The following is a 144,179-nucleotide window of genomic DNA, read 5'->3' on the forward strand; positions in this document are numbered from 1 at the left end:
CGACAGCGGGGAGACTCCCCCACTGTCAGAATACACAGATGAGCACCGCAGCCATTGGCCACAGCCACTGATTAAACAGGATCAGTTTCTATTCCATTGCAATGGCCCCGTATGGACTGAAATTTGGCCACTGTGAAATTTGGTACCTCAAAAGACAATGTGGGTGTACCTGGCTCCCGCTCCCAGCATTTATCCAACAGGGTGGTTGAGCAGAAGTCAATTGGGAGATCAATTTCTGTTCAAATGGCCACACATGGATTTAAAATAAACCATTGTGAAATTTGATTCAAACGATTACCCCAAAAGACAACATGAGTATACCTGGATCCCGCTCCCAGCATTTATCTAACAGGGTGGTTAAGCAGAAGTCAATCGGGAGATCAATTTCTGTTCAACTGCAATGGCCACACATGGATTGAAACTCAGCTGCTGTGAAATTTGGTTTGATCCATCACCCCAAAAGACAACATGGGTATACCTGGCTCTAGCACCCAGCAGAGATTTCCCTGCTTTGAGAATACACAGATTAGCGCTGAAGAACCTGGCCACAGTAGCCGAGTGAGCAGCTTTTATCCAACGGGCGGTTGAACAGTAGTTGATCATTAGATGAACTTCTGTTAAACTGCAATGGCCACAAACAGATTAAAATGTGACCGATGTGAAATTTGGTGTGATCCATTACCCCAAAAGACATCATGGGTGTACCTGGCTCCAGCCCCCAGCGGAGATTTCCTTGGTGTCAGAATACACAGATCAGTGCTGCAGACATTGGTCGTAGCTGCTGATCGAGCATCTTTTATCCAACAGGGTGGTTGAACAGTAGTCGACTGGTAGATCAACTTCTGAACAACTGCAGTGGCTGCACATAGATTAAAATCCAACTGGTCCAAAAATCAGTTCAATCCATCATCCCGAAAGACAATGTGGGTGTACTTAGCTACAGTACCCTGCCTTTAGGACAATAGAACAAAGAAAGGGTGACCAACTCGTTTAGGAAAGAAGCCGTGCCACGTCCAATAATGCATAAATACAGAACAATGGGTTCCCCTAGGTGGACTTTACCGGCACTTGCATAAACAAAAAGAAATTGTAAAAGTAGAAACTGTTGTACATAGTAAAAACATATAAATTTTATTCATGTTGAGAAATACAAATATTAAAAACAAAAATAGATATCTAGAGTAACATGGTAGTACTACACAGTAAACATGATAACATCAAGTAATAGGCAATAATGAAAAGAACCAAAAAACTCTTCTCAAGGGCTTGAGAAGAGTTTTTTGGTTCTTTTCATTATTGCCTATTACTTGATGTTATCATGTTTACTGTGTAGTACTACCATGTTACTCTAGATATCTATTTTTGTTTTTAATATTTGTATTTCTCAACATGAATAAAATTTATATGTTTTTACTATGTACAACAGTTTCTACTTTTACAATTTCTTTTTGTTTATGCAAGTGCCGGTAAAGTCCACCTAGGGGAACCCATTGTTCTGCCTTTAGGACAATAGGACGAATGGATATTTTTTAAATTTATTATGCTGTGCTGCAGAGAAGCAGTTCTTCCCCTAGGTGAGAATGACGTTACACATCTGTGTGCAGATGTGATAAAGGGTTCTGTCAGTCTTGGTGACCTGGCAGAGACCTTTGGCACTTCTGCACATGTACAGGTTTCCATGCGCAAGTGCGGAAGGATTGTGCAGTGAAGGAGGTCTAGGACCTTTTTTCCTGTACACGTGTGAGTGCATCTCAACACAAGCGCAGATGTGCTGCAGATCTCTGCCAGGTTCTGAAGGCTGAGCACCCTTTAGGACATCAGTGCATATGCCAGGCTATTGAAAATGGAGATGCTGTTGGAGGGGCCAGGGCTAAAATCAAAGGGAATTCAATTTCTCTTTAACCGGGCCTTAACGCTAGGAAGCAAGACGGACGTTGCAATCACACGATTACTGTGATTGGCTATTACAGTGGTCACATGATTAGGAGTCTGTCCTGCCAGCTCTGGATCCTAAACTGAAAGAGAAGGCTCAGTCACTGTGCAGGGAGCGTGCAGTGAACATGCTCACATTACAGAAACCTCAGCCCCTGCAGTGAACATGCTCACATTACAGAAACCTCAGCCCCTATTGATGCATATGTGCAGCTTATGCCAAGTAAGGCCCACCCTCCCTGCCACCGTTGTACATATGCTTTATGTGGTTAAAGCTGAGTTTAGTGAAATAAAGAAAAAAAAAATAAAAACACATCACCAGGGATGGTATGCACGATAAATGAAGGGTGTCCTAGGTGTTGTTGGCTGCTGTGTTTGATTAAAATCTGAAGTTCCCAGATACCTCTGCAGCAGAGATCTTCCAGTGCTGCAGGAGTTAATATGAGCAGCTGCACCTTTGACAGACACTCGTCAAGAGCTGACTATATCAGCCCTGTACACCCTGATAATATAGCTTCTATGAATGGGGCACAGGGGCAGCATTTGAATGCCTATCACAGGTACAGCTACAGCACTGGGAGATCAGATCACAGCCACAGGAGTACCTGGGTTCTAACTGAATGCAACAGATTCTAACTGAATGGGACACCCTTCATTCATGGTAAGTACCATAACCGCTGGTATGAGAAAATGATCGAAGTGGACATTTTACTTACCTATAGCCACAGTCACGTGACGATCCTTCTCTCTTTTGCTGTTTACATCCTGGGGTCCTTCTTCAGGTTCCAAATCTCTGCCTGCATTATGTGGACACTTCATGTTGGGGGAGGTGACAATTCCAGTGGCCAGGTACTCTCTCGTAGGCTCCAGAGGCAGGAGAACTCATGGGGGAGGTGAAGGGCCCAGTGCCCAATAGGATAATGAGTGGAGAAAAAATGTCTGGTCCCCAGGACAGAATATCAGCTTGGCTCATAGAGGACATTTTGAATCTGATCCATTGCACTGCAGCATGAGTTAGGAGGAGATGTTTAGAAGCAAGACTAAGAAGAAAGCTAATTGAGGCACTATTTAAAGTTAATTTTTGCTTAGTTTTTAATGTAGTGGCTGCCTTAGTTTTCTTTTATAGGCTTATTTTCACCTGGTGATCCAGACAGCAACACATTTAATGTCTTAGGGTGTCTCCACTGTGGATGGAGGAGTAACAGGTACACCTTTGGACAACAGCATTGGCAATTTGGGGAGAAGGTAGTGTTAAATATACTAAATGCTCTTTCACAGTTGGTTTGGTCTCTGAGGAGCGTTCCTCATTCACAGCATTTGACAGGCTGTGAGGAGGAATTGAGTCAGTCTCCTCGACGCCTGCAAATCCACGGAACCCCACACTAGCGTACTTCAACCTCATGCATTGCACGTGGTTGTGGGGCACTTGCAGAGCACCCCTATTCACTTGAATGGGTTGTGCTTGATGGATGTAATAACAAGGAGCCTCATTCCTCCTATGGCCATGAAGTAAAGTACCATGGCCACGGCATATGTACACCCCCGACCACTGCCTCTGTGGCTAAAGGGGGATCGGTTGGGGGTTTTACCACTCTTCAACCGTTAGTTTGAATGAACCCTAACAGATTTGGTTCAACTTGACCATTAAATTAAAGCTAAACTCTAGCTAATACTTTTTTTTTTTTAGTGGTTACAGCATAGTTTATTTTTCCCCTTTGAAATTTTTTTTTTACATAAATGAATAAAACCTGACCATTGTAAGCACCCCTGTCAGTAGTAAATGACTTGTCACAACCCTCTAACTACCACTCTTGCTTTGTATTTTTAAGGAACTTGAGAAATAAATGGACTACTGGATCACCAGTTGAAAATAAAAACAAACAAGGTTAAAAAAGAAAAATGAATGTAACCACTACATCTCATCCCTCTAAATTAAACTTTTGCTGGAAAGCTTGGCTTGTTAAACAGGGCCATAGACATATGTTGTTTTTTTTTCCCGGGGGGGGGGGGGGGGGGGGCAGTGCTCTCAAATTCTCAAAAAAAAAAAAAAAATACAAAACAAAAAAGTCAGTGCAATGCCTGCCACAAGATGGTACCCTTTGCACTTGCTTAGGTGGCACACTAAGGGGTTGTTCACATGCGTAGTTGCGGAACAGTGAAACACAGTGATTGGGCTACAGTTTTACTGCCCCTAACCACTCCCCCTTCAGCTGCAGAGGCAGCGCCTGGAGGTTTTACCATGCTTCAGCCACAATGCTTTGCTTCCCAGTTGTGGCAGGAATTATACCCCCTCTCGCATTCTGCAGTCAATACTGCCTGCCAAGCATGACCCATTCAAATGAATGGGGCCACTCTGTAACAGCCCAACAATCAGGTGAAATGTCCATGGTTGCAGTGTTTGTGGTGCGGCATTCAGGGAGTTAAACCAGACAGTGAGGAAGTGAGATATTACCACTTCACCGCTTGTAAAATGCCTCTGAAAAACAATCCAAGTGCGGATCGCATTTCAAACAAGCTGCAATTCCTGCCATTAGTGTGAACAAGCCCAAAAACCTTACTGTGCAACTGTAAAGAGTACCATAATGTGGTAGGCAGTGCAACCACAGCTTTTTTTTTTTTTTTTTTTTCTTTTTTTTAATATACGTCCCATTCTGATTAAGGCCACTTTCACGCTGAGGTGGTTTACAGGCAATTTTGTGCTAAAAATAGCGCCTGAAAAGCACCTGTAAACTGCCTCTTCTGCAGTCCTAGTGTGAAAGCCCGGGTGCTTTCACACTGGGGCGGTGCGCTTGCAGGGTGTGAAAAAAAGTTTTGCAAACAGCATCTTTGGGGCTGTGTGGGAGCACTGTATTTAGCGATCCTAAACCACCCCTGCCATTGAAATCATTGGCCAGTGCTGCCGAAGTGCCTGCAAAGTGCTTCGGCAGCAGCACTTTTAACCCTTTTTCGGCCGCTAGCAGAAAGCGCTAAAAAGCGCTGCTAAAATGATGGTAAAGCCCTGCTAAAATTTGCAGCGCTTTACCGCTAACGCGGCCAGTGCCTCAGTATGAAAGTGCCCTAAAGCAATTAGAAAGCAGTACACTGCTTGCCTCCATGATAAACAATAATGGGCTAACTTTGATATCACTGTCCTGAACAACCAGGGTCTCAGCTGGTACCCAACACTTTTGGGTGTGCTGGGTCCCTGGCTTTGGTTTCACCCATTAGGTAATGCTTCATTATAGGGCACTGTGGTGATATGTTGACCTATAGGTGTAATGCAGCAGCAGAAATGCCAAAGATTCTTCAGCGGAGTAAAGTAGTAATTAGATCTGAATAATCACCCAATGACCCATCTTCTTTTGCAGGCTGCTTATTTAATTTTTTTATTTTTTTGTTGCCGATAGAGTCACTATCTTAAATCAACTGTAACATTTTATTAGTTTTAACCTAACTTGCAGAACATAAAAATTCTGATACACTCACACCCTTTTTGCCATTTCAATTTTATTGTAAAGATGAAATCTTATTTGTTACCAGTAGTGGGTGAGCTATAGTAATTTTTCTGTGGGTGCAATTATTTCTAAAAGTAGCTGTGTACTCAATTATTGATATTGGGCCTAATTTAATGAAAGTGAAAAGTCATGCAAAGTACAAAAAAAGGGAGAAAAACACATCCAATCTTGAGCAGGGAATATAAAAATAGAGGTTCCCTTACCTGTAATTTAATGTACACAGGTTGACCTTTATTATATTCAACCCTACTTTGCACGTTTATATTTATGACAGTCTCAGAAAAAAGCTGACTTTGAATATGACACCCAGGAGACCTTTTTATTGTCAACGGTGATGCTATAACTGTCTTGGTCTATCAGCACATAGGTGTACCAGCTTGTATTTAAACTGGTCGCTCTGTATGTAGCTTCTGACAGGCTGCGCAAGGAGCCCCATATATCTCTGGAACCATAGGTCGTAGGAGGCCCAAATTTCCAGCAGTGGTGGGGGAGGACTTCAGCTAACTTCGCCAAGCTATTACCCTCGATTGCTTTTTTTTTATAGTCATGGCTATGCCTCACCTGCCCCCCCCCCCCCCCCCCCCCGACTGCACAGCCCTGACTTTTTTATAATATGTATACTTATACCACTTATCATCATTCTCATATCAAGATATTTATTTTTTATATAATATTTCTATAGTTTTATAGGAATTATACTCAAGCCTACTATGATTGTTAATTGGGTGAATTAATCATTAGCTTGAGGGCGATAGCTTCTGATTTTGATGTCATGAAGCTTATCAAAATCCTTTAATAAGGGATCATGATAATCTACTCTATATTTGAAACAACTGACCAGACAGAATGCACACTGTTTGATGTTATGCTTCATGTGCAATGATGTCTCAGAGAGTACAGAAGATAATTTGTTAAAAGGATATGTTCTAAAGCAAACAGGTTCTCCTTGCTGTGTAACTAAAGGCACAACTTTTTTTTTTTTTTTAAGTTTTGGATAGGATGGAGAGGGATTTAAACATCTGTCAGTTTTTCTATTGCTATCTTTGCCCCTGTTAGGGAAATTCACCCTCTCTGTTTGTCCTGTTTACCATTATCACCAAGAGTGAAAATAAAAGATACCAGATCAGGAATAGAGTGGAGATTTCCAACAAGAACACTAGTTCTGGTGATCTTGGGGATGACCAGGGATTCACTTACTTTGGAGGTATTCCTCTCACTTTCCATTTTGGCTATTGCACAGGAAGTGAAGAGAAATCTCCTAAATGGGACAAAGGTGGTAAAAAATGAACAGGGGTTATAACCCCCCCTGTCTCTATCCAAATATAAAAAATGTTTTGCCTTCCATTCTACTTTTTTTTCTCCCTAGAAACATAGGTCAAGGTTTTCCTTAGTTCCAATGTTGCTCCATTCAGCTGCCAAGCGTCTGCCAGTTTATGTTTTGCTGTGCAATTGTGGAAATTTAAATTTTCTTCCTGTCCCAGTAACACAACAGGAGGTTAAAGAAAATTTCCCGGAATGAGGGGAATTCCCCTCTTAGACCCCAGAACCTGTGTATTGATTTGAAGGGTTTCCACAACCTTTTGTTTGGAGGATAACTCTATTATTTACGATTCCATTTCACTTTTTTCTAGATAGCAATGGTCACCAGTACAAATAGGGAAGGGTGGGGGGTGTATCTCCCCAATAAGGACACTAATAGCAATAAAAACATGAGAGGTTCTAACTATTCCCTACTTTATCCCAATAAAGGTAAACAAAAAAAAAGTAAACGTTAGGCAGGCCAAACACAGAGTTTTAACAGGGTCCATTTGTTTCCTTTTCTATAATCACTACAGAAACTTTACTCAATGAGCTGTGAAAAATATGTTCCATGCCTGGCCATGCCCTCTGCTGACTGGGCCCATTATGACATGAATTTCTGAGTAGCTGAAACATTTATGGCAGCATAGCCATGCAGTGCAGGGACTTCACTGAAAAGTAGTGATATCTGAATCATTTTGACAGAGGCACAGTGCTTTCCAAGAATGTACTGAGGGAGCTATATTCAAATGGCTTAACCACTTAAGCCCCGGACCATTTGGCTGGCCAAAGACCAGAGCACTTTTTGTGATTCAACACTGCGTTGCTTTAACTGACAATTGCGCGGTCCTGCAACGTGGCTCCCAAACAAAATTGACGTCCTTTTTCCCCCACAAATAGAGCTTTACTTTGGTGGTATTTGATCACCTCTGCAGTTTTTATTGTTTGTGCTATAAACAAAAAAAAGCGACAATTTTGAAAAAAAAAGCAATATTTTTTACTTTTTGCTATAACAAATATCCACAAAAATATATAAATTTTTTTTTCTCCTTAGTTTAGGCCGATACGTATTCTTCTACATATTTTTGGTAAAAAAATCGCAATAAGCGTTTATTGATTGGTTTGAGCAAAAGTTATAGCGTCTACAAAATAGGGGATAGTTTTATGGCATTTTTATAAAATTTTTTTTTTTACCTGTAATGGCGGCAATCAGTGATTTTTATCATGACTGCAACATTATGGCGGACAGATCGGACACTTTTGGCACTATTTTGGGACCATTCACATTTATACAGCGATCAGTGCGATTAAAAATGCATTGATTACTATGTAAATGTGACTGGCAGTGAAGGGGTTAACCAGGAGTGGGAGCTGCAGGGGTAAAGTGTGTCCTAGAGATGTGTTTTAACTGTGGGGGGATGGGCTATGTGTGACACGACACTAATCACTGCTCCCGATTACAGGAAGCTGTGATCAGTGTCATTTCCCCGTTCTTCCTCTCTGTGAGACGATCGCGAGTATCCCCGCAGAAATCGAGTCCGTGGGACCCATGAGCACACTCACGGAGCTTGCGGCAGTGTCGCACGCACGCGACCACATGGCGGCAAATTTAAAGGGACTTACCTGTATGCCCATTTGCCTGTCTGTGCCATTCTGTCGACCTATATGTACATGCGGCAGTCGGCAAGTGGTTTAAGTGACACTAAACAATATTCTTATGCCGTGTACACATGACCGGACTTTTTTGTCAGACTGATCTCCGAAGGACTTTTCGACGGAGTTCCGACGGAGTTCCAATGAAACAGACTTACCTACACACGATCACACCAAAGTCCGATCATTTTCAACGAGATGATGTATGGCCGGACTAGAATAAGGAAGTTTATAGCCAGTAGCCAATAGCTGCCCTTGCTTCCTTTTTTGTCCGCCGGACTAGCATACAGACGAATGGATTTTTCGATCGGACTCGAGTCGGTCGGAAAGATTTGAAACATGTTCTATTTCTAAAGTCTGACAGTTTTTTCCACAGAAGAGGTCCGATGAAGCCCACACACGATCGAATTGTCTGACGGATTTGTTCCGTTGGACCAGTTCGGTCGAAAAGTCTGGTCATGTGTACACGGCATTATTTTCCGAAAAACAAGCCATACACATCCATCCACTAATGGCCCTGCAATCTATTTTTAATGAAATTGTTTCTTACCAAATTTGTATCTGCCACCTTGTAATGTCCTCTGTGAGCACCTGAACATTTTTTCTTTCCTTTCACTTCTTTTTGTTTTCTGTGAGCAGTGCACATTGGTTGTGGTCAGTTGCACCACCGCATGCACATTACATATCTCGGATGCTAACAAGAGAGGGTAGCTACATTTATAATACATAAGGACCATGGAGAAGTAGTCAACGGTATCCACCCTTTAACAGGAAGTCGCATTACAGCAGCAAAACTAAAGAAACATTTGGAGGAGGCTGAGAGCAACAGAAGGTATTTTTTTCTTAGTTAAGAATACATACTTGAATGCAGCATCTGCCTTTCAGTACTCTGACTTGTTAAAAAAAATGAGCAGATGGGTGACCATGCCCTTCCTGTCTAAATATTTCTTAAAGGGTAAGTTCACCTTTTAAACTTTTTTTCCCCCTCCTAAATTCCAGCTCCCCTATGCACCAATATAGCATACATACATACAAGTCCATCAAGTCCAACCTACGTGTGTGATTATATGTCGGTATTACATTGTATATCCATGTATGTTGCGGTCGTTTTTGCAAAAATATCAAACCTTTCCGTTAAATCCATTAAATTTTCAGACACTTATGCCGCGTACACACAAGCGGAGTTTTCGACCGGACTGGTCGGATGGTCTATCCGATGGACTTTCGGCGGACTTCCGATGGACTTTCCTAACGAACGGACTTGCCTACACACGATCACACCAAACTCCAACGGATTCGAAAGTGATGACGTACGACCGGACTAAAATAAGGAATTTGATAGCCAGTAGCCAATAGCTGCCCTAGTGTCGGTTTTAGCCTGTCGGACTAGCATACAGACAAGCGGATTTTTCGACCGGACTCGAGTCCATCGGAAAGATTTGAGACATGTTTTATTTCTAGGTCCGTCTGACTTTTGGGAAAAAAAAGTCCGCTGGAGCCCAAACACAATCGAATTGCCCGACGGAGTCCGGTCCGCCGGACCAAGTCTGCCGGAAAGTCCACTCGTGTGTACACGGCATTACTTTTATTGTCCTAATCCATATTTCCAGACATTTCCATTAGAAATGTCTTTCTTCCTTACAGACTTTAGACCATGACAAAGGAAGGAGTTGACCAGCTGACCTCATTAGCACCCACCCTGCATCATCCACCCACCCACTCCCAGGTGCACATTTTTTAAATGAAATGCAATCAATCAGTGATCACCCTTTTCACTAAATACACAATCAGATTGCATAGTGTATGGCCATGATTATACACATAAAATTACTAGTTGCACTTTCAGTGCAATTAATTGTTAACGACACACCAAACACAGAAGCAAACAGACATTTTGCCATGTGAAAAAACGAGAAGCAAATGCTGCAAAATGCACAGTAAAAAACATGCAACCAATAAAACGCCAAAATGTCCCATTTGACCACATGTAGTACAGCCAATTGAAAAAAACAGGCTGCCCTATGCGTGTCACAGGAAAAACAAGACACAAAACATTCGCTCCTAATATGCTAGAAGCGAATGGGGCCTGAAAGTGAAATTGGTGCGTTTACACAAGAACAATGAAGCTCCATTCACACCTGTGCATTTCCTTGCATTTCAGAAATGCGCTGCACCAAAAATCGCACCAAGCTCCACTGTAAAAAAAAAAGTTCTGCAGCTTCTTTGGGGCGATTGCTGTGTGTAGGGAAGCCCATTCAGGTGGATGGGATGCCCTATGTGTGATGACTAAAAATGCTCCAAAACTCCTAACCCTCTCGCTTAAAACAAAAATGCATGTGGGAATGTGAATTCCCGCTATTCAGGGTTGTGAATGGGGCTTGAAAAGTGAGTGTTTCTGTCCACTCCCTCCTATGTACTTGCATAAAGATGGCCATACACTATGCAATCTGATTGTATATTGTGTCTTTAGTGAGAAGGGTGATCACTGATTGATTGCATTTCATTGAAAAACATGCACCTGGGAGTGGGAGGGTGGATGATGCAGGGTGTGTGCTAATGAGGTCAGCTGGTTCCTTCCTGTGTCATGACCTAAAGTCTGATCAGGAGGAAAGACATTACAAATGGAAATGTCTGGAAATGTGGATTAGGACATGAAAAGTACGTAAATGTAGATTTAATGGAAAGCTTTGATATTTTTGCAAAAAAAGTATTTACATGCTATATCGGTGCATAGGGGAGCTGGATTTAGAAAAAAAAGTGTACAGAGTTGAACTTACTCTTTAATGGAAGACCTGCAAAAAATTTTGCAGGGAGAAGTATAGGAGAAAAAGGAGTATGATTTTCTTGTGTGTTTTTAAACCAGTGTCTGGCTTGAGTTTTCAATATGAAGTCTGAAATGAATCTACAGGGGGGCTGAGAGAGGAAAATGGTATGCTTACTGTTTTTGCAATGTACTGTAGCTAACAGTAACTGGTTCAGTTTTCTGGATAACAAGCAAAATTTTTAGATGTGTGTTTAAATGAGCACGAAAATGGTCCAAACTAAAAATTAAAGCTGAATTCTAGGCAAATATAAAAGATATAAATAAACACAGCTCTGTAATCATTAATAGATCGTTACATTTTTTTTTTTTTTTTCAGTAGCGTTAGTATCTGAATTTGATGAGATATCAGCCTCTCGCAGTCCCTTTATATCTGGAGTGTGAGATGAAGAATCAGTACTAAGGATATAAATTAGTTCATGTGCTGACAAGAAGTATGTTGATAGGAACAGAAAGCAGAGTGACAGAGAGTTGTTCTCATCACAGAGCAGATTGAGGACATCTAACAGCAGAAAAAAATACTGTAAGGGAAAACTCTAGGTTAAAGGTAAAAATGGTTTTGTTATTTTATATCTTGATGGGCTTTTCATTTGATAATTTTATTTTTGGCTGTAGTTCTGCTATAAAATGCACGTTGTACAATCTCAATGCTCATAATGTAGGGCTGAGATATAAGGTCAGAAGGATGGTGCCACAGCTGTCCGCTTGAGAAGATTTCTTGTCTCACCTTATGAGTCATTCCCCGCTCTCTACTATAATGCCACCTCCTTTTAGTCACCCTGAGGCATTTCATAGGACATATTTTTAAATTCTGCATAATGGCACCCGCACCTGGTCTTGATAATGATTCCCAGTTATGGGGTGAGGGTGTTTGTTATTTTTCTTTGTACCCTAACTTACCCACACTTTCTGCACCTTAGTTTAGCTTAACTTTCATCACAGAGACAAGACCTCAGAAATTAATTTTCAACTCACATGACAAAAGACTGGAAAAACATCCTTTCTACCTCACTTACCTGAAGTAAAGCTATATTGTATTTAATGTATGTGTCTTGTTGAAGAGTTAAAGTGTTACTAAAGTCATATATATTTTTTTTTAAGTTAAAATAACAAACATGTTATTCTTATCTGCTCTGTGCAGTGGTATTGCACAGAGTGGCCCCGATCCTCCTCTTCTTGGGTCCCCGGTGGCGATCTTGGCTCCTACCATAGCCAGCTATGTGCCCTCCTGACCTGTGTGTCTATGGACCTGCGCTCCATAGACTTACACAGCAGGACTTAGACCCGCCCCCCACTTCCTCTTCACTGCATCTGATTGACAGCTGATTGATCTGATCTGATTGACAGCAGCAAGAGCCAATGGCTCCTGCTGCTGCTCAAATGCAGTGTAAACAGCTTCCTGCTGTGTAGGCTGTAAATGTTAAAAGTTACCAAGATCCATGAAGTTACCAGTGTCCTATAAAACAAGGATCCCTGCTAGTTGTCTGCTAGCTTGTTTCAAGAATGTAAACAAACCAATGGGTGCATCATTGGCTAAATACCATAGTCAATACCATATTTAGTCAATGATGTCGGGCAGGATCACCTGCCAGCTTGTTGATATTCAGCTGCTGGCTCAGCGAGCTGTCAGTTGCAGCAGTATATAGTCAATGATGCCACCCTCCCCATCCCTATCTCTTTGCTGATGTGGTCAGGGGTTCCCAGCTATGTAGGAAGATAGGACTTTATGACATCAGTGGTGACTAAGGAAGCAGCTGAAGCGGCACCCTTAGCAACCATTGCCTTCACCCGGCCCATTCTCACTTACATGGCTGGGGATTTCTAACCATAAAAATCAATAGACCAGGTGATGTCAGTGGTTGCAAAGGATGCAGCGGGTGCATGTACAACCAGCTTCCTTAGCAACCATTGACAACAGGAAGCTGTAATATTAATTAATGTCAAACACTTTAACCACCCTTTTCCCTAATTGTCAGTTTAAAAAAATACTGATGATCCCATTGAATGTACTAAGAGTTATGTCTTAAATAAGAGCAGCTGATTGTCAGTTACTTCTGATGCTCTTGGTGACACTGACTTTGCTTCAGAATATCAGCCTGTTTTTGTTTATACCAATCAAGCTAACTCCTTTTGGTACATGATATAAACAAATTATTGTAAACTACAGAGCTATCAACTCATGTGTCAGTGCCCAAGCACAAGTTAATAAAGTGACTAGGCCCAGAGTCTTCAGAATGTGTCAAGAGCTGTTCCTGTTGGTTTCCCAGTTGTAGATCTCCACGCCACTTAAGAGTGGGTAGAGTCAAGATTTGGCAGTCCAGAAGGTATAAAAGATGCTATGTTCAAATAGTTGGAAGATAACTCCTCAAGATACCTGGTAAGGATAATCAGACATTTCCAGAAATAAGTACTATTTCTTGTGAACTACAACTCACTACAACTGAACTACAAGGTAAATCCGCACCTAGGCCTAGACGCTACTCACAATGTAAAGCTAAATGTTTAAAAGCTGCCATACAACATAAACTAATTGTCAACCATGGGTAAAGGTACAAGAACAATCACGTTTCTTTTCACCATTTTTGCATTTTCTGGAATTTCATCAGAAATATCTCAGAAAATGAATGAGTCCAAGTTTCTTATACAGTGAGTCCAGCACCCAGTGTCCAACTTTCTCCAAAAAGAAATATGCTCCCAACAAATTCACAAGCGGTAATGGTCCTGTATCTGTGAAAAATAAAAATATGTTACCTAGCCCTGACAAAAGCCCTGAGAAGGGTGTTCAGGGTGAGGAGAAAAAAATTCTACCACCAGTGTTTAAATTATAAGAAACTATGTCATCTTAAGGAAAGCATAAAAAAAACCTGGATTAATGCAAAGAACCAGGGGTGGCCCCATGCTGCAGGGGGAGGATGAATGCTTGAACGAGGGAGAGGAGGAGAAGCAGGCATTCTGCGGCTGCAGGAGGAAAATGGAGAGATTGATTCCGCTATATGCAGCTGCCCCGCTGCTCCTCTTATCCAGCTTCCTTCTGCTGCCCCCGTGCGATACCAATGTACAAATGTTTCATCCATTTCATCCAGCACTCTTGCAGATTCCTCTTCTGCCACATTAGATCATGATAGGGAAAGTCAAAAAACTGCTACTGATTTTCAAAAAACAGACACTCACCTGTCCAGATGGATCCAGATCTGTCCTCACACAGGCCTTCTTGCATCTTCACAGCTGGCTCCTTCAGTGAATGGTCACCTAGGTGATCCAAACAAAAGTGGGAATGAGTACCTGACAAAATTCAGTACCCACTTCCACCCCTCCAAAAGAATATATCCAAATATGGCAAAAGGGGGGAAGGGATAAAGTGAAACTTCCCTTTTAAATGGCTAGAACTATGGTGTCTATGCCCAAAGGACTAGATTAGGTTGGGTCAGGGCCTGGACAAGGTCATCCAGCACCCAGGGCAACCATGCCAACTGTGCCCCCACCCCCTTTTAATGGTATGCAAGCTTCTGGGATCCTAAACCCAGCAGTCGCTCGACTGTTAAAATCATTGCACAGCTTCGGATGTGTTAGTCCGGATTTGCATGGACCTGCAAGTGAGCAGTGATGTCTTGGGACATTCCTACGGTGTTCTCTGCCTCTGCCGGTCTTCTTGTGCCAAAGCCCAAAAAAAAAGGCACAAAGCACATGCCAGTCAGAGTGCAGTATGTAGTTGCAGAGGATAGGGAGAATCAATCTGTTGTTTATGTCAGATTACCTACTGTAGCTATTTAGTAGCTAATCTGTTACTATAGCATCTGTTACTATTACTAGTAGCTACTATAGCAATGGAAATGGCAACTTTTTCTGCTTTAACACTGGGCAAGTTACTATCTGGACTTTTTTTTTTAAATAATAACATAAGCAACAGTTTGTTAGAGTAGATTCACAAGAGGTATGGTGGGATTGTGTTGGGTGGCCATTCCAGCAAAGTCCTACCACAAGACAAGGTTAAATGCCTTGTCCCCTGTCCGGCCAGTTTACACCTCTGTGTTGTGGTGTGCGCTGAAAAGGTACTGCAGACACAATTTTTTTTTCAGCACAATGCAAGGTAATCTACTGCCTCACATCACATGTGGCTGATAGAACGTAATTAAATGTCATTCTGTGTCATTTCAGCAGTTTGTTTTTAAAAAAAAAAAAAACCTGAAAAGTGTTATACACTGCAATTGGCGGCACTGCTGTCATCCCACTGTGCACCAGCTGCTGCATCCTAATCTAGCTGCTAGTGTAAATCTACCCTAAAAGTTTTTTATGTTTCTGTTATTATTATCTCTTTTCTTTTTTAGGTTTATGTATACATGTGTGCTTTTTAGCAATTCTACTCATAGTTCTGATCTCTGAAGTGAGTACAGTGGGAAGTTACCATTGTCCTCACTTCAGCTTTCTACATTCACATGAATGGCTTTGTTTACCTTCAGGTAAAGGCTTTGAATACCTGAAGGTATTCAAAGCCTTTCATTCCCTGCTGTCAGATTGGGGCAGCATTGCGGACAGTGCTGCTGACTTCTATATATGGGTGCACTGTCAGATCGACTCCTGGCTCTCTCCTCTATTCCTGTACACTTCAGTGCTCAGCTGTACAGGCTGTGCTCTCTCTTCCTCACCTCATTCCTGCCAGTGCAGCGCTCCTGTATGTCTGTGAACACCACTGCCAGATTGTTAAGGCAGGAGTGATGCATTGGCAAGAAGGGGGGGGGGGAGCACAGCCCACACCAACTCCTGGATCTCTCCTCTTCACTTTATCACTCCCAGTGGTGGGGGTTCTTCAGGAATATACATAGATGTGTTTGATGGATCTAGGTTTAGAGGGCCATAAACACCTGATTTGTTTTGTAAGTTGTGGTTGGAATTCTTAAAGTGTCACTTTTATTGCCCATCTTTGTAACCAAGTGTAACTATGTTAATTGTCAACCTACAGTATATATAGTGCAATCTGATACATTACGTTATGTACCTTCATCCCCCATAATACAATCCACAATACATCAAAGATGGCCATGGGACTTTATGAGGTAAAAACACAACAGGATAAATGAATAAAAGATTTTTATTTTATAAAAATGTATTAATAAAATGTTAATTGTGATGACTTCATGTAGATGTTGTCTGAATAAGGTCCTAAATGGCTAAGCAGAAGGGTGCAGTACCCTGAAAGATTTAATTATTGACTGGGAGTGGATTGAGTCAATGACTATGAGGAGCTAAGGTGTTATGCCACGTACACATGATCAGACTTTCCAATGGGAAATGTTGGATGTGAGCTTGTTGGCTGAAAGTCTGTCCATGTGTATGCTCCATTGAACATTTGTTGGCGGACTTTCCACCAACAAATTTTGGCTAGCAGGTTCTCACATTTTTTGCCAACAAAACTTTGTTGTCAGACTTTCTGATTATGTGTACACAAGTCTGTTGCACAAAAGTTCACACATGCTCGGAATTAAGTACGAGCCGGAAGCACTCGGTCTTGTAAAACTAGCATTCGTAATGGAGATATGACATTCGTGACACGGCAAATTAGGAAATCTCTCAGTGCAGAGCATTCTCTTCTTCTTTATAATGCTATAATAATGAAGATGCTTTGCTCATGATATTCACAGAGTTCTGATAAACGTATTTTTTATTATTTCTAGTGATCTCCAGAATAATATTTTTTGTGGTTGTTTTTTTTTTTGTCGTGATCTCCAGAATCTTTTTTTTTTTTCTCGTGATCTCCAGAATAATCTTTTTTTTTTATTATTTTTTTTTCTAGTGATCTCCATAATTTTTTTTTTGTTTTGTGTGTCAAGTTACCACAACAACATTATTATCTTGTATTTTTTAACCTCAAAGATACAACTGTGTGGGTGTCCCTTGTTAATTTGACATTGTATTTTTGAAATGTACCTGCCTACTCACAAACAAACTGTCCTTTTTTGAAGTAAAATACATAGCCAAGTATTTGTCAAAACAAAAATTTTAAATTTAATAGGGAGCACAAGATCATAACAAAATAAAGAGGAAGGCAACGCTGGAGAAACAGTTGGAATTGGTGAAGCCTTTGTACCCCAGAGCAGACATCAATTATTTGACTGTCAAATTGGTAACCTGAGGAGTCCATTTAATAGGGAGCACAATACGGTCCAGGACTCTAATGCTCTGTACACACGATCGGATTTTCCGATGGAAAATGTGCGATTGGAGTGTGTTGTTAGAAATTCCTACCGTGTGTGGGCTCCATCGGACTTTTTCCATCGGATTTTCCGACACACAAAGTTTGAGAGCAGGCTATAAAATTTTCCGACAACAAAATCCGATCACGTCGATTCCGACCGTGTGTGGCCAATTCTGACGCACAAAGTGCCATGCATGCTCAGAATAAATTCCGAGACAGAACAGCTCGGTCTGGTAAAATTAGCGTTCGGAATGGATATAGCACTTTCGTCAGGCTGCAATGTTTAAAATTGCTTAATGCAGCACACTCTGTTCTTCTTTATAATGCTAGAAGAATGAAGTAGTTTTGCTGCTGATATTCACACAAACTTCTCACAAACTTCTTTCTTTATTATTTATCGTGATTTCATCAATATAATATATGTATTTGTCACATCTGATTCCAATTTTTTTTTTGTTTTTTTATTTTTTTAGTTAGTATTTTTTTCAAGCCTGATCCTTTTTTTTTTTTTTTTAAACTCCAGAATATTTTTGGGTGTGTTTTGTGTGTCAAGTTACTACAACACCATTATTATCTTGTATTATTTAATCTCAAGGAGGTTGCTTGGTGTTGGTGTCTCTTGTTATTTCAAATTGTATTTGTATTTCACAAACAAACTGTCCTTTTTGAAGGAAAACACACATAGGCGAGTATAATTGAAACACAAAATCCTTTATTAAGGGATCAGAACCAAACAAAGAGGAAGGCAACGCTGGAGAAACAGCAGAAATTGGCGAAACCTTTGGCCCCCAGGGCAGACATCAATTATTTTACAGCAAAATTGGTGGCCTGAGGAGTCCATATATAAGGGAGTGCAGTCTGGTCCAGAATTCCAAGAGATCCTGAACAGCAGCAGATGACATATCTGTCCCCAGGCTGTGGTCATACAAGAGCCTACATCTTTTGTCAGACCAGACTGAACCCAGGTCATCACTCTCTGGTCTTCCATCCACGCTTCCTTCCACACTGTGGCTGTGGTGGTGGAGTTGTGGCAGGAAGAGGAGGAGGATGGTCCAACTCACACAGGTGGGTTTTGTGTGTGATTTCGCCCCTCACCCCCTTAGTTAGTGTTTTGTAAAGAAGGTCCTCACACATGAGGCGTTGGCCCTCCTGCATGCCCTGCAGTTCTGTGGCAGCCATGGAGGCAAAGGCCTCTTCAGGAGTGGGGAAGCAGAAGCCTCCTCAATCAGCCTGAGTGCTGAATCCTGCACGTTACATCCCTTCCTGGGTCTTTTGTTTGGAAGGCGGAGAGGAGGAACCTGCGATTCTGTCAGGTTCCTACTGGGCCTGGCTTTCTCCTGGCTGCCACTTAGCCCCGCCTCCTCCTGGCTGCCACTAACCCCCGCCTCCTCCTGGCTGCCACATTCCACAGCCTCCTCCTGTGTGCCACATTCCAGAGCCTCGTCCTGGCTGAGGTCTTCCTGTGTATGAAAAAGGGACATCGTTTTAGTTTTTTCTTCATCAATCACACACACTTTTCACCTCATGACTGTTGCTAATTATAAGTTAACAAATATAACAGACTCTCATTTCTGAGCTCAGCATTTTTCACTCTTGTCCCAATTATTATGCCCACTTCTGTCTATTGATATGTAAAACACTTTATTAATTCAGCAATTATTGATCAATAATAACATCTAGTAAACCTCATTTATTTATTGACCAGAAATCTGTAGAACAATGCTATACCTGGCTCCAGCTGGGCTCTTCCACTTCTTCCTGGCTGGAAGTCCCAGGTTGGACATCGGAAGCCTCAGCTGGGGTGGAAGATAGGGTGGAAGGAAGAGTGGAGAGGGATTCATTGACATCAGTCTGGTCTGACAGAAATCGCAGTCTCTCATAGTACCACAGCCTGGGGACATTAACATCATCTGCTGCAGCTCCTGATCTCCAGGAATCCTGGACCTTCTTGCGCTCCCTAAAATATGTGCTCCTCAGGCCACCAATTTTGGCTTTTAAATAGGGGATGGTTGCTGTGGGGACCACCGGCTTCACCAACTCCAGCAGTTTCTCCAGTGCTGCCTGCCTCTTTTGTTTATTATTATACTGCGGGTGTTTCACCTGCCACAGACAGGGCAGCTCCCTGTACTTGTCTATGAACAGGGGGAGGAAGTTGTGGTCATTGAAGCCATCCATTTTATCTGCAAGACACAAGACAAACCCTAATTTCAGGCTAAAATCTCCTAAGCTTGTTACAATATAGGCCTCAGTCTAGAAGCAGTATAGGCCCAAGTTTAGATCTTACCTTCGTTATGATGATCGGTGCCTCCAATACTGCTTCCTCCGCTCACAGATCGTACGTACTACGCACGTGATCCCGGAGGAGACGATTTAAGGCCTCAAATATGTCCTTTGGGGAGATGTTGGAGATGTTCGTCATCCTGAAGAGGACTGACTATGACGGGAAGTATGAACCTTACCCAAACCCCAATGTCCGAAAGGCCAAGATCAAGGTGACAGTAGACAAGAGTCTGCACCGGAATTTTGGGGTACGACGATCGAAAGATCAGCTTAGGACCTCAAATTAAGGGAGCACGAGCAGTACAGAAGAATCAGGAGAGTGCTTCAAAAAAGTAAGTAGTTGTGCTGTCTTCCTATTCTTTATTTTGATTACGTTTGTGTTGCTCCATGTGTTTTTCTTTACTGTTATACAGTTTAAAATGGCAACTTTCATGTTCATGGGCACATTGTTCGTTCGTATGAAACATTGTTCGTTCAGCCTAGAAAACACCATTGTTTTCGCCATATGCATTTGAATACATTTTTGCTAGCCTACTTCTCTTAAATTAATTTTGGAACTCTGCCAAAATAGACAACTGTACCCCACTTCCAATCAATGTTTCATATTCCTATTACTGCCATCATATATCTGTGTGCTAAGTATACCTATTTTTTTTTACATAGGGGAGAAAAGACTCGGAGGACACCACTCATCAGAAGAGACAACAGACCCCCCACCTCATGAAGAAGGTGAAATCCCCCAAAGCCAACAGGAGGAGGAGGAGGAAGGAGACGTGGTGGAAATAGTCACCACAACAGGTGAGTGTCTGCGACCACAGGCTCAAGTAAGAGATGGATGCTGGCATTTTTATAATACATGGTATGTTTTTGTTTCTATATTTTTAGGTGATCGTGATCTTGTGGATCCAGGTCATTTCACCAGTGAAAGTGCACAGATTCTGATCAGGGAGATCATGGGGTGTAATAGGGACTTGGAAAACATCCAGAAAAACATCAATGATATTAAAAACAAAATGAAGAACATCAGTGATGTTTTAGGGAGAGTTTAAAACACCTCCAAATCCCTTCCTTTTTGTGGTATTTGGAATGTAAGAATTTTTACATTTTTTGCCATTTTATAGAAAAGCCAAATTTTGAAGATGCACACAGTGTGTCAACATGTGCTATCTGCCATCATGGGAGATCAATGTAGGCGTTTTGGGGGTGCAACCCCTTCCTCAATAATAAAGTAGCTGAGAGGAAGGGGCTGCACCCACAAAACACGTCCCTTGATCCCCCACGATGGCAGCTAGCACATGTTGACATTCGGCAATTTGTGTGCATCTTCAAAATTTGGCGTTTCCAGGGGTGACTTCACCGCATCTGAACGCAATATCAAACACAGTTTATAAATACTCATGTCTGATATTGCCTTCAATTTCTACAAAAGTTGAACTTTGTAAGTTCCAGATTTGTGTATTTCTTGTTTGTTTGAAACATGCCTGTTTTACCTTAAATGGACATTTCTACTTTTATTAATGTGACCCAAGAAATTGTTATACAACAAACATGTTGGTTTGTTTTAAAAACATTTGATAAATGCACATGTGATTGTGCTGGTATTAAAAAGATTGATACTCAAGAATGTGTGGATTATTGTTTTAATGCTCCTAAAATTTTGTTGTGGTAAAATTGGTGTTTTCAATGACAATGGGGGTTATTTCCTAAGGGCAAATCCACTTTGCACTACAACTGCAGTTTCAGTGCAGGCTCAAGTGCACTTGTAGTGCAAAGTGTATTTTCCTTTAGTAAATAACAACCAACAGTGCTTTTTAACGTTACACAATCACAACAATTTCAGGACTCCCCACATTTCTGTCAGGGTCAGCTAAAAGAAACACAAGCAGTAAATGTCATCAAACATTTTAGTAGTTAAAATTATTTTTTTATTTTAAAAATGTATCAGACATTGTCTGGCATATTGATGGCCCCCCTACCCACAAAGTAATCAAGGTATCTAAGACAGACCTCGCGGACACTCAGGGGGGGCAAGCCAGGACGGCCACTTTCAAGCGCCGTCAGGGTTGGTTCATTTACTTGAATTCCGGCCTCAGGCCCAACTGAGGCAGCATAGTTGGCAGAATTTCACCTTAAAAAGTTGTGGAGAACACAGCACGCCAGGATTATATGATTCAGTTTATACTCTGCCATGTGTATGGGTGTAAGAAATAGGCGGAACCGGCTGGCCATGGTTCCAAACGTGTGCTCCACCACTCTTCTGGCTCTGGCCAGCCGGTAATTAAAAATCCTCTGGTCCGGGATGAGGGTCCTCATAGGGAATGGCCGCATAAGATGGTCCCCCAGCGCAAACGCTTCATCAGCAACGAAGACGAATGCGAGTCCTTCCACATTGTCTTCTGGAGGTGGCAAGTCCAAGCTGCCATTCTGGAGATGCCTGTAGAACTCCGTCTGGGCGATGACTCCACCATCGGACATCCGGCCATTCTTCCCCACGTCCACATACAGGAACTCATAAGTAGCCAACACCACTGCCAACATCACAATGCTATTGAACTCCTTATAATTATAATAGTATGAACCGAGTTGGGTGGCGGGACGATGTGAACGTGTTTCCCATCAATTGCCTCTCCACAGTTATTTAATTCCCACCACTGGGCAAAGTGGGAGGCCACAGTCTGCCATTCCTGTGGGTTGGAAGGAAACTGTGGAGTCAAACAAGAAAAAGAAATTAATCATTTTGCACATAAACAAGGAAAGCAGATTAGACACAAACATTCTTGGCCAACATTGGTATAACATTTATTTTAGGGAGTATTTAAAGACAAAGGTATAAGGTTCACCTATCAGATTTCTACACCCCTCACTCTCATGGGCCATTTGTAAAATTTTATGGAGGGGATGTTTTGGACAGGTAATCCTGTCCACTTCATTGAGAGACGAATGCCTAAATAATGTGGATTACTTTGGCCAGCCCCTCCTTACTTTACACTATTGGCAGCCAACTGGACAGGTAAGAAGTGTCATAATACAAAGAGATGAATACACACTGTACAGATTTTAGCACATTTTTACATTCTGCTATTACCTATCAAGATAATAATAGGATACAAAAACTTCAAACAGTACCATTTAAAAGTATTCAGGCACTACGTGCTTTGGTGAATTCATCCATAAATATGACCACAAAAGAGGTAGGTATAGTGTGTATGGGTTTGGCAAAGTCAGCAGATTGAGGATAGATAGAGGATTGGTATCAGCTGAGTTAGCAGTTGGGGGGAGGGTTCCAAATGATTTTGGGACGCCAAAAAAAAGCCTCTGCCACTCTGCCTGAATTTAAAGCACAAATCACATTTTTACACATTTTAGGGGGTATTTAGGGTAAAGCACTACTTTGGAGCTGACAAAATACAAAATACAAGTGACTACATAAGGTGAATGTAGGCCCAGGAGAGCATGCTGGGGAGCTAATTGAAGGCAAATATGAATGAAGGACAAAAAAAATTACATAAATATCCAGTATGCATGTGGAGAAAGGGGACATTCACAGCATATTACAATCATGGTAATTAGGGAATGAGGAAAGAAATACAATATATTAGCAAACATTAAATACTATAAAATGTGATGTTAAAGGATAAAAATCTTACCTTAATATACTCCTTCTGCAGGACCTGGATGATGGCAGAACAGGTCTCTGGGATAATGATCCCCAGAGCCTGGGGGGAGATGCCTGTCGAGAACTTAAGGTCCTGCAGACTTCTCCCCGTCACCAAGTACCGCAAGGTGGCAACTAGCCTCTGCTCCGGAGTGATGGCTTGCAGATCTCATAGAGCAAAGGCATGTGACAGAACTGGTCACGCTGGAGCAACCAATTCTTGGTCCATGAACTCCTCCCCACCCTGTTCATGGACTGGACTTGTGTCAAGGTAAGGACCCCAACACCAAGCCCCCGCACAGCACGAACTCTACGATGAGTACGTATACGCAACATGGCTAGAAAACGGTCGGCTGCTCAGAATGAGATAACAGAAAGCACTGAAGAACAGTAAGGCCTGTGAAGAGCGACCTGAAAAACAGCAACGAGCGGACAAGAACGCACTGAATAATCACATACGAACTCACTGCACGCACTGAAGACCAGATACAAACCCACAAGCACAAACTGAACAGCAGAAAACAATCTGAATACCACGAGTCTGAAAAAGCACGAATCATCTCTCACCAAACTTTTACTGACACGAGATTAGCAAAAGGAGCCCAAAGGGTGCCGCGCTTGGTTCTGAACTGCCCTTTTATAGCCTTGTCGTACGTGGTGTACGTGACCGCGTTCTTGGCGCTCGGAAATTACGTCAACTTTGTGCGACCGTGTGTATGCAAAACAAGTTTGAGCCAACATCCATCAGAAAAAATACATGGATTTTGTTGTCAGAATGTCCGATCAATACCCGATCGTGTGTATGGGGCATTAGAGTTTGGGAGCAACAGCAGATGACATATATGTCCCAAGGATGTGGTCTTACAACAGCCTGTGTTTTTTGCCAGACCACACCAAACCCAGGCATCGCTCTTAACACTTTCTTCTAGACTTCCTTCCATGCTGCTGTGGTGGGTGGGGTGGCTGTGGTGTTGGTGGTGTTGCTGGAGGTGGTGGAGGAGCACAGTCCAACTCACAGAGGTGTGTTTGAGGTGTGTATTTTCCCCTCGTCACCTTGTTTAGGGCCTTGAGCATAATCTTTTTGCAGATGGTGCATTGGGCCTCCTCCATGTGTTCTAATTTGTTGGCAGTGATGCATCCAAATGCCTCGTGGCCATCAGGGGTCATGATAAGTGCCGCAGTAGCCTGTTTTAGGAAAGCAGCCGCGGACTCCTCCAGGTTCCTTGCCTTCTCGGTCCTTTTGGTTGGAGGGCAGAGTGGAGGAACCTGGAATTCTGTCAGGCTGCTTGCCACTGCCTCCTCCTGGCTGGGACTTTCCTGTATATAAAAATGGTACATAGTTTTAGGTTTTTGGTCATCAATCACCCACAATTTTGAGCTCATGACTGTTGCAAATTGTATGTTGAACAAATAGAAAAGACTATAATTCTGACCCCAGCATTTTTCATTCTTGTCCCAATCATTTTTGGCTACTACTGTCTATTGATATGTAAACCACTTTGTTAAATCAGAAATTAGTGATCAATAACATCTAGTTAACATCATTCAATTTTTGACAAGAAATATGTTCAACAATGCTATACCTGGGTTAAGCTGGGCTCCTTCACATCTTCTTCCTGGGTGGAAGGCCCAGGTTGGACCTCAGGAGCCTCAGCTGATGTGGAAGAAAGTGTTGATAGCGATGGCCTGGGTTCCGTCTGGTCGGACAAAAAACGCATGCTGTCGTAGTACCACAGCCTGGGGACATATACGTCATCTGCTGCTCCGGATCTCAGGGAATCCTGGACTTTCTTGCGTTTCCTATTATATGTGCTCCTCAGGCTACCAATTTTGGCCTTCAAATAGTTGATGCCTGCCATGGGATACACAGCCTTCATCAATTCCAACAGTTTATCCAGCGCTGCCTTCCTCTTTTGCTTGTTCGAATAGTCCCTGCATTTGACTTGCCAGAGACATGGCACCTCCCTGTACTTGTCTATGAAGTTGGGCAGGAAGTCAGGGGCTGTGAATTTGTCAACCATTTTATCTGCAAGACACAACTCAAGACAAACCATAATGTCAGGCTAAACTCTCCTAATCTTGTCCCAATATAGGCCTCAATTTATAAGCAGTATAGGCGACTAACCACTGATGCCCCAAGTTACAATTGTACCTTCATTTGAACGATTGGTGCTAACAATCCTCCGTCCTCCACTCACAGATTGTACGTATGTCGCCCGCATGTTATGCTTTATGTACACTGCGCCCCTGTCCTTCTTTCTAGTGTATTCCCCACCTCTTCTCTTTCCGGGCAGTAGGAGAGCACATGGCGGAGACACAGAAGGTGTGTGCTGTTATCAGCAATGACGAAGAAAGCCAGGAGCAAGGTAGTTCCCGATCCAGGAGGAGATGTAAGGCCTCAAATGTGTCCTTTGAAGAAATGGTGGACATCTTGAAGAGGACGAATATGATGGGAGGCATGGACCATACAGAAACCCTAATGTGAGAAAGGCCAAGATCAAGGCTAAAGTTGTGAGAAGTCTGCACAGGAATTTTGGGGTACGACGATCCAAGGAGCAATTGAGGAAACACTGGTCAGACCTGAAATTGAGGGAGCACAATCAGTATAGAAAGATCAGGAAATTGCTGCAAAAAAGTATTTGTCCTGTGTTCCTATTGTTATTACTTTCGTGCTGGTTCATGTGCTTTTCTTTACTGTTTTACAATTTAAAATGCCAACTTTGAGGTTTGTGGGCACAGGAATCGTTCGTAGTAAACATTGTTGGTTCAACCACTAATACGACGTTTTTGGCAGATGCAGGTTAACTACATTTGTTCATGCCTATTTGGATTAAAATAAGTTTATTACATTGTTGTCTAGATGTGTTTGAAACTATAATGAAATGACAACTTGATTTAGTGTAAGGAGAGGACACTCAGCAGCTGTTTACACATCTGGACGCAGGAGCACTAGTGTCGGACACCATAACAACCTTGTTATGGTGTCCCATGCAGGTGCTCCAGTGGATACTAAGGGTCCCTCTGCATGTGAAACTTGCACAAATAAGGTAAGTATTCAAGGTTTTGAAAGTGAAAAAAATCATGTCTTCAGCTTGGAATGCTGCTAAAACAGACAATTGGACGACACGTCTAAGCAATGTTTCATATTACTATTTCTAGCCTAAAATATCTGTCTGCTAAGTATACCTTTTTTGTATTCACATAGGGGAGAAAAGAATCGGGACATCTGAGGACACCAGTAACCCCACATCTACTGAAGAAAGGGAACTCAGCACACAACCTGAGTAGGGATGAGCTTCGAGTTCAAGTCGAACTCATGTTCGACTCGAACATCGGCTGTTCACCAGTTCGCCGAACAGCGAACAATTTGGGGTGTTCGCGGCAAATTCGAAAGCCGCGGAACACCCTTTAAAAGTCTATGGGAGAAATCAAAAGTGCTAATTTTAAAGGCTTATATAAATGGTATTGACATAAAAAGTGTTTGGGGACCTGGGTCCTGCCCCAGGGGACATGGATCAATGCAAAAAAGTTTTAAAAACTGCCATTTTTTCAGGAGCAGTGATTTTAATAATGCTTAAAGTGAAACAGTAAAAAGTGTAACATTCCTTTAAATTTCATACCCGGGGGGGTGTCTATAGTATGCCTGTAAAGGGGCGCATGTTTCCCGAGTCTGACTCGAGTCAAGTCATGTGACTCGAGTCCCCCACCTCTGGGGACAAGGGCCTCATCCCCACAACCCTTGCCCAGTGGTTGTGGGGGTCTGCAGGTGGGGGGCTTATCGGAATCTGGAAGCCCCCTTTAACAAGGGGTCACCTAGATCACGCCCCCCATGTGAAATGGTAAGGGGGTACAAAAGTACCCCTACCATTTCACAAAAAAACTGTCAAAAATGTTAAAAATGACAAGAGACAGTTTTTGACAATTCCTTTAAAGTCTTCTTTTTTCCATCTTCTTTCTTCTATCTTCTTTCTTCTATCTTCCTTCGGTTTCTTCCTCCATCTTCTTCTTCTTCTGGTTCTTCTGGTTCTTCCTCCGGTGTTCTCGTCCAGCATCTTCCTCCATGGAGTCTTCTTCCCTTCTTCTTCTCGGGGCCGCTCCACATCCATGATGGGGGGCTCCCACTGTGTGACGCTTCTCGTCTTCTGACGGTTCTTAAATAACGGAGGGCAGGGCCACCTGGTGACCCTGCCCCCTATTGACGCAGGGGACTTGATGGGGACTTCCCTGTGGCATTCCCGTGACGTCAGAGGGGGCGGGGTCACCCGTTACCGTTACTATGCCATTTTTATCAATGCACTTTTATGTGTATTGTCGGACCGACAATTCATTAATAGCCGCGAGTAGTATTAAATGACTTTTTTTCCTTTGAAATGTCATTTTGCTGTCAGACTGTTCTAAACACAGGAAACATGCGCCCCTTTACAGGCATACCATAGACACCTCCAGGTACGAAATTTAAAGGAATATTACACTTTTATTGTTTCACTTTAAGCATTATTAAAATCACTGCTCCTGAAAAAACTGCCTTTTTTAAAACTTTTTTTTGCATTGATCCATGTCCCCTGGGGCAGGACCCAGGTCCCCAAACACTTTTTAGGACAATAACTTGCATATAAGCCTTTAAAATTTGCACTTTTGATTATTCATGTTCGAGTCCCATAGACTTTAACGGTGTTCACGTGTTCAAACTAATTTTTTTGTTTTTTTCATCCCTAAACCTGAGGATGTGGATGCAGAGGTTCAGGAAGTGCTGGGTGAAGTGGTCAAAATGGTGTTGACAACAGGTCAGTGTCTGAGACCACAGCTTCAGGTAATAGACGGATCCCTGCATATTTATAATACATAGTGTGTTTGTTTATTTTTAGGTGATGTGGATATTGTGGAAAAAGAAACTCAGTTCAGCAGTGCAAGTGAACAAGTACTCATCAGTGAGATCATGGTGTGCAATCGTGATTTAGAAAAGATGAAGCAAAATATCCATGATGTTCAAAAAAGATTGAGCAGCATCATTGATATTTTAGGCAAAATCTAAAAAAAAAAATGTAAGTTCTCGTTATTGTTGTACATGTTTTAAAAGTTTTAAATGAATTGCAAAGCCAACTTTTGAAGATGTGCTCAGTGTGTCAACATGTGCTATCTGCCATCATGGGATATCAATGTACGTGTTTTGTGGGTGCAACCCCTTCCTCCAAACTAAAGTAGGTGAGAGGAAGGGGTTGCACCCCCAAAACACGCCCATTGATCCCCCATGATGGGATCTAGCACATGTTGACACACTGGGGCTTATTTCAAAAAAGCAAAACCACTTTGCACTACAAGTGCAATGCAAGTGCACTTGAAAGTGCACTTGTAGGGTAAAGTGGATTGTCCTTTCTAAAATAAGGCCTAGTGTGTCAACATGTGCTAGCTCCCCTCATGGGGGATCAATGGACGTGTTTCAGGGATGTGACCCCTTCCTCTCACCTACTTTAGTTTGGAGGAAGCGGTTGCACCCACAAAACGCGTACATTGATATCCCATGATGGCAGATAGCACATGTTGACACACTGTGTGTTTTGTGGCTTTAGCAAAATGGATGTAGGGAAAATACACACATTTTAGTCATGGTATCATGATGGAAATCTAAATTTTGAGTCCCAATTTGTGTGCATCTTCAAAATGTGGCTTTTAAAGGGATGAGATCACCCCATCTGATGAAGGCAAAATCTACACAGTTTTGACATACTAATGTCTCATTTTTTAAACATGCCTGTTTAGCCCCAAAAAAGGCAAATTTATGTCAAACCTACATGTTATACACCAAGATGTTGGTTTGTTCCAAAACCGTTTATAACGCACATGTGAATGTGCTTGGAGGAAAATGTTTTATACTCAACAATGTGTGGCTTCTTATTTCAATGCTCAATATGTTTATTTTTTAAATTGGTGTAGTTACAGTGGCAATGGGGGTTATTTACTAAAGGCAAATCCACTTTACACTACAAGTGCACTTTTAGTGCACTTTCAAGTAACTAACCCCCACTGTGCTGTAAAATTTGCCAAAATCAGGGCATTTTAGGGACTCCAAGCAATTAATTCATGGAGTTGAAAAGGATGATTATTTTTATCATTAATGCATTACATACCTTAACAACAAAAACATTGTGTGTGTGTGTGTAGCAGACCCACAGCACAACATAATAGTTAGCTGAAGAAGAGATTGTCACCTCATGTATCAAATAAGTTACGTCTGCACTATTGAAGAAAATGGACAAAATAAAAGGCCATTGGAGAACCTAGGAGACAGATAAGAAACAGTAATTCAAATGAAATATGAGTTTAGTTTTTCCACAGCTTCCAGATTTTCTGGTAAATCAATTGCCCCCCTACCCACAAAGTACTCAACATAGTTTTGCCATACTTCGTGGGTGCTTTGGGGGGTGCGGGGGGGGGGGCAAGCCAGGACGGCCACTTTCAAGCACCGTTTGGTCAGACACAAAGTCAGCCTCAGTCGCAACTGAGGTCAGATAGTTGGCTGCATTATTCTGCAGGAAATTGTGAAGAATGCAGCAGCTCAAGATGATGTGCGAGGGTTCATAGATTAAAGATAAAATAAAGAAGAGAATGTTCTTGGAGGGTCAACTTTGACCTCTGACACAGTTATTACGCCCTGCTTAACCAGACAAATGAACAGAGTAACTAGGCAAGCATAAACCTGAGTGTATGCTTTGGTAATCGTGAACTTAAAACCAATACATCCAGTCATTGTTATTTTTATCTCTGTGCTTATGGGGAAAATCAATTATATGGTCAGCAGCTGAACACAATTTTGTGCACCACGTTGATACACAAATGCAATACAAGTGAAAATATAATAATAAAAAAATGTAACCTTTAATCCATTCTGTGTCTTCAATTTCTGTGCAATACCATAGATTTCTGCTCCATACTATCGGCATTATTACTCTTAAGCTTAAAGTGTATATAAACAATGGTGTGTCCTATGTGCAAATAAACATCAATTGTGCAAACTGCAAACTATTGTCCAGCAAGACCTGCAGAATATTGCTTATCTGTTTCCAATATTCTGTTATAAGAGAACTGCAAATTAGTGCTCCATAAAATCTCCCAAAAATTATAAATGATTAAAGTGCATTCAAACAGTATGTCCTCAGTCCCTGTGCAAAAATTATTTGTGCAAACTGCAGAGTATTCCTCCATGGGATCTGCAGAATATTACTGTGATGTTCCAAATGTTCATTCATGCCATCATTGTGCAAACATCCAACTGTGAGCAAACACACCAATAAGCGTCTCTCCACATGCCTTAATGTGCCACACGCATCTGATAATAAGGCCCCTTAAATTAATAAGAAGGTCCAACTGCACTATTTCTTCTCTTTGGCACCTCAATGGACTTCTCAAACCTCCCCTCCTTTCAGCTCCAGTCTGTCATGTCAAGCACCATAAAAAGCCAAACAAATCCACATATAGTATACCACCTTTCTGCAGCAAACTTCACTATAGGCACTCACATAAGATTCCCATAGGGTTGTCTTTGTTTCTAATAACCAAACACTTCCTGGTTTCCAACATGGTCAGGGGTTGAAATGCATTGGATGTGGGTTCATCTGTGATTACACAATGGCTTCTTGCAGTTCGTGGTTCTGAAGATGAATCTATATGATCCATTAGGGCTGTGCCAACACTGTAAGGGTTACCTTCTCACTTCTGTTTAAAGTATAGAAAAAGCAGTTTTCCTTGCTCAATGATCTGCACCTCCTGGCAGAAGTTGCTTCCTACACTCTGGTAGAGAACTGTCCCTTGGCATTCTCGTGACCAGTGCAGAGCTATGAGCCTGCACCAGTCTTGATGATGTCGGAGGACCTTAGACTGCTGGAGTGTAGGGGAGAAGAGGCTGCAAGGACCCATCTACCAGCACAAAGAAACCTCCAGGAGGGGAGGATCAAGTCAAGGTGCTTTCCCTGGTCTCCAAAAACCTAAACAAGCATTTAACCTTTGCAGTGCAGTTACAGCCCCACTGTAAGGGAGGACATTGTGCTTTTCCAGAAATCAACTCTGAACTCAGCAACATTTGTAAAATAGCTCAGCTGAACAGCCAGGCTGTTTATGCAGTAATAAATCTGTTTGCACTTTGATGTTTTTTACACTACTTATTACTGATAACAGGGTTAAAATACCTTGTGATTTAATGAGACTTTTAGCGTTTTCACAATAGATTTGATTATGACCCAATTTGCTGAAATGTGCCATCCAGACACTGTTTTTAAATAGATTTTAATAAAAGATTTTGTTATACATTCTGGCTTTGCTGATCATCTTGTTGTTTCAAGATTGATAAAGTGAAAGAGCGCACAAATAATGCTCCCCAGATTTGAGAGCATATAGAAGGTGAGCTGGTTTGCAGATTTATTCCTTCCCAACGTATGTTGAAGGTGTTGGCATGCTTACAACCAATCATGTTTGTGAGGTAACTACCTACCAATCAAATACATTCTGTAAATGACATGGTATACTTTCTGCAATAAAAAAAATATGTAAATGAAACTGTACATTAAGTAAATCCACTCATAACTTAATTAAGAAAATGCTGTACTTCACTATATATTACAAAAACATACAGATGAAATACTGCAGAACAATTGTATTGAAACAGCTGAGATATTTAAAGAATATGGATGTATTTATGAAAAATAAATTGCAAGAGAATAGAAAACTTTTACAGAATAATCCATAAAATTGTCAAGCAGAATTGTGGAATGAAAAAAGTTACATGCAGTTCATAAAAGGCACAGAAAAAGCTTGTTGGACAAAAGGGCTTGGCAGGTAAGATTAAAATGTTATTATGGAAAAAGTACCTGTCAACTGAAAATCGGAATGATTATGAAGCCTTGAGAATATAAAGATATGTTACAGAGGAAATAGTGACGCAAGCAAAAAGGTAGGAATAGCAATTTTAGTTAGCAAAAGGAAAGACTATAGAGTGCTAAAGAGGGTAAGGAATGGAAAAGTATTGTCTTTAATAATTTATTGAAATAATTGCAGTCTAGCAAAAGAATACTCCAAAATAACAGCACAACAAAAGATAATTAGTGAGATAGTAATGAAGCGCACAAAGGGCATTTAAAATAGGTCCTTGAAAAATAAAATGTCCAGGAATTGGGGAGCAATCAAGGAAGAAAAGAAGGTGGGAGCTGGTGAAAATGGATGCCCTTGGGACAATTCTTGTCGACATAGTAAAAGAAGCATGAGCATAAAAGATTTTTAGAAGAGCTGAGAGTCAATAATACCAAGCTCTAGAAAAGGAGAAAGCAGAGCGCTCAAACCACGTTGCAATTTCTCTGTTTAGTGGGCAAGGAACACTCTAGTCACAGATTTTGAAATGTGGCTCCAAGATTACAATGAACCATTATTGTTAAAATTAAAAAAAGTGCCTTTAGACCCAACTTCAGATTTTAGGCCTATATCTTCACTCTCGGACATATTGGTAGAAAGCTTGGAGTTTAAATGATATCCTTTACTGGCTAGCATCATTTATTAAAGATGCAATCTTGCTGCATAACTTACATCCCTTCATCAGGCTTTATACAATGAAAAATGTAAAGAGCCCAAAGAAGGGATCTAAGCTATCCCAAAGGCTTGCATCTTTAAAAATTGAAATAGCCAATAATGCGTGTCTCCAAACTTTTTGCATTAATCAATGGTTAACATGGTACAATATTCTACTACTGCTAGATATATTAGTAGAAGCATTCCAGCTTTCTAAGAAAATGCATTTATATTATCTAGACCTGTAGCAAGAATTTCATGGTAGTAAATTGAAACATAAATCAAAAGTAACAATGACATGAGTAGTATCAAAATCCTAGTTAAGTAACTACACAGCATTTATAAACTATCCTAGACTATTGTACAGTTGAGATAAAATCCCAGTAGCTCCCATCTTATTTAAAACTGAAAAAAGGCAATACTGTCTCTTCATACCACTTCATCATAATAATGGAGGATGTCATAAATAGAAGTATCAAAATGAAGAATAAAAAAGTTTAAGCTTGGAAACTAGGAAAAAAGCTAGAACATATAATGTCATTTTTATGTGTTGAACTTTTGTTAATTGCTAGATCCCAAGAAGCTTTGCATAGATTTATAACCTACTGTATAGCTGACCATAGACTGAGCAATTTTCAGGAAAGAAAATCGATCAATTCCCCCATCAACATAGTCAGTGTTGATGGGAGAATCCCTCCTGTGCATCCATTGTGTAAACGGCTATAACAGGTACTAACAATAATCGCATGTATGGTCTAAGAATTTTCAGAGCAATTTCCAGTGAACACTGTATTTCTCTAACTGCCAACTTGAATCAAATACAACTTTTGAAACACAAACTATTTGTCTGTGACAATTGGTCACTAATCCAGCATTAACAACAATATGTTGAATGATCCATACAAGAGGACCTCTACAATGCCTTTTTATGTACAAAGTAGAAAAACTATCACATTACACTTATTGTCATGAAGAGGGCAGAATAATGGGCTTACATGAATGGCAGGAGTATACTGCATCACTGGGGTGCTGGTTTTCCAGGCAGGCAGGAATAAAAAATAATGATCATTGTAAGCACCTTTTTCAATGGTAAATGGTTTGTCTAAAAAATCTAACTGCTACATTTGTAGGAGAGCTTGTTTAGTTAAAAAACAACAGACTTACTGGCAGGATCACCAGGTGAAAATAAAAGACAGAAAGCCTAAAAAAGAAAACTAATGCAACCATCACATTGAAGAATTGGTCAGCTGCAATATAATAATTTTTTACTTTACTTTTGGGGTTATTACCACTTTAACTTATACCACCTTTTAAAGGAGTTGTAAAGGCAAAAGGTTTTTTTTTATCTTAATGCATTCTATGCATTAAGATAAAAAACCTTTATGTGTAGCAGCCTCCCCAGCACCCCCTTATACTTACTTCCCATCTCTATCCAGCAATGTCCACGATTCCCTCAGCCCTCTGGATCTTATCTCCTGATTGGCTGGGGCACAGCCACGGTGCCATTGTCTCCCGTAGCTGTCAATCAAAGTCAGTTAGCCATTCAGGGGGGAGAGAGAGGCGGGGTCGAATGGCAGATGCGTGTCTGAATGGACACTCGGGTGCCCCCATGGTAAGCTGCTGGGCTGTGGGGGCACTCGTCAGTAGGGAGGGCCAGGAGCAGCGAAGAGGGACCCGAGAAGAGGAGGATCCAGGCTGCACTTTGCAAAACTAATTGCACAGAGGAGGTAAGTATAACATGTTTGTTATTTAAAAATGTTTGCTGTTTAAATTTATCATGTTTATTATTTAAAAAATAAAAATAAATGAGACTTTACAATCACTTTAAATTAAGTAATGGCACTTGACAGAAATGCCCATGTTCCAGTAAGGAACTGTATAGAATTGTATGTAGTACTCTATAGACCAGTTAAGCAGCAAATATCTCTCCCGGCAAAGACAATGTTGGCTTTACCTATCTACTCAAATTCTCCAACATAAACAACAAATGACAAAAGGGTACTGAGAACCCTTACTTTTTTAATGAGGTGGCTGACACATAAGAAAACGCCCATTATTGGCCCTTCTAAGCCACCTGACCACAGCTCAGAAGCCAGAAAGTTCATTTTTTGGAATTAATTGCTATAGCATTATTTTGCTGCTTTACCGAACTTTGAATGTGTTGGATTCGCCGCAAACTTATGTTAAATCTGAACCTGAAGCTCATGAATAGCTTATACTTTCTTCAGTTAATAAACAGACAGAAAAATAAAATGATTGATGTTTGACTGCTAGTGTTTTCTGCACTTCCAACAGGACAAGCCATAAGCGGTCGGTCTTGTAAACTAGCGTCCGTAATGGAGAATTAAAATTCGTGACGCGGCAAATCTCGAAATGCAGCGCACATTCTCTTCTTCTTTAATGGGATAATAATGAAGCTGCTTTGCTGGTGATACTGATGGACTTCTGCCAAACGTATTTTTAAAGGCTTTTTTTTCCTAGTTAATTTTACATTGTATTTTTTAAAATGTAACTCCCAAACTGTCATTTGAAGTAAAACACATAGCCAAGTATTATTCTCCACAATATTTTTTATTGTGCATTAAAAAAGAAAACAAATAAAATTAGACATGCTATCTGCCAATAGAACTTAAAGTGGAGGGCCACCCTAAAATAAAAAGTGCATCAAAAATCTTAAAAAAAAAAAAAAATTTGAAAAAAAAAAAATTAAACTTACCTGAAACCCTTGTTGCTAGGCAGTCTTCCTAATCTGCCTCTTCCTATTCCGCAGCGCTTCCTCCTCTTCGGCGAGCGGCCCTGTTGCCTTCTGGGAACTGCATGTGTCCCAGAAAACCACGGGGCCATACACAAAGCGCTGCGCAACTTGCGCATGCGCAGTAGGAAACGGGCAGTGAAGCCCCAAGGCTCCACTGCCTGTTTCCCTTCATTAAGATGGAGGTGCCGGCGGCCAATCCGATGGACGGATCAGCCTCGGGGGGCCGACATCGCGGGCTCGCTGGACAGGTAAGTGTCCTTATTAAAAGTCAGCAGCTACAGTGTTTGTAGCTGCTGACTTTTAAAAAAATATATATATTGCGGCCGGAACCCCCCTTTAACAAAAAAGTGCATTCTATGCATCCAAAAATATAGAAAATGTACCAAATCAAATCATTATTCAACCAAAAAATAAAATAAAAGCATCATGCATATGTCCTGCTTCTTAATATAGGGGGTCAACAATACCAAGAGTTGGTGAAAGCAGGGTCTGAGATAATTCTGAAAATCATCCGGAATTTTCTCCTGAAGTTCCCACAACAAAGGCATAAGACATAATTGTTCACAATTAATAAAGCAACCAATTTTTGGTCCAAGAAATCCTCCTCCTCCTGTTCCTGGACTGGACTTGGGTCAAAGCAATAACTCCAAGGCCAATAATAAATAACACATTATCTCCTCCGACTCCGCAACATGGCTGGCTGACGTACGGCCCTTCAGAAATGAACTGAAAAGCGCAAACTGGAATGCGCAAAAAAAAAGCGTGAATTGAAAAGAGCAAATCAACACTCACCAAACTTCTACTAACATGAAATTAGCAGAAGGAGCCCAAAGGGTGGTGCATAACAATTGAACTTCCTCTTTGTAGTCTCGTAGTACATCTAATACGTCACTACGTTCATGTTTGTTGGCCGACAATTCCTTTCCATTTGTATGCAAAACAAGTTCCTGGCCAACGCCCTTCGGACAAAAGTCTGAAGTTTTGTCTGTGGAAATTCCGATCGTGTGTACGAGGCTTTAGATGTAAAAAATAAGCCCAGTGGTTCAGACTGTAACATATCAACCATAGCTCTAAAATTCCCCTGTAAATAGTTTCTATAACTGGATGATGCCTAACTAAGTCCTTGACAGACATAACCTTCCCACTGCTTAAATTTTCTTTAACACACAACAAATAACTTACCTCTCAGATCAGTTTTTTTATCCTTCCAGAAATGCTCACTTTTGTTAAACCCTTGAGGGCTAGAGTTCGACAATAGGTTTGTTATAAATCATAAAATGTATACCTATGTTTTAGCTTAACCACTTGACCTTCTGAAAGGTTTTACCCCTTCATGACCAGGCCATTCAGCACTGGCAATTGTGCGGTCATGCAACACTGTATGCAAATGAAATTTAAATACATTTTCACACAAACAGAGCTTTCTTTTGGTGGCATTTGATATATATATATATATATATATATATATATATATATATATATATATATATATATATATATATATATATATATATATATATATATTTTTTTTTTTTTTTTTTTTTTTTTTTCTACTTTGTTATAAAACATATCCAATAAAATCAAATTTCTTCATAAATGTATGCCAAAATGTATTCTGCTACATGTCTTTGGTAAAAAAAATCCCAATAAGTGTATATTAATTAGTTTGTGTGACAGTTATAGTGTTTACAAATTATGGTATACAGGTATATATTAGAAAATGTATCAGTCCAGATGTATTGATGGCCTATCTCATTTTTTAAGGCCCTTAAAATGACAGGACAGTACACATACCCCCAAATGACTCCTTTTTGGAAAGTAGACAGTCAAAGGTATTTAGTAAGAGGCATGGTGAGTTTTTTTAAGGTTTTTTATTTTTTGTCACCAGTGCAGAACAGCATCATCAAATGACTGGTTTGGTGGTGAATGGGGATACTGACTGGTGACATTATGCTAAAAAAAATAATTAAAACATTTTACATTTCTAAACTTTTTTTTTCAGAGTAGTTCAGTGGCATCATAGTCACATAGTGGCACTATACTACTCTTTTTTTTTCTTTTTACACTTTGATTGCTGTTACAGTAATAATCACTGTAACAGCAATGATTTGAATTGTCATGAATGGGTTAAAAAAACAGGGTATCAGGGGGCCGCAATCAGATGTGTCCAGTGGACGCAACTGTTGTGGGAGTGGTGTGCTGCGCGTCCATCAGCTTGTGGCATAACTGTATATGATCCAGCTTGCCTATACTGCCCGTCCACAGTAAATGTACTGTAGGCGGGAACTGGTTAAAAAATACATATCACTAAAGATAAAATGGTATATTTATTTTATCAAGATGCAAAATGGAGAGAATAGTTTCTAAGTTTTCTAATAATAATGAAATGTTCTGAAAGTTTCCCTAATACCTGCCATTCTTATATACTCTGATATGGTTAGCACACTTTAGCCTATAAATGGTTGCAGGGGTTCTTATTTGTGTTATATTTCATGATCCTCTATCTTAGGTAATTTAAATCAATATGTAAAAAAGATGGGTTCTTACAGAAGCATGCAATAGTTGAACAGGAATAGAAACTATATTTCTGCTATATTTAGTACGTTTCTGCTGCAAGAAAAAATGACTTGCTTTGCTGTCCCTCTTCAAAGGATATGCTAATCTGTACACTCATGGGAAGCTGCCAGTGTTCTAACATAGAGCCATGCTCAAGAGTTATTTTATTTACTTTCTTTTCAACCCAAAAACAGAAAATGGTGGTGGATTGCATCAATAATTCTAAGAAGAAGATTGAGAATAGGATATGAGAATAGGATATGTTCCTGGAAGGTTTCTAGGTATACAAATCATCTTGTGCATAAGGTCTAAAGTGAGTAGGACATAGAATTACTCATACAGCTTTGCATACAAGTGCCTTTTTACATTTGCATGTAGTATCTGATGGAAATTGTATATAATAAAGCCACTGGTGTGCACAGACTATTGTGTGTGTGTGTATATATATATATATATATATATATATATATATATACACACAGACTTATAAATATAAACAAACATTTTAAAATGTATTAAAACATGGATGGTGTCAGTAGGCCAGAGATTGGTGATAGTTTGGCAGTGTCAGTAGTTTTTTTTTTTTTTACAGTATTTTTTATTTTTAGTTCTTTAGGGAGTCCCAGTGGGGCTTTGGTGAAATATCAGGGGTCTAAACAGACCCCTGATGTCTGTCACGTACCTGACGGTAGAGCCTGATATGCAGGGAACGGCCTCTCTTGCTCCTCTGATTCTGTCCCCCTGATAGAGTAGACAGGAGGAGCAGAAGTGCAGAGTCGCACAAGTGCCAAACAGTTCGTCTTCACTGTAATGTAGAACAGCGGCAGGTGGCACGGTGCTGGAGCAGGGTTCTCCAATGAGCGGAAGATGCAGGTCAGGCAAGCCGGGTCAAACACTGACGGGAACGTCAGGAGTAGAAGCGGAGGCAGGTGCGTAGTCTGGATGCAGGCAGGGTCGGCAACGGGCTGGCAGCGAGGTAGTAGAAGGAGCAGGCAGATGCGGAGTCAGAACAAGCCGGGTCAGAAGCAGGCAGCAGGTAGCAGAGTCAGAGGCAATCCGGGTCTGTAAACAGGTGCAGGTATCACGGATAAAGCAGGCAGGAACACACGGGAACGCTGTAGAATGGACAGCACTGGATGCAAGTACAGACCAAGTTTAAATAGCCTCTTGGTAATGTGCACAAAGGTGCACCGAAGGTGTTCTGGCAGAGGCTGAGGTCACAGGTCGACTTCTCCGTCGGCCATCTTGAGTACTGGCTGGTCTTCCCTGACAGGCTGAGGTCACAGGTCGACCTCTCCTTCGGCCATCTTGAGTACTGGCTGGTCTTCCCTGACAGGCTGAAGTCACAGGTTGACTTCTCCTTCGGCCATCTTGAGTACTGGCTGGTCTTCCCTGACATTGCTCCCACCAATGGGCAGTCTGGCTACTTTGTCATGATAGGTCCTCTTAAAGGTTTGGGATCAGTTCTTTGGCATGAATGTTGGTTTCAGGTTCCCACGAATTGTCTTCAGGACCGTAACCCCTCCACTTAATAGTATTGAACTTGACCTCTCCTTCTCCTGCAATCTAAAATCACCTCTATTTCAAATTCCTCTTCGCCATCTACCACCACAGGTTTGGGTGGCTCTGTATTCCGATCCTGAAAAGAGTTGGGGATGGTGGGCTTCAGTAAGGTTATATGAAACACAGGGTGGATCCTGAAGGTCTCCGGTAACTCCAGCTCATAGGCAACATCGTTAATTTGTCTCTTTACAGGAAACGGTCCCACGAATCTGTGGCCTAATTTCCTTGAGGGACAGGTTAGTTTCAGATTTGTTGTGGCTAACCAGACTTGGTCCACCGGGTTCAGGATCAGGTTCCCTCTTCTCTTCTTATCGAAGATCTGTTTTGTTATAAGCTTGAGTCTTGGCCATCGTCTCTTGTAGCAGCTTGTTGTTGGATCGAAAGAAATCCAATGTTTCAAGTACAGTGGGTACCGGGCATTCCGGAATGTTATTAAACAGAAAGGACGGGTGAAAATCGTAGTTTGCGAAGAAGGGAGATTGTTTTGTGGCTGAATGAGAAGAATTATTGTAGGCAAACTCGGCTAAGGGAAGTAAGGACACCCAATCGTCTTGTGAAAAGGAGGAGAAGCAGCGCAGATATTGTTCCAGTGTCTGGTTGGTCCTTTCTGTCTGACCATTAGTCTGCGGATGATAGGCTGAAGAGAATGAAAGTTCAATACCCAAGGATTCACACAAGGATCTCCAGAATCTGGAGGTGAACTGGACCCCTCTGTCTGAGACGATGTTAGCCAGAACCCCATGGAGTCTTATAACCTCTCTGATGAAGATCCGTGCCGTCTCTTGTGCAGAAGGGGTGCCCTTCATAGGAAATGAAGTGGGCCATTTTCAACAATCGATCAACGATTACAAAGATAGTACTGTATCCCTCAGATGGGGGCAGTTCCACAATGAAGTCAATTGAAATCATTCTCCATGGTCTGTTCGGGACAGGTAAAGGCTTCAACAGACCCCAGGCCCTGGATTTGCTGTTCTTATTATGGATGCAGGTGGTGCACGATTCCACATATCTCCTACAGTCTCTTGCCACCCCCGGCCACCAGAAGGTTCGCTGCACTAATTCAGCAGTCTTGCTGACCCCAAAGTGTCCTGCCAGCGCGTGGTCATGGCACATGCTCAACGTGGCAGTTCGTAGATCCTCCGGCACGAAGACCTTATCCTCATACCAGAGTAGCCCTTGTGTCTGTTAAGTGATCCCAGATGGTGTAGAACTCCTCACAGAGGCTTGTTTAATCTACGTCATTAAGTCCCCTTGTAGGAGAAGGAAATTTCCCGAGGACACGAGGATCGTATCCGGAGGAGAGATGTCTTGGGATTTGCTAAACATGCGTGATAGCGCATGCGACTTTATGTTCTTGGATCCAGGTCTGTATGTCAGATGGAAGGTAAATCTCGAAAAGAAAAGTGCCCACCTGGCCTGGCGAGGTCTCAATCTCTTTGCTGTTCTTAGATATTCGAGATTCTTGTGATCTGTGTAGACTAAGATTGGATGTGCTGCTCCCTCGAGAAGGTATCTCCATTCTGCTAATGCTGCTTTAATTGCTAAAAGTTTGCGTTCCACAACGTCATAATTCTTCTCCGCGCTAGACAGTTTATGTGAGAAGAACGCGACTGGGTGCAACAGGGCCTTGGGGCCCTGTCTTTTTTTTTTTTTGCAGTAAAAATTAAACAGACATATTAGTTTATTCACCCTTTGTTGTCCCAAAAGACCTCTAGTAGCTCTCTCAGTTTGCACATAGAAAATCTCCAAACTGCAGAAGCAGCAGAAAAAGAGTATATGTTATTCGGAAAGTGACCCAAAGATCTGGAAAGAACAACGGGCGGCTCATTAGGACTTTAAGGGCTCATTCACACTGTCAAACTTTCGTTTATCTTCATTCAGGGCTGGTTCACACCAGAAAGCAGCGTTTCATACACATTTCCTGCACTGCACTCAAAATGCGCTGACTGTGCAATATATTCTTTTTATATTGGATGTGTTTTTTATTTTCCAAAATATTTTATTGAGTTTTCAAGAAAAAAAACATACAAATCATTAGCGTTGAATGCGGGAGTATAAAGGCGCAAATTGCGAACCCCTTAGGGGTTACAAGTTAACCTTACGACAGTAGATACGAATATAACAACGGTCTAAGACTTTGCAATAATACCTTTAAGTGTCAAAATTCGTTCACTTAAATCTTGGAACCCAGAGACAAGGAATGGTTGGGATAGGGGCAAGGAGGAGAGACCGTCTGCACCCCGACTGGGAACACACTGTGCCTGAGCGGAACACTCCAACCTGCCCCTAGCACCCCCTTAGTTAGTGCTAAAGGTCTCTGGGCAACAAAACAGGAGAAAAGAACCTACTTCGTATGCTTCCCTTGGGAGCTAGTCTCCCAGGGATCCCTACCATGGTTTAAATTAAAGCAGGTAAAACGTCGTCTTGGTAGATCAACCTGCTAAAAAACAAAAGATAGGAAAAGAAGAGAAGAAGGAGAGGTGACAGTGGGGGGAGAGAGGGAGAGGAGAAAGTAGTCGAAAGCCAATCCACGGGAGGAGTCCCCCCAGACCCAGAAACAGCCTGACGCTTTAAGGTTGAATGGGGCCCTGTCTTTGGGACAAGATAGCTCCCACTGCAGTTTCCGAGGTGTCCACTTCTAAGACATACGGTAAGGCCGAGTCTGGGTGCTTCAAGACGGGTGCGGATGTGAAAAACCTCTTCAGCGTTTCAAAGGCCGACTGAGCCTCTGGAGACCAGCGGAATCGGGACCTCTGTTTGGTAAGCTGTGTAATGGGGGCAATGATTGCTGAGAACCCCCGAATAAATTTTCGATAAAAGTTTGCAAAACCTATGAAACGTTGAATACCTTTCTTGTCACATGGAGTAGGCCAGTCCAGGATAGCCGTTACCTTCTGGGGATCCATCCGGATACCTTCGGTGGAAATGATCAGCGCCAGAAATTGGATACTCGGGCGTTCAAACTCGCAATTCTCGGGTTTGGCATATAATCCGTGTTGTCGAAGGTGGGTTAATTCACTTCTCACGTGTCTGCGGTGGTGTTCTAGGGAGGAAGAAAAAAATTAGCATATCATCAAGGTATACGATGACAAATAAGTCCAGGAAGTCTCTGAGAACATCATTAATGAAATGCTGGAAGGTAGCTGGAGAGTTACAGAGCCCGAAGGGCATCACGAAATACTCGTAATGCCCAAATTGTGTGCGGAAAGCAGTCTTCCACTCATCTCCCTCCCGAATGCGCACCAAATTATAGGCGCCCCGAAGATCCAATTTTGTAAATATGGTAGCGGAACCAAGTCTTTGAAAAAGTTCGGGAACTAATGGAAGTGGGTAACGGTTCTTCACCGTCACCTTGTTAAGTTCACGGTAGTCCACACAGGGCCTTAATGACTGATCCTTCTTCTGGACGAAGAAAATCTCCGCCCCAGCTGGAGATGTGGAAGGGCGGATGAAGCCTTTCCTGAGATTGTCATTGATATAGTCCTTCAGTGCCACCAGCTCACTTTCAGACAGAGGGGAAATCCTCCCAAAAGGAAACTTCGGCTCCGGGGAGTAGCTCTATAGGGCAGTCATAGGGCCGATGAGGTGGGAGGATCTCTGCCCCTTTCTTACTAAACACGTCTAGAAAGCTGTGGTAGGCTGTAGGCACAAGCTGACTGGTTTCAGAGTCTGTATCCAGACACAGCAGAGCGGGAACATCACAGGAGATCTGTAGGCAGTGCTGGGTGCAGTAAGAGGAGACGAAGTTAATGCTTCCTTTAGACCAGTCGATATGGGGATCGTGGGCCTTCAACCAAGGTATACCGAGGATAACTGGGAACAGAGGGGAAGCAATGGCATCTAGTCGTAGCATTTCTCTGTGGTCCTGGGACATGATGGTCAGCAGAGGAATGGTTTCATGAGTGACTGCTCCGGACTTAATGGTGGAACCATCGGCCAATTGAACCGAGAGTTTCTGTGCTTTAGGCTGCAGGGGGATATGATGTTCGGCAGCAAAGGACAAGTCCACAAAGCAGCTGCAGGCTCCGGAATCAATTATGGTGGTAGTCTGAAGAGTCCTTCCTGGCAGCTGTAGAGAAATGGGAATAGTAAAGTGAGCGGAGTTGTTAAGCGAGCTTGGGGTTAGCGAGGCAGAAGTAGTGAAGAGAGACTTACGAGGTTTCGCTGGGCAGGACCTCACATAATGTCCGGATCCCCCGCAGTATAGGCATAAGTTCTGTTGGTGGCGGCGTAGTCGTTCTTCAACAGTAAGAGAGGGCTGCAGCAGGCTGAGTTGCATAGGTTCCGGGGCGTCAGGAGCTGGAGTGGCTGGAGCAGGTAGAGCGGGATAGGACGAGCTGGGTACCCGAGGTAACATCCACACTGGACGGGATGGAGTGGGCGCTCTCTCTAGTCTTTGTTCTCTCAGCCTGCGATCGATCTGGATGGATAGATCAATCAGAGTTTCTAAGGTAGGGGGTACCCCTACCCGCGCTAACTCATTTTTGAGTAGTTCGGAGAGGCCCATACGAAATTGGTATCATAGGGCGGCGTCGTTCCAGTTCGTGTCAAATGCCCATCGTCGAAATTCAGAGACGTAGTCTTCCACCGCCATACGACCCTGTTGAAGTGCATGAAGGGCTGCTTCTGCTGAAGCTGTCTGCTGAGGATCTTCGTACAGCTGGGCCATGGCACTGAAGAAAGAGGTTAAGTGGATAAGCATTCGACCTTCTGTTCCAGAAGGCGGTGGGCCCGGGACTGTGGCTCCCCTTGTAGCAGGGAGATTACAAAGCCGACCTTGGTAGCTTCTAAGGAGAATGTGCGGGGTTGAAGGGCAAAATACAGTTCACATGCGTTCCGAAACGCTCTAAACTTGCTGCGTTCACCCAGGAACCAGTCTGGGGTAGGTACCCTGGGTTCAGGTGGGAGCATGACCACGGCAGGAGCAGGAGAAGATCCCTGAGAGGAGGCTGATGCTAATGGTGGACCCTGCAGAGTTGCAGTGCCTGTCAGGGTCTGTAGGCATCCCTCTAGCTGAGTGTAGCCCTGATGTAGGTCTTTGACGGTTTGTGCCAAGCCGGCCAGGTACTGGCAAAGTTCATCCATAGGAGAGGGTCCCTGCGTAGGCTCAGACATGGCTGTCCGTTACTGTCACGTACCTGACGGTAGAGCCTGATATGCAGGGAATGGCCTCTCTTGCTCCTCTGATTCTGGCCCCCTGATAGAGTAGACAGGAGGAGCAGAAGTGCAGAGTCGCACAAGTGCCAAATAGTTCGTCTTCACTTTAATGTAGAACAGCGGCAGGTGGTACGGTGCTGGAGCAGGGTTCTCCAATGAGCGGAAGACGCAGGTCGGGCAAGCCGGGTCAAACACTGGCGGGAACGTCAATAGCAGAAGCGGAGGCAGGTGCGTAGTCTGGATGCAGGCAGGGTCGGCAACGGGCTGGCAGCGTGGTAGTAGAAGGAGCAGGCAGATGCGGAGTCAGAACAAGATGCAGGCAGGAGGTAGCAGAGTCAGAGGCAAGCCGGGTCGGTAAACAGGTGCAGGTATCACGGGTAAAGCAGGCAGGAACACACGGGAACGCTGTAGAACGGACAGCACTGGATGCAAGCACAGACCAAGTTTAAATAGCCTCTTTGTAATGTGCACACAGTTGCACCGAAGGTGTTCTGGCAGAGGCTGAGGTCACAGGTCGACTTCTGCGGCGACCATCTTGAGTACTGGCTGGTCTTCCCTGACAGGCTGAGGTCACAGGTCGACCTCTCCTTCGGCCATCTTGAGTACTGGCTGGTCTTCCCTGACAGGCTGAGGTCACAGGTCGACTTCTCCTTCGGCCATCTTGAGTACTGGCTGGTCTTCCCTGACAATGTCTCACTATTGCGACAGAGAAAGGGGCTGAGGACAGATGTGCAGAATAAGGGTGGTGAAAGGACTAATATACACCTCACTACAGCAACAGGTAGGTGCTGAGATATTCAGAAGAGGAGAGGAGGAAGGGTTAAATACATTCTCACGCCCTTAGGTTTCACTGATCTGCTGATCTAGAACAATTTATTAATGATTTGTTCATTCATTAGTTCCTTCTTCATCTGCTTTCTTCATTGTAGGAGGTGGATTATAATCACAGTGATTGGTTATCACAGTGATTGCATGGTACAGTGCACCTTGGATTGACTCTGAACACTGTATCTGTGAACCAAGCAGTCTAATGGTTGTTCAGTTCACAGTCAATAATGGGCATGCTTGCTGCCTCAGGGTGACTGTAGTGTTTTTCTTATGAATGCCAATGCAGAAATAATAGTCCACCACTTTGCCATTCAAAACCTATGGTGGTACATAAGTGGTTAAAGTCTGTTAAGCCAATGCAACCCAAACATATCTTAAGAATTGATTTAGTTTCAAAAACAGTTGGAGAACTGTTAATCTGATAAATACAAAATTAACCTGGAAAAAAAGGATGCCATCTTTAATATTCATGGACAACCGTTAATGGGCAAATGTGAGTTCCAGCAGTTGAAAAAAACAGTAGTCCATCAACTCTCTCACCTAATTGATCAGTAATACTGACAAAAACGATTTGATCCCATAACATTACAGTTTATCTGAAATAAAACTTCAGAAGGCAAATTATTGTGACTAATAGGTAAAAGCTCAGAAACACAAAAGGCCCCAAAAAATGAATAAAAACAGAACAAAAAGTAAAGATGCAAATCCAGAAGAGCAAACCACATATGTTGCAGAACATATTCTTTGAAGAATATCTGAAGTAATGAGCCTTCTATCATCAGGTTTAAATGATGATTTTCTATAACCTCTAAAGGGCATGCTTAACAAAAAAAAAACAAAGCTTGCAAAAGGTAGGTAGTGAGAAAGCTTAAGGAAATATGAAACACTTGCAGGGATTTTGATAATGTGAGAATAGGGGCAATTATAGCTCATTAAATAGCTAAGGCATAACAGAACAGCCTAATCAGAAAAAGAAGCATTAGAGCAGTGTTTCTAAACCTTCTAGTGCCGTGCCCCCTTGATAAAATTTCCCAAGTTGTGGGGACCCCTAACAGTAAAATTATTTTCGTAGCGTGGGTTGTCAGCACCCAAGGCAAGACAAGTAATTTGCACCCCTAACCCACGGACACTTAGTGCTCCCTGAGTCCCTTCCACTTGTACAGTATTAAAACCCCTTATGGTACATTTTAGGATGTACCACTCTTTCTCTTTGTTCTCCTTTCTTCCCCTTTTATCTCGCTCTCTGCTAATTTCTTGTTTTTTTACCCCGTCCTTCTCTCTAGTTGTCTTTCTTGTTTTTTTTCTTATTCTTTCTCTCCCTATTTCTTTGTTCCTCCCCCTCTTTTCCTCTCTTTTCCATGTATTCTCTGTTTTTTATTCCTTCTCTTACTCCTTCGTGGGGGGAATGGGATGAGTGGCAATGCTAGGGGGAGTTCTGATCAGCCAACTTAGGTGCTCTTAATCAAGGTCATCTTCTGATCTGAGGACTGTAGTGGGGACTTTTAATGACAACTATAGTCACAGGTAGTGTTACTCACTGTTTCTCTGGCTTCACTATGTCTCCGACTTTGTGGTGTCTTGTAGCAGTGCCACCTATGCCAAAATCAGAAGATAGGGTCTCCTCCAGCCCCTCCCACTTTACATTCCTCACCAGTCAGCTGACCTCTAGTCTCTGCCCCCCAGCCATGCCATGAACTAAATGGGCAGCTGCGAAGAGGCTGAGTGGGCGGCCACAGGCTCCAGGAACAGCCCAGCTGGCACCTGCGAAAAGGCTGGGAGTGCAGCGCCGCCTTTGGGAACAGCCCAGGATTCGATGACCAGTGGGAAATTTTCATTCGACCCCCAAAGGGGTCCTGACCTCCAGGTTGAGAATCACTGCATTAGAGGAAGGAAAACTAGAGGCCAATGGGCACCAGATTAATTGTGATGAACCCATGTTTTAATAACCACAGTCTGGATGGTGTCAGTAGGGCAGAGATTGGTGACAGTTTGGCAGTGTCAGTATTTTTTTTTTTTTTTTTACAATATTTTTTATCTTTAGTTCTTTAACCACTTGCTTACTGGGCACTTAAACACCCTCCTGTCCAGACCAATTTTCAGCTTTTAGCGCTGTCACACTTTGACAATGGCGCGGTCATACAACACTGTACTCAAATTAATTTTTTATAATTTTTTCCCACAAATAGAGCTTTCTTTTGGTGGTATTTGATCACCTCTGCGGTTTTTATTTTTTTGTAAAAAAAATTGAAAAGGACCGAATTTAAAAAAAAAATGTATTTTTTTTTATACTTTGTTATAAAATTTTGCAAACGGGTAATTTTTCTCCTTCATTGATGTACGCTGATGAGGCGGCACTGATGGGCACTGATAGGTGGCAGTGATGGGCACTGATGGGTGGCAGTGATGGGCACTGATCGGTTACACTGATGGCAGCACTGCTAGGTGGCACTGATTGGCACCACTGGTGGGCATTGATAGGTGGCACTTGTGGGCATTGATAGGTGGCACTTGTGGGCATTGATAGGTGGCACTGCTGGGCACTGGCAGGTGGCAATGGCAGGTGGCACTGGCAGGCAAAGATGAGGCAGATGTGCCTCCTTCCTCTTCGGGACCGGTGTCCCTTTAACATAAGCCGGTGAACGGCTTGAAATGATTACCGAGCTTTTGTTTACATCATTAGATCAGCTGTCATTGGCTGACAGCTGATCACATGGTAAGGGGCCAGGATCGGCCCCTTACTTGGATCTGTGATCACCCAAGTCTCCGTGACTCGGTGATCACAGCACGTGCACAGGGGAGGATGTCCTATGACGGCCTCCCGGAAATTGAGGTCCACACTGTGGCCATCATTCAGCTATGGCCCGGACCTCAAGTGGTTAAGGAGTCCCAGTGGGGGACAGATGTGCAGAATAAGGGTGGTGAAAGGATTAATATACATCTCACTACAGCAACAGGTAGATGCTGAGATATTCAGAAGAGAAGAGGAGGAAGGGTTAAATACATTCTCACGCCCTTAGGTTTCACTGATCTGCTGATCTAGAACAATTTATTAATGATTTGTTGATTCATTAGTTCCTTCTTCATCTGCTTTCTTCATTGTAAGAGGTGGGCTATTTACATTTACAATCACAGTGATTGGTTATCACAGTGATTGCATGGTACAGTGCAGCTTGGATTGACTCTGAACACTGTATCTGTGAACCAAGCAGTCCAATGGTTGTTCAGTTCACAGTCAATAATGGGCATGCTTGCTGCTGCAGGGTGATTGCAGTGTTTTTCTTATAAATGCCAATGTAGAAATAATAGTCCACCACTTTGCCATTCAAAATCTATGGTGGTACATAAGTGGTTAAAGTCTGTTAAGCCAATGCAACCCACACATATCTTAAGAACTGATTTAGTTTTAAAAACAGTTGATACAAAATTAACCTGGAAAAAAGGATGCCATCTTTAATATTCATGGACAACCATGAATGGGCAAATGTGAGTTCCAGCAGTTGAAAAAAACAGTAGTCCACAACTCTCTCACCTAATTGATCAGTAATACTGTCTCAGACAAAAACGATTTGATCCCATAACATTACAGTTTATCTGAAATAAAACTTCAGAAGGCAAATTATTGTGACTAATAGGTAAAAGCTCAGAAACACAAAAGGCCCCAAAAAATGAATAAAAACAGAACAAAGAGTAAAGATGCAAATCCAGAAGAGCAAACCACATATGTTGCAGAACATATTCTTTGAAGAATATCTGAAGTAATGAGCCTTCTATCATCAGGTTTAAATGATGATTTTCTATAACCTCTAAAGGGCATGCTTAACAAAAAAAAAAAAACACAGCTTGCAAAAGGTGGGTAATGAGAAAGCTTAAGGAAATATGAAACACTTGCAGGGATTTTGAGAATGTGAGAATAGGGGCAATTATAGCTCATTAAATCGCTAAGGCATAACAGAACAGCCTAATCAGAAATAGAAGCATTAGAGGAAGGAAAACTAGAGGCCAATGGGCATCAGATTAATTGTGATTAACCCATGTTTTAATAACCACAGTCTGCTTGATGTTGGCAACTGCCAGGCCTAAATTAGATTGCAGAGGGGTGTCGGGCAAAAGAGTCCCACATCATTTGCTTCAGGAATCATCTGGCAAAAGTGGGACATCTATGAATGGAATAAGGAATTTGTTACATAGTTACATAGTAGGTGAGGTTGAAAAAAGACACACGTCCATCAAGTCCAACCTATGTGTGTGATCATGTGTCAGTATTACCTTACATATCCCTGTATGTTGCGGTCATTCAGGTGATTATCTAATAGTTTCTTGAAGCTATCAATGCTCCCCGCTGAGACCACCGCCTGTGGAAGGGAATTCCACATCCTTACCGCTCTTACAGTAAAGAACCCTCTACGTAGTTTAAGGTTAAACCTCTTTTCTTCTAATTGTAATGAGTGGCCCCGAGTCTTATTAAACTCTCTTCTGCGAAAAAGTTTTATCCCTATTGTGGGGTCACCAGTACAGTATTTGTAAATTGAAATCATATCCCCTCTCAAGCGTCTCTTCTCCAGAGAGAATAAGTTCAACGCTCGCAACCTTTCCTCATAACTAAGATCCTCCAGACCCTTTATTAGCTTTGTTGCCCTTCTTTGTACTCACTCCATTTCCAGTACATCCTTCCTGAGGACTGGTGCCCAGAACTGGACAGCATACTCCAGGTGCGGCCGGACCAGAGTCTTGTAGAGCGGGAGAATTATCGTTTTATCTCTGGAGTTGATCCCCCTTTTAATACATGCCAATATTCTGTTTGCCTTATTAGCAGCAGCTTGGCATTGCATGCCATTGCTGAGCCTATCATCTACTAGGACCCCCAGGTCCTTTTCCATAATAGATTTCCCCAGAGGTTCTCCCCCCAGTGTATAGATTGCATTCATATTTTTGCCACCCAAATGCATTATTTTACATTTTTCTACATTGAACCTCATTTGCCATGTAGTCGCCCACCCCATTAATTTGTTCAGGTCTTTTTGCAAGGTTTCCACATCCTGCGGAGAAGTTATTGCCCTGCTTAGCTTAGTATCGTCTGCAAATACAGAGATTGAACTGTTTATCCCATCCTCCAGATCGTTTATAAACAAATTAAATAGGATTGGTCCCAGCACAGAACCCTGGGGAACCCCACTACCAACCCCTGACCATTCTGAGTACTCCCCATTTATCACCACCCTCTGAACACGCCCTTGTAGCCAGTTTTCAATCCAGGTACTCACCCTATGGTCCATGCCAACGGACCCTATTTTGTACAGTAAACGTTTATGGGGAACTGTGTCAAATGCTTTTGCAAAATCCAGATACACCACGTCTACGGGCCTTCCTTTATCTAGATGGCAACTCACCTCCTCATAGAAGGTTAATAGATTGGTTTGGCAAGAATGATTCTTCATGAATCCATGCTGATTATTGCTAATGATATCGTTCTTATTACTAAAATCTTGTATATAGTCCCTTATCATCCCCTCCAAGATTTTACATACTATTGATGTTAGGCTAACTGGTCTGTAATTCCCACGGATGTTTTTTGGGCCCTTTTTAAATATTGGTGCTACATTGGCTTTTCTCCAATCAGCTGGTACCATTCCAGTCAATAGACTGTCTGTAAAAATTAGGAACAACGGTCTGGCAATCACCTGACTGAGTTCCCTAAGTACCCTCGGATGCAAGCCATCTGGTCCCGGTGATTTATTAATGTTAAGTTTCTCAAGTCTAATTTTAATTCCGTCCTCTGTTAACCATGGAGGTGCTTCCTGTGTTGTGTCATGAGGATAAACACTGCAGTATTGGTTACTGAAGCCCCCCGATTCACTCGTGAAGACTGAGGAGAAGAATAAATTCAACACCTTTGCCATCTCCCCATCCTTTGTAACCAGATGTCCTTCCTCATTCTTTATGGGGCCAATATGGTCTGTCCTCCCTTTTTTACTGTTTACATACTTAAAGAATTTCTTGGGATTTTTTTTGCTCTCCTCCGCTATGTGTCTTTCATGTTCTATCTTAGCCGTCCTAATTGCAGCCTTACATTTCTTATTGCATTCTTTATAAAGTCTGAATGCTGAGGATGATCCCTCAACCTTGTATTTTTTGAAGGCCTTCTCCTTTGCTTTTATATGCATTTTTACATTGGAGTTAAGCCATCCAGGATTTTTGTTCGCTCTTTTAAATTTATTACCCAATGGGATACATTGGCTAATGCCCTTATTTAATATGCTCTTAAAGCAAACCCATCTCTCCTCCGTATTCTTTGTTCCTAATATTTTATCCCAATTTATGCCTTTTAGCAAGGTTTGTAGTTTAGGGAAGTTGGCTCTTTTGAAATTCAGTGTCTTTGTATTCCCTTTATGTTTCCTATTTGTGTGATTTATACTGAAACTAATTGACCTGTGATCGCTGTTACCTAAATTGCCTCGTATTTCCACATCTGTGATCAGGTCTGTATTGTTGGTAATCAGTAGATCCAGTAATGTTTTATTTCTAGTTGGTGCGTCTACCATCTGACCCATAAAATTGTCCTGCAAGACATTAAGGAACTGGCGAGCCTTAAATGAATGCGTGGTTCCCTCCGCCCAGTCTATGTCTGGATAATTAAAATCCCCCATTATGATAACACTTCCCATCCTTGCTGCTAATCCAATTTGTGATAGGAGATCCGTCTCCACTTCCTCCTTCAGGTTAGGGGGCCTATAGCATACTCCCAGTATTATTTTCCCCTTAGCTTCATCCCTTTGGAGCTCTACCCATACGGATTCCACCTCCTCTCTAGCTCCCTCAGTGATGTCATCTCTCACATTCGCTTGTACATTATTCTTGATATATAGGCATACCCCTCCCCCTTTTTTACCCTCTCTATCCTTGCGGTATAGGGTATACCCTTGAATGTTTGCCAGCCAATCATGAGAGCTGTTGAACCAGGTCTCTGAAATTCCCACAAAATCCAAATCCTCCTTGTACAACAGTATCTCTAGTTCACCCATCTTGTCTGCCATGCTCCTGGCATTGGTGAACATGCCACATAGTTTAGACCGGTCGCATATTGTCCTCGTATTGGGTGTTTCAAAATTGCAACTAGGACTTGCTACTATACTCACCTTGTGTTTTTGTGCTTTGGTTAACCTACCACTAATGCCCCCCAACACTACCCTCTGGAATATCATCCGCGCTGGCTATCACTGTCTCAGGACCCTCCCCCCATCGCCTAGTTTAAAAACCCCTCTAACTTTTTGGCCATCTTCATTCCCAGCAGATCTGCACCCTCCTCATTTAGGTGCAGTCCGTCCCTTCTATAGTACCGGTTACCGACTGAGAAGTCGGCCCAGTCCTCCAGGAACCCAAACCCCTCCTTACTACACCAGCTCTTCAGCCACTTGTTTACTTCCCTAATCTCCCTCTGCCTTTATGGTGTGGCTCGATGTACCGGTAGTATTCCTGAGAATACTACCTTGGAGGTCCTTTTCCTCAATTTAGCACCTAAGTCCCTAAAATCGTTCTTTAGGACACTCCATCTGCCTCTGACTTTGTCATTGGTGCCAACATGCACCATGACAGCCGGGTCTTCCCCATCCCCTCCCAGTAATCTGTCCACAAGATCCGTGATGTGCCGAACCCGAGCGCCCGGTAGACAACATACTGTTCGGCGCTTCAGGTCTTAGTTACAGATTGCCCTCTCTGTCCTTCTAAGAATTGAGTCCCCTACCACCAGAATCTGTCTTCCCTTTCCCTTTGCTGCCCCCCCACTCTCACTGGAGGAGTTCTTCCCCTGGCAGCTAGGAGAGTCCCTCATCTCCAGCAGTGCTGGTTCCTGACTGGTTTCACCAATGACACTCAATGGAGCGTACTTATTGGGATGCTCCAGTCTTGGATCGGCCTCTCTGGCACTTCCCCCTCTACCCCTCCTGACTGTCACCCATCTACTCTTTGCTAGTGCCTGCGCCTCTTTGTCTCCACCCACCTCTGTGCTGGCCCCTGCCGGCACCTGCCGTGTACATTCCTGGCTCACCTTTAGTATGGAGGGACTTCTCAGTGCTGACAGTTGCTTCCCTAGATTCAGAACCTGGGCTTCCAGGGAAACAATGTGCTTACATTTTGCACAGCAGTATTCACCCTCGATCGGATGATCAAGGAACGCATACATGCGGCATGTCGCCTCTCCACACCCGCCGGGCATCGTACCTATTAAATTTAGTGAGGATTTGGGGATTTTACCCTGTCCAAATTACCTAACAGCTAGCTTCCTGGCACTAATACTCAAGACAATACACAGGTACACAACAAGACAATACACAGGTAATTTGTGACTTCATTCTGTTGAACAGGAACATACAGTATTTACCCTAAACACTGTATATATGTTCATTAAAAAAGGAGAAAAACCACAAATTACTCAAAAGTGTTATAACTGGAGGTGATTTGAAAGAACGACAATATACAGTGTGCAGTGCACCCTTCTTATTAGTCTCAATTAGAATTCAGCAATTATAAAAATAAAAACCCCAAATATCTAAGGCGATTAAGGCTAGGAAGATTTCCAGGAAAACCATATTTTTAGGTAGGCAGCCCGAAACAAAGACTGTCTAATACTGTTTAACCAATGACCCCTACAATAGGCCACAAAATCCAATGAGCCTGCAGCATCCATCCCTTTCACAAATATCCTATGCAAATGCAAGTAACCCAAGCATAGCCTGCATATCTTTCAGTGTCACCTTTTACTTTTAAGGAAGTCAAGTATCAAGGACTGCAATTTGTTTACTTTTTTTAAATGTTAGCCTAAAATACAAACTAACCAGTGTTGCCAACCTACCAGATTGAAATTTACTGACACAACACCCAATATTTACTGGCACAGCCAAGTTTTTACTGGCAGTTCCAAAAGTAAAAAAATTACAGCTTTAAGTGCAAATTCCAGTATTTAGGCTACATATAAGTACAATATGCAATTAGCAATGTTATTTAGGGTAGATATTAAGGCAAAAAGGATATTTCTTATTTTATTTTTAATATAGTAAGTATCTCAGGGACAGGACTCAGGAAGGCAATACATTAGAATGTGTGATGCACACATGAAATTGACTCTCACAGTGATACTAACATCAGTGTGCAGCAGCACAGATCACCGACATGACATTCCCCCTACAGAGTCACAGTGACATTCTCTCTCCATTGCAGGTGGTCCCTTCAGTCCACTCCAGTCCAAACTGCACTGACAGTCCCTCTCCTGGCTTGCCCTAATCCCATCCTGCAGACCAGCACACTAGGCTCCGGCCGCTCCTCTCCCTTGCGTGCTCAGACACCGCCTCCACATGACCCGCCCCCCACCGCAACCGCCCGAACACACTGTAGCAGGCACTTGGATAGTCTCGGTCGGTTCCAGGCCCAAACTGTGCATGCGCAGTTCCGAGCCAAGCCTCACAGCCATATTTTTTACTGGCAACCTTTTCCTCTTACTGGCATTTACTGGCAGAAGAAAAGTGCCCGTTTTTTACTGGCTGCCAGTAAAAATACTGACAGTTGGCAACACTGAAACCAACCATGTCTTTAGTTATAGTCAAAAAATAAATACAGATGTCAGCTGAACTGATTTCTAAGCAGCCAGGGGAACCCCAAAGCCATTGCAGACAGAAGAAAACCTTAAATTGCCTAAAGTGGGGCAGAAGAATCCATTTGTCCAGAAAATCTAAATAATATGAAATAGAACTGGAACCTGATCTAACTTCCCATTTTTTTAAAAAAGAGAAACCCTCACGGTAATAGAGCAACCCACAAGAAACACCCTATCAAACAAATATTGACCTTCAAAGCAAAAATCCAGGAATTAAAAGATTGCGATCGAAGAAGTAAAAGCCAAAAAATAGGTTTTGGGGTTGATTTACTAAAGGGCAATACTTTGCAAGGGCATTTTCCCTTAGCTTGGTTAATGTGGTGAAAACTACTGGATATTCAATCACATGCAAGGAAAATGAGAAAAAAGAACAGTAATTTTGCTTGCCTGTGATTGGATGATGAAAGTCAACTGAGCTTTACTCCATTAACACTAAAGGAAAATTCCATTTCAGTGTGAAAATTATCTTGCAATGTGAACAGCATAACTGCCTTTAGTAAATCAATTATATTATGTCTGCTTTAGCTTATAATGCACAGGGGCCTAAATATCTAACAATAGAAATGTTTTGAAGGAAGAATAAGAAACTGAATAAAGAACAATATAAAACAGCATTTATAATATTGTTATTATTATTACTTTTATTATTCAGGATTTATATAGCGCCAACAGTTTTCACAGTGCTTTACAATGTGAAGGCAGACAGTACAGTACAATACAATTCAATACAGGAGGAATCAGAGGGCCCTGCTCATTAGAGCTTACAATCTATAATTCAAAAAGAGAGTGGGACAAATGAAAAATGAGTCTATAGCAAACAGGTGCCTTTTTTTAGTAGCACAACCCAAATGGTGAAGAATTGGTAACTGGTGCTGTTGTTCCACCTCTAGTAATGCTGCTAGGAATAATGGCATTAGCTTATTAACTTAAGAGAGACTTTCTGGTACATATTTTACTGGACCCCCTATCAGTGATGGAGATTCAACACAAGATGGCATCCCCTTCTTTCTGTTCTCTAGGACTGTTACCTGTATCTATGTATCTAAGGATGACCTCTTGCCAGGCCAAAATAACCACCAGAGGAGGGTGGTCAGTCCAAATATCATTTCCTATTCTCAAGGAGCTCCACAGATCAACTCCCAGCCAAAGCTAGTAAAATATCAGATGAAGGTGTAGACACTGTCGTAAAAATATCCATCAGTGATGCTCACTCCCCATTTCCAATCCAAGAGAGAGGCTGATATATTAACTACTTGCAGTTGAGTCACACTAGATTTCTAGTGACTGAGCTGCAGGCTCAACAATGTAAATGAACGTTGCCAGCTTGCTTCCGGGTTTGTGGCACATATGTCTGTGCCCCCTGTTCACCAGCTATGTAGTTAGACCAGTGGTGTCCAAACTATGGCCCTCCAGTTGTTAAGGAACTACAACTCCCATCATGCCTAGTCATGTCTGTGAATGTCAGAGTTTTACAATGCCTCATGGGAAGTGTAGTTCCGCAACAGCTGGAGGGCCATAGTTTGGACACCCCTGAGTTAGACACAGCAGAATTTTGTCAGCAGATCCCAGCCAATGGTTTATGGTTGAGACCTGCTGATTGGCTGTGTCCAATCACAGCACAGAGTCCTGTGTGTAAAAAGTGTGTACAGAGCAGAGATCTGGCTGTTTCTTTTCCCTGCAAAGCAGGGAGAAAAAAACATCCACATTATTTAGTAAAAGCAGAACATATTATACACATTACACATTTTTGGCACACAGGTAAGCCCTTAATTGCCCCCAGATGCTAACCCCTTCCCAGCCAGTGTCATTAGTACAGTGTACAGAATCATATCTGATCTGATCTGTATATCACGTACCTGGTGACAACTGGAATGTTGTGGAGGCATCTTTTGAACCTCCTGCCCAACACTTCTGAAGGTGGAGACAGAGAGTGTGACGGAGTGGCACGGAGTGGCATGAGTGCTGCAGTAGCTGGCTGGTGAAGTCTACACTTGGTCCACACAAGTGGATGAAGCTGGGAATCACAGTCTTATGTACAGGATACTGAAGCAGATTGGCACCAGAGCAGGAGATGGTAGCAGAGCCAGTATGCAGGCAGGGCCAGACTGGGAATAAAAACCAGCCCTGGAAATAATTTCATAACAGCTCCATAGTGTTATTATACCAGCCCAACATCATAACATCATTATTTTCTTGTTCATAAAAGGGAAAACCATGCATTTTAAAGCACATTTGAAGAGCGTATTATATATAGATAAGACAGATATGAATGCACATAGGGATATAGGGATATAGGGATATATATATATATATATATATATATATATATATATCAGCAAATTCCAGGTAATAGTGGAGCAATCATTAAGGGGGACACCTGGGACTCTGGGAATATGGGAGGGGACTCTGGTGACCAGAGACCACCTTCCACAGAAAGAATACACTAAGGTAAGGGGGGACGGGTTACTGATATAAAGGGGAAACCTTTATATCAGTGCCCACTTACATTATTGTATTCACTCTCCCCTTACATCAGTGACCCCCCCCAGACTGACCTGGTGGCGCTGTCACTGACCTCCTCTCAGGTGCACCTTGCAGGGCTCAGTCAGTCGGCTCCAGCTTGGTGGCTCTGGTTTTCCTATGGTCTTCTCTACATGGTCCACACACATCTGACTTCTCCAATGACCCCCATCCCAGCAGCTCTCCCACTCTTAACTACTCTCCAGACTCCCTCAGAGACTGCAGACATGATATAAGACAAGAGATGATCAGAGGTTGCGGACATGATACAAGAGTTGGTTAGAGGGTGCGGGCATAGTACAGGAGATGGTCAGAGGTTGCAGACATCATACAGGAGATGTCAGAGGCTGCAAGCATGGTACAGGAGATGTTAGAGGCTGCGGGCATGGTACAGGAGATGTCAGAGGCTGTGGGCGTGGTACAGGAGATGTAAGAGGCTGCGGGCATGGTACAGGAGATCGTTAGAGACTGAGGACATAATACTAAAGATGGTAAGAGAATGTAGACATGATACAGGAGATGGTCAGAGACTGCAGACATGGTACAAGAAATGGTCAGAGACTGCGGACATGATAAAAGAGATCAATGCAGCCTTACCAGTGCCCATCAAATGCAGCCTCACTGTGCCCATCAATGCAGCCTCACCGTGCCTGTCAATGTAGCCTCACTGTGCCCATCAATGTAGCCTCTGTGCCAGTCCATGCAGCCTCACTGTGCCCGTCCATGCAGCCTCAGTGTGCCCATCAATTCAGCCCCACTGTACCCATCAATGCAGCCTCACTGTGCCCATCATTGCAGCCTCACTGTGCCCATCAATGCAGTCTCACTGTGCCCACCATTGCAGCCTTACTGTGCCTATCATTGCAGCCTCACTGTACCCATCAATGCAGCCTTACTGTGCCCATCATTGCAGCCTCACCATGCCCATCATTGCAGCCTCAGTGTACCCATCATTACAGCCTTACTGTGCCCATCATTGCAGCCTCACTGTGCCCATCATTGCAGCCTCACCATGCCCATCATTGCTGCCTCACCATGCCTGTCATTGCAGCATCACCATGCCCATCATTGCAGCCTTACTGTGCTCATCATTGCAGCCTAACCGTGCCCATCATTGCAGCCTCACTGTGCCCATCATTGCAGCCTCACCGTACCCATCATTGCTGCCTCACAGTGCCCATCATTGCAGCCTCACCATGCCCATCATTGCAGCCTTACTGTGCCCATCATTGCAGCCTAACCGTGCCCCTCATTGCAGCCTCGCTGTGCCCATCATTACAGCCTCACCGTACCCATCATTGCAGCCTCACTACACTGATTTTTATTTTTTTTTACCAAAAACATGTAGCAGAATACATTTTGGCCTAAATTTATTTTTATTGGATATGTAGAAAGTAGAAAATATTTTTTCAAAAGGTTCAGTCTTTTTCATTTTTTAGAATAAAAAATAAAAATAACCCAGTGGTGATCAAATACCACCAAAAGAAAACTCTATTTGTGTGAAAAAAATGTATATAAAGTTAAGTTGCGTAAAGTGTTGCTTGACAGGTAAAGTAGCACAGTGCTGAATAGCAAAAAAATGCCCTGGTCGTGAAGTGGTAAAATCTTCAAGTGGTTAATAAACGTCCACTGGGTAGCTGAGCAGCAGACAGGCATACGTGTTTCTCTTCTTGCTGCAACTCTCAGATAGTTCTGTTGAACTAACTGCTATTTATTTTCTGTAATAGCCTCAGGCCTCTTCAAGGAGTCCACTTGGATCTCAAACTAGACTGAAAGCTGGAATCCAAAGGTAAGCAAGAGGAGGAAGGGGAGCAGAAACAAACAGTTCACTTGTGGCTGCGACATTCCTATGTGTGAGGGTATGTTTATTTATGCACCCCTTCAGGCATTTGAATGCTATATTAAGGGGACATTTTTAAATTGATATCCGCTATAATATATGGAAGACTTGTGGTGTCTTCCTAACAATGGTCATATTAAAGCGCTGATTTAAATTGTATTTTGTAATTTAATTCTTCTTTCTACATTGTTCTCATACACTATCAATATTGATATAATATTGTTTTGCAGTAGAATGAGTAACTAGAGAAAGAATTCCATTAATCCTGTATAAAATAAAACTTTTTTTGGTTATCTGTTTTACAAAAAGGAACAAAAAAAGAGCTGTATAGCAATACCTATTACAAGTACAACAATATTAGAAAATATTTTTGCTCATGAATGTAACATGACATTACGTTCTTCAAGCTAGGTTTATGTAGACACATTACACTGTTTGATCTTTACAACAATGTCCATATTTCTTATCTTGTAGAGCTGCATTAATAAAATCTTTATAAAATATTTTGTTTGTTGTGTTTCCGCTTACTTCTCTACTTGTTTATTTACATGCAAGTTTATATAAAGTACTTTGAACATGAACTAGATTATCAAACATAGAAAAAAGATAAAAGAAGCAAAAGTGTGGAGAGATGAAAATAACGAGGGTAACAACAAATCTATTTTAGTAAGAAACAAGAGAAAGAGAACAAAAAGGCAGAAAGGGGAGGGGGTAATAATCCTTTCCCATTTGTTATACTGCAAAGCTCCAAATGAGGGGGCATGTTGCAAAAATGCATAGTTAGGTTTTAGGGGGTACATTCTTTAGGGAGTTTACCTTGTGGTTTCAAGATGCAGGGGTTCCTGATTTGCTTGCATTTGTTAAAAGTGTTTATTAACCTTACAGCAAGATATACAATCAAACTGGCATTACAGCATACAATTTGAGTTTGGTTGTACCATAGTTTTTTTTTTTTTAAGGAAACAATCGTATTTAAATATTACAGGGGATTCTGTTAACTATATATGTTTATGCATGGCAATATGCCTATGAAAAGGCTTCCTTGATTCCAATAATCTAAGTTTGAGGAGATAATTAATAATAATTAATCTTTTTTATTACAATAGGCTAACAGTTGCATAAAAGGGTTACTCTTTTCGATTTCTAATTTTTATTATTAATTATGACAAAATTAGAAATCAAAACTTATTATTTAAGTATCGCAATCTGATAATTATATACAATGCTGTGAAAAATATTTGCCCCTTTCTGATTTTTTATTTTTTTGCATATTTGTCACACTTAAATGACTCAAATCATCAAACTAATTTTATGATTACACAAAGATAATCTGAGTAAATACAAAATGCAGTGTTTAAATGATGGTTTCATTTATTAAGGCAAAAAATCTGTCCAAACCCGTCTGGCTTTATGTGAAAAAGTAATTGCCCCCTAAACCTAATAACTGGTTGTGCCACCCTTGGCAGCAACAACTGCTATCAAGCATTTGCGATAACTGGCAATGAATCTTTCACATTGCTGTGGAGCAATTTTGGCCCACTCTTATTTGCAGAATTGTTTTAATTCAGCTACATTGGAGGGTTTTCCAGCATGAACGGCCCGTGTAAGGTCATGATACAGCATCTCAATTGGATTTAAGACCGTGCTTTTACTAGGCCACTCCAAAACCTAAATTTTGCTTTGTTTAAACCATTTGGAGGTGGACTTGCTGTTGTATTTCAGATCATTGTCCTGCTGCATAACCCAAGTGCACTTGAGTTTGAGGTCACAAACTAATACCCGGACACTCTCCTTTAGGATTTTCTGGTAGAGCTCAGAATTCATGGTTCCATCAATTATGGTAAGTCGCCCAGGTCCTGAAACTTCAAAGCAGCCCCAGACCATCACGTTCTTGTTATGAAATGCTGTATTAGTTTTATGCCAGATGTAACAGGATGCACACCCTCCAAAAAGTTACATTTTTGTCTCATCAGTCCACAGAATATTTGCCTAGAAGTCTTGGGGATAATCAAGATGTTTTTTGCTAAATATGAGATGAGCCTTTGTGTTCTTTTTGGTCAGCAGTGGTTTTGGCCTTGGAACTCTCCCATAGATGCCATTTTTGCCCAGTCTCTTTCTTATTGTTGAATCATTAACACTGATCTAACCTGAGGGAAGTCAGGCCTGCAGTTCTTAAAATGTTGTTCTGGGTTCTTTTATGACCTCCTAGGGGTGGCAAGTGAAATTTAACTCAGCTTTCCAAAAAAGTTAATTCATGATTCAGCATGCGAGGGGGCAATTACTTTTTCACATAGGACCAGGCATGTTTGAACAGCTTTTTTCCCTTAATAAATTAAATAGTAATTTAAAAACTGCATCTTGTATTTACTCAGGTTATCTTTGTGTAATATTAAAATTTGTTTGATGATCTGAATCATTTAAGTGTGAGAAATATGCAAAAAAAAAAAATCAGGAAGGAATACTTTTTCACAGCAATGTACATAATGCACTGAAAATTGTTGGTTGCTGGCTCTCAAATGGGGGTACATGGGGAAAAAAAACAGCATGTGGCATCATGCTTGAAAATGTTTATAGATCGTGGGTGGGTGGGAATAGATTAAGATCTCATAAGTCTGTCTGTGGTATTTTCTGATGCCACACACACTGGAAGAAACTCATCTTAACACTTTATAAAATCGTTTAACGTACTGCTTTTCTTGTGGAATACTTATAAATTGTTGGATATATACTAAACCATGTTTAAATGCACAGAACCCAAATGTTCAATTGTAATTGTGCTATTGTTTGGTATTTTTTTTAATATGAAATTCTGTAAACACCAGTCTTAAAGGGGTTGTAAACTCTCACATTTTTTTTTACAAAAATAACAAACATGTCTATACTTACCTGCTCTGTGCAATGGTTTTGTACAGAGCAGCCTGATTCTCTTCTACTGGATTGCCCTGTCAGTGCTCCAGGTTGGAGCCGCTGTGCTCATGCACATCACTGGATCGGATCGGGCTTAGGTAAGAAAAGGTGGGGTATCTGGGGGGAGCTGCAGCACAGAAGGTTTTTCACCCTAATGCATAGAATGCATTAAGATGAAAAACCTTGAGGCTTTACAACCACTTTAAAAGTGTAAATGAATCACTTTATTATTTAAACTACTGATGCTATTTAATTTAGAGAATGTCACCTGGAGAAAGTAACTTCTAAGCGAGGTATAGGAAGGATAATGGGTAATTATTGTTGACTAAAGAAGTCATCAAATATATGAGTCTTTAAAGTTATGTAAATGACTTCAAATTAGAAACTATAAATATTATGTTAAAAAAAGTATGAAAATTCAACATTCTATATTCAAATTCTAGCAAGGGTGCCTTTTGTGATGAATTTCAACACTATAATTATGCATTTATGTAATAACAGAATACATTACATTAAAATCATAATAAACAAAACAAATAAGTTTATTAGAAAAAAATACATAAATAATTACAAAAGATAAATATTTTAGGGCATTTAAATAATTACAATTGGGGAGGCAGGAGGCGGAGCCTAGCGGAGCAGACATGCATTGTTAGAGCTCCACACCGCTGAGGAGAGAAGAGAAGGACAAAGCGGAGCCTGCAGGCTCAAAAGGTATCCATTTGAACCTTTTTGCCCCAGGGAACAAACTGTGAAAGTTTGGGCAGGAAATATGGTACTGGGAGGAAACCGTGGCAGAAATAAAAATCACCTCACAAAGAGCTCACAGGCACTCACTGCAGCTGAAGCAGCTCCAGTCACCTCACAAGATACAGCATCAGGGCGCTCTCACAGACAGAAAATGTCACAGCAAGACTCTCCATTTGAGTCAGATACAGAACAAATCCTCTCACAAACTTCTCTACAAGCCTCCTCAGTATCCCCAGTAATATTATTACAATTTGAAAAGATGCTTCATAAGGCTTTAAAACAAACCTCAGACCAAATAACAAACAGCCTAACCAAAGAAATAAGAGAGCTGGGAAACCGCACCGCAGCCTTAGAAATAAAAATGGATGAAATTGAAATTACAACCCAAGAAAATATAACAGAATTGGAACAATTAAAAAAAGAGAATTTAATACTTCAAACTAAGCTCGAAGATTACGAAAATAGAGCCAGACGTTCAAACTTGCGCATAAGGGGAATACCTGAAACTGTGACAGACCTGCAATCTACTATTACTGCTCTATTACAAGAACTAAAGCCAGATATCCCTATTGAACGTTTAGAACTGGACAGAGTACACAGAGCCCTCACAGCCAAAAAGAAAGATGGACCCCCACGTGATATAATCACAAAATTTCATTATTACAGAACGAAAGAACAAATACTAATTGCTGCAAGAGAAAAAAAGGAACTTAATTTTCAAGGACACAATTATCAAATTTTTGCTGACCTATCCCAACTTACTATTACTAAAAGACGATCCATGAAACCCCAACTAATGGAACTGCAACGCCACAACATTATGTATCAATGGGGCTTCCCCTTTTCAGTCAGATTTAACTACCAAGGTACAATTTACAGAAGCAGATCAGCAGATGAACTACAACAAACCCTTTTAAAATTAAATCTGACAGAACCCACAAGCAGCAACACTCCCACACGCAGAAGAATGGCATCATCTTCACCTTCAGGCAGCACCCAGAAAATTCCAGAACAAAATGGGAATCATCATTCTCACAAAAGAGGCCGTTATGCCACATCATCCATGGACCAAGAAGATTCAATGGACTGACATCCTAATTCCTGATATCTCTTCATTTATTATACTAAGAGATGGTTCTCTATAAAAAACCTATATTTATACCTGAATGTAACTGCATTCTGATAGTCACACACTGTGTGGGATCATGTTACATTCCAGTTATATTTCTTATTACTTCTGATTCATATAGCCTTAGAATATATAAGTGAAATAAGGAAATTCTTGTTCAGTTATATATTATCAGGTAATAACAATAGATTTATTACTTTTTAGGACAAATATGTTCAATAATCCAGAAGTAATGGAAGCTTTTTTTTTCTCCTTTCTTTTCTTAAAACAAATATATTATTACCTAACTAGTTCCTAGAATTATGTTTTTGTTTATTCTAATCTGAAGCAATACAACCTCAATTTTATGAATTAACATATCTAAACAGTTACATATGAATAAAATATGTAATTGTTTACTCTAAAAGGGTTAAAATCCCAAAATAATTCAAACTATCTTCATCAATACCAAAGTTATTAACAGTACCTTTCTAACTGAATTATTTAGCCTAGGGCAAGACTAACCATATACAACCACCCTGGAATAAATAATTTCAACAAAAACTATATTCTGCACTTCAACTAATGAAACATCATTTTGATGTCTTTTGACATAGCACTTCTCTCCTGTAAGCGGAAAATCCGTGTACCCCCATTAGCCCTCCTCATTCTCCCAACCATATTATGTGGGAGTGTGACGAAGGCACTTATTCCCCTGAGAGAGATATTTATTCTCTTTCACGGGTAAATTGTGATTACTTGCAAAAAATAATTTATACAATGTATCATCTAATCTCATATGTTTTTTGTTTACTCTTTACTCCAGAATTCACTGGTTTCATCTCTTCAGTCCACACAGGTTGATCTGCGCAGTCAGCTCTGCATAACAAAAAGTAAGTCAAAACTATTTGATCTATTGCCATGGCACCACTGAATATACTTTCCCTGAATGTTCAGGGAATAAATGCCCCTCAAAAAAGGACCAAAGCCTTCCGTACTTTCCATAACAAGAAGGCTCACATAGTATGCCTCCAAGAAACACACTTCACCAAAGATTCTACTCCAAAATATATTTCTCCTTTTTATCAACAAATTTACACGGCTTCTGCCTGTACCAAGCAAAGGGAAACTCTAATTGCATTTCACCGATCCACACCATTCACCTTATCATCAGAAATTAAAGACCCAGAAGGTAGATACCTGATACTCATGGGTTATATAATGGATACAGCAATCACGGTGATTTCCTACTACGCTCCTAACAAACAACCTACACCATTCCTCTCACATATATTACAAGTGATTAATACACACAAAATAGGAACAGTGATAATGTGTGGGGATTCGAACCAGGTCCTCCTCCCATTTCTAGATAAATCACCTTTTACACCATCCAAAATAACCTCTAGATTACCTTTTTCTCAACTTCTTTCCAAATACAATCTGGTAGATTCATGGAGAGAAAGTAACCCAATGAAAAAAAAATTTACTTATTTCTCGCACCCTCGTCAAACCTTCACCAGAATAGATCATATTTTTCTAACAATAGGAATGATACCAGAAATTATTGCATCAGATATAATTCCGATTCCGTGGTTTGATCATAATGCAGTATACACTACTATAGCCTCAGCCATACCAAAAGCGCATGACCCAACGTGGTACTTACCGGACATAATGCTCAAACACCCACTACATCAGATGGCCATTGAACAAGCTTTAAAGGAATACATATCAATTAATAATACAACAGACATCTCCCCAATAACACTGTGGGAAGCTCATAAGCCTGTCTTGCCTGGTACAATACAAAGACAAATGGCACTATTTAAACGGGAACGCAAAAATCTAGCAAAAAAACTAGAACTCAATTTTAATGCAGCCTACATATCATTTCAAGATAATCCATCTCAGAGTACAAAATCTCATCTGGAAAAATCTAGATTGGAATACGATCTATTTCTCACTGAGTCAGTTGATAAATCCCTCAAACGCTCCAAACACAATTTCTACATGAATACAAACAAACCAGGTACATATTTGGCTCGGGCATTAAATTCAACTAACAAATCTTTCAAACCAATACGTTTGAAATTATCAAAAAATGTTTACACTTGTAATCCAGTTAAAATAGTCCATAAATTTCACTCACATCTCGCAACTTTATACAAGACAAACAATGAATTTAATCCTACAGAGGCTGAATCCTTCTTCTCAAAAATAACCTTACCTGAGTTATCTCAGAATCAAAAAAGCAGTTTGGATAAGCCTATAACTATAGATGAAGTTGCTAACGCCATAAAAGACCTAAAACTTAACAAAAGACCAGGCCCAGACGGCTACTCGGCTTTATACTATAAAACATTCTCAGAAATACTCTCTCCCATTCTCACTGAAACTTTTAACAAACTTCTAGATGGACATTCTTTTCGGCAAGAAACACTAATGGCAATTGTTTGTATGATCCCAAAACCCCTTTCTGATGATACTTCCTGTGTGAATTATCGGCCTATCTCTCTGTTAAACCTCGATATTAAATTATTAGCAAAAATAATAGCAAAACGCCTCAATAGCATTATAGGAAAATTAATACATAGAGATCAAATAGGCTTCATGCCAAATAGACAGGCAGGTGATAATATACGCAGGGCAGTGTTATTGGCACATATTGCTAAAAAACGGAAAATCCCTTTATGTTTTCTATCTCTCGATATTAAGAGGGTATTTGACACAGTATCCTGGCAATATATGCAATATTCATTACAAAAATGGGGTTTTGGACCCCACTTTTTAACATGGATCAAAGCATTATATAATAAACCCAAAGCCTATATAAAATATGCTGGATACAAATCTGAAGCCTTTAATATCGAAAGAGGTACCCGACAGGGTTGCCCATTATCTCCCTTATTATTTGCCCTTATACTCGAACCCATGGCCCAATATATCAGAACAAACCAAACTATAACTGGCATTGAAGTAGGAGGTATTACACACAAATTATGTATATTTGCAGACGATATATTACTTTTTCTATCCTCACCACAGGTCTCTGGTCCTAACTTAATACCAGCTCTTGATGGATTTGCAGCCCTATCCGGCCTTATGATTAATCCTAAGAAATGCCTAGTGCTTAATATTTCACTCACAAACATGGAATTGATCCCAGCTAGGGCTGCACTCCCATTCACATGGGCAGAAAAATCAATCCCATATCTTGGAATTCATTTAACAGCCTCTCATTCTGACTTATTCTCAACCAATTATCCTCCTGTATTAAGACAGATCACAAATCTAACAAAACAATGGTCGCAACTTCCTTTATCCTGGATGGGGAAGATTAATGCAATCAAAATGACTATTCTACCCAAATTGCTTTATCTATTCAGAGTCCTCCCTATTCCAATTCCTTCCTATTTTTTGAGAATAGTACAAAAAAGAGCAACTTCGTTTATATGGGGCTCTTCTAAACCACGTATACCTATACACACACTACATCTTCCCAAAAATAAAGGAGGCCTGGGATACCCTAATTTTACTAACTACTACAGAGCGGCACATTTGGCCAGTCTGTCCAAATACCATGCAAAACAGGAAATCCCATTATGGGTATTTATAGAGGCTTCAGAAAATGACCCTCTATTAATATCAAATTTATTATGGCTTGATCCTAAAGACCGCTTTAAAATTCATAATCCCATAACTAAACACTTCTTATCTCTCTGGGATAAACTAAAAACCAAATATCAGTTACAATCTCCACACAATCCTCTCCTTTCTTTTATCAGAAATCCTGCCTTTTATCCGGCATGGATCTACCCAAATTCTTTTAAAGCTTGGACAACATCAGGCATTCAGACACTAAATGACTTCATAGCATCTAAATCATTCCTTTCATTCCCATCGCTTAGAGAAAAATATGATCTACCAAACTCTGAGATATTTAGATATCTCCAAATCAAAAATTTCTATACACCATTCCTAAAGGGGGATACACCATTATCCCAATTATCCATTTTTGAATCAATCTGTACTAAAGATCCATTTGCTAAAGGTACAATTTCATCACTTTATAATCAATTATATGGAGTACCAAATCTTAATAGACCCTCTTACGTTCAGAGGTGGGAGGAGGACCTGGGACGAACTTTAGAAGACACGGACTTGTCTAACATATGGCTCACATCTAAGTCATCTTCACCCAACATCTTAGCACTGGAGACAAATTATAAAGTCCTAACTCGCTGGTACCTTGTACCCGCTAGAGTGGCAAAATATTCACCTAATACCTCAGCTCTTTGTTTTCGAGGATGCCCAGAAATAGGCACATATTTACACATATGGTGGACGTGCCCAGTAATCCAAACCTTCTGGAAGGAAGTCTTCGTGATTGCATCTAAAATATTTAAAAAAATAATACAACCAGATCCATATTTAACTTTACTTAATCTAAAACCGGAATGGTTAACACTCTCTCAATTCAAACTTATGATCCAACTAATAACGGCTGCAAAACAAACAGTGGCCAAGGCATGGAAATCTCCTACATTGGTACTAGCAGAAACAATTCACAGAATGAATAATACAATGTCCCATGCTAAGATGGTAGCCATCGATCAAAATCAAATTCCAAAATTTGAAAAACTTTGGCATCCTTGGATAAAACAACAGTTCCTGTCAAACTTCCATGACTCTGTCCTGATGCCATGGTAACAGATTAAATGACTTACAGAGACACCCATTCTAAGGCTTCAAAGAGAACTAAAAAGAATAATAAACTGACGAGCGGGACAACCTTGTGGACCATACCTCTACCTTTCAACCCTTTTTCTTCTTTCTCTTTCCTTTTCTCCACCTTACGATTAAAGCTCATTATCAGAATTTATTTGACCTATATACACTCTACTTGTAAACAATATGTATAGTAGGTATAAATCATTTAAATACCTACAAAAGTAACTAAGGAAATGATATATATCTTTAATTTAGGTTTACGTGAACCCAATGTTTAATATTTGAAATTTCATGATATTTACCTATATAAACCCTACTGTAAAACAATGAGCTTACTTTATAGATCCTTGTAAATTTACTTTATGTATCTTTATAACATTGTATACTCAATAAACTTCTTTTGACAAGGAAATAAATAATTACAATTTTCATTATTGCTATTTCCCCTTAAAAATAATAGTGAACATAGTGAGCACATATTTAACCACTTCAGCCCCGGAAGGATTTACCCCCTTAATGTTCAGGCCATTTTTTGAGATATGGCACTGCGTAAATTTAACTGACAATTGTGCGGTCATGCAATGCTGTACCTAAACAAAATTGATGCCCTTTTTTCCCACAAATAGAGCTTTCTTTTGGTGGTATTTGATCACCTCTGCGTTTTTTTTTTTTCGTTTAAACTTTTTGTTGAAAAGCAGTACAGTACAATTTAAGGCAATCAAATCACTATGAGGCAGAGCCTATAAAAAATAGATATATACATCATAATAAATGAGGCGGTTTTTATTTTTTGCGCTATAAGCAAGAACTTTACTTTTTGCCATAGATAGATTTTATGGCATTTTTATTATTTTTTTTTTACTACTAATGGCTGTGATCAGCGATTTTTAGTGGGACTGCAACATTGTGGCCGACAGATCGGACACTTTTGACACTTTTTTGGGACCAGTGATATTTATACAGCGATCATTGCTATAAAAATGCACTGATTACTGTATAAATGACACTGGCAAGGAAGGGGTTAACACTAAGGGGCGATCAAGGGGTTAAGTGTGTCCTAGGGAGGTGCTTCTAACTGGAGGGGAGTGGACTGACTGGGAGTACAGAGAGATTGCTGTTCCTAATCACAAGGAACAGACGATCTGTCTCTATTCCCCTGACAGAACGGGGATCTGTTTGTTTACATTGACAGATCCCCATTTTGCCTCTCTCAGGAGCAATCGTGGGTGGCCAGCGGACACCACAGCTGCCGACCACGCGCATCGGCCCATTATAGATCTTAAAGGAATCGCTGTACCAGTGCGGTGATTTGCGCAAGAGAACCAACCTGCCACCATATATTGGCAGCGGCTGGTCGGCAAGTGGTTAAAGTGGATGTAAACCAGATTCATGAAATTTGAGCTGGGCACAGATATCTGCAGTGTTTTCTTATCTCTCTTCAAAGCCCTAAGTCCTGTGGCTTTCTCCTGCACCATTCTTCTGTTATCAGCATAACTTCTGACAAGTTCTCTGACACATGTGATAAAACCAGCCTGAATTTTGTGTCAGGGTGGGTGCTATAAATAGATTACCAGAAAGCTGCTCTACTTATAGGACAGCTCTTAGAGTCTCTGCCTATGTTGAGGGCAGTGTGTGCTTTTCCTCCAAACAACTGTCTCCCAGTGTAATCCAACACTATGCTGCTACTGCTGAATGAGGAAGTGAAAATTCTAACATGATGTACACTTTCTAAACAGTATATAAAGCTGAAGACAGAAGATATACATGTAAAACTTATGTAGGGAGATTTGTTTCATCTCTGTGTATCATCTGAGGCTGTTCACTTCACTGGGTATATGTGAGGGTTTACATCCACTTTCATTTATTATTGCAATGTTTACCTTAAAGTTTTTTTGACATGGTCTTTTTTATATGTTTTCCTTTCTAAAGAATTGTTATGCCCCGTACACACGGTCGGACTTTGTTCGGACATTCCGACAACAAAATCCTAGGATTTTTTCCGACGGATGTTGGCTCAAACTTGTCTTGGATACACACGGTCACACAAAGTTGTCGGAAAATCCGATCGTTCTGAAACACGTACGTCGGGACTATAAACGGGGAAGTGGCCAATAGCTTTCATCTCTTTATTTATTCTGAGCATGCGTGGCACTTTGTCCGTCGGATTTGTGTACACACGATCGGAATTTCCGACAATGGATTTTGTTGTTGGAAAGTTTTATATCCTGCTCTCAAACTTTGTGTGTCGGAAAATCCGATGGAAATTGTGTGATGGAGCCTACACACGGTCGGAATTTCCGACAACAAGGTCCTATCACACATTTTCCATCAGAAAATCTGACCGTGTGTAGGGGGCATTACAGTGGTAAAGCTATTCTGTGATAGCTATAGTATACAGTGAGGTGTGAGTGTTTTCAAAGATATTACCTAAACATAACTACGCTAAAATTGAATTGTATTTTCACAATGGTCATGCAAGTGCATCTCCTGTCTATAAAATATAGCAGGCAAATAAAAGACATGATTGAACCTAAGTAGCATCTGCAAGATGTAAAGGCTAGAGGAATATACCGTAGCCAAATAACTCGTACTTTGGATGTAGCTGAATAATAATTCATTATTAATAGCCAGCAACAGTCATTAAAAATCAAATAATCTGAATTCATGGGTAGTGTTTCTCAGCTGAAAGCTAATAACAGTAATACAAGTGTGTATGCAATAAAAGAAAGCTAATGTTTTATTGCTAACTAGATCAAGGTGTTTCAAGGTGAACTGACCTCTCTAACATGAATAGAATTAATTAACAGAAGACATTTAATTGGTTTTTGTATAAAACTTATAATCAATATTCGCTAGTCAAATAGTAAAGTCTAGTTGCAGCTATTTATTTACACCTGAAATAGTGACAGCTCAAAAGCAGATAAAGAAAATAATAAACAATTCTAAAACAAAGGTTATCTGAAATTGGGAATGGAAGGATGCTAGAGACAAATGGATTAAAGTTATGTTAAGTACCACTGTTTGCATACTGTAATCAATTCTGAAAGTAAAGTAATACATTTAAAGCATACGAAAACCAAATGATTAAAGAATATGTTACCCCAACATTTCATATTCTGATATATGCCTGCTATAGCATGTACTGATATGAAAAAATATCTTGTTCTTTTTGTATTGTTTTCTTTGTGTGAAAAATCTGGTGTTCCTGACAGTCCCTCTGCTTTTAAAAAATTGACCTTACTAGGCATGAGAGTACAGCGTTGTCAGTTCCCTATCTGTGCTAGAAACTATTTACTGGGAAGACCAGTGTGCTGTTATTTCTCCTCTCTGAGCTCCTTATTCAGCTGAGAACAGAGGGTATTTGATCACTTATAAAAAATGGGGGGGGAAGGTATTTATAATGTTTTCTATAGCTATACTAAAATGGTCACTTGATTTTTATCATATAAGTCAGGGATCTCCAAACTACGGCCCTCCAGCTGTTGCTGAACTACATATCCCATGAGGCATTGTAAAACTCTGACATTCACAGACATCACAAAGCATGATGGGACTTGTAATTCCTGGACAACTGGAGGGCCATAGTTAATATAAGTAAAACATTTTTTGTATTTTCACGTTTTAGATCAGTGGGGACATGGGTCTGGCAACCTAGGGGGCTCCTTCCCCCATCTTTTACAATGGATTCAGACCCCTTTTGGGATTTGGGGCTAGCCTGTTCTCTATGTAGGACCCTTGCGGAACTGACTGCTTAGACACCATCATCCAACTCTGTATATGAATGTAAGTTTACTTTACAGGGTGAATTGCTTGGTTAAATTTATTATATTTTGAAAAATGTTTCTGAAAAAAACCTCTTGAATGTCTTAGTATAGTTTAGCCACCTTTATTGATGTAATGTTTTTAACATGTCTATTTTGTCATTTTGTACAATAAAATATATACTTTTTATGATTTTTTTGTATATTATTGTGATCAGCTGCAACAAAGTGCCATGATACTTTTGTGCAATATATTATTTAGAGCTGGAGCAGACTAGAGCTTGCATATCACTCCCTTCATTTTTTTGATTATCCATGTAAATTATTATAAATGCATATTATTAATTTCTTTGGGCTGTACAGAATGCTTTTTTCTGCCTTTCTTTTTATTAGTTTCATTTTTTATTCATTTGACTTTTATTTACTCCTTCGTCATTGCTCTTTCACTCCCCTTCACCTGTCAGGGATGCTCTCAGATCTCCACAGCCAATTGTCCAACTGATTTGCCTTATTAATTTCATGAGCTATTCACAGGAGAGGATGTTTTTTTTTTCCTTTTAAGTTATTGTATATAAATGCTGTGTCCTGAGGTGTTTAATATGGTTATAGGGGAGTGGAGAAGGGAGGGGAAGGGGATATTTAAGGACAAGGGGTAGGGGGATGAAGAGGAGAGATAAGGGTAAGAATAAATTAGGGGTAAATAAGGGGAGGAAAGGTACGTGAGAGTGGAAGGAAAAAACAAAGGAAAATAGAAAGGAGAAAAAAAAACACACACAAACAAACCGATAATTGTCTTATCCATAATATAGAGAGGAGGGATATGACCATGAAAAACTGAATTGTATATTGCCTACTGAGTGTGGATTCTTTAAGGCATAAATCAAATGCATGGGGAATAAACATTACTCTAGAGTATATAAGCAAAGACCAGGCCCCTGCAAACTCTTATCATTCCAAAACCATTTAAATAAATGATCTTTTTATTTCCACTTTTTCCCCATTCCCTTTTCCCTTTTCTTCCTTTTTATGGCAAAACCAGCATATTTATTCACCCTTGTATAATACTGTGACAGGTGGATATATCTATATTTGCATTGTTTACAATTAAACTGGGTAGTAGGGGCAACAGTAAACACACAAGCATAGATCAGAAAAGTTTTTTTTTATACGTTTTTGAAAAAGTCTCATGGAGGAAGTCCATGAGACTCAAACATCCTATGGGAAAACATATTGTTTACTAATTAGAGTTATATTACAAATATTTAATTAATAAATCCATACACTTGTGTCAGCTACTGATCCAGAGTGCAGCCCACTCTGTAGTAAGTAGGTAAAAAGAAGAGAAAAAAGCACCACTAAGTGTAGTATTATGTACAATTTATTATGGCCCCCATATTATAAACCATCCTGATACTATCCGATAGTTGTCAAATGTACAGTAGTACATATATATATATATATATATATATATATATATATGTTGAAGCAACTCAAACACTATACATGTGGGTGTTTTATAATAGCATGTACAGTGTAGATGTTATTTTGGTGATATAAAACATCCTATGGGGAAACATATTGTTTACTAATTAGAGTTATATTACAAATATTTAATTAATAAATCCATACACCTGTGTCAGCTACAGATCCAGAGTGCAGCCCACTCTGTAGTAAATAGGTAAAAAGAAGAGAAAAAAACGCCACTAAGTGTAGTATTAGGTACAATTTATTATGGCCCCCATATTGGTTACTCACAAGAGGTAGGTATAATACAGGCTCTTCATTAAGGTAATGGCTGGGGGGTCTGTCTGTGTGCTCCTCGTGCACTGGGTAGGCTGGATGTCCCACGCTGTAGGGTAATGGAGCTGTGAACAGAGGAAGTCCTCTGAAGCCCTTTAGCAGTTCCGGGATCCGGAGTGGACCACAGCGTGGATCGCAACGTAGCACGGATGGTGCGAGGGGCGCTGATACCACAGGTCTAAGGATGCTGTGCAACGCATTTCGGAGCATGCGCCATGTTGTGTAGGAGCATGCGCACTCCTTTGTCAAGCTAAAGATAGAACGGGGAGCCTGGTATTTATGGTCAAGGAGCCAGAAGTAGCGGCCACGTGTAAACAGGTTATGTCATTCCATTCAGGTTAATTGCAGCACATTAGGAAACAGCATTTTAATAAATAAAAAGTGATGAAAAAATAATGTATGTATATAAAAAAATAGAAAAATAGTAAAAAATATAAATAAAAATAAAAATATATATAATAAATGGCAAACAAAAAAGTAAATAAATAAAAAAAACCTCAAATAAATATATGTTAAAATTAATATATGCAAGATCATATTATAAACCATCCTGATACTATCCGATAGTTGTCAAATGTACAGTAGTACATATATATATATATATATATATATATATATATATATATATATATATGTTGAAGCAACTCAAACACTATACATGTGGGTGTTTTTTTTAATAGCATGTACAGTGTAGATGTTATTTTGGTGATATAAAACATCCTATGGGGAAACATATTGTTTACTAATTAGAGTTATATTACAAATATTTAATTAATAAATATATAATTAAATACTCAACTAAAACCTAAATATAATATAAATGTAATTATATGTGATAAAAATGAATTATAATTTATGTTAGAATGAATTTATCAGTAAAAGGTCAGTTATTAAATTAATTTTTATGCATAAACAGCTACTAGATAATTATGGGATATATGGGATATATTTTTTTATATCATTATCAATTTACTTACTGGTATTGAGGTCCCGACCACCCCCAAATACAATTTTGTGTGTATATATGAAAGAATACTTCCGGCTCCTTGACCATAAATACCAGGCTCCCCGTACTATCTTTAGGTTGACAGAGGAGTGCGCAGGCTCATACACAGCCTGCGCATGCTCATACTCCAGATCTCAGAACTGCTAGAGGGCTTCAGAGGACTTCCTCCGTTCAGAGCTCCGTTACCATACAGCGTGAGACACCCAGACTACCCAGGGCACAAGGAGCACATGGACGGACCCCCAGCCATTACCTTAATGAAGAGCCTGTATTATATCTACCTCTTGTGAGTAAACCAATATGGGGGCTATAATAAATTGTATCTAATACTACACTTAGTGGTGCTTCTTTCTCTTCTTTTTATATTTGCGTTGTGACAGGTGCATTGTGCTGGGCGGAGCCTGTTTTTGACTGCTCTCTAATGCCCACACCACCCTGGAATTGGCGCCTGTGAGAGAAACTGGTGAGGTGTGTACCATCACTCACTAATATAATTGTGTGTGCGTGGTGGCTTTTGGGTGTGGGTTTTTCCTTCCCTTTTTTTGTTCCCACTTTGCTCTTCTCTTTTCTTCCTTGCATGTATATTTCAAGTGGTGGAGGTTTGATTCTTTATATATAATGTTTATGATGATGCAATGTAATTATAATTATGTTGTTTTATAGACTCTATATGAGTTTAGGATATATACCTTACACACTTGAGAACAAAGGAGAACAGAGGAGGAATCTTGAAGAAGAGGATTTTTTCCGTGAAACACATATACCTTGTCTCTCATCTTTGTGTATTATGTAAAATTGATATGTCAAGATTTATTTATTTACTCCCTGTTTAAATTTATTCCCAATGCATATGTACATGATATATTTTTAACGCTTTGAAAGCTATTTTATGGAACTTTGCAATAAAATTCAATACATTTTGTTTTTGTTTTTTGTATTAATTCTCTATTGCAGGTATATTTTAATTTTTTTCCCATGGTCTGCATGAATACTTGGTTTGGGGATGATACCTCCTTTATTGTTCTCTTAATCATCATACACAACTTTCACCTTAGATTGATTTTTGGGGATACTACAAGAGCAGTTTTTAAACATGAGTTCAGCTATAACTTACAATCATATCTATAAAGCTGTTTGGTCTATGTAACATAAAGTGATGTGTTTTGATCTATAGTATGTCACAGGAGCAATTAGGGTTTAGTAATGTGTAACTATAGACAAAACATTTGTTTTAGTTTTGAATATGGCATGGTAGAGCTAGACCCCCTGTCAGGTTTTAGTGCTATCTGGGACTCTTGTAGAGAGATGAACAATTTCTGTTCTGGGGACAACCTTTTACCAGACAGGAAATGAGGAAAAATGTGCCAGGGGGAAAGTGACAACAATAAAAACTGACATTGGCTCTAACATTCCCCTATTTAAAGAGAAGGTCCAGCCTGGGTGAAAAAAAATAAAAGTCAGCAGCTACAAACACTGTAGCTGCTGACTTTTAATATTAGAGCACTTACCTGTCCAGGAAGCCCACAATGTTGGCACCCCAGCCAATCTGATCGAATCTCAGGTGCTGCCACCGCCATTCCTGGTAAGGGAACCAGGCTGTGAAGCCTTTCAGCTTCACAGCTTGGTTCCCTACTGTGCATGCACGAAGTTTCTTAGGTTTTCTAATTGGCCCAGCAGCGGGGGAAGGAGGAGGGGGGCCAAACTTCTGGGAGATCAGGCTGCTGCCCATCTCCCGAGAGTGGGGAAGGGGACCTGTCAAGAATGGGTCCCTGTTCCCCCCTCCCCCCTCCCCCCTGAAAGGTGCCAAATGTGACACCGGAGGGGGGGTTAGGAAGCATATAAGCGGAAGTTCTACTTTTGGCTTTAAGTTTTATAAGCACCTTTACTTTTGTTAGTGTTGCCTTCAGTGAGTTACCTTCACTTACTGTCTAGGAGAAAGGTTGTCCCTCGGCCAGTGAGTAAGTGGAAATCTCAGCAAGCCTGACAGTGGTTCTAATCCTTCCCTACTTTATCCAAAGGCAACAAAAAAAGTTTTAGGTTTTGACATCACTAAAATTAACAATATAATGCATTAACAACTATGACATCTAAATAATACAGATGCCATTGATACAATCACATTTATTAATTCCAGAAAGTGTCTTTGGCTTTTCGTGTAAATGTTAAATCATTTTATTTACTACATTAGACTTTGCTTTGAATTGCAGAACTCTGCCAGCTGCAATGTTTAATCAGTTAATAATGTTGTTTTCTTGTGATAAATTTTAAATCTGTAATCCACTATATTTTCATTTTTTACCAGTTTCTATAAAGGTAAGGAAAAAACTACACTGCGCTGTCCTGACTTATTAGTCAAAAGCAAACATTCTCTACAGCTAACGTGTGCCCCAAGCACCAGTTCTGCTGTGAATTTCTAAACCTTAGAGCGTTCTAGTCATAGAGCAACACCTGTGTCATTTCCAAAAGGTGTTCCTCATTGGTACATGGCACATGAATCATTCACTCGGGTGTATTGTGTTTAGACACAAGCTAACCCCTTCAAAGGGTAGAAGATGTACACATCTGTCTCATGTTTCTCTTCTATTTTGACAAGCACATTGGCCATCAATGCCATTGCTGTCTAACCAATCTCACCTTGACTGGACATTAGTTGAAATTAGCCTTTTTTTTGCTATTTGGTAAATATAGCTAAAACATGTGGCTATTAATACCAGTGTTGTGCTCAAAGATCAGCTGGTGTAATCCATGTTTGGTTAATAATCAGATCAGATGAAGGTAGCAAAAAACATTTTGAAGCAAGAAAACAACTACAAAGCCCATAGTGGGAACAAATGAACCATCCTAAATTAAGTAAGGGAGCGTATCAGTCAAAACACCAGTCAAATAGGCAGCTGTATGTTTTTTACATATAATCTGCACCAGGCACTGCATCACAAACAATTGTATAAAGGTTCTGTGAACTTTTCCTTTTTTTATTTAGTATGGTCAGGTCTAAATACAAGTGTAACATGCAACATGGTCCAAACAGTCGCGTTAGCCTTTAACATTGTCAGCCTGAAAAAGGAAGTGCTTATACTGGCTGTGTTGGTGCCACTGATAACTACAACAAATTCAAAATCTGTCAAGAATCAGATGGAAGCAAAACACCACTATTTAGTAAAAAGGGAGGAGACATGTTTCATGTTACATCTTAAACATAGGTCTAACATGAAATATGGTCTGAAAGGTGGATTTAGCTTTTAAAGCAATTCCCAAATCATTTAGGAGTTAGCATTTCTTGAGAGAATGTGGTTTCTTATGAATTGGACATTGGTGGCTAGTATTTTCAATCTCTTCATTCTAGTCATCGCTGCCACCGTTTCTATCTTGATTGGGTAGCACATTTGTCTTTTCAGTGTTTGTGTCAGGCCCTGATAGAATATTTGTCTTTTTCACAGACAAATGAGCCCTGGAGTTTATGAATGTGTTGTGATGATATTTGTCCTTGAAAAAGGTTGAAACCTGAGTGCTAGGCTCACTGTGTATGAAACTTGAAAATGTTTGTGTTTTGATAAAGGTACAGAATGTCAGAAAGAAAACTTGATTGGAGTTATTGCAAACAAATTTTCAAAGGCTTTTTTTTTCTAGTGATATCAAGAATAATATTATTATGTTTTTTTTTTTTTTTATTTTGGCAATTTACCACAACACCATTATCCCGTCGTTTTTAAGATCAAAGATACAACGATGTTGGTGTCCCTTATCAATTTTACATTGTATTTTTTTAAATGTAACTGCCTACTCCCAAACTGTCATTTAAAGTAAACACATAGCCAAGTATTATTCTCCACAATTTTTTTTATTGTGCATTAAAAAAAGAAAACAAATAAAATTATATATGCTATCTGTCAATAGAACTTAACAAACAAGTGCATTCTATGCATCCAAAAATATCAAAAATATACCAAATCAAATCATTATTCAACCAAAAAAATAATGTCAAAGCAAAAACTCCAAGGCCAGTAATTAATAACACATTATCTCCTCTGATTCTGCAACATGGCTGGTTGATGAATGGCCATTCAGAAACGAACTGAAAAGCGCAAAATGAAAAGCGTGAAATGAAAAGCGGGAAATGAAAAGGGTGAAATGGAAAGCATGAAATGAAAAGTGCGAAATGAAAAGCGTGAATCAACACTCTCAAACTTCTACTAACACAAAATTAGCAGGAGCCCAAAGGGTGGTGCTAAAGAGCTGAAAAACAATGTAGTAAGTCACTACGTTCGTATTTGTTGGCCAACAATTCCTTGCCGTTTGTATGCAAGACAAGTTTGGGCCAACGCCCTTCGGACAAAAGTCCACAGTTTTGTTGGCCAACAATCCGATCATGTGTACGAGGCTTAAGTAGTATAGCGTGAGGTTTCAGGTCTATATGTAGTCACAGTGGTTTAAGAAAGCTAGTGCTTTGAAGAAATATCAATATCATCAGAATCTTCAGAGCTAACTATAAATATGGTTTAAGATAAAGTTTGTAGTACAAACTCTATGGGATCTTCTGAGTAAGGATGAGCCAAACAACCCCCCCCCCCGGTTCAGTTTGCACCTGAACATCCGAACAGGCAAAAAATTCAGAAGAACACACGAACACCATTAAACTCTATGGGACACGAACATGGAAAATCAAAAGTGCTCATTTTAAAGGCTAATATGCAAGTTATTGTGATTTCATTTGTATTGCTTCACTTTAAGAATTAAAAAATTCACCGCTCCCAAAAAAAGTCTGTTTTAAAAAAAAAAAATTTGCATTGACATATGTCCCCTAGGGCAGGACCCAGGTCCCCAAACACTTTTTATGACAATAACTTGCATATAAGCCTTTAAAATGAGCACTTTTGATTTTCATGTTCACGTCCCATAGACTTTAACTGTATTCCGGCGGCTTTCAAATTTGCCCCAAACACTGCATATTGTTCGGTGTTTGCCGAACATCCGAACAACCAAAGTTCGGACCGAACTTATGCGCGGGCCGAACCGTTCCTTCATCCCTATTTCTGAGTTTGCAAAGCTGAAACATTTAATTTGTACACAGTAGCAGCTTATTCTAAAACTCTTAACCTAGCTTATGCTGTAGCTTGATCACATTTCCATTTCCTTTTTCTATTTCTGCACTCCCATGGGCACCTTCTATCTCTATTTCTGCCTTCTTGCAAGCATCTTCTGCCTTCCTGCAGTCAACTTCGGCCTCCAACTTTGTTTTTTTCCCTGCAAAGTCAGCTTGTACCTTAGCAACCTCTGCCTTTCTACAAGCCTTGGTAAGCTGTTCACTAATGTACGTTTATTAAACAGAGATAATTTATCTCATTTCAGTTCTCAGCAGTTCTAAGAGCAAAAGCATTTCATCTGGCACCCTGTTTATGAAGCAGAGAACACAGAAGGAGAACAGAGGAGAAGTTTTTCCTTTGAGAACACCTGAGAGCTGTGAAGAAGGAGGTGCCTGTGATCTCATGAGATACCTGTGTGATTACAGAGCAGCTGAGTTTAAAAAGACTGTGTAATTTCATGAAAATAATAAACACTGACCACTGGCACTTTTTTAACTCAATTTTTTTACACACATTTTGGCACTTTCTTTAAATGTGTATTTTGGCCCCTTTTTATTGTGCATTTTGGCATTATTTACGTGCATTATGCCAGTTTTTTTTACGCACTGTGGGTTTTTTTATTATGCATTTTGGAGCTTTTTTAAACACACATTTGGGGCATTTAGCTCACACTTTGGCACAGGTTATTTTAACACGCATTTTGGTGTTGTTTGTAACCCAAATTTTGGTGCTTCTTTTAGCATGTATTTTGGCACTTTTTTAACGTGCATTTTGATTTGGTTTTTATGCGTATTTTGGCAAACAACACATTTACTAGTCACTTTTGGGGTGGGCATAAAAAAGGCCCAAAAAGCCAAATCGAACATTTTTTGAGCATGGAGCGTTGTGCATTTTTTCAATGCGCATTTTGGCACATTGGTCGTGTATTTTTCTAATGATAAAATGTGTGGCAAAATGCATGTCTGCTAACTGCATTTGGGGAGCCATTAACAATGAATGGCACCCAAAAGCGCATTGTGTATTTGCACACAATTTGAGCACAATTTCGAATCGTGGCAAGAATTGTGCAATTTTGCCAACAATTCTGCATTGCTCAGATGTGAATGGGTCCTAACAGACAATATATTATAACTATACTGTATGTGTGTGTGTGTACTGTATATAGTTACATAGTTACATAGTCAGGTTGAAAAAAGACACAAGTCCATCTAGTTCAACCATAAAAATAAATAAATAAAAAATAATATCAAACAATCCCATATACCCAATCCTATACCCACAGTTGATCCAGAGGAAGGCGAAAAACCCCAGCAAAGCATGATCCAATTTATTACAGCAGGGGAAAAAATTCCTTCCTGACCCCCAAGAGGCAATCGTATTTTCCCTGGATCAACTTTACCTATAAATGTTAGTACCCAGTTATATTGTGTGCATTTAGGAAATAATCCAGGCCTTTCTTAAAGCAATCTACTGAGCTGGCCAGAACCACCTCTGGAGGGTGTTTATTCCACATTTTCACAGCTCTTACTGTGAAGAAACCTTTCTGTATTTGGAGATGAAATCTCTTTTCCTCTAGGCATAAAGAGTGCCCCCTTGTCCTCTTTGTTGATTGTAAATTGAATAACTCAACACCAAGTTCACTATATGCACCCCTTATATATTTGTAGATGTTGATCATATCCCTCCTTAATCTCCTCTTCTCAAGAGAGAATAAATCCAGTTCATCTAATCTTACCTCATCGCTAAGCTCCTCCATGCCTCTTATCAATTTGGTTGCCCTTATCTACACTTTCTCCAGTCCCCCCTATCCTCCATATCCTTTTTGAGAACTGAACTGCATATTCCAGATGAGGTCTTACTAATGATTTGTACAGGAGCAAAATTATATCTCTCTTTCTCAAGTCCATACCTCTCTTAATGCAAGAAAGGACTTTGCACGCTTTGGAAACCGCAGCTTGGCATTGCATGTTATTATTGAGCTTATGATCCACCAAAACCCCCAGATCCTTCTCCACTATGTACTCCCCCTAGTATGTAGGATGCATGCATATTCTTAGCCCCCAATTGCATAACTTTACATTTATCAACATTAAACCTCATCTGCCACATTTTCACCCAATTAGACAGTGCATTGAGTTCGGCTTGTAAATTGGAGACATCCTGTAAGGACATTATTCCACTGCATAGTTTGGTGCATCTGCAAATAATAAAATGGTACTTTTAATCCCAGACCCTATATCATTTATAAAGATATTAAAAAGCAAGGGTCCCAACACTGAACCTTGAGGTACACCTCTGATAACTTTAGACCATTCAGAGTAAGAATCATTAACCACTACTCTCTGAATTCTGTATTTTAGTCAGTTTTCTATCCATTTACAAACTGATATTTCCAAGCCTGTGAACTTTACCTTACACATTAGCTGTATGTGGGGAACTGTGTCAAGCGCTTTTGCAAAATCCAAGTATACCACGTCCACAGCCACCCCTCTGTCCAAGGTTTTACTTACCTCTTCATAAAAAGAAATCAAGTTTGTTTGACAACTTCTGTCTTTTGTGAACCCATGCTGTATGTTGCTTAAAATATTTTTTTGCAGCAAGAACTCATCTATGTGGTCTTTTATTAAACTCTCCAGTATCTTCCTGACAATAGAATTTAAACTAACAGGTCTAGTTACTTGGTAAATACTTTGTTCCCTTTATTCCCTACGCCAATCTAGTGGTACCATTCCCGCCATTAATGAGTCCCTAAAAATTAGATACAATGGCTGTGAAATGACAGAGCTCAATTCTTTTAGGATCTGTGGGTGGATGCCATCTGGTCCAGGTGCTTTATTGACCTTTAGTCTGTCTAAATATTTGTGGTCCATATCACTTTTGAGCCATTGTGGATCATTTGGGGCTGTGTCAATACCACCCCCCATTATGAACTTGAGCTCCTTTGTATACACAGAACTGAAGATATGTATTTAGTAAATTTGCCTTTTCTTTGTCCCCAGTCAACCACTCTAGATTATTTTGTAAAGGGCCTACATGCTCAGACCTGACCTTTCTACTATTAAAGTATTTGAAGAATTTTTTGGGGTTTGTCTTACTATCTTTTGCAATCACTCGTTCATTTTGAATTTTAGCGTCCTTGATTTCCTTTTTACATATTCTGTTATATTCTATGTAATATTTAAACGACAATAGTGTTCCTTATTTTTTATATTATTTAAAAGCTCTTTTCTTATTGTTTAAAGCTTTTTTAACTTTGGCTGTGAGCCACATAGGTTTTATTTTTAGCCTTTTAAACTTATTGCCCATGGAAATATACTTTGCAGTGAGCTCACAAACAGTCTTTTTGAAGAATTCTCATTTCTGTTCTGTGTTTATTGATGCCAATTTTCCCTCCCAGTCTGAGTCCTGGAGAGCAGCCCTCATCCTTGGAAAATTTGCTCTCTTAAAGTTAAGTGGTTTTATCTTTCCCATATGTGTTTTTTGCTTACAGCTAACATCAAATGAAATCATGTTATGGTCACTGCTACCTAGATGTTCCTTTATCTGCACATTAGTAATAAGCTCTGCATGGTTTGAGATTACCAGGTCCAACAGAGCATCATTCCTAGATGGGGCCTCAAAAAACTGGACCATAAAATTGTCCTGTAATAGGTTTATAAATTTTTTCCCTTTAAATGATCCAGCAGTGCCACTACTCCAGTCAATTTCCAGGTAGTTGAAATCCCCCATTATTATCACCATCCCAGCCCTTGCAGTCCATTCCATCTGTGCAAAGAGCTGAGTCTCCACCTCCTCATTAACATTGGGTGGTCTATAACAAACTCCAATGATTAACTTTGAACTACGCATATCTATATGCAGTTCCACCCATAATGCTTCAGCCACATCACACTCTGCATCAATTGAGTCCTCATTCATACTCACTTTGAGATCACTTCTCACATAGAGACAGACCCCACCACCTTTCCTTTTTACCCTGTCTCTCCGAAAGTATGCATAGCCAGGAATATTAATAGCCCAATCATGTGAGAAATGAAGCCAAGTTTCAGCAATACTGATTACATCATAGCTCTCCTCTCCTCGTGCACCAGAGCTTCCAACTCACCTATTCTGCTTGGCAGGCTTCTGGCATTTGTGAACAAACACTTGAATGTATTATTACATTTTGCTCTAAAGTTTTGCATATCTTTTTTAGTAGTACAAATGGTACTATAATTTTTTTTTTCAATGGTTGCTTGCAACATGGGAACTTTCTTGTCAACTGCCGTAACCCTCCCCCCTTCTATCCCCATTCCAACCTCCATAAATGTCTGATCTCTAACTGACCTGTCTGCCCGATTGATTTCTAGTTCACCCTCCCCCCTCAATCCTAGTTTAAATACTGATATTACCTTCCCATAAACCTCTGCCCCAGCACAGCAGACCCCCTTCCATTCAAGTGCAAACCATCTTTTGCATATAGGTTGCACCCCAATAAAAAGTCAGCCCAGTTCTTCTGGTTCTTCCTCCGGTGTTTTCGTCCGGCATCTTCCTCCGCGGCATCTTCTTCCCTTCTTCTTCTCGGCCCGCTCCGCATCCATGATGGGAGGCTCCCACTGTGTGACGCTTCTCGTTTTCTGATGGTTCTTAAATAATGGAGGGCGGAGCCACCCGGTGACCCCGCCCCCTCTGACGCACGGGGACTTGATGGGACTTCCCTGTGGCATTCCCCGTGACGCCACAGGGAAGTCCCGTCAAGTCACCGTGCGTCAGAGGGGGCGGGGCCACTCGGTGACCCCGCTCCCTCTGACGCACGGTGACTTGACGGGTCTTCCCTGTGGCATTATTTAAGAACTGTCAGAAGAGGAGAAGCGTCACACAGCGGGAGCCTCCCTCCATGCCATCATGGATGCGGATCGGCCCGAAAAGCAGATGAAGAGAAGAAGATGAAGAGAAGAAGATGAAGAGAAGATGAAGAGAAGAAGATGAAGAGAGAAGCGTCACACAGCGGGAGCCTCCCTCTATGCCATCATGGATGCGGAGCGGCCCGAGGAGAAGAAGAGAAGAAGACGCCATGGAGGAAGATGCCGGACGAGAACACCGGAGGAAGAACCAGAAGAACCAGCAGAACCAGAAGAAGAAGAAGATGGAGGAAAAAACCGAAGGAAGATAGAAGAAAGAAGAAAAAAGAAGCATTTAAATAAAGGAATTGTCAAAAACTGTCTCTTGTCATTTTTAACATTTTTGACATTTTTTTAGTGAAATGGTAGGGGTACAAGTACCCCCTTACCATTTCACACAAGGGGGAGGGCTGGGATCTGGGGTCCCCTTGTTAAAGGGGGCTTCTAGATTCCGATAAGCCCCCCCGCCCGCAGACCCCCACAACCACCAGCCAGGGTTGTGGGGATGAGGCCCTTGTCCTCATCAACATGGGGACAAGGTGTTTTGGGGGGCTACCAATGGGGGCTCCCAATGTTGAGGCATGTGGCCTGGTACGGTTCAGGAGGGGGGGCGCTCTCTCGTCGCCCCCTCTTTTCCTGCGGCCTGCCAGGTTGCGTGCTCAGATAAGAGTCTGGTATGGATTTTTAGGGGGACCCCACGCCATTTTTTTTTATTTTGGCGTGGGGTTCCCCTTAAAATCCATACCAGACCTGAAGGGCCTGGTATGGAATTTAGGGGGACCCCCACATCATTTTTTTTTTTAATTTTGGTTTGGGGTTCCCCTGTGGGGAATTCCCATGCCGTTTTTATCAATGAACTTTTATGTGTATTGTCGGACCGGCAATTCATTAATAGCCGCAAGTAGTTTTAAATGACTTTTTTCCTTTGAAATGTCATTTTGCTGTCAGACTGTTCTAAACACAGGAAACATGCGCCCCTTTACAGGCATACTATAGACACCCCTCAGGTACGAAATTTAAAGGGATATTGCACTTTTATTGTTTCACTTTAAGCATTATTAAAATCACTGCTTCCGAAAAAACGGCCATTTTTAAAACTTTTTTGCATTGATCCATGTCCCCTGGGGCAGGACCCAGGTCCCCAAACACTTTTTATGACAATAACTTGCATATAAGCCTTTAAAATTAGCACTTTTGATTATTCATGTATTCGTGTCCCATAGACTTTAATGGTGTTCGCGTGTTCGAACAAATTTTTTGCCTATTATCAAGTTCTGGTGTGAACCGAACAGGGGGGTGTTCGGCTCATCCCTAGTAGTGATGTACTACTTTGTTTTCAGCACTTTAGTGGCACCCTTTGGGCTCCTTCTGCTAATTTTGTGTTAGTAGAAGTTTGGTGAGTGTTGATTCGCACTTTTCATTTCACACTTTTCATTTCGCACTTTTCATTTTGCACTTTTCTTTTTGCGATATTCAGTTCGCACTTTTCATTTTGCGCTATTCAGTTAGTTTATGAATGGTCGTTTGTCAACCAGCCATGTTGCGGAATCGGAGGGGATAACATGTTATTTATTATTGGCCTTGGATTTATTGCTTTTACATTATTTTTGTGGTTGAATAATGATTTGATTTGGTATATTTTCTATATTTTTGGATGCATAGAATGTACTTTTTGGTTAAGTTCTATTGGCAGACAGCATGTCTAATTTTATTTGTTTTCTTTTTTTAATGCACAATAAAACAATTGTGTAGAATTGGCTATGTGTTTTACTTCAAATGACAGTTTGGAAATAGGCAGTTGTGGTTAAAAAAATACAATGTAAAATTGACAAGGGACACCAACATAGTTTGTATCTTTGATCTTAAAAACTACGGGATAATGGTGTTGTGGCAACTTGCCCCCCCCCCCGCCCCGTTCGTTTGCAATAACTCTATCAGTATCACTAGCAAAGCAGCTTCATTATTATCCCATTAAAGAAGAAGAGAATTGTGCGCTGCATTTCGAGATTTCATAATTTGCCACATCACGAATGTTAATTCTCCATTACGAATGCTAGTTTTACAAGACCGACCACTTCTGGCTCGTCCTTGCTTCCGAGCATGCGTGTTTGTACTTTGGACTTTTGTCCAACTGACTTATGTACACACGCTCGGAAAATCCAACAACAGACATTTGTTCTCGGAAAATTTTAAAACATGCTATCCAAAATTTGTCCACGGAAAGTTGAACAACAATTGTCTGATGGAGCATACACACAATTGGATTTTCTGCCAACAGCCTGTCATCACACATTTCCCCTCGGAAAATCCGATAGTGTGCATGAGGTTTAAGTGTGTCTGATAGATGTTGAGCGATGAGATATAATTTAATTCAGTTAAATTCTGTTCTCCACGTGAACCCTGGCTTCTAAAAAGGTGTTGCACCATTTTTTGACATAAACAGTGATGGTATTTATCTCCTAAATAGACTGCTCTGTGTCCTTAATTAATCACTTGCTATCCTGAGTGGATCATATGATGTCCTCCCAGGTGGGCACCTCGTGTGCACCCTAGGGGCCAATCTGTGACTTGCTGTGTCCACCTATTTGGCCCTGATACCATGTGATCTCTGTGACCATGTGATCACTGTGACCAATTACAGCTATCATATGTCACCAATCACATCAATCACATGTTAGTTGTAAATAACGGCTTTAATTTATAGCCATTGTGTACTATTGTGATTATCTCTGTGATTGGTTACAATGATCACATGGTACAGGGCCAATCACAGCGAACCTGTACCATGTGATAGCTGTGGCCAATTATATCTACCACAATTGTACACAATAGCACATGAATGAATGCTATTCACAAAGCAAAAATGATTGCTTATACAGTGATCATCACTGTAATATGCAATCTTAGTGTGAAAAAAAAACTGAACTGCTCTGGTGAAAGTTTGTAAAAACACAAATTGTAAAGCAAAAAGAAGTAAAAATAATAAAAAAAAGAATAAAAAAATTGAAAAAAATGTTTTTACATACGGTCAATGCCTCTGGCTGCCACACCTGTCATATGGTGAAACTGTACTGCTCTGGTGACAGTATGTAAAAAATATGTAAAAGAAAAAAAAATATTTAATTTCCTAATTTTCCAAAAAATTGTGACAAAAAATGACAACTTCAAAAAACTCACAATGCCTCTTACTAAATACCTTGGGGTGTCTGCTTTCCAAAAAAGAACTTATCTTGTGGGTATGTGTACCATCCTGGCATTTTAGGACCTCAAGAAATTAGCTAGGTCATCAATAAATCAGGCTTGATCAATTTTCAAATACAGTTGATAGTTTGTAGACTCTATAACTTTCCCAGTAAATAATACACATTGATTTGGGTTATTTTTTACCAAAGAAATGTAGCAGAATACATTTTGGCCTAAATTGATGAGGAAAGATTATTTATTTGCAAAATTCTATAACAGGAACTAAGGAAAACCTGTTTTTTTCACAAGTATCTCTATTTGTTTTGTTTATTTAGCTAAAATAAAAAAAAACAGTGGTAATTAAAGTGGTTGTTAATGCACTGTGTTTTCTTCATACAATCTTCTGTGTTTAATAATGATAGGTATCCCTGTGTGTGTGTGCTTTGTAAAAAAAATGCAATTTTTTTTATACACCTTATTTCAGAGCAGCTCTCTTCACTCACGTGACCGGACACCTCTCTCCTCTCTCGATCTAACAGTAAAGTGGATGGGGCTTAGAATCCCCCACTGACATCGGTCGGGAAGAGGGGAAGAGAGGAGGAGAGAGGCGGCCAGTCACGTGAGCACCTATCATTATGAAACATAAAGGATTGTATGAAAATGTAAAAGGATTTTTAGCAGCAGGAGGGGAGGGGCGGGCACTGTCACAAGCCAACAGGCAAGGAGGGAGGGGGGAAAGGAGGGCAGAGGAGGACAGAGGAGAGCTGCAGACGATGAAGGCAGGTAAACTGTCAGGGCTCAGCAACCATGATATACTGTGGTCAGTTTACAGGGGGGAGGGCAGAACCAGGCAGGATTAGCCAGGTATTTCAAGTGATACAAGCGTCCAAATTACACGGCATAAGCACTGTGCTGTATAAAATGCTTTAAAGGAACGGGATCCATTTTTTTTAGGGTAACAAACGCTTTAAAAACTCTATCTGTCTAAAAAAATATTTTGTATTGAATTTGGGTGTATTGTATGACTGAGTAATTGGCATTCAAAGTGTGACAGTGCTGAAATCTGAAAATTGGCCTGGGCCAAAAGTGAGTGAAAGTGTCTGGTATTGAAGTGGTTATGGAGAAGAGTATTTTAAGACATCCTTTATAGCTTTCATAAGCTCCTTTTTAGCTTTATAAGTGCACCATTTAGTTGTTATACAGTGGGAACGGAAAATATTCAGACCCCCTTAAATTTTTCACTCTTTGTTATATTGCAGCCATTTACTAAAATCATTTAAGTTAATTTTTTTTCCTCATTAATGTACACACAGCACCCCATATTGACAGAAAAACACAGAATTGTTGACATTTTTGCAGATTTATTAAAAAAGAAAAACTGAAATATCACATGGTCCTAAGTATTCAGACCCTTTGCTCAGAATTTAGTAGAAGCACCCTTTTGATCTAATACAGCCATAAGTCTTTTTGGGAAAGATGCAACAAGTTTTTCACACCTGTATTTGGGGATCCTCTGCCATTCCTACTTTCAGATCCTCTCCAGGATCAGGTTGGATGGTAAACGTTGGTGGACAGCCATTTTTAGGTCTCTCCAGAGATGCTCAATTGGGTTTAAGTCAGGGCTCTGGCTGGGCCATTCAAGAACAGTCACAGAGTTGTTGTGAAGCCACAACTTCGTTATTTTAGCTGTGTGCTTAGGGTCATTGTCTTGTTGGAAGGTAAACCTCCGGTCCAGTCTGAGGTCCTGAGCACTCTGGAGAAGGTTTTCATCCAGGATATCCCTGTACTTGGCCGCATTCATCTTTCCCTCGATTGCAACTAGTCGTCCTGTCCCTGCAGCTAAAAAAAACCCCCACAGCATGATGCAGCCACCACCATGCTTCACTGTTGGGACTGTATTGGACAGGTGATGAGCAGTGCCTGCTTTTCTCCACACATACCGCTTAATTAGAATTAAGGCCAAAAAGTTCTATCTTGGTCTCATCAGACCAAAGAATCTTTTTTCTCACCATCTTGGAGTCCTTCAGGTGTTTTTTAGCTAACTCCATGCGGGCTTTCATGTGTCTTGCATTGAGGAGAGGCTTCCATCGGGCCACTCTGCCATAAAGCCCTGACTGGTGGCGGGCTGCAGTGATGGTTGACTATCTACAACTTTCTCCCATCTCCCGACTGCATCTCTGGAGCTCAGCCACAGTGATCTTTGGGTTCTTCTTTACCTCTCTCACCAAGGCTCTTCTCCCCCGATAGCTCAGTTTGGCCGGATGGCCAGCTCTAGGAAGGGTTCCGGTCATCCCAAAAGTCTTCCATTTAAGGATTATGGAGGCCACTGTGCTCTTAGGAACCTTAAGTGCAGCAGAAATTTTTTGTAACCTTGGCCAGATCTGTGCCTTGCCACAATTCTGTCTCTGAGCTCTTAAGGCAGTTCCATTCTCATTTGCTCTGACATGCACTGTGAGCTGTAAGGTCTTATATAGACAGGTGTGTGGCTTTCCTAATCAAGTCCAATCAGCATAATCAAACACAGCTGGACTCAAATGAAGGTGTAGAACCATCTCAAAGATGATCAGAAGAAATGGACAGCACTTGAGTTAAATATATGAGTGTCACAGCAAAGGGTCTGAATACTTAGGACCATGTGATATTTCAGTTTTTCTTTTTCAATAAATCTGCAAAAATTCTGTGTTTTTCTGTCAATATTGGGTGCTGTGTGTACATTAATGAGGAAAAAAATGAACTTAAATGTTTTTAGCAAATGGCTGCAATATAACAAAGAGTGAAAAATTTAAGGGGGGTCTGAATACTTTCGTCCCCACTGTATATCAGGTATATGCAATTAGCGGGCCTCCAGCTGTTGCAGAACTACAAGTCCCACGAGGCATAGCAAGACTCTGACAGCCACAAGCATGACACCCAGAGGCAGAGGCATGATGGGACTTGTAGTTTTGCAACTTCTGGAGGTCATCTAATTGCATATCCCTGTTATATATCATTGCATGTTTCATCAGCAACAGTTATGCGTTTCACAGTTTTGTTTCACAGATCAGATGAATTATCAAACATTTTTGCCCTGTTTGTTTCATAATCCTCTTTAAACACCTAAGAAGACTTAAAGTCATTGTAAAGTCTAATTCATTTTTTTTTTTAAATAACAAACATGTTATACTTACTTGCTTTGTGAAGTGGTTTTGCACAGAGCAGCTCAGGTCCTCCTCTTCTTGGGTCCCTCAACAATGCTCCTGGATCCTCCTTTCTGCCGGCTGCCCCCACAGCAAGCAGCTTGCAATGGGGGCACCCAAGCAGGTGCGCTCCTGATCAGCGGCTCTGTGTGTCCATTTACACACGGAGCCGTGGTGCTGCCCCACTCTCTCCATCTCCTGATTGGCTCACTGGCTTTGATTGACAGCAGCGGCAGCCAATGGCTGTCGTGGACCTTGCTGGATCGAGAGGGGGCTCAGGTAAGCATTAGGGGGGGCTGGGGGACTGCATCACCTAAAAGGATTTTTACCTTCATGCATAAAATGCATGGAGGTAAAAAAAACCTTGTGCCTTTAATCAACAACGATATTAAGATTTTAACCAAAATTCTGGCAAATAGGGTGGCAAGCTTTATCCCCACATATATCCATAGAGACCAGGGGGGTTTTATCCCTGGACGGAAAGGTATGGACCAGATTAGACGGACCATAGATATTATATCCCTACTACAATCCCGTTGGGATGGTAGCCCCCTCAAAAGGGTTTTCTTTTATTGATTGACCTACATAAGGCTTTCGATTCTATAGACTGGACATACCTGTCTGACATCCTGCGAAGATGGGAATTTGGCCTGTACTGCCTAAATCTAATTCACTCCTTGTACTCTAACCCGTCAGCCCAAGTCCTCCTGATGGGTAGATACTCGGCCTCATTCCCTATAGGCAGGGGCACCAGACAGGGGTGCCCACTATCCTCACTCCTTTTCGCAATATCTATAGAAACCCTGGCCATAACTATCAGAACGAACCCAGACATTAAAGGGGTGACGTGTGGGGACCAGGAACATAAATGTGCACTTTATGCAGATGATCTCATACTGTATATTACTTCCTCCTAATCTCCATTCCAGGAATATACAAAGTGCTGAAAACATTCGGTACAGTTTCAGGCCCGACGGTAAACATGAACAAATCAACTGCATTGAATGTTACGGAACCACCTGACCTTCTTTCACAACTCACTAGCAACTTTAACTTCCCCTGGGCCAATCCGATATCTCGGAATTAACCTAACATCGGATATTAGTGGCCTCTTCAAAGCCAATTACCCCCCTATGATTCACAAATGTAGGGGAGAACTTGAAAAATGGTCAAGATGTGGTCTATCCTGGCTGGGAAGGGTACACGCGGTGAAAATTACACTCCTCCCTCTCCTCCTATATTTACCTCCCTACCAATTCCAATCACAAAAAGTTTCCTCCGCAAATTTCAGTCTGAGATTACATGCTTTGTCTGGGGAAAGAAGGGATATAGATGCCGTCCAGCATTCTTCTCTGCCTTAAATCCCAGGGTGGTTTGGGACTATCAGATCTCTGGGGATATTATCAGGCCGCACAAATGGCACAAATCTCAATTATCTTCTTTAAGGGCCCAAAGCCTGATTGGCTATCCATAGAAAGGAAGGCAACCCCCCTCAACACCATTGATTTCCTTCTGTGGTGTGATCCAAAGATCAGGCCAGCCTTAATGGCTTCCACCCTGTCACACTCCATATCATTAAGCACCAAGCTATTTAGACTAACAGCCCTGACCTCTGTAAAACCTTTATCCCACATTTTTCATAATGCTGATTTCCCCCCGGGAGTAAACATACAAGCATTTAGATGGTGGACAGATAAACGTCTTTACCGGATTGGTCACTTCCTTAGACCAACGGGCCCTATTACCCTATCCTACTGTAAAAATAAATTAGATATGCCAGACTCGGAAAGGTTTAGATTCACCCAAATCTCACATTTCCTACACTCTTTATGGTCTAACAAACCAGAACCTCCGTCAATAACCCCTTATGAACATTGGTGCTCCAATGCCCCGGATTAGAAAGGGGGCATATCCCTGATTTATGCGGCGCTCCTGACAAAACCAGACAAACCAGTATACGCTAAGACCTGGGAAGAGGACACTGGCAGAACATGGACTCCAGCAGAATGGTCCGGATCCTGGACCCGCTCCTTTAAAGGTATTTGCAATGTCTCTGTTATAGAAGCCAGTCTAAAAGTTATGTCAAGGTGGTATTATGTACCCTCTAGACTGGCACTGCTTTTCCCTGGAACATCCCCTTCTATGCTTTAGAGGCTGCTTACTTGAGGGCACAATGATTCATACCTGGTGGACCTGCCCCCGTATTAGAACATTTTGGCAGAAAATTTTCCGAACCATCAGTACAGTAACTAAAACAACAGTAGCCCCCAACGTCCACTTAGCTCTTCTTAATCATAACGTCTCTAGTTTACCTAAACACTCACAAGATCTATCCTTCTTCATCCTGTTGGGAGCTAAAATTACCATTGCTAAATCTTGGAAGAAGCCTACTGTGCCATTTCGGAGCTGTATTAGGAAAATTTTGTGGATTATGTCCCAGGAGCATATAGTAGCAAAACTCAATGATAAAATGGGGAGGTTCACGACCACCTGGGAACCGTGGGCCACATTCTGTAACATGTCTCTCATTCCAGGAATATCATCGGGTTCTGGTTTTACTCTCTCCTCTCCCTGACCCAACTGGGTCCTTATTCTCCTTCCTCTTCTTCATTTCCCATGTTTTTTCTCTCTCGCCTATGGGGCTGTCTAGTTCCTTACATCTGTGCAACGACTATTGACCTGTAGTTACCCTCTCGGGGGTGGCTGCGAAGTTTAATTTCAGGACTGTCGGGGGGACTTCACTACTCCCCCACTTTTGGTTCTCTCTCGCCCTCATGGATGTACTTGAGTGAGGGCTCCACTTTTATGGCCTTCCATTTCCTCCACGGCGACCTCCCCTAAGGGAGGGGAGACGGATTCTGGGGGGTCACTGCACACGCCTACAGGAAGTTCCCATTGGGGAGGTGTGTGTGGGGCTTCCTGGCCCATCTGGAGCCCATATCCCGGAGATGACTGTTGGCCCCCCTGGCAGTCCTGTCAAGGAAACAAGCCTAAACTGCAAAAAGTTTATCTTCACTCATTTAGAGTATATCTCAGCATGTTTCTTTGTCTAACTACTCATATTTCGGTTCATACAATGATATTGTTCTCATATCTGATTTCTATAAGCTAATTTTTCTTGTATACTTGTTTATACACTGTTTGTCATATAAAAACAATAAAAATACTTTAAACCTTAAAAAAAAACCTTGTGCCTTTTTCAACCACTTTAGCTGTGCATGTTGGTCTAGCATATATCCCTACCTTTTGCAAATCAGCTTTATCTTGGGGAAAAGAAGATTGTTCACGTCTAATTGCAAATCCTAAATCATTAAAAACAAGTATTCTCCCAGAGTATGTGTAAGATCACGTGCTTCCTAGGGCACAGGAAAACATTGCAGATAGCAGACCGTTTAACCACTTCTGACCCCCAATTTAAGTTGGCAGAATGGCACGGGCAGGCAAAAGGGCATACCCGTACATCCCTTTGAATTTGCTGCCTAGCTCAATGTTCACCGGCGGGCCGCGATTGCGGCAAGGAGAGGCAGAACGGGGAGATGCCTAAGTAAAGAAGGAATTTCCCTGTTCTGCCTAGCAACATGACATGGATCTACTGCTCCCTGTCATCGGGAGTAGTGATCTCTATCATGTTGTAGTGAGCCCATCCCCCCTGCATTTAGAACACGTTGAGGGAACACACTTAACCCCTTGATCACTCCCTAGTGTTTAACCCCTTCCCTGCCAGTGTAATTTATACAGTAATCAGTGGCTATTTGTAACTCTAATCGCTGTATAAATGTCAATAGTCCCAAAATAGAGTCAAAAGTGTCCGATCTGTCTGCTATAATGTCGCAGTCCCGATAAAAATTGCAGATCACTGCCATTACTAGTAAAAAAAAAATAAAATAAATAAAAATGCTGTAAATCAATCCCCTATTTTGTAGACGCTATAACTTTTGTGCAAACCAATCAATATATACTTATTGCGATTTTTTACCAAAAATATGTAAAAATATAAAACATATCTGCCTAAACTGTGGAAGAAATTCGTTTTTTTATATATTTTTTTGAGATATTTATTATAGCAAAAAGGAAAAATGTTGCTTTTTTTCAAAATGTTTGCTCTTTTTTGTTTATAGCGCAAAAAATGAAAACCGCAGAGGTGATCAAATACCACCAAAAGAAAGCTCTATTTGTGGGAAAAAAAGGATTTCAATTTTGTTAGGGTACAACCTCGCACGACCGCAAAATTGTCAGTTAAAGCGATGCAGTGCCGTATCGCAAAAAAGGGCTTGGTCAGGAAGGGGTAAATCCTTCCGGGGCTGAAGTGGTTAAAGCTTTGATGAAACTTCAGTACCCTAGGTACCCAAATTATATAGGTTGGTGGGAAAAATATTTGCAAATTACACTTACATATAAACAAAAAGATAAGATTATACAATTTTCTTATAAGTCCGTCACCTCGAGTAGAATGACGAAAGTAAACTTTAAACTTTTATCTCAAAGGCATTATACACCTGTAAAATGACATGCAATATCTGATTCAACCTAGCCCTTGTGTTGGAGGGAATGTGGAGAGTGAGCTTAACACGGGTACATATGGGTACATATGGTGGGTCTGCCCTAAGATCTGCCCATTTTGGAAAGAAGTGGCGAAGGTGATCTCTCTGATACTGGGCCGAGTAATTAAACCTGAACCATTAACGCTTTTATTTCATTGTACTAATAAAACAACAGAGTAATACAAGATGTCTATGACATATTTGTTAAATGCTTGTAAATCTTTGATTCCACTATACTGGGGAAAAAATGTAATACCTACTATCTCTCAGTGGCTACGAAGGGTTGATGAGCTCAATCTAATGCAGGGATAAGCAATTAGCGGACCTCCAGCTGTTGCAAAACTACAAGTCCCATCATGCCTCTGTCTCTGGGTGTCATGCTTGTGGCTGTCAGAGTCTTGCTATGCCTTATGGGAATTGTAGTTCTGCAACAGCTGGAGGTCCAATAATTGCATATCCCTGATCTAATGGAAGAAATAACCTGTAGAAATAAACGGCTGACCAGGAAATATATTAAGACATGGACAAAATGATTTGAATTTAAGGAAATTAATCTGTACATTAAAATGATATCAGACCCTGATGGTAAATCAGAGTATGTTTTATTTATATTGATTAACCTTAAAGTTTCTGTACCTTCCCAACAGTTCTATTCTTACATTGGTTGTGACCCCCCTCCCAACCTCCCCCTTCCTTTTTTTTCCTCTCTTTTCCTCCTCCTTTTTTCTTTTTTTGTATTATATATGTTTCAAGATAATGTTTTACATTTTTTTTGAAATGCTGAAAATAATAATTAAAAAAATATGCAAAGATGATCGCGGGAAGATGCCTGAAGTTTTCACGTATATGGCGTCATCCGGCGATCATCTCTGCATCTAAGGTCCCTGTGATTGTATGACAGACACACGATTCATGATTAGCACTGCCTATAGTGCCATTTTTGTAAGTTCTATACTATACATCTTCTTCTAAATAAATGTGAAGCTTTAAATGGAGAGCACTAGATCTGTGTGCTTTTTCTTTCTGCGTGTATGCTGTGGGGATTGGAAATCGAATGCCCTGTACACACGGCTGGTTTTGCCATTGGAATAAACTCTGAATGTTTTTACGACGGAGTTCCGACGGAATTCTGCTCAAGCTGTCTTGCACACACACGGTCACACCAAATTCCGACCGTCCAGAACGTGGTGACATACAACACATACCACGGGACTAGAAAACGGAAATTCAATAGCCAGTAGTCAATTGCTTCCGTCTTGTACTTGCTTCAGAGCATGTGTCATTTTTAGTGCTTCGGAACAGCATACAGACGAGCGTTTTTTCCGAATTTCCATAATTTGTTCCGTCGGAAAAGTACAGAACATGTTCTCTATATAAGTCCTTCTGAATTTTCAACAGAAAAAGTCCGGGGCATACACACGGTCGGAATATATGATGAAAAGCTCCCATCGGACTCTTTCAGTCGGAAATTCCGCTCGTGTGTACGCGGTATTATAATCCATCCATCCATCTGAGTAAGAGCCATTTGAAGCAGCAGTTTGTCTTCATCCCCAGAGAGGGAAAAACATGTGGTAAGACCTATTGGTAATGCAGGGGTCACGGCAGTGAGGTGAGAGGCTAATCTACAAGGGTGGAGGATTCACACTTTGCATTACATGTCACATTGGTGATTGGCATGGATTCAAATTGGATATCGTTTTCGCTTCCTTTAATATTTTTGGATATACATTGGACTATTTTTGTACATACATATATTTTTGCACAATTGTTTGCACTTTTGTAATTTTCTTCTTTGATGTTTTTGGATATAGATTGGATTATATATACTGTATATATATTTTTTTCTTTTGTACACATTTTTTGCACAATTGTTTGCAGTTTTATTATATTGTGGTTATTTTTTGTAAGTTGCTCTACATCATTCTGTTGTATATGCTGAAAGAACCAATCATATTCTATTCTTATGTTCAGATGTTACTGTATCTCAGGAATTATGATGCTGACTAACCTTGTCGGCATCTTTCTTTTGAAAATGTAACACCTAAAACTGCATTTCTTTTTTTTGTTTTTGTTTTTTTTTTTTTTACTTTTTCTTCCTTTCCCTAATTTTTTATGTAAAAAAAAAAAAAGTTTTTATTTCTGCTTGTCCATTAGAAAGACATACGATTTTTCAGCGTAAGGGCACATTTCAAATTGTGGGCTCATAGTTGATCTGAGTTTTAGTGCTCCCTGACTGCCCCCCACCTTAAGCTGCAAAGGTAAGGGGGGTTTACATGCTGCAGTTGCAATGCTTTGCAAACAATTGTGGTGGATTGGTGCAGCAATGAGGGGGTTTTAAAAGGTGGTAAGGAGAAATCAGAAAACCTACTCATTGCCTGTTTAATGCCTCTGAAAAGTCATCTGAAACTTCAAAGATATTCAGAGATGTGACAGTTTAGATGCAAGTCCAAACTTACCCTAAATCAGTATATAAAAGTATCTGTGTGACACAGGCTTTACTCTATCTCCAGAGGAAGGTAAGAAAAAAAATCTTAACAGTTCAATGAAGAAAATGTAGTTCATTACTGATTCAATAAGCCTATGGATAGCTATGGGTTTTATAAATCATTACCATCATTTACTATATAAACAAATAATGAAAGTTGGAATGCCATTAAATTTGTCATTAAAATGTGTAGTTTATTGCATCCATTTACATGTATGTCACCATTCACATAGTCTGTAGTTTGTTTTGAGTGACAGAAATCAATAGTATTATAATATATTGACATATACATAAATTCACAGGTATAGACGACACTAAGTAAGCATCAGTGATTAAGCTTACAAATGTATTTTCAAAATGTCAGTAGAACAGATGCTACAAATCTAAGCATTTTACTGACAAATATATTATATTTTATTGTTATAGACAATTGTACTCAACAGAACATCAACATCATTTCGTTACAGTAATGGTAATCATTCATGTTGGAAAAAATTTAAAGAGTATTCCATTTAGGATGGTAAATATTGAATAGCATGTATCTAAATGTTCTTCTATGATTACTATTTCATTTAAAGATTTTACAGGAATTAAAGTTTCTATTATTGAGCTGCTACTAGAAAATATGCATAACACTATTAAAAAAATTGAGAGACTCAATAGAGGTGAGTAAAGTCTCGTACACATGATCGGATTTTCCAACAGGAAATGTGTGATGGCATGCTGTTGGAGGAAAATCCGACCGTTTGTACACTCCATCGGACAATTGTTGTCGGATTTTCCATGGTCAAATGTTGGATTGTTGTCAGATTTTCCAAGCGTGTGTACACAAGTCCGTCGGACAAAAGTAAAAAGTACAAAACACGCATGCTCAGAAGCAAGGACGAGCCAGAAGCGGTCGGTCTTGTAAAATAGCGTTCGTAATGGAGAATTAACATTCGTGACCTAGAAAATTATGAAATATCAAAATACAGCACACAATTCTCTTCTTCTTTAATGGGATAATAATGAAGTTGCTTTGCTGGTGATACTGATGGAGTTATTGCAAACAAATTTTCAAAGGCTTTTTTTTTCTAGTGATATCAAGAATAATATTATTATGGCTTTTTTTTTTTTTTATTTATTTGGGCAAGTTACCACAACACCATTATCCTGTAGTTTTTAAGATCAAAGATACAACTATGTTGGTGTCCCTTGTCAATTTTACATTGTATTTTTTTATGTAACTGCCTACTCCCAAACTGTCATTTGAAGTAAAACACATAGCCAAGTATTATTCTACACAATTTTTTTATTGTGCATTAAAAAAAGAAAACAAATAAAATTAGACATGCTATCTGCCAATAGAACTTAACCAAAAAGTGCATTCTATGTATCCAAAAATATAGAAAATATACCGAATCAAATCATTATTCAACCACAAAAATAATGTCAAAGCAAAAATTCTAAGGCCAATAATAAATAACACGTTATCTCCTCCGATTCTGCAACATGGCTGGTTGACGAACGGCCATTCAGAAATGAACTGAAAAGCGCAAAATGAAAAGCGCAAAATGAAAAGTGCGAATCAACACTCACCAAACTTCTACTAACACAAAATTAGCAGAAGGAGCCCAAAGGGTGGCGCTAAAGAGCTGAAAAACAACGTAGTACGTCACTACATTCGTATTTGTTGGCCAACAATTCCTTGCCGTTTGTATGCAAGACAAGTTTGGCCCAATGTCCTTCGGACAAAAGTCCACGGTTTTGTTGGCAAACAATCTGATTGTGTGTACGAGGCTTAAGAGTAGACTTCTTAAAGCCCTCTTGTTAAAAATTTGGCTGATATACTGTATCTGTATGTTTACTTCTCACGTGTGTTTTTGCACGTACTGGGGTTGATTTACTAAAACTGGAGAGTGCAACTTCTGGTGCAACTGTGAATGGTGGTCAATCAGTTTCCAACTTCAGCTTGTCTATTTAAGCTTTGATAAAAAAAAAGCTGTTTATATGCAAAGCTGCACTAGATTTTGCATTCTCCAGTTTTAGTAAATCAACCCCTATGTGTTATCCCATTTTTAAATCTAAGAATACATAAAGGATACTCATCATCTTTATTTTGTCAATTGAAGATAACTGGTACATTTTCCATGATCTGCTAGAGTGTACAATAGTGCTCAATGTATACATTGTGGTCCCAGTTTGCTGCTTTGTGCCCTATATTCTGATAAGGCAAACTGAGGAGAGTGTGATAAAAAAAGACACTAAGATATCTAATGCACATATGTCAAACAAAGAAAAAAGTTTCAAAAGACCAATACAACCTACTTTTGGAGTAGAAGAAAATAAGGGTATTTGGCCCTGAACATCCTCCATTCATAAGCAACAGCATATGAAATATTTACCCACACTTGCTTTGGTCAAGTTCTGCATTTTTTCTCATGTTACCTGCACTATTGTGCCCTCCATGCAGCATGACCTATGGCATTTTTATTTTAGTTTTATTCTATTAGATTTTTTCTAGCCTCTTTGGTCATGTTAATGTGTACCTCATGTGCTCTTGTTCTTGGATGAAATATTCATGCAAAATAGTATGTGTGTAAAATACCAGACGTAAAATAGCCCACATAAATATATCATTATCCTTTTAGGTACACCATCACTTATTTGTTAACATTTGAATGTTTGAACCCCTTAGAAAACCACCTTAGTAAACCACATTTTTTAGTAAGTTTATGTACACTAAAACACATCCACACACATTGTGGGTGCATAGTAAATAATATTGGGTCAGTTAACTTGCTCTATAGATGGGAAATTACATGTTTTCTGTTACTATGTTAATGCCCAGCAATTCTGCAGGTGCCTTGATTGGCACAAGTGACTCGGACCAGTCGTCATTGATGGGGTTTAAAAAAAGCCTATGCTTCCTGCTTTCCTGTTTTGGAGCATAATGTAATAATTGTCTCCTTTTGTTTGATTTTAAAAGGTGGTTGAACAATTGCAGGATGGAATTCTATTTTGAGGGAATATAACAGAAGATTGTGAAAGAAAATGCTGTGCTATGCTTGGAAGGCATTGCGATTATCTCTTATCAGCTCAGCAAGACTCTTCTTGCCATACCCAGCACCTTTTATAACCTTGAACAGATTTTTAGAAGTTTCAGTGCCACTAAATACTAAAATGTGTCTAGGAGAGAGAGAGAGAGAGAGAGAGAGAGAGAGAGAGAGAGAGAGAGAGAGAGAGAGAGAGAGTTTTAATTCCTCAAAGTTCATTACTGAGGAAAATATCTTACTGTGGGCACTGTATATATGGAGAACATCTCCCAACCAATTAGGTAATGAATCACTCCCAGGCATGCATATTAAAGGGCCCTTTACCCATTCTCCTATCTTAAAATGAATAAAAAAAAACACACACACAAACAGTTTGTTATTGAATATTTAACTAAAAATAAATCCAGTGATATTCTTTTCATTCTTTTGTTGTCTGTCTTCTAGGTATTGGTCTGCAGTGAACTACAGCTAAGCTATAGAACTGGGGGCATCGTTTCTCTTTCTCTTGTGAGAGAGGAAATGAAAGGATCCTCAACCAAACGATGAGATTCCATTAGAAAACTACCAAAAGCCGTAAAAACATTTATCTAAAATTATCAGAACAATAGAGTTTAAATCTCAAACCTGAAGGATAGGTTTGCTCATCAGTTTTGAAACCTGCAACAGGCCACATAAAAGAAAGTTACTGATTACATTTTCCACACAAGTAATGAGCATTTGGTTGTGGTTTATTGTTTTTAAATTGTGGCTATGTTTAGTCAGCACATGCATATTTGCTTTTGTGATTGCCTATAAACATTCGGAGAGTAAAAATTTGTAAAATGTATTTAAATATAGCTGTTTCTTTTGGCTGAAATACTGTATATATGAAGCCTAAAAAAAGAAACTCTTTTGACAAAGGTAGGTCACTGTTGGAAAGGATCCTGAGAGCCATGGCTCTAGACACAAGTAATTAAAACACAATGTTAAATATGCCACGTATTGTCAAATAACTTAAATGCCTACATGTATATGTGTGTGTGTAAATAATATGTCTCTTTTTTATTATGTTTTGTAATATTTATGTGTTCTCAATTGACAGGTTAACAATTGCTTTCATGTTCTATTGATCAGTTTAGAGGTAAAAGAGCTACACCAGGTTCAACATTGTTTATTACAATATATATTATCTATGTTATTTATTGTATTATATTATATTTTATTATATTATATTTTATCTTATGCAATTTTGCTTTCTTTAGTTTTTCAAGAATACGTCTGAACAAACAAGGTGGTCACTTCCAAAATTCAAGCTGTAATGTACGTCATGTTCTTTATCACTGCAAAGGGTTTACTGCTGTAAAATGGTAAAAAGAAATGTTAAAAAATCTATATTTCTAACATATTTATTTTGGTCCTCCCTATACACATTATGGGGCATATTTATAAAGTAGAGTATGTGTCATTTTCTAAACATTCACTTCAGGTTAATCTTTCCCTGTATTTTAAATGATTGTGTTCCCTCTTTAGCAATATTTATATCTTACTGGCCTATCCTAAGGCTGCGAGAAAGGCTCGCTGATACAGGTCCCTGATTAGAGAAATGGTAGGTTAAGGTTAAATAACAGATAGTAAGGAATACTAATGCGCAAACCACAAAACACGGGCAAAAAACTAAAAAACTAAAAGAGTTAGCTAATATAGCTGCCAACATAAGGATGTTCACACACCAATAAAAGAAAATCTACAAAATGGTAAAATATGTGGCGCTTACTCAAATCAACTAGGAATGTAAAACAACCAAGTAAAATTGAAATTCAATACGGAAAAATAACAATGGTAATGACAATTTCCATGAATAGGAGAAGGTAAGGGGATTAATATTATAATAATACCTTTTCCTATTCATGGAAATTGTCATTACCATTGTTTTTTCCTGCCAATCAATGAGCGTATTAACTACTAGTTTTTATTAGATGGCATGCATTATGAGCTGTTATTACTTGATTTTATGATATATTAGCTTGATTTTAGCTCAAATGCACCTGACCCTTATTCATTTTTAAAGAAATAGTTTTTTAATTTATTTTTAATTGATTGGTTCACTTTAGTTTTAGTAGCTATAACTTTTTAAGAATATTGCAATGATTTTTAATTGTGTCGCGATATTTGGCTAATTGTTGCATTGTTTTTATCAAAGTATTTCTGGCCTTATTTTTGCTATAACCCAGGAGTACTTATTTTGTCCACTAGATGGCAGTTATATGCCAAGAGTAGATATTAATTCATGTGGTTGTTTTCAATATATTGCCGCCAGCTAGAGGGTGTTAATTTATTGAATATACCAATTTCGATTCTTTGTATTTATTTATTTATTTAATATCAATTTTATTATTATTTGGGAATTGTTTTTACTAAATGAAAAGCCATTACTTGGAATCCTTATGCCGTTATATGCAGAAGTTACTATTATGCCGTTATATGCTGAGCAGGAGTTACCATAGTAACCTCCCTGCTATATGAGTCATCCTCGTTACACCCGTCTCTATACCCTTTAAGAAAGTGACGTGACAGTCACGCAACACATCAGGGAAGAGAGGCGGGTCACGTTTGGCTTCCCAATCGCAGCCGGGTTTGGGAAGCAGTCGCAGTTGTTATGTTCGCAGTTGCTATGCTCATTTGACACTGTTTAAATGTAAGTGGAATACCTTTAATAAATGTGTTGTTTTTAAATACTACACCATGGAGTGCTTCCTCCCCTCTTTTACATGAATCACATTGCTTAACTGACTGTCTGGGGCGCCCTGAGAACAGAGTGCGTTTTAAGACAGGAGACCCCTGGGGGAGCTACCATTAAGGGGACATGGAGCCAATTGGATTGTCTTTAGTTGCTAATAAGGCTGTTATCGCTCAGCCATGTGGTGAGAGGCTGGGGGGACCACATCTTTCTATACACCTAAGATTAATTGCTGGCACCGGAATTCTTTGATGAACTATTTTTCACTTGTTTCAGTTGAGATTGTCAAAATTTGGATTGCATCATCTATGGGACCTGTCTTTGTTCAGGACACTTTTGGTTTCACTACATTAAGCACGTTTGCTTGATTTACATTGGATCCTAATTATTATTGTATATTTTCTTTACACCTCTGTGGAGTTTTGCATGTTATCATATGTTATTTATGCGTTCATTTTAACTCTATATTGATGTTGCACAGATTGCACTTTTGCACCTTATTTTTTGAAATTTATATTTGTTATTTTTATATTCATTTTTATACATATCTATTTGCACAATGGTGCCATGAATTTATTGGTGGGCACTTTATCAATTTGTTGTGTTTTCTTGATCATTTTTTAGAAAATTATTTTATTTTATTTCATATAATATTAGAATTTTTTTTCTCCTGGTTAATATCTATCACCCTTTGAGAGGCTCCACTAATGGTCAGTTTGGGAGTGGGCTATTTTGGATCCATTTATTGAAGTAACAATGATTTGTCTTAATCTTTGGTTACACAATGCGATGGAAGATTAATGGTAAAGACACAATTATTGATTGGATTTTCCGTATTGAATTTCCATTTTACTTGGTTGTTTTACATTCCTAGTTGATTTGAGTAAGCGCTACATATTTTACCATTTTGTAGGTTAAGGTTAACCCACCCACATTACATTTACTGTGGACAAGCAGCAGCTGCAGGCTAAGCAATGTACTGGTACATTGCTCAGCAAATGCGCATAGCACACTGGAGTGCCCTGGGGTGAACAGTGGCGTGATCGTGTGCATCAATCACGGTGCTTGGTACCCAGGCTCTGTGAGAGGCTGGGGCATCATGTGATTGCTATGACCAATCATAGCGATCACATGATTACATGTAAACAAAACTGTCATGAATGGAAACCATTCGTGACAGCCTGCTTCCTATTGTGATGCTGTGATTAGTCCCCCTGGTTACCTGGGTCATTCACAGCACCCTGTAACTGTAGCCAATTACAGCATTAGAATAGGAAGCAAGCTAATTTCTTATATACATTTTGCTTATGCTGTAAAATTTGGCTTGTTCATACTTCTGAAGAAGCTGAATTCGGTTCTGTTAAATATGTAACTATAGTAATTAACAACTGATAATGTTAAGCATTAGCTTACATTCACATATATAAAATGTTTAGAATCTCTTTTAAACTGATATGTGTGGGTTGAGGACATTTTAAATAAGCAGTCAATGTGGTTAATTTTCTAAAACTGTAGAGTGCAAAATCTGGTGCAGCTCTGCATAGAAACCAATCAGCTTCCAGGCACTTTTACTTTATCAAAGCTTAATAGAACAAGCTGAAGTTAGCAGGAGATTGGCTACCATGCATTGCTGCACCAGATTTTGTACTCTGCAGTAGGGATGAGCCAAACACCCCCCTGTTCGGTTTGCACCAGAACATGCGAACAGGCAAAAAATTTGTTCGAACACGCGAGCACCATTAAAGTCTATGGGACTCGAACATGAATAATCAAAAGTGCTGATTTTAAAGGCTTATATGCAAGTTATTGTCATAAAAAGTGTTGCAGGACCTGCGTCCTGCTCCAGGGGACATGTATCAATGCAAAAAAAAACGGCCTTTTTTTGGAAGCAGTGATTTTAATAATGCTTAAAGTGAAACAATAAAAGTGTAATATTCCTTTAAATTTTGTACCTGGGGGGTGTCTATAGTATGCCTGTAAAGGGGTGCGTGTTTCCGTGTTTAGAACAGTCTGACAGCAAAATGACATTTCCAAGGAAAAAAAGTCATTTAAAAGTATTTGCGCTATTAATGAATTGTCGGTCCAACAATACACCTAAAAGTTCATTGATAAAAACGTCATGGGAAAACGTCCCCCACAGGGGAACTCCGAACCAGAATTAAAAAAAAAAAATGGCGTGGAGGTCCCCCTAAATTCCATACCAGGCCCTTCAGGTCTGCTATAGATATTAAGGGGAACCCCGTGCCAAAATTTAAACATAAGCAGATGACCCAGTGCCTCTGATGTCATGGGGAAAGCCACAGGAAAGTCCCTGCCAAATACCCGTGCATCAGAGGGGGGCGGGGTCACTGGGTGGCCCCGCCCTCCATTATTTAAGAAGTGTCAGAAGAAGAGAAGCGCCACACAGCGGGAGCCTCCCATGGATGCGGAGCGGCCCAAGAACGAAGCGGGGAAGAAGATGCCGTGGAGGAAGGTGCCGGACGAGAACACCGGAGCAAGAAGCAGAGGATCAGAGGAAGAACCAGAGGAAGAAGAAGATGGAGGAAGAAACCAAAGGAAGAAGGAAGGAAGAAGGAGAAGACCCAAAGAAGATAAGAAGAAGAAAAGACTTTTGTACCCCATTACCATTTCACACAGGGGGCAGGATCTGGGGGTCCCCTTGTTAAAGGGGGCCTCCAGATTCCGATAAGCCCCCCGCCCGCAGACCCCCACAACCACCAGCCAAGGATTGTGGGTATGAGGCCCTTGTCCACATCAACATGGGAACAAGGTGCTTTGGTGGGCCGCTAACCCAAAGCACCCTCCCAATGCTGAGGTCATGCAGCCTGGTACGGTTCAGGAGGAGGGGCGCTCTCTCATCCCCCCCTCTTTTTCTGCAGCCTGCCAGGTTACGTGCTCAGATAAGGGTCTGGTATGGATTTTTGGGGGGACCCCACGACATTTTTTTAAAAATTTTGGCGCAGGGTTCCCCTTAAAATCCATACCAGCCCTGAAGGGTCTGGTATGGATTTTGAGGGGGACCCCCACGCCATTTAAAAAAAAAAATTGGTGTGGGGTTCCCCTTAATATCCATACCAGACCTGAAGGGCCTGGTATGGAATTTAGGGAGACCCCCATGCCATTTTTTTAAAAATTTTGGTTCGGGGTTCCCCTGTGGGGAAATCCCATGCCGTTTTTATCAATGAACTTTAATGTGTATTGTCAGACCGACAATTCATTAATAGCCGTGAGTCGTTTTAAATGACTTTTTTTCCTTTGAAATGTCATTTTGCTGTCAGACTGTTCTAAACACGGGAAACATGCGCCCCTTTACAGGCATACTATAGACACCCCCCAGGTACGAAATTTAAAGGAATATTACACTTTTATTGTTTCACTTTAAGCAATATTAAAATCACTGCTCCCGAAAAAACGTCCGTTTTTAAAACTTTTTTTTGCATTGATACATGCCCTTGGGGCAGGACCCAGGTCCCCATACACTTTTTATGACAATACCATGCATATAAGCCTTTAAAATTAGCACTTTTGATTTCTCCCATAGAGTTTTAAAGGGTGTTCCGCAGCTTTTGAATTTGCCGCGAACACCCCAAATTGTTCGCTGTTCAGCGAACTGGCGAACAGCCAATGTTCGAGTCGAACATGAGTTTGACTCGAACTCAAAGCTCATCCCTACTCTGCAGTTTTGGTAAATCGACCCAAATATATTAATTGTTATTGTGAGCAACAAGATTTTATATTTCTTTAATTAACCTTAATAATAAATAAAAGTGAATTATATTTAGTATTCAGACTGTTTTAGATACCGTAAAAGTCCAACTTCTTTTGTTATGGTATTTTGTTCTCTGCTATTTTTGGGATGTGGTACCCTATATTGTATCAGCTCATTCCCTTCTCTTTATCCCTGTTATTTAACCTCCCTGGCGGTATGATAATTTCGGATTTTAGGTGCTGAAAGTGGTACAATTATTTTGCATGGAAATTTGGCGTTTTATATTGTAGGTCTGTAATTCTTAACAATAACACACTTATATCTGTCCACCAAGAGTGTAGTAGACATCCCGGGTATGATGAAGTTTTAAACACAAAAACATAAATTATAATATAATAAATAAATATAAATAATTAAAAAAAAATAATATAATAATAATAATAAAATAAATTTCCCCACGATTCACTATCGCTCAATTCTGCAAGTGTTCTAATTTACTATTGTTGTTTTCTAGCTGGTCTAAAGCCACTTTTGATCTAAAGGGACACTTTTTGATTGCTATGGACAATCCCAAGTTTCCAGGCAGAAAGAACAGTATATATAATATAAAACTGCATGCAGGGCATTGGACAAAGCACTGGGGACAAAAGGGATGTGAAATAATTTCATACAGTACTGTAATCTGTAAGATTACAGTACTGTATGTGTTATGATTTTTACTTTTTTGAATTTGCCTCCAGGCTCCACCCCTGTGCATCACGACGCTCGCAGGGAACGGAGCCTGGCACAGAGAGGCTTCGGAGGAGGACGGAGCCCACAGACACAGCGGGGGACGTCGTAGGATCCTGGGGAAAAGGTAAGTAACACCGCACCAGGATCCTGCAATGTAATCCCGAGTGTGGCTCGGGGTTACCGCTAACGGTGTTGAAATTTAAACCCGAGCCACACTCGGGAAAACCGTCAGGGAGGTTAAAACACATACAGCTAATAGAAACATTTTAGGACATAAGTCATTAACAAACAAAAGCATCTCATAAAACAAAATGAAAAACAAAAAAATTGTGAAAAGCTTTAAAGCTTAAAAACATCTATTACATACACTATTTTATCAAAAGTATTGGGATGCCTGCCTTTACATGCACATGAACTTTAATGGCATCCCAGTCTTAGTCCGTAGGGTTCTGGGAAGGTTTAGAAATGTGTCTATGGGAAAGTTTGACCATTCCTCCAGAAGCGCATTTGTGAGGTCAGTCACTGATGTGGACAAGAAGGCCTGGCTCACAGTCTCCACTCCAATTCATCCGAAAGGTGTTCTGTCAGGTTGAGGTCAGGATTATGTGCAGACCAGTCAAATTCCTCTACCTCAAACTCGTTCATCCATGTCTTTATGGACCTTGCTTTGTGCACTGGTGCGCAGTCATGTTGAAACAGGAAGGGGCCATACCCAAACTGTTCCCACAATGTTGGGAGCATCAAATTGTACAAAATGTCTTGGTATGCTGACGTCTTAAGAGTTCTCTTCATTGGAACTAAGAGGCCAATCCCAGCCCGTGAAAAACAAGCCCACACCATAATCCTCCCTGCACCAAATAATTTAGACCAGTGCACAAAGCTAGGTCCATAAAGACATGGATTAGCAAGTTTGGGCTGGAGGAACTTGACTGGTCTGAAAAAAGTCCTCAACCCGATACAACACCTTTAAGATGAATTAGCACTTAGACTGCGAGCCATGCCTTCCTGTCCAATATCAGTGCCTGACTTCACAAATGCACTTTTAGAAGAATGATCAAACATTCCCATAGACACACTTCTAAATCTTATGGAAAGCCTGAAGCTGTCACTGTTGTTTACTGTAAAAATCCTAGCCTCGTTGAGGCTGGATTTTACAGACAACAGTTTGCTTCTGGCGCATTGGCTAAAAGCTCCAGTGCTCATAAAGTGAAGGGATCCTGTCATCTATCCTCCCCTTCCTCTTCCTTTGTCCATTCACAAAATGCCTAATATACTATGAATAGGGATGGGCTGAACGGACTCCTGTTCGGTTTGCACCAGAACTTGCGAACACCGCAAAAGTTCGCATAACGAACCCTATTAAAGTCAATGGGACCGAATGTCAAAAATCAAAAGTGCCCATTTTGAAAGCTTATATGCAAGTAACTGGGCATACAATGGTTATAGGGGTCTGGGTCCTGCCCTGGGGGACATGTATCAATGAAAAAAAGTTTGTGAAAAACGTAATTTCTAAATGAGCAGTGATTTTTTTATTTTTAAAGTGAAAGCATAAAAATGAAAAATTCCTTCCAATATAGTGCCCGGGGGTCCCTTTAGTCTACCTGTAAGGTGGCAGATCTGTTCCATGTCTAGAATCTGCTGCAGCAATAATTGTATTTATAAAGTAAAAAAAATGAAATTGTCCCTGCAAACTGCCTTTATTTTGCTCAGCAACAGCTGGGGAGCCAGTGTTTATGATGAGGCCACAATGTAGTGCACTGGGAACAAGATTAGAGATTTTTTGGATACATTCTGGTGTCATTTTGACTTTGTATAGAAGTAACGGGAACGTAAAAAATGGTCTTTGGGTGTCGTTGGCACCTTTCCACCTTAACCTTATAGAGGTACTCTTGATGAAAGCAAGAATTGGCCTTGCTGTGAAAAATTGCAATGATATGCACCTGTCAAACAGGTGCAGAAAAATTGGTCTTTGGGTGTCATTGGCACCTTTCCACCTTAACCCTATAGAGGTACTCTTGATGAAAGCCAGAATTGGCCTTGCTGTAAAAAATTGCAATGATATGCACCTGTCAAACAGGTCCAGAAAAATTACTATTTGGGTGTCAGGGGTGACTTCCCAACATAACCTTATAGAGGTGCTCTTAATGAAGGCAAAAAAATATGTGCAGAAAAATTGGTCTTTGGATGTTAATTGTGCCCATGAAACCTATACTAAAAACATTCCTTCAGATGAAATGATTAAACACCCTCAAAGCTAGGCAGCCTCGAAGTCCTGCAGAGATTCTACATCCCAAAAAGACTTAATCAGTGACATCGGCATCAGGGGCTACATAGCTGGTAATCCAGGACTGATTCTTTTTTATAAAAGTCAAACGGTCTACAGAGCCCTGCACTGAATGCCTGTTCTGAAAGCACGCTGGATGCAGGGCAGTGCAACAGCTCAATAGCATACTGGGCAAGTTCTGGCCAGTGGTCTATTCTCATGACCCAGTAAGTCAGTGGATCGTCAGCTGGAAAGCTCTCCATCTCTGTTTTGGCCCCAAGGTAATCATTTACCATGTGATGCAGACGCTGCCGATGTGGAAGCTGACAGCCCTGAGCAGGGAGGACTAAAAAAATTCCAAAATGCCTCACTCCAACGCCTTCTCCCACGCTCCTCTCTTGACCAACAGAAGACTCAAAACAATGTTTTCCATGACACTGTAACCTACTGGAGTCAGGAAAAACTTTCAATAAAATCCTCTTTAACATGTCCCCAAGAGATTTTATCTTCTGAACTCTCTGTGGGGACGGGATGAGTTCTGAGACCTTCCCCTTATAACGGTGGTCAAGGAGGGTTGCCAACCAGTAATCATCCTTTTCCTTTATGTCACGTATTCTTGGGTCCTTTTGCAGGCTTTGAAGCATGAGGTTGCTCATGCGCCTCAAATTTGCTGAGGCTTGAGAAGCAGACTCCTTGGGGTCACTCAGTATGACAGCATCTGAAACTTCCTTCTCCCAGCCACATACTACTCCCAAGGGTCCTGTAAAAGGTTGGAAAGCTATCGCTTACAGATTGACACGTCTTCCTCTTCTTCAAAGCCTGTGAAAGTACCAGAATCCTTCTCCTCATCCTCCTCCCCTCTCTCCATCTGTGTGTTCTGTGATTTAGGAATGATGGTGTCTGGATAAAGTGGGCCTTCAGAGGAAAGGAAGTCCTCCTCTTGCTCCTGCTGCTCTGCCTCCAGTGCTCTACCCATAATGCCATGCAGAGGCTGCTCCAGCAGGAACACAACAGGGATTGTGTCACTGATGCATGCACTGTCATGGCTCACCATCCTTGTGGCCTCCTCAAATGGTCACAATACAGTACAAGCAACCTTAATGATCAGCCATTGGCGTGGGGAAAAAAACTGAAGTGGCATGAGCCTGTCGTCGTGCCATACTTGCACAGGTACTCATTGGCGGCCCTCTGCTGCATGTATAGCCACTGCAGCAGTGCCAAAGTCGAGTTCCACCTGGTGGACATGTCACAAATCAGGCAGTTTACGGGCAGGAGGAATTCCTGCTAAATTTCAGCCAACCGAGCACTGGCTGTGTATTGTTGTAATTATGATGAAGGAATAACTATCTCTCATAATTACAAGATGGGGACATATGGTTGCACAGTCAGTTATGCCTCAAAACAGAGGTCAAGCCCAGGGCAGTCACATGAGCATTTTTTTTTAAAGTAGAACATGCTGTGTTCTTATCACTCAGTTATAAATCTGTACATAGATTGTCTGATCAAAAAGTACATTTTATTATCTCTAAACAAGATTCAATTGAGAAGCTTTGAAGCAACAATAAAGTTTGGCAAACCCAGCAAATGCCATTGTTTTCCCAGGTGAGACAAGCCATTATCAAACAACGTCTTTAACAAAACTTATTGTGAGGACCCCAGAGATGTGTATACAGCTGGGCTATCTAAAAACAAATTGAGCCTGCCCAAAGTTCATTTCAAACATTCTGTCTACCCAGTGATATTTTAAAATACATGTGATTATAAATCATTCAAATTATATATTATAGTCCAGGTCATAGAAACAATTATGATTTTAGTGTCTACTGACCCAATGATTATTCTGTCATAAGGTAAAAATATAATAATATTTTGATGTACAACAAATTAGAAGTAAGAATTGTTTTAAAATACCAATCATTGTTATGAAAGACATATAAATCATGACTACATCTGCATAAAAATATACATATAGCATGTGTTGTTCCAAGATGAATAAGTATTCATAGGATATACAAGAATTATACGTTTATCCATATAGATTATACTTTTATGTGATATTGATTAATCCAAACTATACTGAGTGTATTGTATATTGTACCAGTTACCAGAGTCCCTGAATAATATAGGTATATATTCATCAGCACCAATATACAAACAGAAACACATTATGAAAATAGAACATATAGATAACAGATAGTTCAGAACACATTTTTCTGCCCTCAGACATACCTAGTGGTTGAAGGTGATATTAATTATTGAGCACAAGATGTATGTGTGAAAAGCGTCTACATGACCAAAGTTTGGTGTTTGTGATGGTATCTTTGTGAAACAAAATAAAAGGCAATCGGAAGTTCGGGATGTGAAGCCATTTCTTTCTTCTTTCCAAGTTGAAGGTGATATTACCTGAATTCACAAAGGTTAATCATTAGATCTTTTTTCAACCAATGGAAAATAAGTCATACCTTTTGGGCTGAGCTTAATATAATTTTTATGATCCTATTGTCGGACATGGTATTTAGGAGCCAGATAGATGCCATGTAAGGACACTCAATCAGAAACGCGCACACACTCCATTCATCAATTCATACTTCTACGTTCATGAAGATTCCTGGACACCCTATGCTTTGAAACTCGGAGGTCACAAGAAATAATTCCTCTTTAAGAGTAGCCATCTTGAAAGCCATGGCAGCCATTCTAAAAATTCTGATAACCAGCAATTTAGACCAGTAGCCATTTCTGGAACGGAAAATTATGTCGTGTTGATTTTTACCTTATATTCATTTGTGTTCTCTTAGATATTGATTTATTGAGTATTATACAGTTGATAATTATTCTCTCGAATCAGTACCAGCTTTGTAGATTTTTCTCTAAAGATTCAATTTTCAATATTTTTAATTTGCATAGTCTCCATTTTATTGGCATAACAAACATCTAATTTTATTTAACGTTGTTAACCACTTACTTACCTGCAGTATAGTAACGGTTGAAATTGTGAAAAAACAGATGTTCTGTCTTATTGTAATTTGTACAAGGTTATTGATTCTACAGGGAAGTTTATCAATGCTGTGTCCTTTCAAAAGTACTACACTCCCATTTAACGGGTGTTTCAATTGATATTCAAGCTTTTATGTAGCACAATTATTATTTTAATTTTATGTAGCATTTTTTTTGTCAACCAATGTATATATAACTATTTTGTTTGATTACATGTCTGGTGAATACATTTTATATTTTTAGACTGTATAATTATTTTGTATGGTTATATGTCTGGGAAGTTTATCATTGCTGTGTCATTTCAAAGGTACAACACTCCCATTAGCGGGTGTTTGAATTGAGACTCTTAATTTTATGTAGCACAATCTGTATTTTAATTTTATAAAATGTTTGTTTTTGTCAACCAATATATATATATATATATATATATATATATATATATATATATATATATATATATATAGAACTATTTTGTTTGATTACATGTCTGGTGAATACATTTCAGATTTTTAGACTGTGGTCATATTTGATTGATCCTGTATCTTAAAAATATTGTTGTTTAAAAATTACTCAATCATAAATACCGCGCAGGAAAATTATCCTCATAAGCACGACAGTATGACCACCTGAAATGGCTACAGACTCTTCTGGACAGCTTTAGCACATCTTGCAACCCTGGGTACATATTTAGGAAACACTGCACCACCAAATTGAGGACATGTGCCAGGCATGGCACATGTGTCAACTTTCCCTGTCTAAGGGCGGACAGGAGGTTTGAGCCATTATCACACACCACCATTTCTGGCTCCAACTGGTGTGGTGTGAACCACCTCTGGGCCTGTCCATGCAGAGCTGCAAGAATCTCTGCTCCGGTGTGGTTCCTGTCCCATAAACACACCAGCTGAAGCACTGCATGGCACCTTTTAGCATGACTCTGGGAATAGCCCTTTGAACGCTTAGGGGGTACCTGATGTTCATAGGACGATTCTGCAGAGGAGGGTGTGGCGGTGGCGAAGGAGGAGGAGGGGGTAGAGCTCACAGGTCTGGCATCATCACCACCAGCTGTATGGAGACATGAGGGCACAACAAGCTGCAGCACCAAGCCCTGTCCCGCATCCCTTTGAGTTGCAAGCAGCACAACCCAGTGTGCTGTGAATGAAATATATCATCCCTGTCCATGCTTGCTGGACCACGTGTCAGCAGTAAGGTGGATTTTACGGCTGACTGCCTTGCCCAACGATTTCAGAACATTCCCTTAGACGTGATGGTAGAGAGATGGAACAGCCTAATGTGAAAAGTAGTAGCAACTGGGAACCTGCCATTGTGGTACAGCACATTGTGCAAATTCACAGAAGGGGGTAGAATCCACCAGGCTGAAAGACAGAAGTTGGAGAGCCAACAGCTTTGACAAGCTTGAATTTAAACGCTGAACATGTGGGTGGCAGGGACTGTATTTTTTTTTTCAGCTGCAGCAGATGGGGCAGATACATTTGCCAGCAACAGTCTACAGCTGGTGGTGTGCTGCTGGCAGATGTGCTGCTAGGACCTGGGACACCCTGTGCTATACCATCATCCCTGTCAGTGGAGGCTGCTGAGAGGTAATGACTCAGTATAGCAGGGGCAGACTGAAGTGGGTAAGGAGGAGGGACAGATTTGTGTGCTTTTTGTGTGGCTTCTAGGTGCTCTTGCTAATGGGCTGAGTGGTTGGACGTTAAATTCCTTGTTAAGCATGTGGTACCCAAATGGCTGGTGTTTTTGCCATGTTTGATGTGCCTGAGACACAGTTTGCCGATAGCAACAGTGCGATCTGCTGCAGATTTGCTGAACATGGCCCAGACAGCTGAGCTTTGGGGTGTGGGCCGGGAGATAACAGCTGCAGAATGTGATGGAATAGGATGGCTGCTCACTACTCTTTCATGTCTGCCTCCTTGGGGTTGTGCTGCCTCACCTTCAGTTTACTCCTCTGCTCTATCTGGCACACAACTCACATCAGTGACCTCATCATCATCATCATCTTCCTCTCCTCCATCTTCATCATCATCATTACCACTGGAGAAAACTTGGCAATACGCTGCAGCTGGGGGAACATGAATGCCAATTTGTCTACCAGTGTTCTCCCCTCTCTCTAGGCTCATATTCCTGTCATCCTCAACTTGATAAACAACATCTGAATCCAGTAATGGCTGAGCATCATCAAGGAGCAAGTGGCTGACACTGTGGTCAAATAACTTAGCTGACTCCTCCATGGTTGATGTTGAGGCTATGGCAGGAATAGATGTGGAAAAGGAGGCAGGTTTATCCACTCTGGCAACTGCAGGGGACTGCACACTTATCTCTACTTGTGTGACAGAGGATGAGGAGGATGAGGAAGGTTTAGTAAGCCAGTTCACCACCTCCTCTGCATGCTGTGGCTGGATAGCACAGGCAAACTCACTAAACAGAGGAAATGATGCCCTGCCTGGGGACTGACCACGACCTTCACCTTTGCCTGTGGACACATTTGTTGCTGGCCCCCTTACAGTGTCAACAGAATGTCTGCCTCTCCTTGTTGTCCTCCCAGACATTATTGGGAGGGAGGGGCGGTGCTTATAAGCAAATGTAAAGAAGAAGTGGAAATATGTACGTAGATTCACTTTAATTAATGTAAAGTGGTGTTTGGTGAACTTTAATTTGAGTACTCACACTACACAGACACACTCCACGGACTCACTATAATATACTGCAATAATATGCGCCAAACGTTCAGTGACACACAAAACTATATGGCATTAAACTTTCAGTAATGCACACAGAAGTAAATGGCGTTAAACTTGCAGTAACGCACACAAAACTATATGGTGTTAAACTGGCAGTAACACACACAAAAATAAATGGTGTTAAACTGGCAGTAACACACACAGTACTATATGGCGCTAAACTGGCAGCAACGCACACAAAACTATATGGCATTAAACTGACAGTAACGCACACAGAACTATATGGTGTTAAACTGGCATTAACACACTGAAAACTATATGGCGTTAAACTGGCAGTAATGCACTGAAAAATAGATGGCGTTAAACTGGCAGTAACACACACAGAACTATACGGCATTAAACTGCCTGTAATGCACACAGAAGTAAATGGCGTTAAACTGACAGTAATGCACACAGAACTATATGACGTTAAACTGGCAGTAACGCACACAGAACTATATGGCGTTAAACTGTCAGTAATGCACTAAAAACTATATGGCGTTAAACTGGTAGTAACACATAGAAGTAAATGGCGTTAAACTGGCAGTAATGCACACTAAACGATATGGCGTTAAACTGGTAGTAACACACACAGAAGTAAATGGTGTTAAACTGGTAGTAACGCACACAGAAGTAAATGGTGTTAAACTGGCTGAATGCACAAAAAACTATATGTCATTAAACTGGCAGTAACGCACACAAAACTATATGGCGTTAAACTGGCAGTAACGCACACAAAACTATATGGCATTAAACTGGCAGTAACGCACAGAAAACTTTATAGTGTTAAACTGGCAATAACGCACACAGTAGTAAATGGTGTTAAACTGGTAGTAACGCACACAGAACTATATAGTATTAAACTAACATTAACGCATACAGAACTATATGGCATTAAACTGGCAGTAATGCATACAAAACTATATGGCATTAAACTGACAGTAATGCACACAAAACTATATGGTGTTAAACTGGCAGTAACACACTGAAAACTATATGGCGTTAAACTGGCGGTAATGCACTGAAAACTATATGGCGTTAAACTGGTAGTAACGCGCACAGAACTATATGGCGTTAAACTGCCAGTAATGCACACAGAAGTAAATGGCGTTAAACTGACAGTAACGCACACAGAACTATATGGCGTTAAACTGGCAGTAACGCACACAGAACTATATGGCGTTAAACTGTCAGTAATGCACTAAAAACTATATGGTGTTAAACTGGTAGTAACACACAGAAGTAAATGGCGTTAAACTGGCAGTAACGCACACTAAATGATATGGCGTTAAACTGGTAGTAACACACACAGAAGTAAACGGTGTTAAACTGGCAGTAACGCACACAGAAGTAAATGGTGTTAAACTGGCTAAATGCACAAAAAACTATATGTCATTAAACTGGAAGTAACGCACACAAAACTATATGGCGTTAAACTGGCAGTGATGCACACAGAACTATATGGCGTTAAACTGGCAGTAATGCACTAAAACTATATGGCGTTAAACTGGCAGTAATGCACACAGAACTATATGGCGTTAAACTGGCAGTAACGCACACAAAACTATATGGCGTTGAACTTGTAGTAATGCACACAGAAGTAAATGGCGTTAAACTGGCAGTAACGCACACAGAAGTAAATGGCGTTAAACTGGCAGTAACGCAATCAAATAGACGGTGTTCAACCGTCACTACACTGACGCTATCTGAACTGTACCTACTCTAGCTATACACTAATGTAAAGATTACTGACACGGTCTCACTACACTACACTGAAATTATCTGAGCTGTCCCTACTCTACACTAATGTATGTATGAATGACACAGTCTCACTACACTACAGTGAAACTATCTGAGCTGTCCCTACTCTAGCTGCACACTATGCTAAGCTAAATGATGGTCCTCCTCACTACAATCACACTATCCCTAGACTGACACAAAACTAAATATTCTACACTGACAATAGCAAAATAGCACAGTAACAGGGCTCTGTTCAGTGCTAACTAATAGCACTGAACAGAGCCCTGTTCTATCTCACTCCACGCCAAAATCACACTGAAAATGGCTGCCATTTAAAGAATATTTTTATACTGTGGGGCGGGAATGAGCCATGATTGGATAAAGTCATGATGATAGTGTCCAATCATGAGTCTGACAGTGCTCTGTGCCTTGATTGGCTGAAGCTTTCACTGCTTTAGCCAATCAGAGCTTACAATGCACTGTTCAGCACCGCAATGCATTGTGGTCAGTTCGGGGGCCGAACAAACGGTTGAATGACACGTTTGTTCAGATGTTCGCCGTACGGACGAACAACGAAAGTTCAGCCCGAACTTATGCTCAGGCTGAACCATTCGCCTATCCCTAACTATGAACAGAATACAAGGCATTCTGTCAATGGATAAAAGTAGAACCTGACATTTACCAGCCCATCCTTTCCCTTTGTCCATTGACAATGTGAACAGAATACAAGGAGGAGAATTTACTAAGACTGTAACAGACAGAATCGGAAGCAGCTGTAAATGGCAGCCAATCGTCTTCTAGCTTTCACTTTTTTTTTAATTAACAGTTTATTTTATTGAACAAAAAGAAAATATACATATATAAAACATACATAACACATGTCCAATATGTTAGACAATATTATAGGCAACTATCACACATGGACATCTCTTGATGTTTCAGACATAAACGTGAGACACTTTTTGACATTTTGATGTCAGGTTATACAACTTTAAGGTACATTATACTCTTATGCCCCGTACACACGATCAGACTTTCTGACAACAAAACCGTGGATTTTTTTTCAAAGGATATTGCTCAAACTCGTCATGCATACACTTGGTCACACAAATGTTGTCGGAAATTCTGAACGTCAAGAACACGGGGACGTACAAGACATACGACGAGCCGAGAAAAAAGAAGTTCAATAGCCAGTGTGGCTCTTCTACTTGATTCCGAGCATGCATGGACTTTTGTGTGTCGGACTTGTGTCGTGTACACACACTCAGAATTGTTGTCGGAAAATTGGAGAACCTGCTCTCAAACAATTGTTGGCGGAAAATCCGACAGCAAATGTTCTATGGAGCATACACACGGTCGGACTTTCCGACAACAAGCTCACATCCAACATTTGTTGTCGGAAAGTCCGATCGTGTGTACGGGGCATTATAGTCTCTCCTCCCAGTTTCTCCACATAATATTGGTAAGGACATTGGAGCTCCAGAGGTTTATAGTGTAGTAACTCCTTATTAGGTGCAGGTTTCAGGGGTCTGTAGCCACCTATCCCAGATCTTATTGTATTTTCAAGGGCAACCTTTATGGGAGTATATGAGTTTCTTATAGGGCAGATTGTTATTCACATCTACTATCCAGTTAGTGAGTTTTGGTGGTTAGATCTCATCCATAGCCTGGCTATGACTTTTCTCACAGAAAAGAGGGTTTTGTTTAAGAAGATTATAGTAAATTTATCCATATCCGCTTCTAGGAAAATACCCAGAAGGCACGGCTTGGGGTGTAGTGTCAGGGGGGAACCCATGGTGTCATGTAGAAACAGCACTATTTGTGCCCAGAATTCCTGAACTCTTGGGCAGTTCTAGATTAGGTGATAGAATGTTCCTGTTTCTTGATTGCACATTGGGCAATCAGTGGATTGATATTGTTTCTACCTAGAGATTCTTAGTGGTGTGGTATGATCGATGCAGTATAAAGATCTGTGTCAAGCGATCAGAGAGTTTGGGTGAAACTAGTTTGCAGGTATCTAAGGCTTCACTCCACTCCTCATCCTCCGTGGGTCCTACATTCCTCTCCCATCTAATCTTTAGTGCATAAGCTGATGTAGATGTTTAGGGAAGTGACAGCATGCTATAAAAGTGAGAGATCAGTTTTTTGGGGACAGGGCTCTAAATCACTTCCATTAAATGGTTATTGTCTAGGGAGGGGATGCCAGAGGGGAATTGTATTCTAAAGGCGTGGCAAATTTGTAGGTACCTGAAAAACATTCGGTTTGGTAGCATCAATTTGGATTTCAGTCTTTCATAAGTCTTTAATTCCCCATTTTGTGTAATGTGAGACAAATAAAATATTCCTCTGGAGCTCCGCAGCTCAGAGTCTGGGATCGCGTAAAATTCTGGGATAGCTGTATTATGCCACAGAGGAGTGAAGTCATGGGCTTGTGGTAATTTGAGCTTGTCCGATATGATATCCCATACCCGTCTGAATTGGTAAAGCAGGGATGCGTCACCTGCCCTCTCTGCACCCCATATTCCTTCCGTTATTGCAACAAAGGGATTTATAGTTGAATGTGATCATTTAGGACATAGAACCTGTCTCTGTCAAACTTGTCTATGTGAAATAGTTGTGACATTTGAGTGGCTAAATAATAAGCGCTGACATCCACCTGGAGTAAAGAGATGGGGCGATATGATTCTGGGAGTCTCAGGTCCTTGCCAGGCTTGGGGATTAATACTATAAGTGCTTCTCTCATGGAGGCGGGTAAATTTGAGTCCTCATATATGGAGTTATACAGCAAGAGAAGCTTTGGAACAAGGAGTTCCGAGTATGTTGAATAGAATTCTATAGATAAGCCATCCAATCCCGGTGACTATGATCTGGGGAATTCAGCTATACCCTCGGCAATCTCCTCTGCCTTCAGTGGCACCTCTAATTCTATGACTTGTTTCTCAGTTAGTTGAGGAAAATTTATCTCAGAAAGGAATGATTCCATTGAGGAGGTGTCATCCGAGACTGAGGTTGTATATAACGCGGCGAAGAAGTCCCTAAATATTGTTGTCACCTGGCTAGGTTCTGTCATCAGTCCATTCCCAGGAGAGTGGAGTGAAATCACCACGGGTGGCCTCTCCTCACAATGTACTAGGTAGGCTAAGAGTTTCCCAGCTCTCTCCCCATGCTCAAATAATTTTTGTCTATGAAAAAAACTGTTTACGCTTAGACTTTTCGTATTGCATCTGTTCAACTACCCTGGTTTGCATTTTAAGATTATTAGTCCTGTCAAGTGTAGGGTCTTCTCGAAATGCTTCTTCTATGGAGAGAAGGTTGGCCATTGCCTTGGTTAGGGCAGCTTTCAAGGTCCTTTTCTGTCTGTTGATTTGTGCTATAAATGTTGAGCGGGCATGAATTTTAAAGGCATCCAGAAGGGGTTTAATGACCATGTAGCTGGAGGTTGGTTGTGTGCTAGGGACAATATGGCCCATTAGGGAGGGTGGTCCGAGAGCGATCTAGGGGAGAAACCTGTGTCTTGCAGTATGGGTAAAAGAATGGGATATGAGGATAAGGTCTATCCTGGACATTGAATGATGGGAGGGGGAGAATCAAGAGTATGCCTGCAACATGGGGTGTTTAGATTTACAAGTATCCACAAGACTGAAGTCAGCTAGCAGTCTAGCGAATCATGTGGATTGGGGTGGGGTTGAGTTGGGGTGCTCCTGCACAGTTTATCAAGGTTTGGGTTGAGGGTGTTGTTAAAATCACCCAGCCAAACAGCCAGCACCGAGGGGTATAGTGCCATGAAGCTAAACCCATGAGACAAAATTTCAGAGTTAAACAATGGGGATACATAAAATGCCAATATCAGTATCGGGTCCCCATATATAGCTGCATATAAAAACACATACCTACCCAGTGGGTCAACCTCAGAACCCCAGAGCTCAAAATGTGTGGTTTTCGCTATATGGATGGATACTCTTCTAGAGTGACTAGTATGGACAGAGTGGTAGACTCAACCCACCCATGGGTGTTTACGTGCCATCTGTATTCGGCCCTCAGCATGAGTTTCTACTAATACTGTTACGTCAGCACGTTGCTTTTTGAGTAGTGAAAATATAGCTGATCTTTTAACTTTATCTCTCATGCCTCGGACATTCTAAGTGAGGAATTTCAAGATGGCCATAGGGCAAGTAGAGAATATTGTGGAGCTCCAGGGTCCCCCCAATACCTGTCGCAAATGTGTGGATGATTTGTGAAAAGAAAATGCTTAACAATATAGCAGGTCTACCATTGTACCATGTATATCTGACCGGAACATAGTATATTGGCATGTCTCGTAACAACTTAAAGCTTGAATCCCCCCTCCCCGCCCTGCACTGTTCCCAACTGGTGTGGGCATTCAACCCAAACTGCCAACAATTAACAAACAATGTCCAACCTGTGAAAAAAATGTTAAAGAGCAATAATAAACATAGGACAGTAGCTAGTGCTTGTATGCCCAAACAGTAGATGAATAGTAAGGATATTTGCAGCAGAGTAGTGTCCATCCCGTTCCAGCACAGGTTGCATAATGTTGTAGGTGGGGCAAAACTTTGCTGTACAACATAACACATTATAGGACAATGCTCACTTGGGGGGGTGAGCTTTCTAGTGGGTTGTCATCTTCCGCTGGGAAGAACTTATAGGTATGTAAGTATCTAAGTGAGGATGGTGGGAGTAGGCTGACCCTTCAATGAGTTCTATAGTCAGAAGCCATCTTCAGAAGAGAGGAAGAATTGAAAGGGAAAGACAGGGCCGATATGAGTTTACCATTGCAGAAATGAGGCAGCAGTGACCTCTAGTGGTTGCTATGATGCAACTGTAAGGAAATATTTGCAGAGTGTGTATCTGCAGGTCTGCAGTTTAAGAAGCAAACGTTCCTGTGTCACAGGGGTGCAGATACTAAGCAGCATGATGAAAAAAAAAAAAAAGAAAAAAAAAAGGGGGGGGAAATAATTAAATAGGTATTTGAAGTTTATCCACGAGCGGTCAGCGTCCATTTTGCTGCAAGAGGAAGCAGCTGTGAAATAGGACATGAGAAAAAAAGGTAAATAGTATAGTTATTTATCTGGGTGCTTCTCTCTGTTCAAGCCAGGCATATTCTGCATCGGGATCTTCAAAGAAAAACGCTCTATCCGCTCCCTCCACATGGAAATGAGCAGGGAACAGCATTGCATATTTTATATGCTTGATGCAAAGGTGTCTTTTGGCTTCTGTGAAGTTCTTGCGTTGGCACTCTACTTCTGCAGAGAAGTCCGGAAAGACAGCGACCATTTTGTTTCCAAAAGAAATATTCCCTTTCTCTTTGCTTAATCACAGAATAGTATCTCTGTCCCTGAAATTGAGGAATTTTGCGTTAAATCTGCAAGGCGGTGCACCGGCCAGTGGTGGTCTCCCAGGCATGCGATGTGCTGTTTCGATGACGAACATAGGGGAGAATGCCTCTTTGTCATACATGTCACAAAGTAGCTGTTCAAGGAATGTGGGGGGGTCTTTTCCCTCAATCCCCTCAGGCAAGCCAATGAATCTAAGATTACAGCGGCGGATTCTGTTCTCAATGTCATCTTGTATCTGTAGGAGTTGGTTGACTCGCAGCTGCATGGCATCTGTGGTGTTCTGGAGAGGGGGTGGGAGCCCCCCTTGTTGCTCAGGCAGGTCTTTGCATCTGTGACCCTTTCACTCAGCTTCTGGAAATCCTGTCTCACTAGGGAGATGTCAATTTTAACCTCCTCAATCCTGGCAGTAAGGGTTGTTTGGCATTCTGTGATGGCTTCTTGGCAAACTGTGATAGCCTCCAGTACCCTCACCATGTCTGCTCCTGTGGATGTTCCCTCCCTCGGCGTGGCACTGCTATCTTGTCCCTGGGGGTCCTTGTCTTGCCGTCTGTATTTATCTAATTTAGACGTCATGTCGGTGACTTTTTTTGGCGGAGACATGATCTGGGGAGATACAGTCAGGTCCATAAATATTGGGACATCGACACAATTCTAATCTTTTTGGCTCTATACACCAACACAATAGATTTGAAATGAAACACACTTTAATTTGAGGGTATTTACATCCAAATCAGGTGAACGGTGTAGGAATTACAACCATTTGTATATGTGCCTCCCACTTTTTAAGGGACCAAAAGTAATGGGACAATTGGCTGCTCAGCTGTTCCATGGCCAGGTGTGTGTTATTCCCTCATTATCCCATTTACAAGGAGCAGATAAAAGGTCCAGAATACATTTCAAGTGTACTATTTGCATTTGGAATCTTTTGCTGTCAACTCTCAATATGAGATCCAAAGAGCTGTCACTATCAGTGAAGCAAGCCATCATTAGGCTGAAAAACAAAACAAACCCATCAGAGAGATAGCAAAAACATTAGGTGTGGCCAAATCAACTGTTTGGAACATCCTTAAAAAGAAAGAACGCACTGGTGAGCTCAGCAACACCAAAAGACCTGGAAGACCACGGAAAACAACTGTGGTGGATAACCAAAGAATTCTTTCCCTGGTGAAGAAAACACCCATCACAACAGTTGGCCAGATCAAAAACACTCTCCAGGAGGTAGGCGTATGTGTGTCAAAGTCAACAATCAAGAGAAGACTTCACCAGAGTGAATACAGAGGGTTTACCACAAGATGTAAACCGTTGGTGAGCCTCAAAAACAGGAAGGCCAGATTAGAGTTTGCCAAACAACATCTAAAAAAGCCTTCACAGTTCTGGAACAACATCCTATGGACAGATGAGACCAAGATCAACTTGTACCAGAGTGATGGGAAGAGAAGAGTATGGAGAAGGAAAGGAACTGCTCATGATCCAAAGCATACCACCTCATCAGTGAAGAATGGTGGTGGTAGTGTCATGGGGTGGCATGTATGGCTGCCAATGGAACTGGTTCTCATTTATTTATTGATGATGTGAATGCTGGCAAAAGCAGCAGGATGAATTCTGAAGTGTTTCAGGCAATATTATCTGCTCATATTCAGCAAAATGCTTCAGAACTCATTGGACGGCGCTTCACAGTGCAGATGGACAATGACCCTAAGCATACTGCAAAAGCAACCAAAGAGTTTTTTAAGGGAAAGAAGTGGAATGTTATGCAATGGCCAAGTCAATCACCTGACCTGAATCCAATTGAGCATGCATTTCACTTTCTAAAGACAAAACTGAAGGGGAAATGCCCCAAGAACAAGCAGGAACTGAAGACAGTTGCAGTAGAGGCCTGGCAGAGCATCACCAGGGATGAAACCCAGCATCTGGTGATGTCTATGCATTCCAGACTTCAGGCTGTAATTGACTGCAAAGGATTTGCAAGCAAGTATTAAAAATATTAAAAAATGAAAGTTTGATGGATGATTGTTAATCTGTCCCATTACTTTTGGTCCCTTAAAAAGTGGGAGGCACATATACAAACTGTTGTAATTCCTACACCGTTCACCTGATTTGGATGTAAATACCCTCAAATTAAAGCTGAAAGTTAAAGCACATCTTGTTCGTTTCATTTCAAATCCATTGTGGTGGTGTATAGAGCCAAAAAGATTAGAATTGTGTCGATGTCCCAATATTTATGGACCTGACTGTACCTTATGTAGCGGCAGCGAAAATCGGGTTTCGACAGTGAGTAGGGTCCCAGGATAGACAATGCAGGATATTCAGCCAGCGGAGCTCAGGTCACTAGCGTCCTACCTCATGCTCCAGGCCACACCCCTCTAGCTTTCACTTTTAAAGCTTAACTGAACAAGAGGAAGCTTGAAGTTGATTTTGTTACTATGCGCACATTTTTGTAAATTTTACCCAAGGTGCTTTGTGAATGGAAAACAAAAGAGGAAAGAGAACATAAATCACAGGGCCCTTTCATTGTATGAGATCTAAAGCTTCCAGTCGCAGCAACAAAAACTACAAAAGTAGGCTGGCTGTAGTATCTGGCATCAATGAAGCTAAGATTTTCACAGTAAACAGCAGGAAATTGTATCACAAATCAGGATTAGATTAACAGACAAAAAACAGTGGATATCAGCGAATAAACGTACTATATATATATATATATACATATATATATATATATAGCATTGAAGTGTTTTTAAAATAACTTTGACGTAAATACCGGGGTTATGGCAGCAGCTGGCTGCCATAACCCCAGTATCTTTTTTTCAGTCAGGTGGCCGGCTTTCAGATAAAAGTGGTCCCAGTGATGGATTTTCCATAACATCTCTTTTAGAGATGGCGGAGGAGGTATTCCCCCCCTTCCGCCACTTCTTAGTGGTTCCTGAGCTTACTGGAGCTGTCGGTAAGCCAGGAACTGATCCGGTGCAGCAGATGGCTAGGCAGGATGCTGAGTGAGGACAAGATAGCCACCACTTGGCTCTATGCGATGTCCAACGTCACGTCTGCCTCTCAGGCAGATAAGCAGGATTTTTTTTATTTTTTTTAGATCTCTCAATAAAGAGGACCTGTCATGCTTATTTCTGAATCAAGGGATGTTTACATTCCTTGTAATAGGAATAAAAGTGTATCAAAGTGTATTTTTCCCAAAAAATTGCATTTGAAAAAACGTTGCGCAAATACAGTGTAACATAAAATATTGCAATGACTGCCATTTTATTCTCTAGGGTCTTTGCTAAAATATATATATATAATAATAATAATATATATAATGTTTGGGTGTTCTAAGTGATTTTCTAGGAAAACATACAGATTTTTACTTGTAAACAACAAATGTCAGAAAAGCCAGGGTCAGCTCAGCAAGTGGTTAAACCTTAAAATGTAAAAAAACATGCAGTGTTGTAGATCTCAGAACTTACCACGTTGGCTGTGTCCCTTTTTTCCAAGCCTTTGGTTGCTTTGCATTCCATGTGTACAAATATACTGTATCAGCAATGAGTTATTTTCCAATTGAATAAATAATACAGCAGTAATCAAATAAATATTTGTTAAAACATTTCAGACAAATGTGTTTGACTTAATTGATTTCATGGTGAATACTCTTGGAGGATTGGAGTTTTAAGTTAGCTACTGCAGAATTTATATATTTTTCATCCTTGTGTGCTGTGGATTATTTTGTCTATACTTATTAAAATGATAACTGGTGAATGTGTCCAAATACCCTTTGTAGTGTCCTTTTAAAACAAAGATAATAAAGAAATTATAAAAAGATTTCAGAATATAAAATGTTTGTAGTAGTAAACTAACTAATCATTGCTCCCAGTAGTAAATTAAGCAGCTCTAAAAGGAAGCATCTAGCAAGAATGCACACATTAGACATTTTTTATAGTTGCAAAACTCCTCCAATTAAAGGGTATCTAAACCCAGAAGCAAAAATGTAATATAATGTAGCCTACTAGTCCTTAGATGAGGTACCACCATTAGGTTTCTTTTTTCAGACTTTTTTTCTTTTATTTTACACAATACCTGTCCCCGGGCGACTACACTAATCCTTCTACTCTATTTATGGTTGGCACCCATGTTGGATTTTAAAACATTCTGCCTCTGCTCATTCTCAATACATGGGGATTGTTTGACATAATAGGTTACAAAAGATAGATAACACTGTTTTTGCTGTCTGATGAAGCTTGCAGTGAATGACAGGCAAATTACATTCCTGGCAAGATCAACAGACATTTTCTGTACTTGCTAAATATGTTTATAAACTGAAAAAGGAAAACCAATGCTTCCACCACATCTGAGGACTGGAAGGGAGGCTGAGGAAGCTGCAATATGTAATAATGTATATACTGTATATATTTTTCTTGAGCTAACTTATCCTTTCTTTAATTTTGGGAAAGGGAGGGCAAGAGGATTGAAGGATGCAAGGTGGGCATGCTAAGTAGCCAGGAAAGTATTAGGATTTAAAAATGATATACCTACAACATTTTGGTTTACTAACAACAAATTAATCACTGCAAGGTTGTGCAAATATAAGTCCTAATAGATCTCCTGGGGGCTTTTTATACTAATGGTAAATACGCTATACACTATGCAAGGGAATTCCCTTTAGCGTAGCCTCCCGGTATGATTATGTCAGATTTTTGAATCTCAAAGCGGTACATTGTTTTGCATAGACATTTGGCGTTTTATATTGTGGGCCCGTAATTCTTATGAATAACTCACTTAAATCTGTCCAAACAAGAGTCTAGTAGACATCCCGGGTATGATAAAGTTTGAAACACGAAATCATAAATTATAATATAATAAATAACTAAAATAATTATAAAAAATAATAATATAATAATAATAATAAAATTAATTTCTCCACAAATCAATATTCAATTCCGCAAGTGTTCTAATTTACTATCACTGTTTTCTAGCTGGTCTAAAACCACTTTTGACGTAAAGGGACACTTTTTGGATGCCCTAGACATTCTCAAGTTTCCAGGCAGAAAGAACAGTATATATAATATAAAAGTGCATGCAGGGGACTGGACAAAGCACTAGGGACAAATGGGAGGTGAAATGATTTGATACAGTAATGTAATCTGTAAGATAACAGTGTACTGTATGTGTTATGTTTTATGTACTTTTTGAATTTGCCGCCAGGCTCCGCCCCCACGCGTTGTGACGCTCGCAGGGAACGGAGCCCGGAACACAGAGCATCGGGCGGAGGATCCGGCGGGGGACATCACAGAATCCTGGGGAAAAGGTAAGTTACCTGGACCAGTGTTCTGCAATGCAATCTTGAGTGTGGCTCGGGGTTACCGCTAATGGTTATGAAAATTAACCCCGAGCCACACTCGGGAATATCGCCAGGGAGGTTAATGTATGTGGTGAAAATTTACTTTACTAGAATACTCAATCAAGAAAGATAAAAAAAATCGGTATTTCTGCTTGCACATGATTGGATGATGGAAGTCAGCAGACTCACTAGAAAAATTCTCCTGCATACTGAATAGCCTACTTCCTTTTAGTAAATTAACATTACTGAAGTTGACAAATATACAGGTAAATAAGCAGTTAAGCAAAATGCTCTCAGCAGTTTCTTTACTGGCTGTAATTGCAGGTATTCAATTTGTTTATGTAACCCTTTAGCAAAAGTACATCATGTAGATGTTATCTTTGACACATTTTGAACTTTAAAAGCTTGGTAATGAAGCATAGGGATGATACAGTGGTGTACTGAATGCAAATAGGCTGTTTACATTGCAAGAGAACCTTCACTTTACAAGGGAATGTTCCCTTAGCTTAGAAAATAAGTTGAAGCCTTGTTGGCTCCCATCATCCAATCACAATCAAGCAAAAATACAGTTTTTTTTCCTTGCACATGATTGGGCCTTTTTTGCAATAAGCTAAGAGAAAATTCTCTTGTAAAGTAAATGTTCCCCTGAAAAGTAAACAGGCTGGTTGGCTTTAATAAATCAATGTACTGTGTATATTTTGTATGCATATGTTTTATTGTAGATTTTATTCAGGCTAAAAGGAAAATATTATAATGTAGGATGACTGACTTTTATATAATATTTACAGAATATGTAAAAATAACTCCAGAAAGTGTTTCTTAGTTGCTCATGTAATTAAAAGCTATACACCTGTCACAACAACTGTCTACACACTGTCACCATCAAAACCACATTAAAATCTAGTAAATAATGAGCACTATTGCTTCTTGGTATATAAACCTTATTTTTCCCTTAGCCCAGTCATATTTTGGAAAGGCTATTGTCTATAACAATATGCGCTATGCATTGTTTGCTTGTATATCCCTCTCCAACTTCAGCCTTTATTATTTCACAAGGGAAACATTATTCTAAACATTGTGATTGTTACACAATATTATTTCTTCCATACTAAAATATTTATATCTTTCCTCTGAGGAGATAACCTAAACCTCGCTTATGAAATTCCTTAGCAACAAGATTAATAAATATAACATCTTGACTTGCCATTTAGTAACACACAGAAACATACACTTAAAACACATATGGTCTGTTGGGTAATGCATCTTGTTACCAGGTACTGTATAAGATAATAATAGTAGTAATAATAGTTTAATTGATGCACTCAAAAATCTCAGGGGATGCAGTTTATTGACACTGGTGTTTTGATTAATTGTAGCCTAACTATCTCAGGTTTGGGTGGGCAGGGCAGCTTCAGTCTTGCAGTAGTACTTACCTCCAGTGTGAGTTACATTTAGGTGTATATACTGTAATACTGTATGTATATATATATATATATATATATATATATATATATATATATATAGATAAAAGTGTTTTTTTTTTCCTTTGGATAAAGTGGAGAAGGTTTAAAGTGCATTTCTTTGCTTTGGGTGAGTAAGCATTAGGACCGTTGTCCAATTTTTATTGGTGTGTCCCTACTGGGGAGATTCTCCCCACTAATCTTACTTTGGACCATTGTCCATAGTAAAGAAAGTGAGAGGAAATCCAACATTTTAGAGTTGTCCTCAGAACAAAACTGTAAGGTGAAGTCTTTTAATGGGGAAACCTGTTCAGAGGACAACTATTTCAAAAGGGAATTGCCCTCACTTTGGGAGATTGCATCTAGCTTCCTGTTGCATCTTTGAGAAAGGAAGTGAAGGGAAATTTCCACAGATTTCCACAATGGTATATAGACAACAGAAAAAAAAAATACTGGCCAGGGATATACAGATAAGATAAACAGATATACCGTATATACTCGAGTATAAGCCGACCCGCATATAAGCCGAGGCACCTAATTTTACCACAAAAAACTGGGAAAACTTATTGACTCGAGTGTAAGCCATGGGTGAGAAATGCGCAGCTACTGTAAGTGGAAAAGAGGGTCAACAATGCCCATTTGCAGCCTCACTGTGCCCATTTGCATGCCTAACTGTGCAGTCATAGGTCCCCCGAACTTCAAACTTGGTAGTTAAGGGTTCCTTGATGCCCCCTAGCTGCAGCCAAAATTTGGGGTCTCTGGACCCCAAGGGTCCCGAAATGACATTGCTGCAGATGGACACAGTTGACCGACTTTGGGGCCCCGTATCTCGGGGCCACTTCGGCTAGGAACGCCAAATTTGGTGTGCAAACCCAGTGGAACTAGCACTACAACATATCCAAAGCTGGGGTTCCTAGTACCAAGTGGCCCCGAGATACAGGGCCCCAAATCTGGTTCGGAAAATGTCAAACACTTTTCTGCAGCAGAGAATGACATTTTCCGAACTGCCTTTGGGGCCCCGTATCTCTGGGCCACTTGGTGCTAGGAACCCCAGTATGGATATATTATAGTGATAGTTCCACTGGGTTTGCACACCACATTTGGGGTTCCTAGCACCAAGTAGCCTCGAGATACGGGGCCCCAAAGTCAGTTTGGAAAATGTCAATCTCTGCTGCAGAAAAGTGCTTGACTCAAGTATAAGCCGAGGAGGGCATTTTCAGCTAAAAATTGTGCTGAAAAACTCGGCTTATACTCGAGTATATAAGGTACATTTAAAACCTTGTGTCCAATTGGGGAGATTTCACTTCCTGTTCTGCAGACACAACATCAATTAAGAGGACATTTTGACTATAGCGATACTTTAATGTTTTTTCTAACAAAATAAATGAAGGTAAGGCAGCCTTGACTTCAGATTTATAGGTTCTTGATATTGGTGATATCTCTGGACAATTTTCTTATTTTGTGTAAGAGACATACATACAGTACATACTAAAAAGTATTGTATATATTTGAAGATCAGAAAACCAGTATTGCAAACAATTTCACACAGCCTTTTGTGTACACGAGTACCTCCAGGAACTTAAATTGCTGGATTATCTGGTCCTAACAAGGCAGCTTTTACCCACGAGGATAAGCTAAAGAAAGTGGAGTAATCAGATCAGCTGATTTTATGTCCTGCTGGACAGGACAGTGCCAAATGAAAGCTAAATATATTTACATAAGGTGGTTGCTGTGGAAAAGCAATATTGTGCTGAAACATAGACTTTTGGTTCAAGCATCTGATATCTTGGCAGCAGTAATGAATATCTCCTGTATTCCTGGAAGAAAATATAATATAATACTAATGTTTTAAACATTCCAAAAGCTTACAATCTAGACTACAACTTACCTTAGCGGGGTTGGAGTACTTCGAAACACCATTGAAAACTCTTCCAAATCAGCCCGCCAAAATTGACCATCAAAGCTATGCAAAGTTGCCGACAACCAAAAGTCTTAAAAAACAACCAACTCGGCTTTCTTGATTGATATCTAACTATTAAACATAAATGATTGTATGCCTTTGACATCTTTGTCTTTTCCTGCCCATTGACCATACTGCACTACTATATAATGTGGCCTGCTACTGCCTCATGTAGCAATACAACAAAATATTAGCATTTTCTACACCAGTGTTTCTCGACCATTTTGGTTCCCCTGGGGTGCCGCTGTGAGAGGACTCTGTGGTGATGGGGAGACTCTTATGGGATGAGGGGGAGGGGGCTCTGATGTGATGGAGGGATCTCTGATTTGATGCTAATTTAATTAAGATGGCTGTGTGCATAATTCCAGAATAAGGTTCCCATTTATATTTTTTAAATTTTAGAATGGGGTTCCTTGAGACTTTATATGCTTTTATAGGTCGCTGTGGTCTGGTATGGATCAGGTAAGAGAGGGCCAAACTCTCTCCCCTCACCTTTCCTGGCCAGCCAGGCTGCATACTTGGATTAAAGATCTGTTATGGATTTTTTTGTTTTGTTTGAATAAATTCCCACTTAAAATCTGTATCAGACCCGAAGGGTCTGATGAAGATTTTCTAGAGGACCTCATGCATTTTTTTTTGTTTTATTTGTGTGGGAACCTCATGTATTTTTTTTATTTGTGTGAGTTACTCCTATGTACAGAATATAATTTTTAAACTTTTTTTACATTGGTAAATAATCCCCAGGGCAGTGACCACTTCTCCATATGTTTTAAAACACCCCCTTTCCCATTAGCCAAGAAAATTGGCATTTTATATTTGACCGATTTGTCTCCTATTGGATTCAATGGGGTCCAAGTTCAGTATCCAAGCTTGGGTTCGAACCAAACCCTGAGCAATTTGGCATATCTGTATTATGTAATGTTAAAGGCATTTCATTCAGTGTGTGGAAGCAACTTCTTCAGTTTAGTGACAGAACAGACTTAAGCCAGTCATAAATGGATTAAAATTCGGCCAGTTCAGCAGGGAATGGCTAAGTTGCAATCCATGTATGGTCAGGCTGATGGTACCCAAGTCAATTCACGTTTAGGAGATATTTACAATACCTATAGGTGAGCTTTATTATATATATACTGTATATGCATACTCACTTTTTTTACTTTAAAAAAATGTGGGTAATTTATTGTGCTTCTGTGCCCTAACTTTACTTTAGTGTATTTTCACTGAATATTTACACTTGAAAAATAGGGCACAGAAATGTTGAAGTTTGGGCGCTGAAACTAAATTGAAATTAGTTGAATCTGTCAAATTAAAAATGCCCATTTTCTGGGCTAATAGAAAAGGGGGTGTCAAAATAGCATGATACTTCTCTGGTGAACATGTACCAATGCAATGAAAAATAAATCACAAGTGATGACGGAGCTTGAGCTACCCACCTACTTGCAATGAGCTTCCTAGCAACAAACAATAATCGTTTAACAGCCTCAGCTATAGCATAATAAAGAGTGTATATATCTATATACCACAGAAAAAAGTAAGAGGTTTGCATTATTTCATTATATGAAATATCTGAATAATATATTGGATAAGTTCCTGCCAGTACTGCACTAATTCAGGGCTCCTCCACAGTAGTGCCTATCACACTTAAAGTGTTTGTGAACCCTTACATATGCCCAATGAAGTGACTAGCTTCAGGTGATACACAGAGATTAAACAAATCCTCCTATATATGTTATACGTGTTTATCTCCAGTCTTCTCTTCTCTACATCCATTCTAATTCCAGAATTTATACAACTTGTCTGAGCTTTCAAAAAGCAGGAGGCGGGGAGCTGAAGTTACATTCAGTGAGGAGAGCTGAGCGCTAATTAGAGGGAAGGGACACCCCCCTCCAAACATCACACAGAAAGAGAGCTGAGGCTGTGAATCACAGGCTGTGTGAGGCCACCTTTTTACCTCTTGGTGTCAGCAAATCTTCAGAAGTGACCCATGCAGATTGCAGAAGACAGAGGCAGGAGAAAGAAATTATACTTAGTGCTCTGGATTAAGACAAGTACACATTATAGAGAAATATGCTTTGTTCATATTTCATGTCAGAGGTTTACAACCACTTTAATACAAGACTGATCCCCGTGAATACCCATGGCATACAAAGATTTAGGTGTTCTAGAATATAAATAATTGTGTGAGCCTGGATTTCAGATATAAAGACCCTTTCAATAATGAATTCAGAACCACCTCCCACTGCTCATCCAAAATATTGCCCAAATATTTTTCCCATTAACATCTACTGTTAGGATGAAATTTTTAACAAATAGTCTGTTACAATATGACAGACACATGAAATATCAACCCCTTGGTAGAGGTGGCCTGCATTACAAATTACATTACTAACATTGGTGCAATATCTATATCCAAAGTGATATAGGTTACTGTAAGGTCTCCAGTTGAATTATAGGTACTTTCTTCTTCCGTATTAAATCCCTAAATCCCCCATTAGATTCTCTAAAATAGCCAGTGATATCCTACAGGGATACTTATTACAATATCAGAGCAGGGGTGGATCCGGGGGGGGGGGGCAACAGGGCCAAAATAATCGCACTGACAATCTCACATGTCATTGTCACACTCACTTGCTGCCGCTGCCTCTGCCCGAGTCTCTCTCTCACATCAGCTGATCAGTGGCGCAGAGAGAGAGACTCGTCTACTGTAGTTACGGCCGTACTGACTGACCGGGATACTAGGAGGAGGGGTGGGTGGAGCCTCTTCCCTGCACTCGTTGCTAATGCCTGGGCCGCCTGGAGTCTAGCAACGAGTGACGTCAGTGAGTCACGTCGGACTCGAGTCTCAGAGCCGACGTGACAGTGAGGTGACAGGAGCTGCAGCTGATGGGCAGCACAGTGGAGGAACCTCGTAAATGTTTCATAGTGGAAAAGGAGTACGATTGGTCGCTGCTCATGTCTGATTACTGCTGTGTGAACCTCAGTTGACACCCTGGCTGGAATGGAATATATTCACCTCACTGCCCGGTCTTCGGGTCCTGGATCTCTCCAGCTCTGGAATTTTGGAAATTACGGACGCCGTCCAGGGAAGGAACCGCACAAACATTGAGTTTCTGTATTTAAATAACAATCACTTGAAGGATCTCCCTAATGGGTTCCTGAGCAACGCTCCCAACATGAAGGTCCTCCATGTTGAGCACAACAAGCTGAGAAGGCTTCCTGCCAACTTCTTGAAGGTCTCGGACCAAATTGAGGTGATACACCTGAACTCCAATGACCTGAATTCCCTTCCTGCTGATCCTCTCAAACCTTCCCTCACCAAACTCAACTTTCTCAACAACAGTCTGGACTGCACGTGCGTCCTCTACGACCAGCTGGAGCCCAAACTCCGGGACAACCACACAAGTTCATTGCTGGACGGGGTGATCTACGCCACTCCAAATGAGGTTAGCGGCTTACAAATTGTGGAGGTGGAAAGGGGGAGACTTTGGGGACAGTTGCAGTTTAGTCAATGTAAACGTTAGAGTAGAGACTCTGAGACTGTGTGTGGTAAAATCAGTTCTGTTCCAGCCTTACCTAACTGCACTAACATGTCCAGCGTCCACAGTCAGTGGCGGCAGAGCACCAGCATTCTTCCTTCTCCGTCCCTGACTGTGTTGGCCCTACCCACCGGCACCTCCTCCCTCCATCTTCTCCACACTACAGGCCTCCACCGCCCCTGAGTTAGTGTTGGCTCCAGTGACTGGGCAGGCAGCAGGGAGATTAGATTATCTCTCTGCTGCCTGACTCTGGGAGTCTGGGACACAGCAAGAGACAACCAAAACACCACTTTAGCAGGCAAGTGGCAATTCGCAAGGTGTGGCAGGTGACTTGGCAAGTGGCAATCCGCAAGGTGTGGCAGTTGTTGTGGCAAGTGGCAATCCGCAAGGTGTGGCAGGTGACATGGCAAGTGGCAATCCGCAAGGTGTGGCTGGTGAAGTGGCAAGTGACAATCTGCATCTGGTGGCAGGCAAGTGACAATCCACAAGGTGTGGCAGGCGACGTGGCAAGTGACAATCCGCAACGTGTGGCAGGTGACATGGCAAGTGACACATTCAGGGCTCCCACTGATTCTGCATTATGGTGAGTTGAATTATTTAGTTTTATATATCACAATGTAATTATAGAAATAATGCGCTTCAATCATCCTGACACTGTAACAACCATGGTGCCAGGATGATTGAAGTGCCAACACCAGCCGTTTCCCTGATAAATTGCCCACAAAAAAACAGATTTTCTGGCAGTGCCCCTCCTGAGACTAGGCTCTGGATCCGCCCCTGTATTAGAGCAAGTGTGGCATTCACACCATTTATAACAAATTTGTTGTACCTACAACCAGGAGAATGTTATATCAGATATTGCACTTGTTTTTACATTTTTTTCAAAAGCGTTATCAAATTTAATGGAATGTAGTCCTGACTGTACCTAGTAATACGTACACCCAGATATTTACATGTTGAAACAACTTTAATATGAGACCTATGGACATTTAATTTGTTCAGCAAAAGATTTCCAGGGAGAAGTACAGATTCATTCCAATTAATAAAAGGAACCACCTCAGTCAAAGCCATTGCATGTTCAGTAGAAGACTTTCAAAAATAAATATTGCCCATTGCTGAATCAGCACCGATAATGGTGCTATTGCTAAACAAAAAAAAATGAAGGGGTAAGACATGGCAAGGAAAAAGGAGTAGATTTCATTCACTCTAACACATCTGAAGACGTATGTGCAATAGCCTCACACATTTACAAAACTTAGGTCTGAAGCCACATTTACCAAGTATTACCCAAAGGTAATCCAAATCAGGACCATCAAATGCTTTTGATGTGTCTAATGAAAAAAAAACCTCTATTCCCACCATTTTCTATAGGGACCTGCAGACCTAAAAACCCTTCAAATATTACGATCAATAGAATTATCTGTCATAAAGCCAGTATAATCTTGATGGACAGGAGTTGTTACTACCATAGCCAAACAAGTGGCTAGAACCCTAGCTAAAATCTTAACATCTGTATATATATATATATATATATATATATATATATATATATATATATATATATATATATATATATATATTATTATTTCTTATAAATAAATGTAAACAAATGTTTTAAAATGTAAGAGAAGTGCTTCCACACTTCTCTTATAAGTTGAGCCACTCAGTGGGAGATCTTTCCCATCTCCCCGCCGGCACAGTGAAAAAAAAGTGAAAAATGTGGAGGGTATGACAGTGGGCAGTATGTACAGGAGAGGAGTGTGGAGGATATGACAGTGGACAGTATGTGCAGGAGAGGAGTGTGGAGGATATGACAGTGGGCAGTATGTACAGGAGAAGAGTGTGGAGGGATGACAGTGGGAAATATGAACATGACAGGACTGTGGAGGGTATGATAGTGGGCAGTATGCACAGGAGAGGAGTGCAGAGGGGATGACAACGGTAAGTATGTACAGGTGAGGGATGTGGAGGGTATGACAATGGTAACTATGTACAGTAGAGGAGTGTGGAGGGTATGATAGTGGGCATTATGTACAGGAGGGGAGTGTGGAGGGTATGACAGTGGGCAGTATGTATAGGAGAGGAGTGTGGAGGGTATTACAGTGGGCAGTATGTACAGGAGAGGAGTGTGGGGGGCATGATGTGGGCAATATGTAGAGGAGAGGAGTGTGAAGGGTATGACAGTGGGCAGTATGTACAGGAGAGGAGTGTGGGGGGTATGACAGTGGGCAGTATGTACAGGAGAGGAGTGTGGGGGGTATGACAGTGGGTAGTATGTATAGGAGAGGAGTGTGCAGGGTATTACAGTGGGCAGTATGTACAGGAGAGGAGTGTGGGGGGCATGATGTGGGCAATATGTAGAGGAGAGGAGTGTGAAGGGTATGACAGTGGGCAGTATGTACAGGAGAGGAGTGTGGGGGTATGACAGTGGGCAGTATGTACAGGAGAGGAGTGTGGGGGGTATGACAGTGGGCAGTATGTGCAGTAGAGTAGTGTGGAGGGTATGACAGTGGGCAGTATGTACAGGAGAGGAGTGTGGGGTATGACAGTGGGCAGTATGTACAGGAGAAGAGTGTGGGGGGTTCAACTGTGGATTTGGTGGCACATAGATTCTCATAAAATTCTTGAAATATTTCCAGTATATTAAAACTGTAATTTGTCTATTGTCCATTCCAATCAGTTAAATCTGTTACATATGCTCTCTCATGTTTTGAACATGCTGTTTGGATAAGAAGAGATCCAGTGTTCTTTCCTTCCAGCCCTTATTGATGACTGAAAAATGAGCTTGTTACGCTCTTTCTGCAAAATCAATCTCCATCTTCTTGTGGGTTGTGTACAAACTATAAGCTTACCAGGCTAAGGATCAGATATGCATCCCACTTCCACATTTAACCCCTTTGCACCTATTGCTGTTCTACTCCCCTGCTACACCCTTTATAGCGAATCAGTGGCTGCTAAAGACTTATAAAAAAATGAGTGTCCCAACAATTATACTTAGTCTTGCAGCATATTGCAGAGGGTATTGTTCATTCATTTTTTGCAGGTGTTTAAAAAAAAAAATTGTCCCTCTGCTTTTGCACATCCTGTGACAAATCCCTCCAAAAAAACATAATCCTGGAGACACTTATAAAGATATCTTTTAGCTCTTTGGTTCTTTGCAATATAACTTCCTTATCTCTATAGTTCAGCAGCTGAATAAACAGGCCATAGTGGATTCCCAGAAACGGGTGGGGGGGGGGGGGGTCACATAGGTATTAGGTGCCACCACTCCACTGCAAACAGAAAGGATTACAAATCTCTACCAATGGTATCTGCCATTTTCCAAATAACTCAGTAGGATTATTGCCATCTGTATGTTCTGGAACTCCTGCAACTGAAAATTATTTATTTGCTTTCTATTTTCCAATATATCACAATTGGATGCATTCACTTTTTTTGCAGAGGGCAGTTTTCACATCAGCTTGCATAGGATGTACAATGTCCCCAGAACACTGACCCTACCTTCCAGAGCCAGAGTATGTTCTCTGACTTTTTGCAAGTCCTAATGAATAAACAGCATATACTCTTTTATAGCAAGTATCTGAATGGTAAGTCTAGACAGAGAGGTATTTCAGATTTGAATTTCTCTATACAGCTCCTTTAGCGCAGGCTCAGGATCTCTATCTGTAGTGCTAACAACTCAGTCAGATTTGTACTCGCAGAATCTAAGCCATCTTTAGATCTGCCATCCTTCACACATAGGATTTGTGTTAAAAAATGTTATTGTGCTGGTATAAAACCCCTGCTTGTTTAGCTAGAATTTTCCTTTTCTGAATTTCTGGAGGGGCTATGTGCAAGAAGGCTCATTCTTGCATTTTTGATGGTACTGTCCTAAAATTAATATAGAAGAGGGAAAATTTGGGACTTTGAGTGAGACATGCAGGAACACATGGCTAAATCTTTATATCTGTTGCAAAAAGGGAGGGGGGTGATTTGGGGACTTTAGATGAGGTGGGAGTTAGTGGCTGAAAAATAAGTCAATGTTTGAGAAAACACTTTTATTGTCAAAAAGTATCACAACATAAATATGCACAGATGAGTAAAATATCAGTCACATATTGCAAACCATGTATGCATGGAAACAGTATTGGCAGCATAACAGGCTCATAGTATAGTGAGAAGTATAGTCAGAAGCATGGATCTTTCATGTAAAAAAAAACACTTTAAGATCACAAAAAATGTGGTAAACTCAGAATATTAAAATCAATGAACAATCTAAAATTGGGTGCATCCAGTTGGCCCGACAGGTTTCGTGTATGTCACACTCTTTAGGGGCGGGTGCACTTAGGTCTACAAGAAAATGTTTCCATTAGATGGTTCACTGATTTTAATATTCTGAGTTTACCACATTTTTGTGAAAAAAGAAGATCTATGCTTCTCACCATACTATTGGCCTGTTGACTGATATTTTACTCAAACATTGACTTATTCATCAGCCACTAACACCCTGTCCTAAAATTAAAACATTCTGGGAAGAGATTTTACTCTGGATACACAAAGTTACCCTCAAGTCCATTAAGCATACCCCACATCACTATTTTTTCATGACATACCTTCGCCTATGAAATCTTACAGGAATAGTGTCACCCCTCATCTGCTGATTGCAGCCAAGAGTCTTATTCCAAAGGAGGTATCCCACTATTTTTTTTTTTTTTACACTTTTTTATGCACCAATGACTTGCACCAGATAACAACTGCATACAGTTGTAGAGTGCACATCCCAGGTCAGTGCAAGACAGTAAACAATAGTATCTGACAATTACAGAGAAGAGTATCAATATGCATATAAAAACAAAGCTGTGTCAATCAAAAAGACCCAATATGCTGGTGCATCTTACATCAAAGAAAATAAGACTATGTACAGTAAGCTGGGACATTGAGTTGGTAAAGGCCTCTTGGATACCATAGTGATCGCTGAGCAAAATGTTGAGCAACATTCAGAACGCAAAGAGTGTCCTACAGTGACTAAATACAAGTATGCAGAAGCCATGTGTAGCCACATCAGTCTGAATTTGTGTGCACCACAAGATGATTTTTTTTTTAACAAAAATTATGCAGGTAAACAAATGAACAAGAACAGAGAAAAAGGGGGAGAGATGGGAGCAAGAAGGAGAGAGGGAAAAAAAAAAAAAGAAAAGGGCGGGAGAGTCACCACTGGTGGAGCAAGTCAGTACTATTACACTAGTCAGTACTATTTTCCACAGTATTACAGTAATACAGTACTATATTACAAGTCAGTACTATTGCAGTAGCCCATTATGAGGTTGGAAGGAGAGTTCATACATTTTGAGAGTATCCCTCAGAGAAACAAAACAGGTCCCAGTAGAACCATCTGGTCTTATGTTCCTCAGTCTTTTCCCTAAGGGCCGAAGTCAGGTCCTTTATTACTAGAGATACAAGCACCAGCCTTGTTTAACAAGTGTTTGAGTATGGACTTATGATAGCACTTTATGGATAGAGGAGCAATATTAGGCAAAACTGCTGCGGGATCGTCATGTAGGGAAATGTCCGTGAATTTGTGAATTAGTTGAAGCACCAGTTGCCAGAATGTATGCCAAACAGGGCATTCCCAAAAAAATGGGTAAGACATTGTATCCCACTATTCTTGATTGGAAGTTGAAAGTGGATAGGATAATGGAGTCATAACAATGAGGGTTTATCTCCCAAGGTAAGCAAGAAATATTCTGCACCATTTGGTCTGGATGCATATATTATTCTCATGGCATCATTGGTTATGTTTAAATTACTTTCCACACATTTTCAAAAATACTGTTGGAGCCTAGTAGGTTCGCCGATATATGCTTTCAATGGGGGAGGTGCGAATTCAACATTCTGTGACTCTATACATAAAGTATTTCCATATGCCCTCACGGTCCGAGGAAACTGTTATTCTTCTGAGATTATTATAAATATGTAGTCTCACTATGAATTCTAGTACTCTGCACTCTGTACTCTGGTACTTGGTTATGTTACCTACCCATGAATAACATTTACTCTGGTGTTTGTTTCTTATCATCTTTCTCCTTTTTATGTGTTTCCATAGTGATACTTACTATGTTGTATACCTCTTATGTGAATAGTGTTATGTCAATGGGTTCATCTTACATGGATGCCTTAGAATAGATCATTTAACTTGTCTGACCGATTTGCCGATCCCCAGCTAAAGATTTTTGTTATATGCTAAAGGAAGCTTGTTCTGTGTATATTGTTTCTTATGTTATTGTTTTCTGATTCCTTGACAACATGAAATAATATTTTTTTGTAAAGCAATAAAATTTGACTATACAAAAAAATGAATGAACCCTGGGAAGCCTGACATTATACTCATGAAGCTGGTATAGGGCACTAATGGCATTAGAGAGGTGCATAAACACCCTGTCATGTTCTGGAAGGAAAGCAACAGTCACACCATCCCTTTTTCTTCTGTTTGGGTGGTGTATTAGGCCTCATTCACATTGGTGTACTTACACATATATCCATGCATCCATGTGCAGGCAGTCTCATTCATGTCATTTGGGATGCAGCAGCTGCATGGACACATCTGCTGCTCCCAATTTTACATCTGTCCAAGTGTGTTGCACCAAATGTAGACAATGTGTGTTTGGGAGGGCGCACTCACACCCTCTCGGTTGTCAAATTGGGAGCAAAGGGTTCATCAAACACGGCTCTTGCACATGCATAAGTTCAAGTAAGTGAGTGTGAGTCCCAATAGTTTCTCTATTAGACCAGGGTCTATTATGGATATCAAAATTCCTCATGGTATTCAGACGTGTGTGTGTGTGTAAGACTATGGTTGGCAAGGACCAATTAGTTGTTTTTTTTTTTTTTTTTTTTTACAATAAACTAAAGTTTCATTTATTTATTTTTCTTTAATATTACTATAAGGCCCCTTTCACACTTCTGTGACCTGAAAGTCGTGCGACTTTGCTGCAATTTTGCTGCAACTTTGACGCTACTTGAAGCTATGCCTGTATAATCTTGAGGTCTATGGACCTCAAGTTGCATCAAGGTAGAACAAAAGTAGTGCAGGGACTACTTTGAAGTTGCTGCGACTTGAAGTTGCACAGATATGAATGGTACTCATTGGAAATCATGGGGTATGACTTGCCATGTAACTTTGCAGCCCCAAGACGCAGGACAAGTCGAACATGTGTGAAAGGGGCTTAAGTGCTCATACCCCTTATGAGGTATGCTCCCTGGAAATTCATATTTGCTAATGAAAGGGGCTGAAGGAATTAGCCAGAACTCCCCTGAGGTTCACATTCACTGAACCCAAGTTTCCTGCCCCAAACTTAGGGGTTGATTCTATGGCCCCTTTTACACTTTGCAGTCCCAAGTCGCAGGACAAGTTGCACAAGTGTGAAAGGGGCCTTAAACTGGAGAGTGCCAAATCTGGTGCAGCTGTGCATGGTAGCCAATCAGTTTGTAACTTC

The sequence above is a fragment of the Aquarana catesbeiana genome, linkage group LG02 (genome assembly GCF_042186555.1).
Source record: "Aquarana catesbeiana isolate 2022-GZ linkage group LG02, ASM4218655v1, whole genome shotgun sequence".
Taxonomy (NCBI): domain Eukaryota; kingdom Metazoa; phylum Chordata; class Amphibia; order Anura; family Ranidae; genus Aquarana; species Aquarana catesbeiana.